We start from the raw sequence: 124383 nt of genomic DNA on the forward strand, positions 1-124383 counted from the left end.
TCTAAGGTTTTAGAAAAGGTTGTCTTTTTACAGTTACAATCATTTTTAGAAGACAATCTCATCCTTGAAAATTCCAGTCTGGGTTTAGATCGCGACACAGCACTGAGTCAGCACTTTTAAAAGTTCATAATGATATTACTCTGTCGGTGGATGCAGGGAATCCTGCTGTGCTGGTTCTGTTGGACCTCACAGCAGCCTTTGATACTGTGGATCGCACAGTACTGTTTCCCGGTTGGAACATTTTATTGGCATTCATGGTACTGCACTGAGTGGTTTAGATCATATTTGGCTGAAAGGAGCTTTTCTGTCATGATTGGGGACCTCTCCTCATCAACTGCTCCTCTGTGCTGTGGAGTGCCGCAGGGATCTGTCCTTGGGCGATTCTATTTCTTTGTACATTCTGCCATTGGGGTCAATTATAACCCAGCACAATTTGTCCTTTCATTGTTATGCAGATGATCTGCAAATCTATCTGCCTGTGAGGACTAATGGGAGTGATGCTTTGTCATCATTATTTAATTGTATTCGTGATGTAAAGCAGTGGCTGTCCCGAAACTTCCTTTACCTGAATGATGGTAAAACTGAGATCATGGTGTTTGAGCGCACTGGCATACCAAATGTGGTAACACCAAATTTTGGTGCTTTGGCTAACTATGTAAACCAGCTGTCAAGAATTTGGGAGTGAATATTTGACAGCTGTTTGAGGTTCGATCAACAGATAAATTCTGTTGTCAAAGCTAGTTTTTTCAACTTCGCCTCTTGGCTAAATAAGCACTTTCTCAGTAGACGTGATCTTGAGACGGCCATTCATGCTTTCATCAGCTCCAGACTTGATATTGTAATGCACTTTATGCGGGCATTAATCAGTCGTCTCTTGTGCTGTCTCCAGTTGGTGCAGAATGCTGCTGCTCGTCTTTTGACAAACACTTCTTATTTTATGTTCTTTTTTTTTTATGTGTTGTTTTAAAATTTTATTTTATATGTGTTTTATTTTGTAAATGTGTTTTTAATGTTAAGCACTTTGGACACCAGTCGGTGCTGTAAAGCGCTTTATAAATAAATGTTGATTGATTGATTGATCGGATTGTAAGTCCCTGCAGCGAGTACTGAGGATGGCTGAGAAGATCATCGGTGTCTCTCTTCCCACCAACACAGACATTTACACCACACGCTGCATCTGCAAAGCAACCAGTATTGTGGATGATCACACACACCCCTCACACTCACTCTTCACCCTCCTACCATCTGGAAAAAGGTACCAAAGCATCCGGGCCCTCAAGTCCAGACTGTGCAACAGTTTCTTCCCCCAAATAATCAGACTCCTCAACAATCAGAGTCTGGTCTGAACAGTCACACATATTTCAGTGACTGGACTGAACACACACACACACACACACACACACAATCTCATCTTTTAAGAGTGCAATGTCTATGGTCAATAACTGCTGCTATGCTTTTCAACTTTATAAAAAATGGTCACAACCGCACTTTACTGCCTACCTGTACTTATTATTGTTTCTCGTGATAAACCATAATAATATTCTTTGTAGCACCTTTGGTCCTGGAGGAACGTTGTTTCGTTTCACTGTGTATATGTGTTGTGAAAGTGACGTGACACGGACCCACAACAGGGGGCGTTAATGAACGGACAATGGATAAGCCAAAAGTTACAATTTAATGTTGTGAATCGCACAACGACGTACAGACAATAACAATATGGTGGACTGTCAATCATACACCAGGTGACGTGTGGGCAGGCTCGAAGATAGAAGACGCCTGGCGAGAGAAGAGCTGGATCCCCACACAGCTTCCACCACCAACGGAGCTGAAGAACACCGGAGCCGCCAAGCCCTGCGCCCCAGGTGGCCGCTGTCTTCAGCAGTCAGACCCGGTACTGCTGGCAGAAAACAGAGACAGTCCTGATGAGTGTGAGTTCGCACACTCAGTAATCCCACAGTCAGTGTTCAGTAAAGGAGGGAAAACCTCCACCTCCAATCACACACTCGTGCAGCTCCTGTTTAACCACTTATCTTGGTTTGGGGTGTGAGGCGAAGCCGTCGCTGATCACACCAAACGCCAATCCTACAGATAAGGCAGAACACCACAGGATAACGGCTGCAAAAGAAGTTCAGGTTATCACTCAATGATTTGAGTCAGCAGAGAAAGTTACCTGATTGGTAGCTGATTTCTCGGCGGGGAGGTGGAGTTGCAGTCCGGCCTTTATGGTGGTGGTGATGAGTAGTGGATGAGTGACAGCTGGTACGGATGATGAGTGACAGCTGTCACTCCTGGTTGCTCCGACGCCCTCTCGTGCTTGAAGCCCGCACTTCAAGCAGGGCGCCATCTTGTGGTGGTGGGCCAGCAGTACCTCCTCTTCAGCGGCTCACACAACAGGACCCCCCCCTCAACGGGCGCCTCCTGGCGCCCTACCAGGCTTGTCCGGGTGCCGCCGGTAGAAGTCGGCCAAGAGGGCCGGATCCAGGATGAAGCTCCTCTTCACCCAGGAGCGTTCTTCGGGTCCATACCCCTCCCAGTCCACCAAATACTGGAACCTTCCGACGGACATCCAGGAGCCGGCGCACGGTCCAAGCCGGCTCCCCGTCGATGATCCGGGCAGGAGGAGGCGCCGGTCCGGGGGTACAGAGGGGCGAAACGTGGTGAGGTTTGATGTGTGACACATGGAAAACCGGGTGGATCCGCAGTGAAGCTGGCAGCTTCAGCTTCACTGCGGCTGGACTGAGGACTTTGAGGATGGGGAAAGGTCCAATGTATCTGTCCTTCAACTTTTGGGATTCCACTTGCAGGGGAATGTCCTTTGTGGAAAGCCAAACCTCCTGCCCAGGCTGATACGCAGGGGCTGGGGCACGCCGGCGGTCTGCATGGTTCTCGGCCCTCGTCCGGGCTTTGAGCAGGGCAGAGCGGGCGGTACGCCACACCCGACGGCACCTTCTCAGATGTGCCTGGACCGAGGGCACCCCGACCTCTCCCTCCACTAGCGGGAACAATGGGGGCTGGTACCCCAAACACACTTCAAATGGGGAGAGGCCGGTGGCAGACGAGACTTGGCTGTTATGAGTGTACTCGATCCAAGCCAGATGGTCACTCCAGGCCGTCGGGTGCGCGGAGGTCACGCAACGGAGGGCCTGCTCCAGTTCCTGGTTAGTCCGCTCTGCCTGCCCGTTCGTCTGGGGGTGGTACCCAGACGAGAGACTGACGGTGGCCCCCAGTTCCCTACAGAAACTCCGCCAGACCTGGGAGGAGAACTGAGGACGACGATCCGAGACAATGTCTGATGGAATCCCATGCAGACGCACGACGTGGTGGACCAGGAGGTCTGCAGTCTCCTGGGCCGTCGGGAGCTTCGGGAGGGCCACGAAGTGGGCCGCCTTGGAGAACCGGTCCACTATCGTCAAGATGGTGGTGTTGCCCTGGGACGGCGGGAGGCCCGTGACAAAGTCCAGGCCGATATGAGACGAGGGGCGACGAGGCACAGGCAGAGGCTGGAGGAGGCTTTGGGCCTTGTGGTGGTCGGCTTTGCCCCTGGCACAGGTGGTGCAGGCCTGGATATACTCCCGGACGTCGGCTTCCATAGACGCCCACCAGAAGCGCTGCCGGACCACTGCCACGGTCCTTCGCACCCCTGGGTGACAGGAGAGCTTGGAACCGTGACAGAAGTCAAGGACCGCAGCCTCTGCCTCTGGTGGGACGTACAGTTTGTTCTTCGGACCGGTCCCCGGGTCCGGGCTCCATGTCAGGGCCTCCCGGACGGTCTTCTCCACGTCCCAGGTAAGGGCGGTCACGACAGTGGACTCGGGGATGATGGTTTCAGGGGGTCTGACAGCTCGGTCTTGACCTCCTCTTCGTGCACCCGGGACAGGGCGTCATGATCGTTGGTTCTTTGTCCCGGGGCGGTAGGTGATCCGGAAGTCAAAACGCCCGAAAGAACAGCGACCAGCGGGCTTGCCTGGGGTTCAGACGCTTCGCGGTCCGGATGTACTCCAGGTTCCAATGGTCCGTGAAAACCGTAAATGGTACCGATGCTCCCTCCAACAGGTGTCTCCACTCCTCCACCGCAAGAAGTTCCTGATTGCCGACGTCATAGTTCCGTTCAGCTGGGGTCAACCTGCGGGAAAAGTAGGCACATGGATGGAGAACCTTGTCGGACTCCCCGCTCTGGGATAGCACGGCTCCTATCCCTGAGTCAGAGGCATCCACTTCAACAACAAACTGGCGCTTGGGATCGGGCTGCACCAGAACCGGTGCAGTCGAGAACCGGCGTTTCAACTCCCTAAACGCGGCTTCGCACCGATCTGACCAGGTGAAGGGGACTTTTGTGGAGGTCAGAGCTGTCAGGGGGCTAACTACCTGACTGTAGCCCTTGATGAACCTCCGGTAGAAATTTGCAAAACCAAGGAACTGTTGTAGCTTCCTACGGTTCGTTGTTGGGGCCAATCTCTCACCGCCGCAACCTTGGCCAGATCAGGGGCGACGGAGTTGGAGGAGATGATGACCCCAAGAAGGACAAGAAGTGCGGTGGAACTCACACTTCTCGCCCTTCACAAACAGCCGGTTCTCCAACAACCGCTGTAGGACCTGACGTACATGCTTGACATGGGTCTCAGGATCCGGAGAAAAGATGAGTATATCGTCTAGATATACGAAGACAAACCGATGCAGGAAGTCCCGCAAGACGTCATTAACCAATGGGCGCATTGGTGAGGCCGAACGGCATGACCAGGTACTCAAAGTGACCTAACGGGGTGTTAAATGCCGTCTTCCACTCGTCTCCCTCCCGGATCCGAACCAGGTGATAAGCATTCCTAAGATCCAATTTCGTGAAAATTTGGGCTCCATGCAGGGGCGTGAACACTGAATCCAACAGAGGTAACGAGTATCGGTTGCGAACCGTGATCTCGTTCAGCCCTCTGTAATCAATGCATGGACGGAGTCCGCCGTCCTTCTTGCCCACAAAAAAGAAACCAGCACCCATCGGGGAGGTGGAGTTCCGGATCAACCCGGCAGCTAACGAGTCCCGGATGTAGGTCTCCACTGATTCGCGTTCCGGACGTGAGAGGTTGTACAGCCTGCTGGACGGGTACTCAGCGCCCGGTATCAAATCAATGGCACAATCGTACGGACGGTGCGGGGGCAGCGTGAGTGCCAGATCCTTGCTGAAGACGTCAGCAAGGTCGTGGTACTCAGCCGGCACCGCCGCCAGATTGGGGGGGACTAAAACCTCCTCCTTAGCTGTCACACCGGGTGGAACCAAGGATCCTAAACACTCCCGGTGGCAGGTTTCGCTCCACTGAACCACAACCCCAGACGGCCAATCAATCCGGGGATTGTGTTTTAACACCCATGGAAAACCCAAAATCACTCGGGAGGTAGAAGGTGTTACATAAAACACAATCTCCTCCCTGTGATTCCCAGACACCACCAATGTCACTGGCTGAGTCTGGTGTGTGATTAGTGGAAGAAGGGTGCCATATAGTGCCCGCACTGACAATGATGACGGTAAGGCCACTAGAGGGAGCCCAACCTCCTTTGCCCATCTGCTATCCAGCAGATTCCCCTCCGACCCCGTGTCCACCAGTGCTGGGGCGTGAAGGGTTAGATTCCCAATCAGGATCGTGACTTGGATTCGTGCAGATCGTCGGGGTTTCCCCACGTGGGTGTTGTGACCCACCCTTAGCCCAGTCTCTAAGGACGAGTGCTGCTGTTTTGACCGTTTGGGGCATTCTCTCTGTGTGTGCTCAGTAGAGCTGCAGAGAAAACACTCTCCACGGATCAGCCTCCTTTGTCTCTGATCTGATCGTTTTTTGGCCCTGCTCATTTCCATAGCAACGTCAGTAGGGGGAGCTGTTGTCACGTGGAGAGCCCTGCAGTGGAGCGTGGGGAAGTCGGCTCCCTTTCAGACCCGGGAGGAAGAGGGGACGGCTTGTTCCTGACCACGCCCCTCGTCTCGCTGCCGTCGGTGTTCCATTATCGGTTGTCTAAACGTATAACCAGGTCGATTAAGCCCATCTAAATCCCGCGGGCTCGTCCTTCGCCACCAGGTGCTCCTTAAGGACCAGAGACAGTCCATTTACAAAGGCGGCGCGGCGCGCAACAGCATTCCAGCCGGCTCGCGCTGCCGCGATGCGGAAGTCGACTGCATACTTCGCTGCGCTCTGACGCCCCTGCCGTATCGACAGCAGCACACTTGAAGCGGTCTCGCCTCTATGAGGGTGGTCGAACACCTGTCGGAACTCCCTCACAAACTCAGTATAAACCGTTAGGAGCCGTGAATTCTGCTCCCAAAGCGCCGTAGCCCAGGCGCGTGCCTCTCCTCGAAGCAAATTTATAACGTAAGCCACCCGGCTGGCGTCTGACGCGTACATGACGGGACGCTGTGAAAAGACGAGCGAGCACTGCATCAAGAAGTCCGCGCACGTCTCCACACAGCGTCCGTACGGCTCCGGAGGGCTTATGTATGCTTCAGGGGACGGTGGGGGGGTTCGTTGAACAACCAGCGGAATGTCTGTTTCTGGCACACGGTCAGCAGGAGGAGGTGCTGCAGCAGCGCCCTGAGCACGCGCTTCCACCTGGGCGGTGAGAGCCTCTATCCTCCGATTGAGAACACTGCTCTGCTCGGTAACTAAGTCCAACCGAGCGGTAAGGCGGTTAAGATGTGCTGCAGCTCACCCAACACGCCTCCTGCTGGCGCCTGTGCACCTCGCTCTTCCATTGGCTGTTCAAGCGATGGTTGACGCCCCTCGGGATCCATGACGCTGGCCGAGAAATCGTGTTGTGAAAGTGACGTGACACAGACCCACAACAGGGGGCATTAATGAACGGACAATGGATAAGCCAAAAGTTACAATTTAATGTTGTGAATCGCACAACGACGTACAGACAATAACAATATGGTGGACTGTCAATCATACACCAGGTGACGTGTGGGCAGGCTCGAAGATAGAAGACGCCTGGCGAGAGAAGAGCTGGATCCCCACACAGCTTCCACCACCAACGGAGCTGAAGAACACCGGAGCCGCCAAGCCCTGCGCCCCAGGTGGCCGCTGTCTTCAGCAGTCAGACCTGGTACTGCTGGCAGAAAACAGAGACAGTCCTGATGAGTGTGAGTTCGCACACTCAGTAATCCCACAGTCAGTGTTCAGTAAAGGTGGGAAAACCTCCACCTCCAATCACACACTCGTGCAGCTCCTGTTTAACCACTTATCTTGGTTTGGGGTGTGAGGCAAAGCCGTCGCTGATCACACCAAACGCCAATCCCACAGATAAGGCAGAACACCACAGGATAACGGCTGCAAAAGAAGTTCAGGTTATCACTCAATGATTTGAGTCAGCAGAAGAAAGTTACCTGATTGGTAGCTGATTTCTCGGCGGGGAGGTGAGTTGCAGTCCGGCCTTTATGGTGGTGGTGATGAGTAGTGGATGAGTGACAGCTGGTACGGATGATGAGTGACAGCTGTCACTCCTGGTTGCTCCGACGCCCTCCTCGTGCTTGAAGCCCGCACTTCAAGCAGGGCGCCATCTTGTGGTGGTGGGCCAGCAGTACCTCCTCTTCAGCGGCCCACACAACAATATGGTTGAAATGACAATAAAACTACTTGAACTTGAACTTTATATAGGCTTTGAAGGAGCATGTCAAAACTACTTCACGGATTCTCACAAATTTGCAACCACAGATAGATATTAGGCCATTGACTCCATTAAATTTTGGAGGTGATCTGGATCCTGGATCAAGTATCACTTTATACGTATAGGCTTTGAAGGATTACTTTTAGCAGGATAACATCAAAAACTACTTCACGGATTCTCACCAAATTTGCACCATAGATAGATATTAGGGCATGGAAAACTCCACTGAATTTTGGAGGTGATCCAGGTCTGGATTGGTGGAGTTCAGACATCTCTGATTGCTCAGTTGTTTATTTATTTGTCTGTCGGTCTGTAAGATAACATCAAAAGTAGGGATGCACCAATACCACTTTTTCCAGACTGAGTACAAGTACATACATTTCGGTACTCGTCAATACCGAGTACCAATATGAATAGTTAATGATACCATTACAGTTTTATGATGACTTTGAAAACTTGTTTTATTCATCAGTTGTTCCTTACTTTTTGACTGTAACTGCTACCAATATCATTGGCTTTGTTATTATTTACAAACTGCACTGCAAACATTTCTGTTAACTCATGTAAATTCACTTTTTGACTACAACAAATTGTCCTCTATTAAATGAAAGGTCACAGTTACTGTGTTTCTTAACAAACATGACACTGCCAGACATCTCACTTAAATGTAACCTGTGGACTTCAGCACTACAAAATATACAACACCACCACTGAACTGAAACTGTCCATCACTAACGTTACTTTTGTCTGTGAGGACTAAACCTTTTTTTGAAAATGTGAGGGCAGATTCTTTTTGATGAAAAGAAGCTTCTCTGCATTATTTCTGTTTTTATCTACAATGTGTGACACTGAGCTAAACAGCCTTTCATTCTCCACATTATTATTTTAACTTTTAATTAAATATGTAGAGGTAACGCACACAAATATATATTGTCAATGTTTTTTCCCCCAAAAGGTGGAACATGTAAATATTGAGGAGCACAGCATCGCACGTGAGTACAGACACACGGTGTTGCATGGCATCTCCGCTCCACATGGAGGAGAAATGGAGTCATTTTAACTTTTTTTTTTCTTCATGGATCATGGAGTAATTTCATTGTGTGCAGACAGAATCGCCTGATGTATGTGGTAACTGAGACGTTAACGAGGTGCAGTGACTCTTTCAACTTGTGCAAAGGTGTGGCCCGTGGGCGGGGGTGCAGTGACTCTTTCAGCTATTGGCGCAAACTGCGGCCCGTGGGGAGGAGAGGAGGCTCTGCTCACAGTACCACAGACATCCAACAAACATCCAACAGCTGTAGCAGGCCGAGTTGGTCTCCCATTGGCCTGGACAGCCAGGGGCTGCAACTCAGCCATCTGATGGACAACCTCTGCCGCTGAAACCGTGATCTGACGGACGAGCTGTGGCACAAAGTGTGGTGTCAGAAGAACTTTATCAGCCAAGAGAGATTAAAGTATTTTCAGATGTTGTTTTCCAAAATCAGGAGGCTTTATGTGAATAATTTTTCTTCAGGATCTGATGATGAATTCCACTGAAACAAACAGGGAAGACTTTATATTTACTCCATGTGTGAATTTACTCTGCACGAGGACTGCAGCTTTCAGCCAATCAATGGACAGCATTGATGGATGTATTTCAACTTATGAGTAAATCACACGAAAGCCTATTAAAATCCACAAATAGCTGCATCATTGTTGAAAAAGTAGCTACTTATAGTCTGGAAATTATGCAGCGCGGTAGTGCGTGAAAATCCCCCATGAGAGGTTGACATCACACTGCTGTAAAGTGGTATCGGGTGTCATAGTATTGGAGACGTTTTATGATTACAGTATCAGGCTGATACCCGATACTTGTATCGGGATCGGTGCATCCCTAATCAAAAGTACTGCACGGATTTTGACAAAATTTTCACAACAGATAAATATTAGGCCATGGAAGACTCCATTACATTTGAAGGTGATCCAGATCTGGATTCTGGATCAAGTTTCACTTCATATAGGCTATGAAGGATTACTGTTAGCAGAATTACTACAAAAATACCACACAAATTTTGATGACTTTTTCACCACAGATACATGTCAAGCCAGGGAAGACTCCATTAATTTTCTGGATCAAGATTTCACTATAGGCTTGAAGGATTACACATCAAAACTACTTCACAGATTCTCACCAAATTTGCACCACAGATGTTAGGGCATGGAAGACTCCACTCAATTTTGGAGGTGATCCAGACCCCGATTGGTGGACATCAGAAATCTCTGATTGTTCTTGTTTGTAGTATTAATTGTTGTAAATCCTGATATGACTCATTTCTGAACTATGGTCTGGAACGTTCTCCTCCACCCCACTCACAGTTCTGTTGTTGCAAGGCCTGTCCACATGGAGAGGAGTTCACGCGCAAAATGTTTTGTATCATATGTTTCATCCACATGGATCTGGGACTTTTGGAGCCCGAAAACACCTCCTGTTTGAAAACAGGTCCCAGAGAGGACAAATCTCAAAATACCGGCTTTATATTTTTGTGTGTACAACCAACGACAATGATGTTGTCTTATTCTTCTTCTGTGTTTGTATACTGTATGCAAGCTTTAATACACATGCGCCTCGCATGTATACTCCAGTGTTGTCACTCATTTTCAGTGGTTTCATGTGGACACAGATATTTCTTGAAATGGCACCGTGTTTATGGAACAACAAAGAAAGTTCTGTTTCCATGTAGACAAGGCTTCAGTAACAGAGTTCCTCACAAAGTGCTCTTTGGTCAGAACTGTGACAATGATCTTTTGTGACCACCGGAGTGACAATCCTGCCAACAACCTCCAAGATTACCAATGAGGATTGTCTTGGTGAGACCACCTACCTCATCAAAAACATGTTGATTTTTGGACATCAAGGGTCCCTGAAACAAATTCTTTATCACACTGAGGTCCAGGATCTGATCTCCAATGGCGACTCCAATGCGATGCTTCATCTGGAAAGATTAAACAGTATGACATGTCGTCAGATGGTCCACAGTCCCACTGGGCTGGAACTTAAACACACTGAATTTTGTCACAGGTTTTAATGTCAACATAAGGACCACTTGTCTCTTGAAGCTAATGTGGTCAAGGGGTCAAAACCCCAGCCAGGTCCCAGCCAGTCAAGGTCTCAGCCTGGTCCCAGCCAGCCAAGGTCCCCAGCCTTTACAATGCTGTCAAGCATGCCAGGGATGATGTTGTCAGAGCACCCTCTGGTGGACAAACAATGTACATTATTTCTAGCAGTCAAAGTGTTTTCTGCAGTGTTTATTCTGTAAATCCAAGTTTTCATGTCAGCGAAAATAACTCCAGTACTGAAAGTTCTGGAAAGGCTGAAGTTCATGAAGTTCTGAAGTTCATGAAAGGCTTGTATCACATAATATCATCGGCCAAACGATATATATCCGCCGGGCTCAAATTTTCACGATTATTCTCATTTTTGGTGCTTGGCTTGAAAACAGTATAATATTTAAAAGTAGAAAACCTTATCAATCTATGCATCTAGACAAACTGATTCTTAAAGCAAAATGCATCAAATGTCAGTGGGAGAAGAAAACTATTTCCATTATCAACGAAACACTGTCAATATTCCAAACTTTTAAAGGTTTTAGAGGATTTGATACTGTCACATATTTACTGTTCACTGAAGTGTCAATTTGGTATTTCCACAATAAAAAAGCAATACTCCCAGTGCAAAAAAAAAAAAAGTTATACTGCTGAGATTCAAAATAAAAACCCAGGAGGATTAATGATCATGAAAAATAATAAAGCATCATCACATATTAAAATAGGAGTTAAATGATTAAAATTAGAATGTGAAGATAAAAGGATTAAAATTAGAATGACAGAATGTGAAACCAAGAACAACACAAACAAAGACATAAAACATGATTTCACTTTACACACAATCTGCAAAAAGATCGAAATAAAAGAATCTGCTTTCAGTCAAGATTCATGGTTTGGAAAAAAAAAAGTTTTCTGGATAATGGACAGTAAATGATTAATAGCAGACTGACTGGTTCCTGCCTGAGCACGTGACCGATCTGAAACCTTTTCAAAGTGACGAGCGGAGGACTTTGACGTCAGGTGACGTCACTGGTCCTTTGAGGAGCTCTTTAGGGGACTCACGGTCTCCGGCGTGGAGAAAACTCCGTAGGGCAGATTGTGGAAAGAGAAGTCAGACTCTGGCTGGGTCTTTATGAAGGACTCCATCCTGACCAGGCAGCAAGTTCCAGGTTCCAGGCCAAGAGGCACAGCAGCGCGAACCTTCAGTCTTCTCATAAGCCCCGCCTCGCACTGCACAGCCAATCACACACGGGCTCCGGGGTACACCTACCCGCCCACCATGACTCAGCAAAACAGCTGCAAAAGCTGAGAAAATGCAATTGAAAAAAAGTTAAAATTGTTTATTAAAAGCTGGAAATTCCACCACAAAGTTTTGTTTAAAATGAAGTTGAATGAAGCAGAAACAAAGCAGCATCTCAGATGTACCTTCTGGCAAATGAGCTGAACTTTCAGCTCTTCTTTTGTGAAAAGCCAGTGTGAATGCTGAAGAGGAAATGGCCTTGAAATGGATGTTTCAACAACACAACGACCCCAAACACACCAGTTTTGTGAAGACTGAAAAGCCATTAACTGCAAGTGATGTGGAAAACCTGTTTGACATTGTTCATGCAGAAATGGGGAGCAATGCATTTGAACAGGAATGCCGCACCCTTGAATTCTGGCAGGACTATCTTCAGGATGCTGAATACCTCTGGCTACCACCTCCATACTGAATTTTAAAATAAAATGGAAATGGGTTACGCAAATCTTCAATATGTTGCTGTTGTTGTCCATTCAGCTGCCCCCGTTTTGTGGTCGGGGTCGCCGCAGCGGATACAGCCAGATCAGCATTTGTAGTTGGCACAGGTTTTACGCTGGATGCCCTTCCTGACGCAACTCCAGTTTCACCAGGAGAAACACACAACGGGATCAGACTGACACAGAGCAGATCGGCTGCTGCACAAATCTTCAATATACTGTGTCTGTCCTTTTTTTTTTTTTTTTTTTTTTGGTGGGACTGTTTCTGTAAAAATAACAACCAATCTGAATCTTGTCATGTATGATCTGTTCATTAAAATAGAGCTGCAAGCAACAATTTAGGGTGCCAAGCAGGAGGACCTCAATGTCAAATGTCACCAAATTTGTTGTGGTCCTCACAATGGGGCCCTGTGATCAGGTACAGTTGTGTTCAAAGTAATAGCACTGTGTTTCTAAAAAAAAAAAAGTAAAGCTCAAAATCCTTATAATTCATTCCTACACACCCAAATGCATTGAGAAAGCTGTACATTTGAATTACTTTTCAGAAAGTGGGGGGAGGATTAGGCTGTTCAAAAAACAGCAGTGTCTGCATTGTACTTGACCGTCTCAAACATCTACTGTATAAACTGAAAAATGATTAATTTTTCCCGTGAATGACTGAACTAATATTGTATAACCACTGTTTCTGAGAACTGTTTCATATCTGTGTTGCATGGAGTCGACCAATGTCTGGCACCTGTGAGCAGGTATTTCAGGACAATTGGGCTACAGTCTACAATTTCTCTGCATTTCTTAGGGCCCCTTCACACACACTGCGAATCTGGTCTATTTGCGCATAAAGTGCGCATGAAGCAGGAATCGTATGCAAAACGTGTAGAATCATACCTGCTTCTAAGGCCTCGTACACCCGTTGCTACAACTATTTGCGCACACCAGCGGCTTTAAGACAGAGTGTGTGCGGTGCAAATCCATCAAACCCTCTCGCAGCAGGTGTCGGCCAAATTTCAGCTGACATACACGAACATCTAACACTGCAGCGAGCAAGCATGCACATGCTGTAGCCCATTGACAGGCTACCCCCCAGGCAAGGGCGTAGGTTTGGTCTCAGCTTTGGTAGGGACAATACCACCCCCACCCCCCTGGCCCCCCTGCCCACCACCACCCCCTAACCCACTCATACCATTAGACACACAAGTACAGCATAATACATAACATATGACGACATAATGCTGAATAATTTAACACTTTATTTACAATATTAAGTGTGTAGGCAAACAAACAAATAGCTTAAATAACAAAATTGCACCCAAAATCACGAATCTATTCTATAGGCCTACACCTGAGAGAACAAGACAACAACAAAAATATACTTGTGGAGCTAAAAAAAAAAAAAAAAAAAAGTTTTTGCAACCAAGATGTATAATCTATTCTCTTCATCAATAATGCAGTTGTAGGTATCTGGCAACCTAATTTGCCAAAAAAAAAAAAAAAAAAAAAAAAGGGATTTCCAATAACATATATGGTGTATTACGGTAAACGTAAGCCTGTGATGTCATAACGCAGAGGAAAAACACGGAAGTTTCACACTAGTGCGCCGCTGATTCTCATTACCGTAAATCCTCATGTAAGCCCTCACTCTGAAAAATTTCAACACTGACAGCAAGCCAAGAACCCGTGCTTTCCAACAGTATGGTAAAGGGCGTTCGGTGACTTTTGAAACGAGGGAAAAGTATGAAAAAGAGCGCAAAACTGACAGAAAAGTACAGAGACAGACAGTAAACATAAATGTAGTAATTTTTGAGGAAAAGGCAGGGTGTTAGTGTCATTTGTGAAGATGTGTTTGTGTGGGTGTGCAGTTTATTTTAAGTGTGGCGCACAGCATTGTTCGCAAGCCCCGCCCTTCTTGTTTTTCTGCACCGGAGCAGTGTTGCCAGATATGAAATATGAAACTATCGTACCAAAACCGCAAAATTATCGTATTTTGGGAGAAATTATCGTACACAAACAAAACGCATACAACGTAGCTATTTTTGCGTTTTTGTTTTTTTTTTTTAATTTACAAAGAATTTTGTCACATTTTTAAACAGTAATTATAGTAATGGGGAAACTATGGCACAGAAAGAACACAAATGCACAAGCAAATGCACTACCAGACTAGAAAGATTTTTTTTTTTCTGTGAAGGGACACAAACGTGTCAATTACCAGACTAGAAAGAGTCGAATTCAACCTCGAGGTCGCTGTCGTCATCCGATGCCATGGACACTTGTGCAGATTTTGTTGAACACAGAAAAAATGTTGACACCTCCATAAGGAACTTGAACCTTTTTTTTTTTCTTGTATATCTCTTTGCTCTTGTGTTTTGTTCGTTTGTTATTGCATTTGTTGAAATAAAGTTTCGAGAAAAAAAAAAAGATGTTGGCTGGGGAATCTTCCTGTCACGGCAGAGATAGGATGGGAACTTGTATAGAGAGGGGGCGGGCTTTCAAATGACTTTGTCCCGGTCGCCCAAAGCCAGCAGCAGCCCTGTGTGTGGTGTGTCTTTGATGCCGCCTGAGTGCAACGCCTGCAAAATGATTCTTGGGTGACAGAGAGAGATGCGTGTTTGGGCAACCAACCGAAATTATCGTACATATTGGATTTTTTCCCATTATTGATCGTACAGAGGGCAAAACAATCGTACAAATACGATAATTATCGTACATCTGGCAACACTGCACCGGAGCCACCCATCCTCTCTGCTCCGGGACCTCCCACTTTACAAATTAAGCACTGCCTGCCACGAGATGCGCTTTGTTTACGTCCATGTGAGAAGAACGTGAGCCAATGAAATTGCAACATGGGTAACCCTGTCACTCTGGCACATCGAAAACACAAAACGTGACGACTAAAATTATAGTATCGAGTTCGCAAAAAAAATAGTGAATGATTTTGATATATAAAAAAAATGCTAAATATTGGTAGGGACTATTTTGCCATCCCAAAATATTGGTTGTGACTTGTCCCTATAGTCCATATGCAAACCTACGCCCCTGCCCCCAGGTTGAAATGGAGCGTCAGATCATAACACGCAGCGTGCAATCTGACTGACTGTCACTTGGCCCACATGAGCTCTGTTTCACATGATGCAGTGTCAGTCCTGCTGTGCACCCTCCACAAGACACGCATGTCAGGCAGGACGCACGCGAGGCCAGCTGGATGATGAGATGAGCGAACTGCTTCTCAGTCATGTGATTTCACGACTGTATGTCAGTGACCATGGGTCATCTACAGAGGAACAGACGGACCATATTTGTATTGCCCACTTGATAAATGCGGTGTTTTATACAGGACAGTGATGGTAGCTCAGTGGTAAAGTTTCTGGCTGGCAATCAGAGCTTTTGTAAATTGCAAGTTTGAATCCTGTGGGTGGCGTGTGTGTGTGTATATATACGAGGTCTATTAGAAAAGTATCCGACCTTATTATTTTTTTCAAAACCCATATGGATTTGAATCACGTGTGATTACATCAGACATGCTTGAACCCTCGTGGGCATGCGAGTGCGTTTTCACACCTGTCGGTTACGTCATTCGCCTGTGGGCAGTCTTTGAGTGAGGAGTGGCCCACCCTCTCGTCGTTTTTTTCATTGTTTAGGAATGGCTCAGACACTGCTGCTTTGTTTGATAAAATTTTTTTCAAAAACTGTAAGGCACAACTGAGTGGACACCATTCGATAAATTCAGCTGGTTTTCGGTAAAAATTTTAACGGCTGATGAGAGATTTTGGTCTGGTAGTGTCGCCGTAAGGACGGCCCACGGTGCCTGATGGCGATCTGCGCTTCGAGGCGGCAGCTTCTCGCCGTTTCAAGTTGAAAACTTCCACATTTCAGGCTCTGTTGACCCAGGAAGTCGTCAGAGAACAGAGAACTTTCAGAAGAAGTCGGCATGAGGAGTTTATTCGGACATTCCATTGTTAACGGACATTTTGTAATGAAAGAACGTGCGGGCAGAGTTGCATGTCGGGCCAGACCCGACCGCGGGGGGTCACGACAGGAAAAACACCTCCGTTGGAAACCTTAACGGGCAAGTTGGAACATGCCCAAGCTGTTAAACAATTTCTCAGTTACTCACTTGTTGAAAGCCATCAAAAGCCGCCTGAATTTTACAAATGGTTTTCAACACAGAGGTGTTTTTCCTGTCACGGCTCACACAGATTTGCCGAGTCGTCACGGAAACGACTCTGCGAATTTGCGTGCACGTCTTTCATTAAAAAATGTCCTTAAACAGTGGAATGTCCACATAAAGTCCTCATGCCGGCCTCTTCTGAATCTTCTCTGTTCTCTCACGATGTCCTGGGTGAATTAAGCCTTAAATTAGGATGTTTTCAGGTCGAAACAGGCCGACGACAGCGCCTGGAAGCTCTGCACGACGTCCCGGTCCGTGGGAAGTCCTTACACTGACAGAAACACCCCCTAATCTCTCATCAGCCGTTAAACTTTTCACCGAAAACCAGCTTAATTTCTCGAATAGTGTCCACTCGGATATTCCTCACAGGTCCAGAAAAAATGTTGATAAAGCAACGCGCACCGTCTCGAGCAGCGTGTGAAACAAAGGAATTCAGCCGAGAGGGCGGGACCACATCTCACTCAAGGCCTGCCCACAGGGAAATGACGTCACCGACACACGTGAAAAAACTCACGCATGCGCACGAGGGTTCAAGCATGATTGGTGTAATTGCATGTCATTCAAATCCATATAGTTAAAAAAAAAAATAAAAGGGTCGGTTTATTGTCTAATAGACCTCGTATTTATATATATATATATATATATATATATATATAGACAAAATCCTTGAAGGCTCAGGCAAAAACTCACATTCAGGACAACACGGTCAAAGACAGGAGAATAATAAACAGGCCAAGATACAAAAACTAAGAAGTCAGATAAGGAACACCTGCGAGAAGGCCACAAATTTTTTATACTTGCTTCAAACTATATTAATTACAAGTTTTTTTAATTTAAGAAACTTGTGTTTAACTTCAAAATATACAGTGATCAGACATTGATCTTGAGGTTAAAAAATTGTAAGGATTTTCACTGCTGTGTATAAATTAGCAGTTGTGATGTTCCTCTGACACATTTCCGCATTCTGTCTTCCATGTTTTGGCCTGGATGCCTCATTTCTATTGGACATGAAGATGCTTCACAGCACACAGTGATGAAAGCTGGATTGAACTGAAATTTGACCGGGGTGAGTTTGACATCAGGAGGCAGTGTGCTCACAGCAGAGCATTGCACAAGCTTGATTTTGCGCGAAGCTTCTCATTGAAAATAATGGGCTTTAGAGTGATGCGCACCGCATTTGCACTCTTGGTGTGAAAGGCCCTTTACAATCTAGTGCTGATTCACAGTGGAGGGTGCATTAAGAAGACTGAAGATGAATCAGAACAGTAGCTGTGTCGAGAAAACAGGTTCACTCAATTAGTGAAACTCTGAGGCAAGGAGACAGATTGCACCATAACATACAGTTATTTTGAACACAACTCGAAAATTTGGCTTTAATACACCAAAGCCTTGCTGAGAATGCTGTAAGGTAGGTTCTTCGTCATCCATGTGAAGATAAGAATCTTCCTGAAGTTTAGACGAGGCAAGTGGACTTCTTGTTTAGCTGGCAAACGTTTCACCACTCATAAATGGACTGCATTTATATAGCGCTTTTCCATCTGCATCAGACGCTCAAAGTGCTTTACAATTATGCCTCACATTCACCCGATGTCAGGGTGCTGCCATACAAGGCGCTCACTACACACCGAGAGCAACTAGGGGATTAAAGACCTCGCCCAAGGGCCCTTAGTGAGTTTCCAGTCAGGCGGGGATTTGAACCCAGGATCTTCTGGTCTCAAGCCCAACACCTTAACCACTAGACCATGTAGCATCATTACTAGACCATCATCATTCTCGGGTATTATAGGTGTTCCCTAACCAGTAATTGTTCTTGCCGTTGGTTTGTAGTAGATGTAATTTCATTGTGTTTATTTCACAGTTGAAAAAGAGGTTCTTCTGGAAGAAATCCTGATTTTCTTCACTGGCTGTGACAACATTCCTGCACTTGGCTTTTCCCCAAAACCAAAACTCAAGTTCATCTCTCATTCTCGATTTCCAGCGACCAACACTTGTGAAAATATTCTGCGTATACCTATCCATGTGGAATACAGGACTTTCCAATCCAATATGGATTTTGCAATCTGCAATTCACCAGGGTTTGGACGAGCTTGAAAGGACAACTTGTGATTGAGTTCAGTGCAGCAGATGCTGTTTTTTCTTGTTTTATTTTTAGTTTTTTAAGTTGGTAGGCCAGTGAAACATTTTAACATTCCTTCTATACATTTTTAACAATGTGGCATTGCTAAATTTTCAAACATTCAGAATTTATCCACTTTATTGTGTACAGTGTTACAGGATGTGGCAACTCGAAGAACCAGTGCATGTGTCCAGACATCTTATGTGGCATTGCTGGACTTGTTTAGTCCAATGTTTACATGAGTATTATAAGTACCATGCCAGATGTGTTTAATGTCAAGGCACAAAGGTTTGCACACAGTGATTTTATTTGTGTGTGTGTACAGTGCCTTGAAAAAGAACTCATGCATTTTAATGTTTACGCAATTTCAAATACAAAAAATTTCATAGCGGAGTAGAGGGGAGAAGAATATTCTTTCACCAAAACGGATCAAATGTAGGCTTTGTAGCTAAAGTTTCAGGTCTTTTTTTACGAAACTCCTCCTCTGTACCACTTCATCATGAAGTTATATAACTGGTGATACAAAATGCAAAGTTTGCACTATGCACAATTTTTTCAGTTTTCATTTTTTTTTTCATTTTTCCACAGAAGCCTGTAACGTCTTCTGGGTTGTCTGGGTGTCTTGGTGGCTTTCCTCACACTTCTCCTATATCAAACTGTAGCAATTTGCTTTGTCTTTAAGAAAGATGATTTTGGATTTTTTAAAAATATATTGATATAGTGTATATATAGTGTGTATATATCGTGTCACTCCGCCTTCCCCTTTTTTTCTCAATGGATATGGCTTGCAAGTAAACCCCCCAAAAAAACTAAATTTTATAAATTCAGATTTGTAGTAGTGATTTACACATCTACCCTGCTGAAGATTTATATTATGTATGAATATTTTTTTATGTGAGCGGTGTCTGAGTACAGACATGTGGCCATTGTTCATGATTTGAGAATTGAGCGTCAACATAGTGTAGGCTGATTGCAGTGTCTTTTTTTATATGCTGAAATGGTTTGTGTTTTTGAAAGTTTCCAAAATAAAAAATATATTGTTCCATAACTGTACATGTTGTTGTGTGGGCCGCCAGAAGAGGAGGTACTGCTGGCCCACCACCAGAGGGCGCCCTGCCTGAAGTGCGGGCTTCAGGCACGAGAGGGCGCTGCCGCCATGGACACAGCCGGGGGTCACCCATCTACTCAACATCATCTCACTCCATAAAGACCAGACGTCATCTCCACCTCGTTGCCGAGATATCATACTTCATAGGAGGTAATACTCTCAGCCTTTTTGTGAGATTTGTAACTCTGTTATTGTGAGAATTTGCAGGAGAACCGGTCGTTTGTGAGGAGGCTGTGCAAGACGGCGCTCCTTTTCAGCTGAGACCGCTGCAACATATTGAATGAGGTGGAGGTGGCATTCCCACCGTTGTTGTTACGGGGTGTACACACACCCACACATGACTGTCTTTGTTCTTCGCCAGCAGTACCAGATCCGACAGTCGGGGACGGTGATCACCTGGGAATTCGGGACTTGGCGGCTCCAGTATTCACCAGGTTCTGTGGCGGCGGAAATCGTGTGGTTCCGGCTCTTCTCAGGACAGACGTCTTCTATCCTCGAGCCTGCCCACACGTCACCTCTGTGTATTGACTGTTATGATATTCTGTGATTGTCTGTATGTTCGTTGTGCACATTCACAACATTAAATTGTTACTTTTTGGCTCATCTATTGACCGTTCATTTGCGCCCCCTGTTGTGGGTCCGTGTCACTACACTTTCCCAACACGTGCTTAGTGAAAATGCAGCAATTGTGATGTAAGATGTTAAATAACATGCATCTCTCTTAAATGTAGTGTATTCTGTGACAGCTGAACATTTGTGCCTTTTATGCCATGAAAAGTATTTATTGGTAGATAAGTGGCTAATTTACCTTGAACCTTTTCAGCTCTGGTAGAAAAGGATACTGCTTCTTTCCCCAATTAGAATGCAGGATGCATATATATATATATATATATATATATATATTATCAATTGGAACCTATTCAGGGGGGGTTAGAGTATGAAATTTCAAAACTTTGCAAAATAAGAATCACCCTAATACTTAGGTCAGTTATCAAGTTACAAAATTACAGTAATTAAGATTGTTAGTGCACTGCCCAGTACAGGGAAAGACACATTTGCATATCATTACACAACTGCAAAACCTGATTAAATATAACTTTAAAAATGTGAGACCACTCATAAGACCTTCACCCAAATGATTGACATCTGGCTGACCTTGCCATGGAATGTTTTTGATGCTTTGGCATTTTGCACTTTGACAACAGCAAAAAGCACATTAAATATGGCTCCTGGTTTTCACTGTGCTGTACATGTTAACATTTCTGTCTGTGAAGTGATTACAACTAAAAATACAGGTGTTGAACACTTTACAAACATTGCTGACTTTAAAAATAACCTTTTAATTGGCTATATCAACAGTTCCTTCAAATACAACACCCACATTTTTTTCTCATTTAATTTGTTGAGGTGTTAAAATATTATACTTCTGTTATATAGTTGGGATCATAGGGTTTTTTCAATAACTGAGAAAAATATGAAGTGAGTGTGTAAGCTGTATCACCAACTCTGAATCTAACATTAAGTCTGCTACAAAATGACTGTGTATATGTTGCAAGGAGATGACAAGCTGTGAGAAAAAGCTCTATGCCATGATTTCCATCATCATCCAAGGAACGTATTGGTAATCATTCAGCATCCAACTGTAGATCCATATGTGGGTGTTGTGTTTGAAAGGACTGTCTTTCACTTTCAGGAAGTTGTAGCATTCCTGCTGTCCAAAGTTACAATGGGGACAGGCTTTCCATTGTCCTCAAACTGTGATTATTCCATTGAACTATGAACTCTTCCACCGATCGGTTGATTCTGAGAAGATAAATATGATGTAGTGCCCTTATGTGAAGTGGGTCGGTGCCATCCAAAACACCAGCATTTTCCATAAACAAAAAAAGATCTTTAAAATATGCTGACAGAACCCTGTTCAGTTCACCCCAGAGTCTTTCTCTGATTGTGAACACGACGCCCAACCATGAAGCTTCCTCTATTTTCCCCACAATTAGTAATCAGAAATCGTGCAGTTTCAATGTTCTCACTACCTGCATCACCTCGGACATGATGGGGCAGTCCAAACTGATTAACAGCATCCTGGAAAAGTTGCAATGCAGTGGAAGCTCGGTTGTCTGAACAACATCTCAGGTATGTGATGCAGCGGCTGAATCCATCCACTCCTCCGTGATAAACAAATCCCCATGGATTTAATTTGTGATTTGTGTCAGTGTGCCTGGAATAGTAAGAGAAGAATTCAAAGACTTGATTACCTTTTGCTTCTCACAATACATGTAAAATTATTTCTTTTATAAATTGCAGTGCAAATTTAAACAATTTACACTAAAAGTGACTATTTAAATATTAAAAATACAAAGGCCTTGTCTTCAGCCCAGTGTAAAGAAGCACAGTGCAAGTGTACAACTAACACTTGTCATTTTGATACACAGTAACCACATCATATAAGGAGCAAGTATAACTGCACTCATTTGTAAGTGCCGAACAGAGTTTTTATGCCATTTACATAGAGCACCATGTAAATGTGTCACACAGCAGGAATTACAATGCACTGTGTGAATTATCAACTGAAACTACAATGGAAATGAATTTTTAAAAGATAACATTAAGTACAAACTAACGGAAAAATACAAAACTAATAATTCTGGTTTGTACCATATTTTTACACAGGTTGCCTGTAACAGCAACAGAGTCCTCTGACTGGTTTATTTCATCTTATGCCCCAAAATGGCCTATGACTAATTGACTTTATATGGCCCCTTTGGAGCCTGCACCGTAAACTGTGCTCAGATAAAATAGTCTAAATAGCAAAAGAAAGCTGGACTTCCCAAATGCACTTGTGCTCTAGATCTTGGACCATGTGCCATAAATTATCAAGATAGAGCACAAATTGTGGAAAACATGACATCAAGTACAAAATTGTAAATGTGTTTAAAAGCAACACACACAGAAAGGGCACAAAAACACTGAACTACATACCACACCTGATTTGGAGCAGACACATGATAAACTCTCCTTAGAATTGCTCTTCATCCCCTTAATGCCCTGCCTACTGGGTCTATTATTCTTAGTTGTTCTCGAACTTGCCATGTTTGAACTTGAATCCCTCTTCCTCTTAAGCTGCTAGCAATGTTGGTCTCTCCTGACCCAGGCGTACGTCGGAAGATCTCAGCAATGAGATTATCAAGATTTTCATTAGAAATGGTATTGAAATTTCCATAGTCCAGTAAACCCAGTCTTATTCTGTGGTTGTACAGTGTTTGAACATTGACATACCCATTAGAGGTGGGCGATACTGGGAATTTTGGTATTGATCCGGTACCAAGTAAATACAGGCCCAGTATCGCCGATACCGATACGACTTTTCATATTTAAGCTTCATAGATCTAAAGGATCCAAAAGATCTAGGATAGTATTTCGCCAAACATTGTACATGACAACAAAATACTTTATTATCACAGTCAACATTTTTGTTTAAAAACACATCACTCAACACAACTCAAAACAAAACCTCCTGAGGTAGAGGCCTGACAAACCAAAATACAACAAAATTAACACACCACAACAAACATTTTAAACAGTTTCAAATGTATTCTGTTTTTTAAGTCGAACAATACAATAAAATAATACAAAAAATAAGGAATTTCTTCCCCTCAGTGCACTTCTCTACGTTGTTTCTTAAATAAAGAGTGTAAAAAAATAGAACTTAAAGCAAATTAAAACAATCTTCTGAGTTTAGAGAGCTGACAAACCACAATAGAGAAAAACTAACACCACAACAAATATTGTAAACAGTTTCAAACTTGTTCTTTTTTCAAGTCGAACAATACAAGAAAATAATACAAAGAATAAGGAATTTCCTCCCTTCAGTGCACTTCTGGCTTTAAATAAAATAAAAACATTAAGTGAAAATTAAATAAAGAAAATATAAATGAAGAAAGAAAGAGCGCTGTTCTTACAGACAGAGTAGACTTTGATGAATCTACGTGCGCAGCAGTCAGTGCATGCGGGAGAGAAAAAAGCTTGCGTATTGATCTTTTTACACGAGAATCGTTCAATATCAATATCAGCGTTGATATCAATATTGTCGATATTAGGATCGATCCGCCCACCTCTAATACCCATCCAAGTCAAACCCAGATCTCGCACGTGAATCAGTTGGGATGCTTGTATTGTGTACCTTTAAAAAAAACAAAATAGTAAAGACAGCTATAAATATTTTGCATTTGCAAAATCTTACAGCCTTTCATTCCTTATATATTTTCAGAAGCTGTTTTATTATACTGCACAAGATTTAGGATATTGTCATATAACGTACCTTGGCCTTCCTTGATGAGTTGTGCTCTGTGTGGCGATGCCACCAGATTGCTTGGATTTTTCTTCTTGTGTTCACTGTAACTGCCTTCCTTGAAGGGACCCATAAATACCTTCAAGAATGCTACATAAAGTTATTTCTGCAATATTTTGTGGTGCTCGATTGCTCATAATAACTAAGAACAGTGAAGTTACTGAAATATAATCTTTAAATTACCTTGATGTACGTTCCAAAGTATTGACATCACCTGGAATCTGATTAGCTCCAGCCAAAAAGCCTTCTAATTCACTAAAGTACTGATATATTTCCTCTGCTGACATTTTTAGGCATGTGTCCTTTGTTGCAATGTCACAGATATGAGAACTGCCAAAAGGCTTATATAGCTTCAGTCAAAATTTCAAGTTTGACTCCATTCCATATTCTCAACATTCATTCAATATATTCAAGGTTCACTTAATATTCTCAAGCTTTCATTCAATATTCTCAAGGTTCATTCAATATATATTCAGTTTCATTCAATATTCTCAAAAGTTATTGTTGAGGTTGAGTCTGACATCTGCAATCAGAAGGCAAGAACAAACTTACAAGCTGTGCCAAGGTACATATTACAGTTTTTTTTTTCAGTTGCTTACACACAAAACCTTTATATATCACACTTTTCCTAAACTCTGTCACTGAAACTTCACAACTCCACCTCAAATCAGCAAAACCATAAACTAATTCTCAGCGTTGACACAGTTTTCAATTTAGCTATTCACTTTTTGCAAATCAATACACACAATTCTCTACAAAAATCTAACAGGAAGAAACTTCATTTCCTATTTCAAACACAACCAATCAAAATGCCACACGTCAAGTTATCAGTCTTGAACAATGGATGACAACAATGCAGAGAGAGCCAGGGGAGTCAGAGGAAGACACAGAGGAGGACGAGGAGTTCGGGTTTGTGAAGGACTCTTTGGAAGGGGAGCAGGAAGAGGATGAGGACAAGTTAAAGGAGGAAGGGATGAAGAACCAAGAAGAATAGTCTCTGATGAGATTAGGGCTACTTTGATTGATCATGTGATCAATCATGGGTTGACCACGACAGAGGTTGGACTCCAGGGCTGGACTGGGGAAATTTTTCAGGCTGGGCATTTTTAACCAAGACCAGGCCACCACCAGGTATCGAAGGGGAAAAAAATTAAGCCTGCTGTGACAGTGTGTGTTTTTTTTTTTTTTTGGGTCCCTTAACCGATCAATGTGCACCAGGAGACACATACATTTTAACACTATATAAGAAGCATTATGAAAAGTTCTCCCGAAATACAGTTATCATAGGCTTATCAAAAGTACGATCTATTGACAGGTCACATTACTTTTTAGACATAATAAGCCGTCATTTCATTCAGCCTTGTTACTTAAATTTAGAAATAGAAATTATATAAAAACATTTTATAGAAATACTGTAGGCTATACTATAAATAATATATCATTACTTGTGTGATAGTTCATCATATAAAGCAAGAAATGACTGGATGACTGAACCGGTCCGTGTACCTTTCGTTCAATTGATTTTCAATTAAATAATGAAAAAACGATTCATTTTTCCATTTTGTTTTGTTTTCAAATTGAAAACGAAAAAAACGAATAATGGTTTGATTTTTCATTTTTTGTTTTTATGTTTAGTTCAAAGAAAATGAAAAACGCATTACAACGTAAGGATTTCATTTTAATATTTTATTTTTGTCGACTTGCTTGACCCGGAAGTAGTATTTCTACACGTGTCTGGATGTTTCATGCACAATGGCATCGCTGGAAGCACACGCCGGCTTAGTTGAAGAGCTTTTTCATCAAGGCAAAACACCGCAACGCTGTAGGACATCCATGATTGGGATCCATAAATGTTTGTTTTTTTATTTTTTCCTCGAAGTCTGTGACCTGGAAGATAAATGTAAAGAAGAAGCCCGCTCAAAAATAAGTGACACGAGAGAAGTCAACGTTGAAATTTATCAAAATGGAGAGCTACAGCTACATTTTATTTAAAGCAAATAAGCGAGTGACGTTTAAAGATGACATGACTACCGAGAAGGTCGGCCGGATCTTCCAGGTAACAATTGTCTTTGAAACAAGACGAGTCACTGGATAAATCCTGGGCTTTGTCCCGCCCATCGGACGCTCAGCGTGTCTGGTGGTCTATGGGTCAGTGGGCGGGCCTCGGCTGGCCCGGACGCTCAGCTTCTGCATGATTGGATGATCTGTCTGAGGCTGAATCTCTTTTTGATTGACAGCGAAATGAGCGAATCAGCGATCTGTTGGTGTAAACATCCGTGGGAGCATTTTCATTGTTCTGAGTTGAACCGGAGACTTTCCTAATCCTCTTAGCGGCATTTTCTTTGTTAAAAACGACTAGCGACAAATCGAGCTTCTATTTCTGGTGTGTTTTTTGTAGCTGCTTGTGTTTGGAGACTGACTTCTATCACTCTTTCTGACTTCTATCGCAGTTTCTGTCCTTACTGAGCAGCGGGTGCTGCTGAGCTCCTCCACCGTCACAAAGCACTCACAGGCGGACACACTTCACTCGAGCCTCGCGCCAGTCCCAGCTAGCGAGCTAGTTAGGTAGCAAGCTGCACATAATGGCAGACAATTTGAATGTTGTGGACCGGATTTTGGCAAAGCCATTTGATAGTCTTCCTTATGAAGAAAAACTTAGAGTTAAACAGCAGGGCAGATCAACTCCTCAGATTAATTTGGTGCAAGGGATAGAATCGTGCACTTTTTTACAAAAGCGCCAAACTTTGTCCAGGGACTCTTTAGGTTATATTAAGTAATGTCAAAGCGGGAGACATTTGATTTTTAGCCCTGTATCCTGCTTTTTTTAAAAGGGTGTTTGCATGGTTATAATACAGTGCCAACCAGGTTTTCAGTTAAAAATATGGTGATAATTGTCTTAATACTAATAATAATATCTATTAAACTGCAACAAAACAACATAATGATGGTGGTGATGTTTATGATTATCAGATTTAAACAGGTTGCTTGCATATCTGCTTCTGCTGTCACTTTCCCTAGATTAACGCTTTTTCTAAGAGTGTAAGCACACTGAAGTACATTCGAAGCATCCCTACTTAACCTTAATACATTTTTCATAACCTTCAAGTTTATATTATGAACTTAGACATTTGGATAAGTTTGTCATGAATTACATGCTGTAGAAGGCTGAAAATGGTTATTCTCTTAAACCCAAGTTTTTAGAGTGTAGACGTTTATGGATTCAGTGTCCCCCGATCTTATATACTTCAGGACACTATAAAGTACCTCTGATAAAGTTTTGGTGCTTCTGTAAAAAAGTGCATGATTCCCCTAAAATTTGTCCTAGCCGCCGGACTAAAAGGTGAGAAAAGTAGCTCAGCTCTCATTGGTTTGCAGGCCAAAGTTAAAGCAATAGTCCCCAGTGCAATGTTTGTGCATTGCTATGCACACAGACTGAATCTGGTTCTGTCTCAGGGGGCTAAATGCTTATCTGAGTGCAGAATATTTTTTGCATCACTCTCTGGGTTTGCCACATTTTCTCAAAATCCACAAAGAGGATGTCTTGAGTCTGCAGGCTGCTCACGGTTGCCCAGAAATGCTCCTACTCAATGGAATTTCACATCACAGATAGTGAGCACTGGGGCAAACAATTATGATGCCCTCCTGCAAACTTTTGAGATCATTGCAGGTAAGTCCATGGATGATAACACATTAGACTGTGCCAAAGGCCTTCTGATGAAACTGGAGGATTTTGAGTCTGATCATGTTGTACACATATGAACAAATCTTCTGAGACTGATGTGGTGTTTGACATTGTCCAGCAGAGAGCTATGGATGTTCTGTACTGCAAGAAAAGAATTGAGTCTCTTCTTGCTTTTGTCAAAGAGAAGAGGTCAGAGGGGACTTTCCAAGCTGTTATGCCAAAGCAGCAGATCTCACATCAGACCCACAAACTGATCCCATGAGAAAACACCGTCTGTCACAACTACAGGATCCCAAAGAACGCTACAGAAATCTGTACATGGCCATCCTAGACAATCTCACAGAGCAGCTACCTCAGCGTTTTGCAAATTTGGAAAGTCTGCACTTCTTGGAATTGGTCAATCCAGGGAAATTGGATGAGATGAGAAGTGTTTCCAGAGGAGGCATTTCAGAGTGTCCTGAAAAGTTTTGGCCAGTTCTTTGATTCAGGGAGACAAGTCCTATATTCAAACCAGGACTTGCAAGGCAACAGGGGTAAGCTATGTGATTTCTTGCTGTTTCTGAAAGACATGGAGTTGGACAGTGCAATGCCTCAGGTGTACAAACTGTCATTAGTGGCAACGATTGGAGCTACATCTGCAGGTGTAGAGAGGAGCTTCTCCTGTTTAAAGCGGCTCAAGTCTTACACCCACAACACCATGGGCCAAGGCCATTTAAGCAGGCTAGTTCTGCTGGCCATTGAGAGGACACTAGTCAAGTCCCTGGAAAAGACGCCTTGTTGGTACGACAGGGTCACAGATCCTTTTCTTGAAAAGGAACGGAGGGTAGAATTTACATATAAATAAACTGGCACATTTTATGATGTAGCCCGAAATTGAGCTTCCCCTCCTTGAAAGACCAGCATCCACCACTGGTGTGGTAAGAAAACAATGTAGTATATTTTGTTGAACAGAGTACCACAAGTACCAATTACCGTCTTAGACCAACCCATCTTAATCAGGTGTAATGTTGGACAAACCAAGTCTAAATAATTTCCAAAGCAGAGCTAAATATAAATGACTAATCCAGGTCTAAATCACAGATATATCTAGGACTGAGCAGGACTAAAACCACCAGTGTTACCAGTACCAGTTTGAGAGCCACAGGTCTAGAACACTAAAAGAGTTCCTCTCCTTTGGAACCAGTCTCCTAGGTCCTATAATTTTGTAACAATGCAACAATGTTCTTGTCTCCTACAGGTAAACAGCACAACAGTCTACTTAACCGATGACACCAATGTGGCCATCTTTCCGAATCAAGATGGTTACTTCAGTTCAAATTGTCTGGTTGAGCGTGGCCACTATGAGGTTCACGGTGAGTGCACAGAGGCACCTGTGGCAGGAACCCCAGACAGCTCACGCCAGCCCCATAGATTTTCTTTTCACCGGCCATCCAGTGTTGCAGCAAGCTCCGTTTCCACCAACAGGGTCAGTGGAAGAGCTCTGCTTGCTAAAGGTTTTCAAAGGTAATATTTTTGTCTTACTCTGGGCTTGAGTAACAAGTAACATATTTCCAAAAGAGTTGTTATGAAGTAAAAACTGTGAATTGTTAACTTAGATATATGCATCTTTAGGAGCATCTACATTGCAGACTTAGCAGATGGGAAGCTTGAAACGAGCCAGACCCTAACTGTACGCTTTTCGGAGTTTGAAGCGACTGTTGATGGCCTCCTGTCCAAAGTGAAGGAGGCTTTTCAAACTGAAGACACCATTGTCTTAACTGATGGCCAAGGAAACAAAATCATGGACTCTGAAGGGACCAGAGGTAAAGTTCAAAGATCTATATATATTTTTTTGTTTTTCAATTTTTTTTATGCGAAAACTTTTCTTTACAGGGTCATCATACTGGAAACGGAGTGCTAGGAAGGTATTTGCCCTGAAAGAGAGCCTTTTTCAACAGCTTCAAGGACGAAAAAGGAGGAGATTAAGGTACTAGATCTGCACTGTTTTCAACACATAATGGATTTAAATAAAAATAACAAATGTTGAGGAAAATTATATCAAGTGCTTCTGTATATTTTTGTTTTTATAAGTCGAGCAGATGAGACTGGCCTCAGTGAAACACTGGACAAAATTGAAGAGGTGGTTCTTGCTGCACAGGGACTTCAGGATGTCATCACCACCATAAAGAGCTTAACAGAACTTGCCCATTCCAACCGTACGTTGACAGTGACTCTGACAGAGGCCCAAGCTGCGGCTGTTAAAGCTGCCTTCACCTGTGTAATCTGTAGAGGTAAGCTTTAAAACAAATGTAATTTATTATGAACATGAATAAAATCATGTCTTTGAGTACCACTTCAAGCTAAGATTTTGACAGAACCTACCTACAAAACACCAACTGATTTGTGGGTCTGTAACAACTATATACAGTGCCTTGAAAAAGTATTCGGCCCCTTGATATTTCACACTTTTTTAAATTTGTTTATGGCATTTCAAATACAAAAAGTAAATCAGGCTTCTCAATATAAAAATTTCTAAAATGATCTTCCTTAAACTCAAACTGAAAGTAAATCTCTACAACTTGATATAAATTAATTAAAAATATAAAAGCCAAGATGATGGGTTGCATAAGTAATCAACCCCTTTGGTATAATACCTGTAAATCAGTTTGCCAGTTTTATTCAGACAAGTCAGGGGATGGATACATGAACATTTCTAAGTCACTGAATATGTCTAGAACATTATTTACATCAATTATGAAGAAATACAAACAGTATGGCACTCTGTGGTAAATCTGTGTGGAGTAGACAGTTCTCAAAAACTGAGTGACTGTGCAAGAAGAAGAGTGAGGAAAGCCACCAAGACAACCCAGAAGAAGTTACAGGCTTCTGTGACTGGAGAAATTGTGCATGGTGCAAGTTTTGCATTTTGTATCACCAGTTATACAGCTTCATAATAAAGTGGTATAGAGGAGGATGTTCTTTCACCAAAACATTAAATCTGGGCTTGCATCTAAGATGTACCTTCTGGCAAATTGTAGGTGAACTTTCAAGTCTTCGATTTAATAAAATCCTCCGCTGTACTACTTCAGCATGAAGCTGTATAACTGGTGATACAAAATGCAAAACATGCACTATGCACAGTTTCTCCAGTCACAGCCACAGAAGCCTGTTACTACTTCTGGGTTGTCTGGGTGTCTTAATGGCTTTCCTCACTCTTCTTCTTGCACAGTCACTCAGTTTTTGAGAACTGTCTACTCCACACAGATTTACCACAGAGTGCCATACTGTTTGTATTTCTTCATAACTGATGTAAATAAAGTTCAAGACATATTCAGTGACTTGCAAATGTTCATGTATCCATTCCCTGACTTGTCTGAATAAAACTGGCAATCAAACTGATTATTTACAGGTATTATACCAAAGGGGCTGATTACGTATGCAACCTATCATCTTGGCTTTTTCTTTTCTTTCTTTTTAATATTTATTTCATTCATTTAAAAGAAAAACAGAAAAGCAAAAAACAAAAGCACCACAATACCAGAATGAAAAGGAGCAGAAAGAAGAACAAGTCTTATGATTTCTGCCCCTTTTAACAATACAATCTTTCAATATACAGCATCATAGTCAACATTATTTAACAGATTGCATTTCTTTAACTTGTCACATACCACTGACCCATTTCATAATTATGACCAGAAATTAATAGATTACATCACTGACAGGTTACATTTAAACTTAAGACACTCCAAACATTATTAACAGTTTACTTTTTTTTTTTTGACTTTCTTGCAGCCCACTGACTTACTTCATAGTTTCATACTTACTTAATACATCTAATTTAATATGTTTTTTAAATAATTTAAGCGACCTTAATTCTTTAATTTCTTAAGATTGTTCCATAATTTGACACCATTTACTGCAATACTCCTTTCCTTTACTTTGGTTCTAAATCTTGGTTTTTTTAAAGACTTCTATTCCTTTCAATTTATAACTACTTACTCTTTTTTCAAACATATTTTGAATGTTTGTTGGTAAAGTATTTTTATTAACTTGGTACATCGTTTGTAATATTTTCAAATAAACTAAATCATGAAATTTAAGTACCCTATACTTAATAAACAATGGATTAGATGAATCTCTAAAACCACTGTTACTAATCACTTTTAAAGCTCTTTTCTGCAAAATAAATAAAGGTTGTATATAGGTTGTATATGTTGATCCCCAGATTTCTACACAGTAAGTTAAATATGGGACAATCAATGAATTGTACAATGCTAATAAACATAACTATTTAATGAATATTTTACTTTATGCAAAACAGCAATGGCTTTTGCTATTTTTCCTTTTATGTAATTTATGTGTGACTTCCATGTAAGATCTTCATCAATCATGACTCCTAAAAATTTCATTTCTTTTACCCTTTGTATATCCATTCCATCTATTTGTAATGACACATTATTTTCTTTCGCTCTATCATTAAACAATATGAAATTTGTCTTATTAATATTTAGTGACAATCTGTTTATATCAAACCAATGTTTAACTTTTTCCAACTCTGTATTTATCACTTGTGCTACTTCCTGTATATCTGATCCAGAGTAAAACAGCGTTGTATCATCAGCAAATAAAATGCTGCCAAGCACATTGGATACATTCACAAAATCATTGATATACAAAATAAACAGTTTGGGTCCAAGTACCGATCCTTGTGGTACTCCATAAATAATGTTACACAATTCTGATTTGGTATTATTTATCTGAACAAACTGTTTTCTATTTTCTAAGTAGCTTTTTACCCACTGATGTGCAACACCTCTTATTCCATATTGTTGTAACTTGTGGAGCAATCTTGAGTGGTCTATAACATCAAAAGCCTTTTTCAGGTCAATAAAAATACTTACAAAATAATCCTTATTATCTATTGTTGTTGATATTTTCTCTATTAGTTCCATAATTGCCATAGCTGTCGAATGTTTTGTTCTGAATCCATACTGAGCATTATTTAAAATATGATGTTTCTCAATAAATTTATCCAATCTTGTTACAAAAACTTTTTCCATAATTTTAGAAAACTGTGGAAGCAATGATACTGGCCTGTAATTAGAAAAATTATGTTTGTCTCCATTTTTATATAATGGGACTACCTTAGCAATTTTCATTTCATCTGGAAAAACCCCAGTTGACAGAGACAGATTACAAATATAAGTAAATGGTTCAATAACAATTTCTATTATACTTTTTACAGTCATCATGTCTAAATCTTCATGGTCAGTTGATCTTTTGCTTACACAGTTTTTTACAATATTTCTTATTTCATCTTTTTCCACATTGTCCAGGAAAATACTATTGACCGTATTTACCAATGTACATAATTTATCTTCTATTATTGGTTTATTTCCCACCAGACTTGACCCTACATTTGAAAAATAATCATTAAACCCATTTGCAACTTCTTTTATATCATATCTCTTTATTTTCCTTAACAAAGTAATTTGGAATAGTTTCTTTCGTTCCATCACTATCAATCACACTTTTTATAATTCCCCATGTTACCCTCATATTATCTTTACTCTTATTTAGTTTTTCACTGTAATCTTTTTTTTGTTTCCTAATTATTGTTAATAGTTTATTTTTATATTTTTTGTATTTATGTTCTGATTCCTTTGTTTGCAATTTTAAAAAGCACCTGTATAAATAGTTTTTCTTTGCACAAGCATTTTTTATTCCCTTTGTCAGCCATGGTTTATTTACTCTTTTCTTACTAATTTCAATTAATTTACAATTTTTATTGTATGATTTCATCAATATTTTCGTAAATGAGTTATATGCTACATTAACATCACTGACATAAACTTCTTCCCAGTTTTGATTTTTAAGGTCATATTTTAATGCCTCTAAGGCTTTTACTGACTTATCTCTTTTAAAGTTTATATCAGTTTTTTTGTTGTACCTATTTTTATATTTAAATATTGAAAAAATTGGTAAATGGTCGCTAATATCTGTCATGAAGATCCCATTCTTAATAATTTCATCTGTTCTGTTTGTAAATATATTATCAATTACCGTTGCACTTTGCGATGTAATTCTGGTTGGTTTTGTTATCAAGGGGAATAACCCCAAACTATACATTGTATTCACAAAATCACTTAATCTTTGGCAGCTGGAGCTTTCTATGTTAATATTAAAGTCCCCACACATAAAAAGCGTTTTGTTTTTAATTTGATGGAATAATTCAATTATTTTATCTGTAAATTTCACAACACAAGAATCTGGTGCTCTGTATACACAACTAATTAAAATATTCTTAAATGTTTCATGTACAAGTTCCACTGTTACAATTTCTATGACATCATTCATAATTGTCATTTCTTCAACAATTGTACACATCAGATCTGTTTTTGTATACAGAGCAACACCACCGCCTTTTTTATATCTTCTGTTTACAAAATACAGCTCATATCCCTCCATTTGAACTTCATCCATGAGATCATCTTTAAGCCAAGATTCAGTGATTGCAACAATACTAAATCTATTTTTAAACTGATTTAAATAATCTTTTATTTGTGACATTTTACAATACAAGCTTTGACTGTTTATATGTATGAGTGACAGGGTATCTTCTGCAATTTTTTCACTATTCAGCTGTTCTACTGTATAATACTCACAACCAATCGTTTTTAAGTCAAATATACTTTCATCAATATTAGTGTCTATGTCATATATTTTATCCTTTTATAATTTTAATGAATTTATATCAAGTTGTAAAGATTTACTTTCAGTTTGAGTTTAAGGAAGATAATTTTAGAAATTTTTATATTGAGAAGCCTGATTTACTTTTTGTATTTGAAATGCCATAAACAAATTTAAGTGTGAAATATCAAGGGGCCAAATACTTTTTCAAGGCACTGTATGCACATCTGGCAGTACAATATTAATTACTTTTCATTCAATTTTCAGGTACTGTTGATGACCCTATGGTTACATCCTGTTGTAACAGCATTATGGCCTGCAGGATCTGCCTTGAACAGTGGAAAAACAACTCTGAATTTTGTCCAAAATGCTGAGCCAGTGGAATTGATGTGAACATGCGAAGACTTCAATCAATCAATCAATTTTTTTATATAGCGCCAAATCACAACAAACAGTTGCCCCAAGGCGCTTTATATTGTAAGGCAAGGCCATACAATAATTATGTAAAACCCCAACGGTCAAAACGACCCCCTGTGAGCAAGCACTTGGCTACAGTGGGAAGGAAAAACTCCCTTTTAACAGGAAGAAACCTCCAGCAGAACCAGGCTCAGGGAGGGGCAGTCTTCTGCTGGGACTGGTTGGGGCTGAGGGAGAGAACCAGGAAAAAGACATGCTGTGGAGGGGAGCAGAGATCGATCACTAATGATTAAATGCAGAGTGGTGCATACAGAGCAAAAAGAGAAAGAAACAGTGCATCATGGGAACCCCCCAGCAGTCTACGTCTATAGCAGCATAACTAAGGGATGGTTCAGGGTCACCTGATCCAGCCCTAACTATAAGCTTTAGCAAAAAGGAAAGTTTTAAGCCTAATCTTAAAAGTAGAGAGGGTGTCTGTCTCCCTGATCTGAATTGGGAGCTGGTTCCACAGGAGAGGAGCCTGAAAGCTGAAGGCTTTGATCTTAGTGAAGTTTTCACAGCACTACAAAAGATACTCGAGTAAAATGTTACCTTTACTGTTGTGGCTTGTTCAGGCACTGTTTTAGAGTTTAAGTGTTTTTATACCAGTTTTATTGACCCAGCCGTTAAAAGTTCATACGGCCCTTAAAACATTTAATGGGTTTTCATTACAAGTCTTGCAAATATTGCTACGTTTGATTTAAAAAAAAACAAAACAAAACAAAAAAAACACTCTTGTTCATGTTAACACATTTGAAGAATACTGTTTAGGCAACAAGTCAAACAATAGTATATGTATTCAAAATAAAACATTCAAATTCAATTGTCATGTTATTTGATTGCCATATAATTACAGTGAGTTTGGAGCCAACTTACAACAGCTTTCAACAACTGATGTCAATGTAACTGTTTTGTTCACATAAACAGAGAAACATTACTTTAGAGAACTACTATTTACATTTTATTGGAAAAGCTACTCGTGTACAGTCAGCTATACATTTCAGCTTATAATATGCTTTTATTTAAAGACACCATTGACGTGATCATCCATACAGGGCTGAAACAATTTGATCAAACCACTAAGAGCAGTAATTAAGCCAAAACTATAGACAAAAAAAGTAATAAAAAAAAACGGTACACTAATGACTAAAGGCCATCGACAGGCTGAAATGACCAGATCATTTCCAAAGTGAAGGCTGTGTTGATCCGGAATGTCGTCTCTCTACCAGAGAAATTGCAGAAGAGGTGGACATCAGCACTTTTGCGGCACATTCCACTGTTACAGGAGATTTTCTAATGAAAGACATGCGGAGGAATTCTCACGTCGGGACGGAGCCGCAATGGCGCGCAACAAAAAGCACGTCCGTGTTGGAAGTCTCACAGGACAAGTTGTGACATGCCCAGCTGTTATACAATTTCTTGGATACTCACTCGACTGAAAAGCCACCGAAAGCCGTCTGAATCTTCTGAATGGTTTCCACCTGGCTGTCTCTCACAGTTTCTGGAAAAATTTGATTCAGCGCTGCTCCAATCGCTCAACCATTTCCCTGACAATAAAAATCCGATGAGTGGGGAGGACCAGTGCTCACTCAAAGCCTGCCCACAGGCGAATGACGCAACCGACAGGCGTGAAAAAACTCACGCATGAGCACAAAGGTTCAAGCTTGGCTGATGCAAGTGCACATGATTCAAATGCATATAGTTTTAAAAAAAATAAAAAGGTCGGATAGTTTTCTAACAGACCTCGTATATAAACTAAAGTAAACTGAACAGACCTGCCTGCAGATCTGTTCTCATAACAGAAAGCGCTACCTGCCCAAATATATATATATATATATATATATATATATATATATATATATATATATATATATATATTAGGGTGACCCTTACTATATAACGAAAAATTAACTTTGAATTGTGTTACTCTGACCCTCTAGAAAGTTTCTATTTACCTAGAAAATAATTCCACAAAAATATTTTTTAATTTGAACAAATTGTACAGGTTGCTCAAAGGCCTGAAACATAATAACAATGAATAACCCAATAGTTCTAGAAAACAAAAATCAATAGACACAAGAATTCTGAATCATATTTTATTTTAATTTACTAAGTAAGAAATCACATTTAGTCTGTGTTAATACGTCATTAAGTAATGGTAAACTTGTCAAATATATGTACTTTGTTCATATATAATGTGCACTTATAGCAAAGTTCAAGTCTTCATTAGTGTAGTCTTCAAAGCATTTGGATATTGCTTCCGATGATCAGCTACCACTTGAAGCAGATACTGCATTGTTTGTTGATTTGTTGAAAAGTCTACTGCTCTTTCTGCATGATCATTCACAACCAAAAGAGCAGAAGCTTTTCTGGCGCCATCCTGGAAGTCGTCTCTTTCTTGCCATGTAGATGGTGGACTACTAAGGAACTCTTTTGAAATCTTCAAGGCTTCTAGAAGTTTGACTGTGCTTTTGGTTGTGAAGTCTTGAAGGCACATGTTAGGAACAGTCTGGAGATCAACAACTGCTTGATGATTATTAGTGTTGTCACTCTGAACTTCATTCATGGCAGCAACCATTAGGGCCTTTGTGTCATTTGGTACCTCCATGTCAAATAGCACTAACCCAACTAGATGCTCTGACAGATACCAGAGATGCTTTGACAGCTTCTTGGATGTGGAGTCAGAAATGGGTTTGTGCACGAACAGCATCAGGGCAAGTGAACCATGTCCTTATATACAGCTTTGAGAAGAAGAGACAGAGGTCACGAAGAGCTTTTTCTTCTTGTTTTGTAAGCTGAAACTGTGCTCGAAACAAACAGATTTTGAAGGTGTACAGGACCTTGGCCATCCACCTTGTATGATGAACTGCACCAGGTGCAAGAAATCTCGGTGACTGTGTGGCAGTTGCTTCGATGTAGACTAACACCAACTCTAACAGCTCCTTGTAGTCATCCCTCGCATGAAACAGTTGCTGTTGTTCTTTAATGAATGTCTCTGTCCTCTTTGAATTCTTTAATACATTCTGCAGTGTAAGGATCAGTGGTTGCATCTTGATAGGAAGTTTTGTCAATGTCATTCCAGTGTGCTTTGAATCGCTTAAATATTGCAACTTCTGGAGCAGAACTTGGCCCAAAGCATGTAGTGAATGCTGCAGCTGCTATCAACTCCATTATATGATGGCGACATGCAAGATGCAGTAGCTCCCTGCCGAGGAGATGCTCCACCAGAACACAGGCCCCATTTTTCCGCCCTGTGTTAGAACTTGTGTCAAAACACATACCACAAACTTGCTGCTCTATGTTCCATGATTTTAGTGTATCGATAACAGCTTCAGCTTGAGCCTTTCCACTACTGTTTTCAAGTTTTGGAACAGCCAGCAACTGAGCGACACCAATTCCTGTCACCAAGACTGGCAATCCATCTACCTTTTCAGCTCCTTTGAGGTCTTCCAGAAGTTTGCCATCCCAGTGAACAACTAGTAGAACATCTGGGTCAAAGTTGTCCTGGATACGGGCTGCTTCATCCTTGCGGATTTGTTTTCTCTGTCTCTGTATTGTGCTACGATTTAAAGCATAGTCTTCAAGGTTGCATCCGAGGCTTTTTGCAGTTTCAGCCACAACCATCATAACTTTCCTGTCCGACAAACCTGCTCGGTCAAGACACACTGCAAGTTCAGAAGAGACGAACTGCTTACGATCCCTTTTAGCTTTTGGTTCATATGAGCTGCACCCAGCCACTGGTTCTGTCTGCTCAGTTTCTGATTCTGTGCCAGACTGAGATGTGGCGCTATCATCCAGGCTCACTGTTTCAGTCATTCTTTTTAAATTTTCAGCTGCTTTAGACTTCCTCTTCTCCTCTCTATCCAGTTTCTCTCTTTGCATATTCTCTTTTTTCTCCAACACCTTGTCCAGTGAAGTCATGCAACCTCTACGTCCCTTTTCTCTTTGGGCAATCAAGAAGTCTTTATCTTCAGGGATGTTCATCATGTTTAATGCATCTTGATGAGCCACATCAAAAAGATCTTCAGTGAATGCTATCTCATTTTCAACTTGTTTTGCAGACCTTCTATATGCATTCTTCTTTAAAGCCTGCCAAGTGTGGTAAAGATTTTCTACTTTTTTAATCATGTCTTGTTTGTGCCGAACAGGAATTCTTGCTTTCTTCCAAAATGTCTCTACTTTCTCAACAGTATTAGTTGCAGCTTCTCTTACTGGACACTTGTTTTCATTATGGCAGTAGAGAAAGTATCATAAAACCTGCTTCTTAGAAGGCAACTTTGCACCCGTAATATCTGTTTCAGGTGATAGCAGGTATGACCTTCGACGTTTAGATTTCTTTGTATTCATTCTCTGTGTTTGAGTCAAGACCCAATATATGTAGTAGATATCATCAAAAAAGTAGGCCTACAATGCCCTACATGAGATATGAACACTGAAGAGACAAATAGCACTTTTCAAATATTGTATGTATAGTATGACTATTGCGTCTATATAGCAGTATTATAGCACTGATTAGCTGGACATTGAGCAACCTGTTAAAATTGTTAAAATGCCCTCATATTTTACCACAATTTTTCTTTTATTATTTGGAAACATTTGAGAGGGTCAGAGCAAGAGTTTTCAATGCTTCAAAAATAAGGGCCACCCTAATATATATATATTATGGAAATTTTGCAGACCCATTTGCTCACTAACTGACCACTTATCCTTTGCATGTCCTGTTCATCAGGGAAACTCATGCTTAGTTATCGTGTCACGGCGTAACATATATGTCACATGTCATAGAAACCAAAGGACATCGACATTGTTTGACCTTTACTTTGGAGACCAAGAATTCAACACAATCAAAACTATTCCATTCATTAATTCTATTAGCTCCACCACTTAATTTCCACCACTTCTTACCAAAATTGGAGCAACTTTAACTTTTGACCCCTGTACAAACTGAAATCGACCTTTGTCACCATTCTTGCTGTTTGTACCCCGGAACTCCACAACATTCAGTCATAGAGACCTTTTTGGAATATTTCTGATCAAATAATGTGATATAGTTTTCAATATGATTGGAGCATATTTTAATTTTGACCCTTGTGTAATTATTCAGTTGACCCCTACCTGGATGCTTATTGAAAACTCAAGTGGGCAATCAGTTTGTTTTTTCAAAGAGTAATGTCTGAGGAGTATTTTTGCAGACAGAAGCCACATCTGTTTGTTGTGGGGTCAGAGCTACATTTACTCAGCTGACCAGCTGCTGTGAATCAGCTCAGAAAACATTTGCTTTGTCACTAAGTGCTGCTTGAGATGAGATTTATGTTGCATGTGAGGCAATAAAGTTCAGACTTATTACTGTGTCCAGCTGCATGGTACAGCTCAGAGAAAAGTCTGCACAGTGCACTGGTGTAAAACAAAGGCTGAACAACGCCCCCTAGTGGTTCTAATTTAGAAGACATGTCCCGAAAAAATTAAAAGAGGCTGTTTGCGCCAGTAAAACATAATAAAGTAGACAGACACTCAGTAGAGTGTATCCCCTCACCAGCCTATGCCCAGACAATACATACCACTCAACTAATCCTACAAATATTTAGATTATTTAGGGCTTATTTCATAATAAAATGACAAAAATGCAGGAAAATGCTGTAATGATGATGAATGTGGAGATTTAAAAGATCTGCACTAAAATTTAAGGGTCCCTCCTTCAATCAATACTTCACCCACATAATTTCTTAAAAAATACACTTAATTATATTTAAAAAAAAATGTATTAGAAACCGATTACTTCAGCTCCATTTGAAAAATATATACACTCCAAGAAATGTGTGCATTCACGTTAAATACATGGCTTAAAAAATGCCAGGTCAGGAATAAATAATAATAATTATTATTATTATTGTTATGCTGTTCATTCGGTTGCTCCCGTTTTTGTTTTTTTTCTTTTTTTCAGGGTCACCACAGCGGATACAGCCAGATCCGCATTGGTAATTGGCACAAGTTTTATGCCGGATGCCCTTCCCGACGCAACTCCAGTATCACCTGGAGAAACACACACAGCTGCTGGTGTTCCAAAGAGGTCTCCCATCCAAGTACTAACCAGATCCTGCTCTGCTTAGCTTCTGAGATATGATGGGATCAGGCTGACACAGAGCAGACCAGCTGCAATAATAATAATAATAATAAACATTCCTGTGTACAGGAGGATTAGCATCCCTATAATTTCATTCAAATTAAAAATACGTTTAGAGATAAATGATTAACAAATAAGTTACAATGTTTGAAAGAAAACACGAAGTGGCTTTGATTAACAATAATAAATAAATACAGGCCCCAAACTAAAAACTCAGTGCAACAAAATTCAGTGTACATTTCAGTAACATATCAATCAATCAATTTTATTTATATAGCGCCAAATCACAACAAAGTTGCCCCAAGGCGCTTTATATTGTAAGGCAAGGCCATACAATAATTACGTAAAAACCCCAACGGTCAAAACGACCCCTGTGAGCAAACACTTGGCAACAGTGGGAAGGACATGTAAATCATCACACAAATGCTACCTATCAACAATAATATTCATAGTTTGTCCAGTTATTTATAGTCTGTGAAAATGTTGCAACTGTGTAAATAAATGGCTGTAATTTTTTTTAAATGGCATAATTTTGTCAAACTCCTTGAATTAAAGCTCAACATCACTCAAATTCAAAATTCAAATTCAAATTTATTAATTTATATAGCGCCAATTCACGATGAAATCATCTCAAGGCGCTTCACACAATATAAAACAACAAAAAAACTGAATTAAAAATTTAAAACACAATAAAAAGACGACCATAAAAGAATACAAGAAAAAAACACATCATAGTCTCAGCATCAGCCATAGACAGGATGGGACGAATTTTCGCTATATTTGGTAAATGGAAGAAAGCAGTCCTCGTAATGTCTCTAATGTGGAGATCAAAGGACAACGTAGGATCAAAAATTACTCCAAGGTTCCTCACTTTATTCGTATGATGTATAACACACGAACCTAAGCTAAGTGCTAGCTGATCAAATTGATGCCGATACCTCGCTGGACCAAGAACCATAACTTCAGTCTTATCAGAATTTAAAAGCAGGAAGTTACTAGACATCCAACTTCTTACTGATGCAAGGCAATCTTCAAAAGATTTTATGTGAATGAGATTACTAGCAGTTATTGGCATGTACAATTGAGTGTCATCAGCATAGCAATGAAAGGGAATCCCAAAGCGCTGCAGTATATTCCCAAGGGGTGCTACATAAAGGGAAAAAAGCAGGGGGCCTAACACGGATCACTCCCAACGGCAGTCTTTCTCTTTGAGGTAGTTTTGTGTCTTCTGAGTCCCTTTGAGTCGTCTGTGTCTCTTCTTCTGCGGCATGACTATGACGGGTGTGGGAGTTGGAGGCCTGATCACTGATGCCTCTTCTGTGTGCTGAGTGGCCGTGGTCAACCTCTGGACCTGTGGATGCACAAAATACCACAATCATCAGACACCAGCCTCCTACGTCTATCCATCCCATCCATACCAATACAAGATGCTCGAATACTGCCGTCTTAACGTCAATAACAAAAAGTTTCTCTTCACTGCTCCTTTCTGTTGTTGGCATGTCTTCCTCTAGCCCCGCCTCCTCCCATATACTTCTTATTAGTATCAGGTTCTGAGATTTACAAATCAGTTCACATACCGCCTGCTGGTGTTGGCGCACTTGAATGATTTGTGCTGCCTTCTCCTCGATCCGTGCATCCACATTTTCCAGCACCCTCTGCAGGTCCAGCCTGTGCTCCGGTTGTTTGGCTGCAGCTAATCGCTGCATCAACTCCATTTGCTCACTGACACACACACACACACAACAAAAGATTAAAGTGATTCTTCAATATTTTTGTTTATGCTTTGCAAAAAGCATGGGGGTGGGGGTTAAATACAGGCATTTGTGTGACTATTTACTCACAAGCTCATGATCCCAAGCTCATCCTCCAGAGCCAGGAGCAGGTCTGAAATCATGCTCAGATACTCGGCTGGTGGCTCAAACCTGCTGTCGGGTGAGAAGCTATTTTTCTGGCTTCTCTTAGCCCCACAGCCGGCCCTTTGCTGCTCACACTCTTGCTTGCACAGCTGGGGGTGATGATGCTTCATCATATGAAGTACAATTTGTAGGTTGGTGTACACTGAATAGCTGGGGCCTGTTGACTGTGACAGAAAGGAGACAATGTCAGCCATGAAGGGAAACCATTCTCTCAGTGATATAAGGCGTTCAAGGTGACGGAGAATTTGAGGGGACTTACTGTTCCTACAACAAAAGGCAGTTTTTTGCACCCAGGCTCCTTCAGTGGTGCCGACTGCTGAGGTTTTACTGTTTCCTGCAGGAAACAAAAGATTATCACCACTATAACCAAAAACACATCTAATTAATTAACTACAGGCAGGAAATAGATTACTGTGCAATATTTAGAAAAGTACCTTGACGGTCATTTTGCTTTCCCTCTTTGGCTTCGTCTTTTCAGGGGGTGAACTGGACACCTGAACCCTGAGGTCAACCCCCCTTTGCAGCTGTGAACATCACAAAAACAGCTTAAAAAAAAGGTTACCACAACAAAGCCACAATTTTTCCTAATTAAATTCAAATATGTTCAATTTATTTACATTTCTTCAACAAAATTTATGTGAATTTTATTATCAAATTAGTGCTAAAAAGGCAGGGGAACTACAGGATATTATTTTAAAAATTCAAGAACATAAATACTTGGATAGATTGTGCTCATGTTGAGGTAGGAAGACTTTAATAAACTGGAAATATTTCCCACTGTGCCTCAACCCATCAACCAATTTGTATTTGTGATTTGTGTGTAATTTGTTTCACATTATTTCCAATATACAAAAATATTTCACCATCATTATATCAAAATATATTGACAGTAATTCAACTGCAGTTCTTTATATTGTTGTTTTATCTGTTCACTGTGTGTGTGTGTGTGTGTGTGTGTGTGTGTGGTGGTATATCCTGTTACTGAAATGTACCAAGAGGTCATTGGCCGCCGTACAGTAATAAAGACGATGAATGCAAAATATGTTTTGCTGTGATAATACAAACACAGCTTCAGTCTGAAAAATCCTGAAGTCTTAATTTTGAATTATTTGACAGAATTTACTGGGAGGGTACCTGTTCTTCAAACACAACGTGTCTCCCCTTCTTTGCACTTTCAATTATCTTGTTCATGCTTTCAAGATGCTTCTTAAGAAGGTGACAGCGAGCTTCTGCCGACTGCAGCTTCACCTCGAGCTCTATCGTTAGAAGCACATACAAACATGCTGAAAACATTTACATACAGCAACTTTGACTTTTTACACTCACAAACAATATTTAAAGAGCAGATTTGTGTTTTAACAGAATGTGGCTATTCCTGCAGCCTTATAAAGTGGAAGTAACAAAAGCTTTGTATGAAACAAGAAACGGGACATCTCTAAACATACCTTGGCTGTCGATATTGGGTTTGTTCTGAAACCCAAGACTGCTGCTTGTGTTTAAGTTCATGTAAGTCCTGGATAGTGCAGGTCCAGGGACCTCCGGCTTCCTTGGCACTGGTGGTTCAGTGTCTGGAGGCTGGTCATAGCTTCCAGTAACACTAAATGTTGAGGATGAGTCTGACATCTGCAGTCAGAAGGCAAGAACAAACTTAATCAACCTGAAAACACTGGTACAGCAATCCACATATTTTATGATATCTACTACAGTCTGGCATTTGTTTTGCACTGAAGCCCCTTTCACATTGGCGTATTCATAGAGCTGCTCATTGCAGCGTATCATCCACGCACAGTTGAGCAACTCTACATCCACTTTTAGCAGCTGTACGTCAAGTTTTTTTCTCCCTGCAGTTTTAAGCAGGTCTGCGCAGCACAGTGTTACTGCATGCAAGTCTGTGCAACACAGCGCTCTTGTACACAACCAAAAACTGAGTGCTGTATCAAGAGGAATCAGCTGAGAACATGATCACACAGCCCACAGCACCTGTGTGTTCAGAACAGGGAATCAAACCTCAACTCAGAAATCCAGAAACAGCAGCTCGCTCTCTCTCTCCCTGTGTGTGTGTCTGATCAAACCTGTGACTTTAAAATAAACGTGCACTCGCTGCATGTCGGTGCGCTCATCAAATGCTCTGATCGATCAGGTCTGATCAAACCTGAAAAGTGCTGTGACTCTGCACCACACAGTGCAGTAGAGAACAGAGCGCACTTCCACAGAGGCAGAAAATAGCAGCTTGGCCTCATGATACAGTCCACTGTTTTCCAAGTGCAGTGATGTGTTCTGCACAGCCGGCAGGAGGGAACTGGTTTTAAGCAGCAAGGTACACACGCCTGTGAGCACACATTAAAAAGTGAACACACGCAGCTGCAATGTGAAACGAACATGGAAAAAGGCTGAGTACGCGCACATTTCGGGCGTATTTAAATGAAACACAATGCCACAATCTGCAGCTCTACGAATACGCCAATGTGAAAGGGGCTTGAGGGAATCATTTATGTGAAATAATCTTGTTTCTTCTTTTAAACATTTTTTGACCCTATATTAATTTAATGTTTTTGTTCTCATAAACAGAACATGCATATGTAGGCACAAGTTTCTGTAATATTTTGGTTTGATTACATATATTGCTGTTGCTAATTGTATTACATTACTTAATCTGTCAGCTATTATATGATTTACAATGTAGCAGGGCAAACATTCACCTCATATTTGTGAAGCTACAACATGTCAAACTTTGTGCTTACCCCAATACATTACTTAAACTATCCACTATTAAAGCAGTTTTATTTTCCTCTTTTGTAGTGAACTGACTGGTGTCTACTTAAATGAATGATTTGCACATCAAAGCACCTACAGTTCTGGCAAGTTGACATGTTTACTGGCAAAAATCTGACCGCATTTTTCACATGGCATCAATCTTTCCGTTGTAAATTTAAATAAATACAATGTAGCTATAATTTCTGGTGGACAAAAAAAAAGCCAAACTAGCTTAACTGATAAACAAGCGAGAGGGAGGGAGCGCTGATCTGTATATACCACTGGATAGCTCATTGGCCCACACACTCTGTACAGACCACTGAAGCAAAATGACGGCCATCTAACCACTCACAAGTTACGTGAACCGCATACAGATGGCTTATTAGAACGTCAACAATTTAGAGTAATAACCAAGCTGATTCTGTCATTTCCTTCTTTTTGTTCTCGAGTAACCTTCAACCCTCCTAATCTATATCTGCCATGATTAGCTATTTGATTTATTTTCTTTCTTTCTTTTAGTATTTTGACACATTCTCCCCTTCTATTCTCAGTTACACATATCTAACTGGGACAAATACACAAATTATGATTATTACATCAAAGTTTATACACGTTTTGTGTAATCATCAGCAAGCTTATCTCTCTCTCTCTCTCTCTCTCGCGCTCTCTCTCTCTCTCTCGCTCTCTCTCTCTCTATAGTATTGGTAACATATCATGAACAGAAGCGAACAAGAACAAAAGTGGATGGATAACAAAAGTCCTGATGGATAATATACCTCTGGCTTCCTTGGCACTGGTGATATCATGTCTGGAGGCTGGAAATAGCTTCCAATAAAACTTCTTGCTGAGGCTGAGTCTGACATCTGCAATCAGAAGAACAAACTTACACACTGTGCAAAGGTACATATTATTACAGTCAAAACTATGTAACTAATTGGCTTACTATTGAAGAACCAATTAATGAATGAATAAATCAACTCCCAAGTGTTAATAGTCAGGCACACCAGGAACACAAATTTTAGAATTTTGCCTCTGTAAAGCACCACCAGTAATTTTAAAATGAATCAATCAACAAATATTTGTATTGAAGCAATTGAATTAATGCTGAAATTTAGCATTTCAACCATTTTGAATGTGTAATTCTGACTGCACTGTGGTGGCATAAGAACCAAAATTATATATATCTATATACAGAATTGGTAACATATCATGAACAGAAGTGAACAAGAACAAAAGTGGATGGATAACAAAAGTCCTGATGGATAATATACCTCTGGCTTCCTTGGCACTGGTGATATCACGTCTGGAGGCTGGAAATAGCTTCCAATAAAACTTCTTGCTGAGGCTGAGTCTGACATCTGCAATCAGAAGAACAAACTTACACACTGTGCAAAGGTACATATTATTACAGTCAAAACTATGTAACTAATTGGCTTACTATTGAAGAACCAATTAATGAATGAATAAATCAACTCCCAAGTGTTAATAGTCAGGCACACCAGGAACACAAATTTTAGAATTTTGCCTCTGTAAAGCACCACCAGTAATTTTAAAATGAATCAATCAACAAATATTTGTATTGAAGCAATTGAATTAATGCTGAAATTTAGCATTTCAACCATTTTGAATTTGTAATTCTGACTGCACTGTTATTATGTGTGTGTGTGTGTGTGTGTGTGTGTGTGTGTGTGTGTGTGTGTGTGTGTGTGTGTGTGTGTGTGTGTGTGTGTGTGTGTCACTGTCCAAATACTTATGTGTTTCTCGCAGTTTGTGAATGTGAAATTTCCAAAATTCGTACCTGGACCACACTACTTTACTTACCACTCTTGTAAAATATTAAAGGATTATTAACTGAGCAAGCGAGGTTAATAATTTGTTTATTATATGGCTGTTATATGCAAACTTACAGTGTTATATATGCTGCTGACGATCACGGCGTTGGCCTTGTTCTCTTTCAACTTGCTAACAAATGATCCTGTTGTTACCTGGTAAGCTTTCAATCTGTGTGTTTTTCCGAAGCCGTCTGAGATGTTTACCGAGTACGTTCAAATTGGTTTTTCTAATGTGCCTTTTAACTACTGTGTGACGACAATGCGCGTTGTCATGGACGGCTGCCATGGTAACCAGTCCCAACATGGGAAAATATCAACCAGCAATCAGCCAATCAGAGCGCGCGTTGCATGCACATCACTTTCTGCGAAAGCTGACCTGAAATAAACCATTGTACATTAAATTGACTTGAAAAGTGATCAAATATATGTATTTGTATTTAAACTCGGCGACGCTTTCATCGGCCAATAATGGCCACCAGAGGGCGATCGGTATAAAGTCCAGCCCCAAACCACATTTGCTGTTTGAATACGTGTGATTTTGCACAGATAATAGGACACAATTAACTTGATAACATTTTAGATTAATTTTTAGATTAATTAATTTAAAAAATATGAATAGATTTAAAATTCAAAAACAAGAGGTGTATCTCATGCAGCCAGTGGAGCACTATGATTCCACACTGATTTTGAGTCAATTGATCACATGACCTGGAAACTATTGAGCTAAAATGCTAATATTTACATATAAAATTAATTAAAAATACGAACAGATTTAAACTGAAAAATCAAGAGGTGTATCTCATGCAGCCAGTGGAGTACGATGGTCCCACACTTACATATAAAAATTAACCAGCAAAGTACCTGCGAAGAGCCCTTACCAAAAAGTAGTATATGCAAGTATGTTTCAAGTATACTTCTAGTTTACTTTTTATATACTTATAAGTACTATTTTTTGGTAAGGGAGGAAAAACAGCAAATGCTATAACCAAAGGTGTCAGCGATTTCCATTACACCATGCTGGTAAATACACCTGTTGATGAAATAACAGCTGGCAACATAACTCACAGCATGACAAAGGATGTTTTAAAGAAAATATCCTCTGAAGTGAAGAAGAGTTCAAGGCTTCACAACGATGTAATGATGGGACCTGCAGACTTTTTATTCACCCTAGGGACACAAAGTCCTGCACCCTGAGAATGCAAAGCCTAGGCCGGTACGTAGGGTTTACTTACATCAGCTAAGTAGGGAGGTGCCAGTCCATGAACAATTTTATAGGCTAGTAGCAGAACCTTAAAATCTGATCTCACAGGGACAGGAAGCCAGTGAAGGATGCCAAAATGAGTCTAACGTGGTCAAACTTTCTGCTTTGTGTCAAAAGTCTGGCTGCAGCATTTTGAACCAACTGGAGAGCCCTAATACTGGACTGCGGTAAAGCAGAAAACAGAACATTACAGTAGTCCAATCTGGAAGAGACAAACACATGAATCAGGGTCTCAGCATCAGCCATAGACAGGATGGAATGAATCTTCACTATATTTTGCAGGTGGAAGGAAGCAGTCCAATAATTTCTAATGTGGAGGTCAAAGGACAACATAGGACCAAAAATTACCCCAAGGTTCCTCACTTTGTCAGTGTGATGTATGACACACGAGCCCAGGCTAAGCAGCTGGTCAAATTGATGCCGATGAGCAACATCTTGCTTCCAGACTAACGAGATTAACATTATGGAGTGATCAGCCCAATAACCAGGACCTTAATCAAATGGAAAACCTGTGGGTGACATCAAAAATACGGTTTCTGAGGCAAAACCAAAAAAATGCAGAGGGATTGTGACATGTAGTCCAAAGGTCCTGGACTGAAATGTCTGATCACAGGTGACAGAAGTTGGTCAACTCAATGAAACAGAGATGTGAAGCAGTTCTCAGAAACAGTGCTTATACAACTAAACATTAGTTCAGTCATTCACAGGAAATCCTCAAGCATTTTTCACTTTACACAGTTTCTAAAGAAAATGCAGACACTGATATTTTTTTGAAGAGCCTTTTTCTTCACTTTCTCTAAAGTAATAAATTTAATAACATTTTCTTCATGTTTTGATTTGTAATAGAGTGTTCACAATGCATTTGTGTGTATGGAAATAAAAGATATTGTAAGAATTTAGAGTTTTACTCATTTTTTTAAACACACTGCTATTATTTTGAACACAACTATATATATATATATATATATATATATATATATATATATATATATATATATATATATATATATATATATTTTTTTTTTTTTTTTTTTCTCTCCACAGGTGAGGTCTGGTTTGGGTCATGAATCATATCTTTGCAGGTTAGGTGGGTGGTGAAAACCCTGACTCACGTATCATAGATGTATCCTTCAGAACAAACCTCAGCCCACAATCAGACTGTGAACAGGGAGCCCATGTCGACAGAACACATGCTGAACCATCGCTTTGATGCTTGTTGGGAAGTTAGATATTAAAATAAATCATACCAGCTGGGGGTGGGGAATCGATCTTCTGGTCAACTTCATTTCATTTGTTGATATTCATCCATTCCTCCATTTCAGGCCTGAAACACATTCAAAACAAGTTTGGGAAATTTAATGAGGTAAAATAAATACAGTGATGTGAAAAAGTTTGTGAAGCCCTTGAGCCCATGTATGAATTTTATAGATAAAAAAATCAGGCTTTTTAAATAAATATTTCCAAAATCATGCCTTTTAAACTCACAGTGCAAAGTAATATCTACATCATGAATTAAAAATAACTAAAAAAAAAAAAAACTAAAAACCAAAATGATGGTGTGAATAAATGTCACACATATAACCCATCACTTTTAAAGACAGTCTTCTTCAGACAAGTCAGGGGATAAACATATGAACGCTCAAAGACACTTTTATGTCCCTGACTTCTTTTACCTCACTTATTAAGAAATACATACAGTATATATGGTACTTTACGGTAAATCTGTCCAGATGCAGGTGTCGAGTGAGGGAAGCCACCAAGACAATGCTGAAGACCTTATCAGCCTCTGTGGCTGTGATTGGAGAAATTCTGGATGGTGGAAGTTTTCATTCTACTTCACCAGTTATCCAGATAAAACGAAAAGATCACATCCAGGCTTTCATCTCCCATGTGCCTTCTGGCAAACTGTAGCTGAACTTTCAAATCTTCTTTTGAAGAAAGCCACATTTCACTGGTTGTGTTTGTTTGTTCCAGAGTCCAGTTCGTTCAGATCAGTTGCTGCGTTCATAGTCTGCTGTAAAGTCAGAAATTACGAGTTCCATTTCAGAAAATACGATCTGACCTGATTTGAAGATGTGGTTGTGTTGATTCAAATGACTGACTGTGGAAACAGCAATGGCACAAATGGGATTTAACGAGTTGCAGTATTTATTTTTGCATTCTTTATATATTAGTGAAGCTTCCAGTGTTATGAGTCCCCACGATTACCCCTGGCAAAAATTATGGAATCACCGGCCTCGGAGGATGTTCATTCAGTTGTTTAATTTTGTAGAAAAAAAGCAGATCACAGACATGACACAAAACTAAAGTCATTTCAAATGGCAACTTTCTGGCTTTAAGAAACACTATAAGAAATCAGGAAAAATAATTGTGGCAGTCAGTAACGGTTACTTTTTTAGACCAAGCAGAGAGAAAAAAATATGGAATCACTCAATTCTGAGGAATAAATTATGGAATCATGAAAAACAAAAGAACGCTCCAACACATCACTAGTATTTTGTTGCATAACCTCTGGCTTTTATAACAGCTTTCAGTCTCTGAGGCATGGACTTAATGAGTGACAAACAGTATTCTTCATCAATCTGGCTCCAACTTTCTCTGATTGCTGTTGCCAGATCAGCTTTGCAGGTTGGAGCCTTGTCATGGACCATTTTCTTCAACTTCCACCAAAGATTTTCAATTGGATTAAGATCCGGACTATTTGCAGGCCATGACATTGACCCTATGTGCCTTTTGGAAGGAATGTTTTCACAGTTTTTGTTATGTGGGCCGCTGAAGAGGAGGTACTGCTGGCCCACCACCACCAGAGGGCGCCCTGCTTGGAGTGCGGGCTCCAAGCACGAGAGGGCGCCGGACCCTGAGGAAGTGACAGCTGTCATTCATCCCCTGCACCAGCTGTCACTCGTTCATCATCATCATCACCATCTTAAAAGCCGGATCGGGACTCCACCTCCTCGCCGAGAAATCGACTACCGTGAGGTACACTTCTCTGCTGATTAACACGTTGTGTAGGATTCTGAATTTCTGTTGCAGCCGGTATCCTGTGGTGTTCACCCTTATCTGGGAAGTGGCGTGGAGCGTGACGACGACAACCGCGCTACAGATAAGTGGACACACTAGGAGCTGCACGAGTGTGTGATTCGGAGGTGGAGGTTCTCCTCCTACTGTGCACAAACTGTAGACCACTGAGTGTAAGGAGTTACACTCATTCATCTTTTTTCTGCTTTCTGCCAGCAGTACCAGGGTCGACAGCCGAAGACAGAGGTCACCTGGGGATTCGGGACTTGGCGGCTCCGGTGTTCTTCAGACCGTTGGTGGTGGAGGCCGTGTGGGACGCGGTCTCTCTCTCGTCGGGGTCTTCTATCTTCGAGCCTGCCCACACGTCACCTGGTGTTCATTGACTTTGCAATTTCTGTACATTTAGTTGTGTTTTGTCACAACAGTAAATTGTTACCTTTTGGCTTACTCATTGTCCGTTCATTTGCGCCCCCTGTTGTGGGTCCGTGCTACGACACCTTCCCAACAGTTTTTGCTCTATGGCAAGATGCATTATCATCTTGAAAAATGATTTCATCATCCCCAAACATCCTTTCAATTGATGGGATAAGAAAAGTGTCCAAAATATCAACGTCAGCTTGTGCATTTATTGATGATGTAATGACAGCCATCTCCCCAGTGCCTTTACCTGACATGCAGCCCCATATCATCAATGACTGTGGAAATTTACATGTTCTCTTCAGGCAGTCATCTTTATAAATCTCACTGGAACGGCACCAAACAAAAGTTCCAGCATCATCACCTTGCCCAATGCAGGTTCGAGATTCATGACTGAATATGACTTTCATCCAGTCATCCACAGTCCATGATTGCTTTTCCTTAGCCCATTGTAACCTTGTTTTTTTCTGTTTAGGTGTTAATGATGGCTTTCGTTTAGCTTTTCTGTATGTAAATCCCATTTCCTTTAGGCGGTTTCTTACAGTTCGGTCACAGACGTTGACTCCAGTTTCCTCCCATTCGTTCCTCATTTGTTTTGTTGTGCATTTTCGATTTTTGAGACATATTGCTTTAAGTTTTCTGTCTTGACCGTTTGATGTCTTCCTTGGTCTACCAGTATGTTTGCCTTTAACAACCTTCCCATGTTGTTTGTATTTGGTCCAGAGTTTAGACACAGCTGACTGTGAACAACCAACATCTTTTGCAACATCGCATGATGATTTACCCTCTTTTAAGAGTTTGATAATCCTCTCCTTTGTTTCAATTGACATCTCTCGTGTTGGAGCCATGATTCATGTTAGTCCACTTGGTGCAACAGCTCTCCAAGGTGTGATCACTCCTTTTTAGATGCAGACTAACGAGCAGATCTGATTTGATGCAGGTGTTAGTTTTGGGGATGAAAATTTACAGGGTGATTCCATAATTTATTCCTCAGAATTGAGTGAGTCCATATTTTTTTCCCCTCTGCTTGGTCTAAAAAAGTAACCATTACTGACTGCCACAATTTTTTTTCTTGATTTCTTATAGTGTTTCTTAAAGCCAGAAAGTTGCCATTTGAAATGACTTTAGTTTTGTGTCATGTCTGTGATCTGCTTTTTTTCTACAAAATTAAACAACTGAATGAACATCCTCCGAGGCCGGTGATTCCATAATTTTTGCCAGGGGTTGTAACAGAAAGCTCGAACGTGGTTGAACACTAAGATTTCCGAGCTTTCAGAGGTCTGGAAGGCAGCACTCGCAGCGTGTCTGTGGACTTTGTTCAGTGCAGGATGTCCGCTGTGCGAGCAGCTAAACGGGCGCTGAGGACGGAGATAAAGCGGCGGGTCGTGGCTCTGAGTGAGGCCGAGAAACAGCGGCAGTCACTGGTAGTCTCACAGAAGGTAAAACTTCACAGACCAAGACGGAAATAAAGAATCTTTGACGGGTCCACGACAGCACCAAACCTCTGAGGCTGAACTCGCGTTTCTGTCACTGCAGAGTCCGAACCAGAAGTCACTCAAACAACACGAACAGCACCTGTATGGCTGGTTTTGTGTGTCCACGCCGCGCCGAACACGATGTATTGTGTCACTGACGCGGGGCCACATTGAAGTAAAGTTCTACCAGCCGTTTATTAAATATAAATGAAGGTGAAACTTAATCGTACTCATTTAAAGTGGAATCAGGTCTGCAGCTGAAAAGGAGGCGGGGACCAGCAACGAGTTCCTCTATTTCATTGGCTGAGAGCTCTTTTCATTGAACGCTTTTGATTGGCTCACACAGGTTCAAGCTCGTTATTGGGCACCGCAGTCTTGCTTGAGGTCGGGCGCTAAAGTGATAAAATATGATGCAATTTTTCTACATCTGGGGACAGACGAGGGCTGTCCCCATCAAAAACGTCACTTTCTCTGAGGTTTTGGCAAATTACACTGCAAACAAAGTGAAAATGCGGTGGAAAACAGACGTGTTGTGGTTTGGTTATGACCCGGAGCTCAAATGTGTCGAGGGACTTGTGCAGGCGAGAGAATGAAGCTCCTCTGGCTAGGTGTGTAGGCTAATGCGGCGTTAAGACTGGATGACACACGAGTGACTGCGGCAACAGGTTGCCATGTAATCCCTATGGAAGGACGTGTTGTGGCGCCACAAAAGTCCAAGCCACGCAATGGACGCGAATGAAGCGATTTTGAGCGATTGGCGCGATATCGCATTGCATCGTGTCGCGTCGCCCTCTTACCCACGTTGAAAAATCTGAACTTTTTCATCTTGTCGTGCCTCGGTGACCAATCAGGGACTGGATATCAATCAATTCAATCAATTTTATTTATATAGCGCCAAATCACAACAAACAGTTGCCCCAAGGCGCTTTATATTGTAAGGCAAGGCCATACAATAATTATGTAAAAACCCCAACGGTCAAAACGACCCCCTGTGAGCAAGCACTTGGCGACAGTGGGAAGGAAAAACTCCCTTTTAACAGGAAGAAACCTCCAGCAGAACCAGGCTCAGGGAGGGGCAGTCTTCTGCTGGGCCTGGTTGGGGCTGAGGGAGAGAACCAGGAAAAAGACATGCTGTGGAGGGGAGCAGAGATCAATCACTAATGATTAAATGCAGAGTGGTACATACAGAGCAAAAAGAGAAAGAAACACTCAGTGCATCATGGGAACCCCCCAGCAGTCTAAGTCTATAGCAGCATAACTAAGGGATGGTTCAGGGTCACCTGATCCAGCCCTAACTATAAGCTTTAGCAGAAAGGAAAGTTTTAAGCCTAATCTTAAAAGTAGAGAGGGTGTCTGTTTCCCTGATCTGAATTGGGAGCTGGTTCCACAGGAGAGGAGCCTGAAAGCTGAAGGCTCTGCCTCCCATTCTACTCTTACAAACCCTAGGAACTACAAGTAAGCCTGCAGTCTGAGAGCGAAGCGCTCTATTGGGGTGATATGGTACTATGAGGTCCCTAAGATAAGATGGGACCTGATTATTCAAAACCTTATAAGTAAGAAGAAGAATTTTAAATTCTATTCTAGAATTAACAGGAAGCCAATGAAGAGAGGCCAATATGGGTGAGATATGCTCTCTCTCTCCTTCTAGTCCCTGTCAGCTGCAGCATTTTGAATTAACTGAAGGCTTTTCAGGGAACTTTTAGGACAACCTGATAATAATGAATTACAATAGTCCAGCCTAGAGGAAATAAATGCATGAATTAGTTTTTCAGCATCACTCTGAGACAAGACCTTTCTAATTTTAGAGATATTGCGTAAATGCAAAAAAGCAGTCCTACATATTTGTTTAATATGCGCATTGAATGACATATCCTGATCAAAAATGACTCCAAGATTTCTCACAGCATTACTAGAGGTCAGGGTAATGCCATCCAGAGTAAGGATCTGGTTAGACACCATGTTTCTAAGATTTGTGGGGCCAAGTACAATAACTTCAGTTTTATCTGAGTTTAAAAGCAGGAAATTAGAGGTCATCCATGTCTTTATGTCTGTAAGACAATCCTGCAGTTTAGCTAATTGGTGTGTGTCCTCTGGCTTCATGGATAGATAAAGCTGGATATCATCTGCGTAACAATGAAAATTTAAGCAATGCCGTCTAATAATACTGCCTAAGGGAAGCATGTATAAAGTGAATAAAATTGGTCCTAGCACAGAACCTTGTGGAACTCCATAATTAACCTTAGTCTGTGAAGAAGATTCCCCATTTACATGAACAAATTGTAATCTATTAGATAAATATGATTCAAACCACCGCAGCGCAGTGCCTTTAATACCTATGGCATGCTCTAATCTCTGTAATAACATTTTATGGTCAACAGTATCAAAAGCAGCACTGAGGTCTAACAGAACAAGCACAGAGATGAGTCCACTGTCTGAGGCCATAAGAAGATCATTTGTAACCTTCACTAATGCTGTTTCTGTACTATGATGAATTCTAAAACCTGACTGAAACTCTTCAAATAGACCATTCCTCTGCAGATGATCAGTTAGCTGTTTTACAACTACCCTTTCAAGAATTTTTGAGAGAAAAGGAAGGTTGGAGATTGGCCTATAATTAGCTAAGATAGCTGGGTCAAGTGATGGCTTTTTAAGTAATGGTTTAATTACTGCCACCTTAAAAGCCTGTGGTACATAGCCAACTAATAAAGATAGATTGATCATATTTAAGATCAAAGCATTAAATAATGGTAGGGCTTCCTTGAGCAGCCTGGTAGGAATGGGGTCTAATAGACATGTTGATGGTTTGGAGGAAGTAACTAATGAAAATAACTCAGACAGAACAATCGGAGAGAAAGAGTCTAACCAAATACTGGCATCACTGAAAGCAGCCAAAGATAACAATACATCTTTGGGATGGTTATGAGTAATTTTTTTCTCTAATAGTTAAAATTTTATTAGCAAAGAAAGTCATGAAGTCATTACTAGTTAAAGTTAAAGGAATACTCGGCTCAATAGAGCTCTGACTCTTTGTCAGCCTGGCTACAGTGCTGAAAAGAAACCTGGGGTTCTTCTTATTTTCTTCAATTAGTGATGAGTAGTAAGATGTCCTAGCTTTACGGAGGGCTTTTTTATAGAGCAACAGACTCTTTTTCCAGGCTAAGTGAAGATCTAAATTAGTGAGACACCATTTCCTCTCCAACGTACGGGTTATCTGCTTTAAGCTGCGAGTTTGTGAGTTATACCACGGAGTCAGGCACTTCTGATTTAAAGCTCTCTTTTTCAGAGGAGCTACAGCATCCAAAGTTGTCTTCAATGAGGATGTAAAACTATTGACGAGATACTCTATCTCACTTACAGAGTTTAGGTAGCTACTCTGCACTGTGTTGGTATATGGCATTGGAGAACATAAAGAAGGAATCATATCCTTAAACCTAGTTACAGCGCTTTCTGAAAGACTTCTAGTGTAATGAAACTTATTCCCCACTGCTGGGTAGTCCATCAGAGTAAATGTAAATGTTATTAAGAAATGATCAGACAGAAGGGAGTTTTCAGGGAATACTGTTAAGTCTTCTATTTCCATACCATAAGTCAGAACAAGATCTAAGATATGATTAAAGTGGTGGGTGGACTCATTTACATTTTGAGCAAAGCCAATTGAGTCTAATAATAGATTAAATGCAGTGTTGAGGCTGTCATTCTCAGCATCTGTGTGGATGTTAAAATCGCCCACTATAATTATCTTATCTGAGCTAAGCACTAAGTCAGACAAAAGGTCTGAAAATTCACAGAGAAACTCACAGTAACGACTAGGTGGACGATAGATAATAACAAATAAAACTGGTTTTTGGGACTTCCAATTTGGATGGACAAGACTAAGAGTCAAGCTTTCAAATGAATTAAAGCTCTGTCTGGGTTTTTGATTAATTAATAAGCTGGAATGGAAGATTGCTGCTAATCCTCCGCCTCGGCCTGTGCTACGAGCATTCTGGCAGTTAGTGTGACTCGGGGGTGTTGACTCATTTAAACTAACATATTCATCCTGCTGTAACCAGGTTTCTGTAAGGCAGAATAAATCAATATGTTGATCAATTATTATATCATTTACTAACAGGGACTTAGAAGAGAGAGACCTAATGTTTAATAGACCACATTTAACTGTTTTAGTCTGTGGTGCAGTTGAAGGTGCTGTATTATTTTTTTCTTTTTGAATTTTTATGCTTAAATAGATTTTTACTGGTTATTGGTGGTCTGGGAGCAGGCACCGTCTCTACGGGGATGGGGTAATGAGGGGATGGCAGGGGGAGAGAAGCTGCAGAGAGGTGTGTAAGACTACAACTGTGCTTCCTGGTCCCAACCCTTGATAGTCACGGTTTGGAGGATTTAAGAAAATTGGCCAGATTTCTAGAAATGAGAGCTGCTCCATCCAAAGTGGGATGGATGCCGTCTCTCCTAACAAGACCAGGTTTTCCCCAGAAGCTTTGCCAATTATCTATGAAGCCCACCTCATTTTTTGGACACCACTCAGACATTCAGGGATATGTAGTGACGTGGAGATGTTTGGAGTTTATACTTGGTATGGACATGTCCTGTCTCTGGCAGCCAGCCTGTGAGCAGGACTTATGTGCCTTTTGTCCTTTATTTCACAATTATGCTAGAGTTTGAGGGGAGAGCGAGCAGCAGCACTGCAGCAGCAGCAGCCAGTTTCTTTTTTTTCACGTGTGCGCGTGAATGAATCGTCCGTGAAGATAATTTTATTAACTACACAGATGTGTAATAAAACAAATGGTGACTGGTTTATAACACAATTATGACAGAGTTGAAGAGGAGAGCGAGGAACTGCAGCTGCAGCCAGGTTTTTTTTTTTTTGCTTTTTTTTTTTTTTTTTTTTAATTGTTCACATGTGCACGTGCGAACGGGACAGGAGGTCCTCAAACTGGGTCCTGGAGAGGTGGAAGTACCACTGAAAGCAGCCGTCATCCAGACGCAGCTCCTGCAGCAAATAATGAAACTCCGCGAATTGGGAACGTCTCTTGAGGATGTTGTGAACCCAGGGATGGCGCTGCTGGCGACGTTTGTCAGCTTTTGACAACAAATAGAGCACAGCAACTCGCTCCGTGTGATCAATGTCGGCCATGTCGACTTGATGACGAGCGGAATGGAAGCTCCTCCTTTTTGATGATGCATTGGCGCGAATTTTCACAACAAAAGAAGAGTGACGCACCGGGCGATGGTGGCGCGTCCATCGCCAGGCGAGAGATGCAAATTTGTGGTGTCGTGTGCCGTGTGGTGTGAACGCGACATAACGCTTACCAACACGACCTCTCCCATTTGCCTCCTCTTCCCTTCTCCACTGTGATCCAAAAAAACTGTACTTTTCACAACTGGTTCAGTGATTGCAGCCGAAAACAAAACAGTACACAAGTTTTTTGTCTGAAGTGATGCTGTTTGTGGGGAGAGACAAATACCCGGGTGGAGTGCGGGAGTGTCAGTACAAACCATTCGGAGGATGGGGGTTTCAGCGGAAACCATTTTAAACTGGGACATCTTCAACTGGCACGTCCACTAGGTGGCAGCGAGCATGCTTTTAAGTTTACCGAGCCGGGCCAAATGGTTTGTGCTGAAACTCCCACACTCCACCCGGGGATTAGTCTCTCCTGTGTTGGTGCAGGTTGTCCCCAGATGTGGTCAGATTCCACAATATTACTCAGGGGTTCAAATGAGACTGCGCTGCTCTATTGCACTGGCTGGTTACTTCCTCCTGTGCATGCTTATTTTTCACAAGATAAAATTCTTTTCAGAAAGTTTCCATCCTCTTTTGGCAGCTGTTTATTTTCTTAAGACACTGTGAATTTTCAGCAGGAAAGAGTTCAGTTTATTTCAGGAGACTGTTCTTGTGACAAAGTCTGTAGATCATTTAATTAAATGATTCTGCGGTTTGTTATGATCCACCATACTGTGTTGGTTTAGCCAATCAGGGTGCTCCGTGGTGGAGTTCAGTTTTCTCAAGCTTCAAAATAAATATGATTTAATAATAAGTGTCGACCATGTGCTGCCCGAATTTGTATTTTGACCCCAACCTGGAAGTGCAGTTCCTTGTCTGTCCACTTGAGGCTGACTCAAAAACAGAGCACTTTCTCACTGAATTCCATGTTAAGAAAGATCAGGAACCCACGTGCAGCTACAGGCCCATATCAGTTTCGCCTATACTATCAGAAGTGATCGAGAATGCGGTAGTTGCACAATTGACTGACCATTTTGAAGTCAATCAGCTCTTCCACCCACAGCAGTTTGGTTTTAGATCTGGTTATTCAACCGAAATAGCAAACTGCTGTTTGGTTGAGAACATGAAAAAGTCCCTGAATAGGGGTCAGGTGGTAGGAGCAGTATTTTTAGATCTCTTTGAAAAGTTCCTTATAGAGAACGCCAGTTTTATGACATTTGAGAGAGTCTATAAGGTTAATACTGCTTATATATTGTTCAAATTCAGCCAGACGTCTGTGTAAATTGGGGTCCTTTTCAGTACTTTGCATTTATGAATATGGATGATCAAACAGTTGTGATCAGATCTGTGAGCAATAAGACAGCTGAGCTGCATGTTAAAACAGCACGTACACACACACACACACACACACACACACACACACACACACACACACACACACACACACACACACACACACACACACACACACACACACACACACACACACACATCCAGCCTCTCAAAGTAAACAATGTTTTACATTGATTGAAAGTAACACAAAGCAAAAGATGAAAAAATTAACATTACACTCACACAGTTGTAAAGATTTCCAAATAAGTCCACAATAAACAGAAGCCCTCATGCACACATTGCTCTGACGCGTGTGCGCAATCGCCAGCCAAGGAAAGGGTCCGCTAGTCCTGACTCGGATTAACAGCCAGAGGTCATTTCAAGTTCCACTAGTCCTCAGGTACGGATAGCTGGTGTTGGGGAAAATAACCTTTTCTCACAACAGGAAATCTCAGGTTCCCCACGTGAATCTGTGGGCAGTGCAAATAGAATTCACAGACAATAATAATTTGAATTTAAGGTAAACCTACCAGGTTTATTAAAACAGTAGAGCAGATCAATCATCAAAAATCACTCATCTTTGCACAAAAATGGGTTCAGAATGCATACACATCTTTAATAACACCACAAAACTGATACCCACAGCATTGTGCAGCAAAATGAACACTCTTTTTTTCAAAAACAAAGTTTTTAAGCTTTCAGTCCAGGAATCTGTCCGGGAGGGGCACCCAAGTCCCACACGTCCTCGGTCTGAGCACAGAAATGTACTCTATGGAACATTGTTATTATTCCTAAAGAGCCGAAATCTGTAACTTTCAAATGGGTGGTGATATGTCATGTTACAGTAGGCCACTGAAGTTTTTTTTAGGGGAAGATGTATTGTCCAAACGGACAGAAATTAAGTGGGTTTTTTTTTATCAAAAAATCCGTTTTTGCCTCATTAACCCTTTACTTGCCTTAGTTTGACATATGAGGTCTGTTAGAAAAGTATCCGACCTTTTTTTTCAAAAACCATATGGATTTGAATCACGTGTGATTGCATCAGACAAGCTTGAACCTTCGTGCGCATGCGTGAGTTTTTTCACGCCTGTCGGTTGCGTCATTCGCCTGTGAGCAGGCTTTGTGTGAGCAGTGGTCCAGCCCTCTCCTCGTTTTTTTTTATTGCAAATAAATGTCTGAACGATTTGGAGCTTTGCTGCATCAATTTTTTTCCAGAAAGTGTGAGAGACCTCCAGGTGGACACCGTTCGGAAAATTAATATGGCTTTCAGGGACGATTTTATGGGGATTATACTAGAGGTGCACCGATCGATCGGCCACCGATCATTATCGGGCGATCACGCCTTGATCGGTTTAATCGGTGATCGGCAAAATGCGCCGATCAAAAGGACCGATCACAACAGTGCACAGTTGTTTTGGGGGGTGTTTGTCAGGAAAATGATAATTTCGCTACATTGATTACAGATCCTGCAGCGGGTCCGTGATCAACTTTTCTGCAGCGCGGCTTTGCTATGAACCTTGAACCAATCGAAGCAGTGGTTCGCAGATTGAAGCAATGCTTCGATCTGTTGCTTCATTTATACTTTCTTTCTTTCGCTTAATTTTCCCCCGCTAAAACCCTAAAGAGCATACGTCTGTGAGTATTATTTACCTTTTCTATGTTAAACCGACCTGTTATGGTCTTCTGAAACAGTTGATAGATGTATTTTATAACTTAAAAACGGGAGTGATGCTAACGCGTTAGCATGTCTATGTCATTTTCAATGTTAAAGGTTAGCATTACGCATTTGCAGCTCTCATCACGTTCGGGTGCATTTGTTTTCAAATTGTAATATTTCTTAAATTTATTTTTGTTTATATATTAATAATCTAATGCTTATTATATACAATTTTAGAGAAAGAGACAAAAAGAACCTGAATAGAAACACAACAGAAAATATATAATAGCAACTAACAATGAACATACATAAATAAATAAATACATACAGAAATAAATAAGTGTTTCCTGTGAACACCGAGTGACTCTTACACCTCCATTTCATCCCTGTCTTATTTAAGTTTAATGACAGTTTGTTTTGGTCAAACCATATTTTCAATATGGTTCAGTGATTTTTTTCTTCAGATTCTTTAGTGATTTTCTCCAGAACTATCTGCCAAACTAGAAAACTGCTGCATCCTAGTAAGAGCAGAATACTACTGGAATTAATTTTAATAAGGAAAGTTGTTTTGTTTTTTTCTCACCTAAATGGATGCTGCACTCACTCCAGTTTATTGTCTGGAATAGTCCCAGATTGCATTTCAGAGCTTCTAGAATTGAAACATTTTCGTGCAGGTGGTGTTGGGGGGTAATTTTGGGTTTCAACTTTTTTTGTTTTTCACCACTTTCATCCCTGAATATGTCAATCGTGAGTCATGTTTGTGCGGATTAAAGTTACTAACTGGGACTCCTGTCTTGTTGCGAGAAAGAAATGAGAATCGTCCTCCGTTCTGTTCACACAGCTCCAAACGCTGCGCGGCTCTCTGATGAGTCAAGTTAGAATGATAGAGTCCAGTCTGAATTAATAACTTCAAAGTGAAACACCGTTTTGTTTTTGCTTTCCTCTGTGACGTAAACTTATTTTGACTTCTGATATGAGCTGGATGGACAAGGAGAGCAGTCGCCATCATCTAATGTAGTCCATGTCCGTCCAGCTCATATCAGAAGTCAAAATGAGTCATATGGCTCTGAGAGATCTAAATAGACTGCTGTGTAATGAATGGAACCACACTGCCATCTAGTGGATATCCAGTGTGCATGAGTGTGTATTTGTGAATCAGTAGGCATTTGTTTGTGGATCTGTGGATTTCGCGAAAAGATTGTCTCGAAATTACGTCACAGAGGAAAGCGATGAATGCATGTAATTGGTGATCCATTCACAAATACAATTTCCAGTTTTACAAATGTAATTTTTTTTTTTTTTTTTTTTACAAATTAAGTTTTATATTTGCAAATACAACATTATTTGCAAAGACCAATTTACAATTTACAAATATGAAGTTTGCATTTGTGGATATCTGAACACATTTGCAAATCAATGATTATTTGTAGATCACCCTGTGTGCATTTACAAATATTAATGAGACAATTTTAACCCCATAGAATGAGGGCTGTATTTTACATTTTCAACGTTCTGTAGGCTGTAACCTGAGCAACATGAAACATGGAAAAGAAAAGCTTGCTGGTAGAACAAAGTCAGTGTAATAAAACAAAAGTTGGCAGCTTATTCTAGTGTCTTTATTTGAATGCATGTTTTTTTGTTTTCATCATTAAGTTTTAATGCAAAAATAGTCCTATACATTAGACCTATATTCATATTTTGGGCATGATCCAAATATGTACTTGATCGGTATCGGCCGATCAAAATTTCAGTGATCGGTGATCGGCCTAAAAAATCCTGATCGGGGCACCTCTAGATTATACAGATTAAGGAGTGTTACTGCCGCTTTAAGGACGGCCCACAACTGCTGAGAGCGCGGCGCGCTCCGAGGGCCGATCGACATGCTCAGACCCCGCTGAAACAACCAGATCATTTCCAACGTGAAGGCTTTGTTGATCCGGGACCTCGTCTGACTTTCACAAAAAGGCAGAAGTCATGGACATCAGCACTTTTTCGGCACATTCCACTGTTACAGGAGTTTTTGTCATGGAAAGAAAACCAGAGGGATGCGCCACGGAGCCGTTCATTACGCGGCACAAAACCACCTCCGTGTTGGTCTCACAGGATGGCTTTCAGGTGGATTTCAGATGGATTCTGGTTGCTTTTCAGTCGTGTGATTATCCAATTGTGATTGTGCATGAGCTGGACATGCCAGAACATGTCCCGTGAGGCTTCATCACGGCGTTGCTTTGCGCCATGCGGCACCGCTGCGACGCGCGGAATTCCTCCGCACATCTGTCTCAATGTGCCGAAAAAGTACTGATGTCCACGTCTTTTCACAATTCCTGTGCTAGTCAGACAACATACCGGATCAAGACAGCATCCAGTTTACAAATGAACGGCACATTCCACTGTTACAGGAGTTTTTGTCATGGAAAGAGGAGTGGAATTCCACGCGTCGCGGTGGAGCCGCATGGCGCAAAGCAACGCTGTGATGAAGCCTTCCGGGACATGTTGGGGCATGTCCAGCTCATGCACAATCACAATCGGATAATCACATGACTGAAAAGCAACCGGAATCCATCTGAAATCCACCTGAAAGCTGTCCTGTGAGACCAACACGGAGGTGGTTTTGTGCCGCGTAATGAACGGCTCCGTGGCGCGTCCCTCCGCTTTTCTTTCCATGAAAAAAACTCCTGTAACAGTGGAATGTGCCGAAAAAGTGCTGATGTCCACGACTTCTGCCTTTTTGTGAAAGTCAGACGAGGTCCCGGATCAACAAAGCCTTCATGTTGGAAATGATCTGGTTGTTTCAGCGGGGTCTGAGCATGTCGATCGGCGCTGGGAGCGCGCCGCGCTCTCAGCAGTTGTGGGCCATCCTTAAAGCGGCAGTAACACTCCTTAATCTGTATGATCCCCATGAAATCATCCCTGAAAGCCATATTAATTTTCCGAACGGTGTCCACCTGGAGGTCTCTCACAGTTTCTGGAAAAAAATTGATGCAGCAAAGCTCCAAATCGTTCAGACATTTATTCGCAATAAAAAAAATGACGAGAGGGTGGACCAAGCTTGTCTGATGCAATCACACGTGATTCAAATCCATATGGTTTTTGAAAAAAATAAAAAGGTCGGATACTTTTCTAACAGACCTCGTATATCACAATCAAGCTCCACAAATGAAAGATGCCTATTTTCTTATAGTCGCCGCCACCGACCATTAGGGAGAATTACTTTTGTGATTCCAGAGCATTGAGCAAAGACAACTTATTCAAAATAAGAAATAATTTAAAAATAATAAACCTTGCCCTCTTTGCTGAAGTGCAGCCACCTGCCAGCTGAGCCGCCTATTGAAGTGTCGGAGAACTAACATTTTGTCTTTCTTGATGAGTGTGATCTGGTGTGAACATTTTAGCACAAGAAGGGTTAATGAGGCAAAACGCCTTCTTGATATCTTTATCATGAATAGCAGAGATACAGAGGAACATAATAAAACAAGTTTCACTGAAATCCATAGGGGGTGCACCGAGATATGGCCAAAGGAAAAGCAAAGGAAAAAAGAGCACCACCTATGCAAAAGCGCACTAACTAAGCCACCGCCATTTATGCAAACTTGTCCCAGTGTATTCAAATATGCAAAAATGAGCAAGGCTTATTTATGGCGCAGGCCCTGGGAGGGTCCCAAATGTAGCCCAAAATGCCAAAAGTTGTGACTTGAAGCTCCATCTATAGGCGGCGCCCTCAGTTAGCCTTGAAAAATATAACGCTAAATGGGAGAACTCCAGTCATACATTCATATACCATAAGATAAGATCAGTGGGGCTTACTAAGGGCGCACAAAGATATTCAAAGGTCAAAATCCACATTTTGACTATGTCACTGTTTTGGCCCCTTTAACCCCTACCCTATAAAGGAAAGTAATTTTCCGCCCGAAGGGATCTTTGGATAAAAAACGTAATTTTTGTCCATGTGGACAATACATCTTCCCCTAAAAAAAACTTCAGTGGCCTACTGAAACATGCTACGAGGTCTGTCAATAAAGTATAGGTTCTTTTTATTTTTTTCAAAAACTATATGGATTTCATTCATATGTTTTTACGTCAGACATGCTTGAACCCTCGTGCGCATGCGTGAGATTTTCCACGCCTGTCGGTGACGTCATTCGCCTGTGAGCACTCCTTGTGGGAGGAGTCATCCAGCCCCTCGTCGGAATTCCTTTGTCTGAGAAGTTGCTGAGAGAGTGGCGCTTTGTTTGATCAAAATTTTTTCTAAACCTGTGAGACACATCGAAGTGGACACGGTTCGAAAAATTAAGCTGGTTTTCGGTGAAAATTTTAACGGCTGATGAGAGATTTTGAGGTGATACTGTCGCTTTAAGGACTTCCCACGGAGCGAGACGTCGCGCAGCACTCCCAGGCGCCGTCGTCAGCCTGTTTCAAGCTGAAAACCTCCACATTTCAGGCTCTATTGATCCAGGACGTCGTGAGAGAACAGAGAAGTTTCAGAAGAAGTCGGTTTCAGCATTTTATCCGGATATTCCACTGTTAAAGGAGATTTTTTAATGAAAGACGTGCGGGCAGATTGCAGCGTCAGCTCGCAGCCGCCGCGACGCTCCGCCACAGGAAAAAACACCTCTGTTGGAAGCCTTAAGGACAAGTCCAGCTGTTAAACAATTTCTCATATACTCACTCCACTGAAAGCCATCAAAAGCCGCCTGGATTTTACAAATGGTTATCAACACAGAGGTGTTTTTCCTGTGCCGCCGCACCGCGCCGGCTGCGTCCCGACGCGCGGACCCGTCCGCACGTGTTTCATTAAAAAAATCTCCTTTAACAGTGGAATATCCGGATAAAATGCTGAAACTGACTTCTTCTGAAACTTCTCTGTTCTCTCACGACATCCTGGATCAATAGAGCCTGAAATGTGGAGGTTTTCAGCTTGAAACAGGCTGACGACGGCGCCTCGGAGCGCTGCGCGACGTCTCGCTCCGTGGGAAGTCCTTAAAGCGACAGTATCACCTCAAAATCTCTCATCAGCCATTAAAATTTTCACCGAAAACCAGCTTAATTTTTCGAACCGTGTCCACTTCGATGTGTCTCACAGGTTTAGAAAAACTTTTGATCAAACAAAGTGCCAGTCTCTCAGCAACTTCTCAGACAAAGGAATTCCGACGAGGGGCTGGACGACTCCTCCCACAAGGAGTGCTCACAGGCGAATGACATCACAGACAGGCGTGGAAAAACTCATGCGCACGAGGGTTCAAGCATGTCTGACGTAAAAACATATGAATGAAATCCATATAGTTTTTGAAAAAAATAAAAAGGACCTATACTTTATTGACAGACCTCGTATATCAACCCCTTCTATAAACCATTCCACAGTTACAGACTATGGCTCGTAATCGTCCAACGTTGTGATGGAAATTGATCTGATAATCACCCTGAGCACAGAGGTCACCAGTACTTAAGCTCTCACGTTGTCTTTGCGACAATGTGTAACTCATTAATTAATGTAGATCAGTGTTAAGGAGGCACTCTCTTCAGTTTGTTGTTTCAGCTCCTGTATGAGATGAAAGGTCCACGAGTTCAGTTCACAGTGACATTATTGTATTCCTCCAGACACTCTCAAGATTGGCTCAGATAAGAAGTAACTCAGTCATTGTTTTCACTCTGGAAGCAAAATTCTTTCACACCATCTACGTATGAGATCACTCACATTTTACACAGTACAGCAAACAGCAATTAATTTTGAAAGGTACAATCATTCATCTGCACAATATTGATTAGCATCGATCAAACATGAATGTACAAACCATATAAACCATTTGATTATAAACAGAGGCAACATTATTATTTGCAGTACACATCATGACCTCATGACCTTTGAACATATGGAACATCATGTCAGGCATTAGTCATGACTTTATTTCAAATGGTCAATGCGTGACATGTTTAAACCAACATGTTACACCCTACTTCTAAGCATATACTATTTTATGAAAACCTTAAACCAAAACACTTTTACTGATTTGAGAGTCAACAAACCTGTCAGCAGTTCCACATGTTCAATACAATTCATCATAAGCACATATTTCAATCATTAATCAAACCATGTAATATCGTATCATTTCAAAACCATCATAAATCAATTGAACACCCATCAAAGCACAGGCATACACATTTTCATTCATTTGACATCATCACCCTTAAACACATTATGGCACAAGTATACATTCTATTCAACTTCATTCATTCCATACAGTACCTAGTTCATTTAAACCTGCATGGTGTACATACTTCTAAACATTTGTTACTTTTTGAAAATTATGAACACAAATCCTTTTATTCAGTTTGGTAACTTTTAGCATTGTTAGCATGCAAAACTAATTATGGGTGAAATAGCATATATTTTCATTTATTCTTTACACTGGCCAGAGAACAATGTCCAGGTCCACTTGCCCTCAGGTTCTGATTGCACGTGTGTGCATAATGTCCGATTGCAGCTCTGCTCAACTTCTGTCACGATTGTGGCACGTTAGACAAAGAATCATTATCTCCTGAAAACAGCGTCTTCTGAGTTTTCCAATATGAGACATACATCTGGAGACAGTCCACCTGCATGTACGTGGCAGCAGTAAACCAGCATCCTACCACACAAACAGCAGCGTCATGACACTTTACGAGGTTTATTAGAAAAGTATCCGACCTTATTATTTTTTTCAAAAACCATATGGATTTGGATCACGTGTGATTGCGTCAGACAAGCTTGAACCCTCGTGCGCATGCGTGAGTTTTTCCACGCCTGTCGGTTGCGTCATTCGCCTGTGAGCAGGCTTTGAGTGAGGAGTGGTCCAGCCCCCTCGTCGTTGTTTCATTGCCAGGAAATGGCGGAATGATTTGGGCTTTTTTTCCATCAGAATTTTTTCAGAAACTGTTAGAGACTGGCAGCTGGAAACCATTAGAAAAATTTATCTGGCTTTCGGTGAAAATGTTACGGGCTTGGTAGAGAATAAGGAGTGTTACTGTCGCTTTAAGGACGGCCCCCAGCAGCTGTGGGGCGCGCTGCGCTCCGAAGCCGCCATTGACAGGCTGAATCAATCAATCAATCAATTTTTTTTTTATATAGCGCCAAATCACAACAAACAGTTGCCCCAAGGCGCTTTATATTGTAAGGCAAGGCCATACAATAATGATGTAAAACCCCAACGGTCAAGACGACCCCCTGTGAGCAAGCACTTGGCTACAGTGGGAAGGAAAAACTCCCTTTTAACAGGAAGAAACCTCCAGCAGAACCAGGCTCAGGGAGGGGCAGTTGTCTGCTGGGACTGGTTGGGGCTGAGGGAGAGAACCAGGAAAAAGACATGCTGTGGAGGGGAGCAGAGATCGATCACTAATGATTAAATGCAGAGTGGTGCATACAGAGCAAAAAGAGAAAGAAACAGTGCATCATGGGAACCCCCCAGCAGTCTACGTCTATAGCAGCATAACTAAGGGATGGTTCAGGGTCACCTGATCCAGCCCTAACTATAAGCTTTAGCAAAAAGGAAAGTTTTAAGCCTAATCTTAAAAGTAGAGAGGGTGTCTGTCTCCCTGATCTGAATTGGGAGCTGGTTCCACAGGAGAGGAGCCTGAAAGCTGAAGGCTCTGCCTCCCATTCTACTCTTACAAACCCTAGGAACTACAAGTAAGCCTGCAGTCTGAGAGCGAAGCGCTCTATTGGGGTGATATGGTACTACGAGGTCCCTAAGATAAGATGGGACCTGATTATTCAAAACCTTATAAGTAAGAAGAAGAATTTTAAATTCTATTCTAGAATTAACAGGAAGCCAATGAAGAGAGGCCAATATGGGTGAGATATGCTCTCTCCTTCCAGTCCCCGTCAGCACTCTAGCTGCAGCATTTTGAATTAACTGAAGGCTTTTTAGGGAACTTTTAGGACAACCTGATAATAATGAACTACAATAGTCCAGCCTAGAGGAAATAAATGCATGAATTAGTTTTTCAGCATCACTCTGAGACAAGACCTTTCTGATTTTAGAGATATTGCGTAAATGCAAAAAAGCAGTCCTACATATTTGTTTAATATGCGCTTTGAATGACATATCCTGATCAAAAATGACTCCAAGATTTCTCACAGTATTACTAGAGGTCAGGGTAATGCCATCCACAGTAAGGATCTGGTTAGACACCATGTTTCTAAGATTTGTGGGGCCAAGTACAATAACTTCAGTTTTATCTGAGTTTAAAAGCAGGAAATTAGAGGTCATCCATGTCTTTATGTCTGTAAGACAATCCTGCAGTTTAGCTAATTGGTGTGTGTCGTCTGGCTTCATGGATAGATAAAGCTGGGTATCATCTGCGTAACAATGAAAATTTAAGCAATACCGTCTAATAATACTGCCTAAGGGAAGCATATATAAAGTGAATAAAATTGGTCCTAGCACAGAACCTTGTGGAACTCCATAATTAACTTTAGTCTGTGAAGAAGATTCCCCATTTACATGAACAAATTGTAATCTATTAGACAAATATGATTCAAACCACCGCAGCGCAGTGCCTTTAATACCTATGGTATGCTCTAATCTCTGTAATAAAATTTTATGGTCAACAGTATCAAAAGCAGCACTGAGGTCTAACTAACTGAATGACCATTTCATTTCTAAACGGATGGCTGTCTGGATCCGTGACCATCGTGTGCCATTTCTCTGGTTATCACAAGAGCTGGACATCAACCATTTTCCGTCAGATTTCACTTTTAACAAGAGATTTTGTCATGGAAAGCCGAGTGGAGGCTTCGCGTGTCACGATGGATTCGCTACTGGAGTGAGACAAAACCACCTCCGTGTTGGTCTCACAGGATGGCTTTGAGATGGCGTTCAGACAGCTGTCGGTGGTTTTTCCATCGAGTGATTATCCAAGAAATTGTGGCTGTGCCTGGACATGCCAGAACATGTCCCGTGAGGCTTCATCACGGCGTTGCTGTGCGCCATGCGGCACCGCCGCGATGCGCGAAGCCTCTGCTCCTCTTTCCATGACAAAAACTCCTGTAACAGTGGAATGTGCCGTTCATTTCCAAACTGGACGCTGTGTTTTATCCGGGACGTCGTCTGACTAGCACAGGAATTGTGAAAAGACGTGGACATCAGCACTTTTTTGGCACATTGAGACAGATGTGCAGAGGAATTCCGCACGTCGCGGTGGTGCCGCATGGATCACAGTAACGCCGTGATGAAGCCTCACGGGACATGTTCTGGTATGTCCAGGCACATCCACAATTTCTCGGATAATCATTCGTTGGAAAAACCACCGACACCTGTCTGAACGCCATCTCAAAGCCGTCCTGTGAGACCAAAACGGAGGTATTCCTTTGTCTCGTTCCAGTAGCGAATCCATCGTGACGCGCGAAGCCTCCACTCGGCTTTCCATGACAAAATCTCTTGTTAAAAGTGAAATCTGCCGGAAAATGGTTGAAGTCCAGCTCTTGTGATAACAAGAGAAATGGCACACGATGGTCACGGATCCAGACAGCCATCCGTTTAGAAATAAAATGGTCGTTCAGCCTGTCGATGGCGGCTTCGGAGCGCAGCGCGCCCCACAGCCGCTGGGGGCCGTCCTTAAAGCGACAGTAACACTCCTTATTCTCTACCAAGCCCGTAACATTTTCACCGAAAGCCAGATAAATTTTTCTAATGGTTTCCAGCTGCCAGTCTCTAACAGTTTCTGAAAAATTCTGATGGAAAAAAAAAAGCCCAAATCATTCCGCCATTTCCTGACAATGAAAATCCAACGAGGGGGCTGGACCACTCCTCACTCAAAGCCTGCTCACAGGCGAATGACGCAACCGACAGGCATGGAAAAACTCACGCATGCGCACGAGGGTTCAAGCTTGTCTGACGCAATCACACGTGATTCAAATCCATATGGTTTTTGAAAAAAATAATAAGGTCGGATACTTTTCTAATAGACCTTGTAAGTTCCAAAATCTGACAGACTCTGAAAAAGTTAAGAGCTTCAGGGTGAAGTGTGTCGTCTCCTCTGTAAATCCAGGAAAAAATAGTCAAAAGGATCTATTTTAGCCGTTATATAAAACAAATAATGAATGTTTTTACATGCATTCAATGGAAGGAATATTTAATTTGGTGTTGTTCCAGCTTTCACCTCATGAAATATTCATACCATTGAACTCATAAACATTCATTATTTGTATACTATTGCACAGTAAATGAATCCACAATGGCAAATGGTACAAATAATCCATGTCACGTGACATACAAGCCACCAATCAAAAGACAAGGATTCACTCAGCCGTTATATAAAAACTATTGATCTGCTGTGGCGCCCCCTAACTGAAGCAGCTGAAAGAAGAAGAGCCCTTTAAAAAAAAAGAAGACATGAAACAGATCTGAACTGTGTGACCATAAATCTATTCTCTTTGTATAGGTATTGCATATTTAAGCGTGTGTTTAATTGTCGTGTCTCATATTGGGGGGCAGTATTCAGATTATTTATTTTGGAGGAAAAATGAGTCACAGTGACACTCTAACATTTGGAAAAATGATCAGTTTCAGTCAAAAGCAATCATTCCAATTTAAAAGGCGGCTGTAAGTGATGAAGTGTTTTAATGATTTCTCAGTTGGAGTGAGGATGGCACGAGGATAAAATGTTTCAGTGAGTTTCAGAAAGAAAAACTTTGATGCAGCACCTTATGTGTCCTCAGCTCTTTGGACAGCCGCAGTATGTGGCCAGTCAGCACATCGCAGTGTTTCTCAGCATGCACGATGAAGTCTGCACAGAGGACATCATTAAGGACGCCTTCCACAGGGGCAAAACCTGCTTCATACCTAGATACCACCGCAACAGCAACCATATGGACATGTTGAAGTTGGAGAGTCTGCAGGACATCGAGACCCTGCCTGTTACAACCTGGAACATCCGGCAGCCTGCGGACAGTGATGACAGCAGGGATGAAGCACTGGATGTGGGTAAGCATCTCCTTTTATTGTGGCCAGCCTAAGGCACACCTGTGTAATAATAATGCTGTCTAGTCAGCATTTTGATATGCTACACCTGTGAAGTGGGCTGGATTATCTCGGCAAAGGAAATTGATGGTTCTGGATCAAGATTTCACTTTATATAGGCTTTGAAGGATTACATCAAAACTGCTTCATGGATTCTCACCAAGCTTGCACCACAGATAGATATTAGAGCATGGAAGACTCCACTGAATTTTGGAAGTGATCAGGATCTGGATTTTAGCTCAGGATTTCACTTTATAGGCTTTTAAAGATTACATCAAAACTACTACATGCATATGGACTAAATTTCACCACAGATAGATATTAGGCCATGGAAGACTCCATTCAATTTTGCAGTGGATCGGGATCAAGGTCCCGATTCTGGATCATTTCTTATATTTTCATAATTTCGAAGATCATTTCAAATCTGTTTGATGGATCTTGACAAAATGTAATTCACATGTAGCTTTGGTACAAAGGAAGACCCTGTTAGTGTTGGATGTTGGCAGTGATCCAGATCAATATGCAGGTTCTGCAGTAGAAACATACAACATCACCAAGATCAGGAAGAGACACTATTTGTGAATTAAATATCAGATTACAACACCTTGATCAGTCAGACCATTCTGGATCATTATGCAGTTATTGCATTGTGTTGTGGAATCTGGATCCAGGTAAAGTCCAGGTGTGAATTGCTTATCATTTATTTTGAGTCCTCGTCAAACCTTGGCAGAAGTCAAAAACGATTGCTCTTGTTTGGCTAAATAGGTTTATTTGCCATGCAGCAAGTAGACCTGACCCCCCCAACTTGCCCGGCATAGCAAGTGACCCCGGGGGTAAGTGTAGAGCCCTGCTGAATATGAGACATATATTCGGCTACAACTCTGTGTAAGAGAATCTTAAAAAATAAAATCTTTAGTGAGTATTGTTGGCACTATGTCTCATGGCCATGTCCTTGGTCTGTTTGATAACTTCATATCTCCTCTGGGACACCATGATGCATACTGTTCTTTGCTTACGACACTACACAGACAAAACACAGTTTTGATTTGACACATGCCATTTCGGATATGCAACACAAGCAGTCACCGCATATAAATGTCAAATGCAACATTTTTCAACCAATCACATGGCTCTACTGATCCAAGCGCAGGGCAACAGTCCGCTTACCTGGGTGCGGACTCCAGGGCAGGCGGAAGACGTAAGGAGAGCGTTGTATGGGTGAGGGAAGCTTGCAAGGTATTGCAGCAACTCTGTTCAGTAAAGGCATATTTTAATGACATCTAAAATTGAAATCCGTTTCCTGTCAGTCTTTGAGTCTTCTGAGTTCGCTCCCCACGTTAAACTACTGGGAGGCGGAAAAACCTCCAACAGTATACATTTTTATTCATGTGGATGAACTGTTTTTGTGTTACAAATCGTTTACGAAGGTCTTAGGTCACACGAGTAGTGTAATATATGGCAAACAATGTATAATACATTTAAAAAAAATACATTAGCAGCTGTGCAGTGCAGCAGCGCTACCTGCAGGGAAGTACACAGCAGAGAGCTACAACATTCCAAAGCAGTATATTTGTAAAATATTTTACTCATCAGCAGTTCTTGTCATATAATTCTTTTTTGGATGAATCAAATTCTTTTGTAATTTAAAAACTGTTGTTGTTGAAGGGAGACTTAGACCATACCACTCAAGGGTATTAGAAGGGCCTTGGGAGTATGATCATACAATCTTCATGTGTTTTGTGGAGTTGGAAAAGGCATGTGGCTGGGTCCCTCAAGGTATCCTGTGGGGGATGCTGCAGGAGTATAAGGTACCGGAGTTGTTGCAATGTGCGATCCAGTCTCTATATAGGGTGTCTCAAAAATGTACCTAAAAGTACTCTGAAATATGAATACCAGGAAATGGTTTTACTGGGAAATAATGGTGTTTTCTCATTTCAGGAACCCTAAAGTTTGTTCTGCAAGACATTAAGTCCAGGAAAAATGCCACCGTTGACCCTAATTCAGAGAACAAAAATCATCGAGTTCTGTGCAACGCATGCTAAGGGCTGACTTGCATCTCTTTCCATACAAAATTCAGTCTTAGAGCAAACTAACTCACCAGCAAATGGCAAGGAGACTTGAATTTGCTCAGTGGTTTTCCGGAAAACTGGAGACGGATGATTTGTTTCTTAGGAAACTTCAGATGAGGAGGTTATATTGATCATGATCATATATTGATCACCATCCCTGGTTCTCAAGACCAGGCACCTAAGTGGCTCTACTCTACTCTTTTCTACTCTTCTATTTTACTCTTCCTTTTTAGATATTTAGATATACCATAGTATACTAGCATAGTTTCACCTTAGAACTGGAATATAATATATAAGATATACCTACTGAATGTTCATGTAGTTTAAAAGATAAAGGGTTAAAACATCAAAAAGGTACTAAAAACTGCATTGGGGAGAAAAATTACATGCTTCAGCCACATGGTCATGCAGAAAATGTCTGATAATATTGATTGGTTTTTCTGTGCTGTCAAAATACTTTTGGGTACATTTTTTGAGACACCCTATATAACCACTGCAGGCAGTACATCAGACCTGTTCCCAGTGGGTGTTGGACAGCACCAGGGCTGCCCCTTGTCACCAGTCCTCTTCATGATGTTCATGGACAGGATTTCAAGGTACACTCGTGGACTAGAAGGTGTCCAGTTTGGTGACCTCAGAGTTGCATCTCTGCTTTTTGCTGGTGATGTGGTTCTGTTGGCTTCATCAGGCAGTGATCGCTGATGTGCACTTGGGGTAGAGTGTGAAGTGCCTGGGCTGAAAATCAGCACCTCCAATTCTGAGAAAATGGTTCTCTGTCAGCAAACTTTGGATTGTCCCATTTGGGTCAGGGGAGAGTTATTGTCATGGGTAGTGTAGCTTTAAGTGTCTCTGGGTCTTGTTCGCAAGTGGAGGTAAGCTGGAGCATGAGACTGATAGAGAGATTAAGGCAGCGTCTGATGATTTAGGGATGCTGTAGCGGACAATCGTGGTAAAGAATGAACTGAGCCAGAAGATGAGACTCCCCATTCATCAGTCGATTTACACTCCTATCCTCACCTATGGTCATGAACTTTGGGTAATGACTGAAAGAATAAGATTGCTTTCACATTTAGTCATGTCCCTCGCAATACAAAGCATGGTGGTGTTGCTTTAATTCATAATTCTGGGTTTAGCTTACTGGCTCTTGGGGGTCCAAAATATAACTCATTTGAACATTTGACTCTCTGCTCTGCTCAGGGTGCCACATATAGTCAAGGTCAGAAGAATAAAATTCAAACATGTTACTTTGTCACAATCTTTAGGCCCCTGGGCCCATATTCTGAATTCTTAGATGAATTTGGCAAGTTCATCTCTCATTTGGCAGCCTGTGCAGTTAGCATTTTGATTGTTGGTGACTTCAGCATTCATGTAAATAAGCCTTCTGACCCCCTCTGCAAAGCATTCATAGATATTATAGATGCATTAGGATTCCAGCAGTGCAGTCAGGGTTCAACTCACATTTGTGGAAACACCCTGGATTTGATTGTTACTCGTGGTATTATCGTCTAAAATACAAAATAGTGGTTTCAAATCATTCACTTTTTACCCGAGGCCATCAAATATGGTCACTGCGTATTGCGAAGGCTTTTTGTCCATCCGTGTGTCTGTGATAAGCACAACTCCAGTCCGATTACTGCCAGACATTTGAAATTCACAGGGAACATTCTTGGAACACAGGCCTTGGACAGGTTCAAAGATGGCTAAAATGTCACATTCTCTTTCAGTCTGATCTGTTTTGTTTTTGAGAGAATGCGAGTGACAATCAGTCAGAGTAGAGCTGTACTGTGACATCAGTCGCTGGTCTCTTCATAACTGCTTTGTTTTGTGTGTTTATATACACGTTTCTCTCATATTATGTAAAAGCTACTGAGAAATAAACACTTCTAAAACTGAAAATGCTCTTTTTGGAACCTAATAACACCTCTGAACTTATTTACAAGACATTTCACAGAGGTTAGCATGGTGATGTCACTTCCTGGTGTAGCTACTTGCTAACAGCTTCATTTCTGTATATTATGTAAAAGCTAGTGAGAAATAAACACTTCAAAAACTAAAAACACTGTTTTTGTAACCTGACAACACACACCTGGAGTCATTTACCAGACATTTTGCGAACGTTAGCTTGCATGCTAATTTTTGTGAACTCAAAGCTAACTTCCTGTGGAGTTAAATTTGTTTAATTAATTAATTAATTATTAATTTATTTATTATTAATGAATGAATGAATGAATTAATTAATAACTGCAAATGCATAGGTGTGATCTACAAATATTCCTTGATTTGCACAACATGAACAAATGATGATTTGAATTAAACGTACAAATTGTATGTAAGACAATAGGATTTTAATAATTTGAATTGATTTCGAACTGTATTCAAATTTTGCTCCCAAAATGCGCCAGAATACATCTCAGAGCAAGTATATTTTCAAAAATTGCACGGCCAAGGTTCACTGCCCGTTTTCATCACTGCACATTGTGTTTGGTCAAAATGTGACATTAATCAACTGCATTTTAAAGCCTTGATTGGGGATCTCTGAACTGAAGTTGTCCTCATGACTGTTGAACTGGTAGCCCAGGTGTTTTTTTTTTTTAACTTTACATAAGTGAAAGAATTTATGCAGGAAAGTTAAAGTATCTTGGGGGTGGGATGATCAAGTCTGGGAGCATGTGATGGTGCTGCACTTTGCCACATCCACGACACCACAGGACCATCTTGGGTCCTGGATGGCAAACACCCAGCCAGACACCTGGTCCATTGCCACCTCTTGCTATGGTTGCCATTACAAGAAGAACCCAGAAATGCAGGCAGATACAAAATAAAACAGGAGATAAAGGTGTGTCGCAATGCATTATGGGAGGTCTGGGTTTTGGGGTTTTAAATGTTGTTATTGTGGTTCATGTTAGTGTTTTTGATTTATTGTGTTTTTGTAGTTCAGTTGGTTTAGTGAATTAAGTGTCACCATAAGAGAAAAGTGTATCGTGTTTGATGCCGTCCCTTTGTTGTTTTATCTGAAAAATAAGAGCGCCTCCTAGCGGCAGAGTGCCAAAAACACTAAAGCTGTTGCTTGTTTTTCATTATTCCACGCAGTTCACCACAAAATGAATTGTTAAACAGCTTTACATATTAAAAGAAGTGTGCATGGGTGCATTAATAAGTTCAGTGTAAGTACATAATATAATTGTAAATACATTAAAATTACATGTATGACACAAAAAAGTGAAAACACTTATTTCCATTGTGGTCCATTTAAAAATCAAATGGCAAAATAAAAGTAATGATAAAATAAAATAATATCAATAATACTGATATTAATAAAAATAATGATAATATTAATGTGTGAATATGATAAAAACCTAAACAATTTTATAAATACATTAAGGCAGTAAATTAACATAAAATAATTACATAGATCAAGCTGGTAGCGTGTTACTGACTCACTGTCAGAATCAGAATCGCCTTTATTGTCATTGTATCATCATGCGAGTAATTGTTAGTCAAATAGAAGATAATAAAATTTAACAATAAATTATTCAAAGTATATGTACAACTAAATAAAATAAAATGTGGACCAAGTAAAATGAGAATTATATACAACTGTGGGATAATATTGCACGGGAAATCAGCATGTCTTTTTCCTGGTTCTCTCCCTCAGCCCCAACCAGTCCCAGCAGAAGACTGCCCCTCCCTGAGCCTGGTTCTGCTGGAGGTTTCTTCCTGTTAAAAGGGAGTTTTTCCTTCCCACTGTAGCCAAGTGCTTGCTCACAGGGGGTCGTTTTGACCGTTGGGGTTTTACATAATTATTGTATGACCTTGCCTTACAATATAAAGCACCTTGGGGCAACTGTTTGTTGTGATTTGGCGCTATATAAAAAAATTGATTGATTGATTGATTGAAATATTGCACATGGTTTACAGATATTGTACAAGAAACTTGAAAAGTGCAGATTAAAGTGGTTTGTTATTGTTCAGAGCAGTGATCGCTCTGGGGAGAAAGCTGTCCTAGAGTCTGTTTGTCCCAGTTTTGATTGACCTATTCCGTCGGCCGGAGGGTAGGTCAAACAGGTGGTTGCTGGGGTGGGATGTGTCTTTGCTGATGCTGGCAGCTTTGCTGAGGTAGCGAGAGCTGGCAATGTCTTCCACGCTAGGCAGAGAGCAACCAGTGATCCCCTGGGCCGTTTTGATCACCCTCTGCAGCCACCCTCTCACCTCCTGTCTGCTGCTGAGCACCCCCCGTACCACACTGTGATGCAGTACGTCAGGATGCTCTCGATGGTGGCTCTGTAGAACAACACCAGCAACTTCTCCTCCAGATTGTTTCTCCTGAAAACACCCTCAGGAAGTAGAGTCGCTGCTGGGCTTTCTTCACCACCACTGTGGCTTTGGCAGTCCAGGAGAGGCTGTTATAGAGCTACACTCCCAGGAACCTGGTGGAGCTGACCCTTTCCACACAGTCCCCTTGGATGTAGAGTGGGGCTGGGTCAGCCCTGTCCTTCCTGAAGTCCAGGATTATTTCTTTTGTTTTTGTGGTGTTCAGTGGCAGGTTGTTAGCTGAACACCACGCTTGTCAGTCGATTGACCTCATCTCTGTAATCAGATTCATCTCCCCCTGAGATAAGCCCAACCACGGTGGTATCATCCGCAAACTTTATGATTGTGTTTGAGAGATGGGTCGGAGAGCAGTCGTGCATGTAAAGGGTGAACAGGAGGGGGCTCAATACACAGCCTTGAGGGGAGCCGGTGCTGAGTGTGATGGTGGAGGAAAGGTGGGGGCCAAGTTTCACGGACTGTGGGCGGTTTGTGAGGAAGTCCTTGATCCACTGGCAGATGGGGGTGCAGATGCTTAGATGTGTCAGTTTCTGGACCAGGATCTCCGGGATGATGCGGTTGAAGGCTGGGCTGAAGTCCAGGAAGAGCATCCTCATATAGCTCCCCTGGTGCTCCAGGTGGCTCAGCGCTGTGGTGATAGTGTCCTCTGTGGAGTGGTTTGCCCTGTAGGCAAACTGGTGGGGGTCCAGAGTGGGAGGCAGACAGGCTCTGATGTGCTGAGAGACCAGTCTTTCAAAGCACTTCATGACCACAGGCGTAAGTGCCACAGGCCTGTAGTCATTTATGCTCTCCACTGCTGACTTCTTTGGGACTGGGATGATGGTGGAAGATTTGAGGCAGAGTGGGATGATGGCCTGCCTGTCGCAGGCCATCATCCCACTCTGGTGTGGGTTAAAGATGCGGGTGAAAACTCCAGTCAGTTGGTCAGCGCCAAGGGCGCAGTTTACAACTAGAAATTGGGAGGGACAAAGTGCGAGGCCCGCAGGGCCGAAGCCCATAGGCAGGGGGTCCGGGGGCCACTTTAGGCCCCCAGAAGCCAACGGTTTCTAGATAAGCTCAGATGCATTCTGAGCATCCAGAACAGTAATTTTAATGTTTTGAGAAGACCATAAAGTGGACACCATTTGACTTATGCAATTTGAAACTGTGGATATAAGTACTTATTCTGAGAATAGCCAGCATTGATTTTATTAACATCCTGGTGTAAATAAGGTATCACCACATGTGTAGAACTCAAAAAGAATGATAGGTTGAGTTTTCATTAAAAAAACAACTGCAATGTGGTAAAATGTATTCATAAATATGAAAGAACAGGCTCTTAATAATTATTAACTATTGCATACTGTATTTTTTTCTCAGGATTTTGCATAAGCTTGAAAAAAAACAACAGATCATAAGTTTAGGATAAATTACTTATTAATTTAATTTTCGAAGTGGCACTAATGGCAACACTCATACTGAACATAATTTCACTTACATAGACTGATTTTGGAGATCAAGCAATAATTGCAGATGGGCTTTCTGAGGTCCCAGATAGCTTTTCTGATTTCCTTTTCTAACTTTCAGAATTTAGTAAATTAGCCATGGCCATTAGCCATTAGTCCATTGATACTTGTGTGTAGACACTAGTCCCCAGAGGCAACTATTTTTGGTTTCACATCTGGGCAAATGCAGTCCCAGAAAATTCTGAATGTGACAAACAAGAAACAGGTGTTGTAAACAAGTCAATGCTGCTAAAAATACAAACTTGCAGAAACAAAGATACTATTCTGACATGGTTTTGCACATAAGACTGACATGGTTTGCACATAAGACTGGCATAGCATGTTTCAAGTACACACATATATGTCAGAAGGTGGGGGGGCATACCATATTCTGTCCCCCCTGGTTGAAAAGGTGGGGGGGGGACATGCCCCCCCTATCCCCCACCAAATTGCGCCCATGGTCAGCGCATGCTTTGAGTACCTTGCTAGGTACACCATCGGCGCCGGCCGCCTTCCTGGGGTTCACTGCCTTCAGCACACGTCTCACTTCGTGTTCCTGAAGTGTTAGCGTGCGAGTGCTGGAGGGTGGTGGGTGTGGAGTTGCTGCTGGTCTGTCTGCTTCGAAGCGGGCAAAGAAGCGGTTCAGCTCCTCTGCCAGTGAGGCGTCAGACCTGGCATTTCCTGGGTTGCTGCTTCTGTAGTTGGTAAAATGATTTATTCCCTGCCACATCCTTCTGGGGTCATTCACAGCGAAGTGGTCCTCTATCTTTTTCTTGTAGGCAGCCTTGGCCTCCCTGATGCCTCTTTTCAGGTCAGACCTGGCCGCGCTGTACAGGGCCCTGTCCCCTGATTTAAAGGCGGTGTTACAGCTTTTTAATAGGGACTAGACTACGCTGTTCATCCAGGGCTTCTGGTTCGGAAAAACCCTGACCCTTTTGTTGACGGTGACAGTGTCAACACAGTTCTTAATGTAAGAGAGTATGGTGTCAGTGTACTCCTGCAGCTTGTGGCTGGAAAATAAATCCCATACAGCCCATGAGAGGCAGTCCTGTAACAGAGAGCGCTCCCTCAGGCCAGGTTTGGATTGTCTTTCGTTGAGGCTTTGTTAGCCTCAGCAGGGGGCTGTAGGTGGGGGTGAGGTACATGCAGGGATGGTCTGATCCAGCGAGATGGGGGAGGGGAGTGACTTTTACGCATGTTAAATGTTTGAGTAGACATGGTCCAAAGTATTTTCCCCTCTGGTGACACACTTCACGTACTGGACGAACTTAGGGAGCACAGTCTTTAAACACACTTGGTTGAAGTCACCAGCAACAATACAAATGCCATCCGGGTGGGCCAGCTGCTGTTTATTTACACAGGCAAGCAAGAGGCTAAGAGCCGTGCTAACGTTAGCATCGGGTGGGATGTAAACAGTAAACACAATGACTACCGTGAACTCCCTTGGGAGATAAAAGGGTCTGCATGAGACTGCCAGCACCTCTAAATCAGGAGAACAGTGAGAGTCAATGACCCTGCTGCTGCAGCACCACTCGCGGTTCATATAAACACAGAGCCCTCCACCTCTGCACTTACCCGAATCACTGGTTCTGTCCTGCCAGTGTAGCATGCGGCCTGCTAGCTCGACTGCAGCGTCCGGGATCAGCGGGTGAAGCCACATCTCCGTGATGAAAATAACGCTGCAGTTCCGCACAAAGCTGTTTGTAGCCATCTGTAGCTCCAATTCGTCCATTTTGTGGGTGATGGATCTGGCGTTTGACAGGAAGAGACTCGGTAATGCTGGCCTGTGAGGTTGTTTACGTAGCCTAGCAGCGGAGCCGGACCGACATCCTCGCTTCTGCTTCCTGTCTCTACCCCGCCTTTTTCGCCTGCTGGGCAGGCTGGTAATCCACAGAGAGCCCGGTGTTCTTGCTATGTCCTCTGGGATATTGTGGTACTGGTGGAATTCGCTCTTAACCGACAATTTGTACCTCAGACTGAGGTCAATAAGGTTCTGTCGGCTAAAGCTGTGGGTCGCTTTACAAAATTCGAAGAATATACGCAAAAAAAGTAACAAAAACAAGCACCAAATTGGAGAGTTAAAAGCCGCTGCACCCGTGTGTGCCTACATATGGAGAATAAGATAAGATAAGCTTTATTGATCTCACAGAGGAGAAATTCATGTTACTTCAGTTCTTAAAAAACACACAAGGGTGCAAGTAGAGGAAAATGTTCATCAAACAGCGTGTGCAAGGATAAGCAATAATAATAATACTTGTAACAGTACAAGACATAAGAAAATGAGGTAGAAATAGGATATGTATGTGTGTATATATATATATATATATATATATATATATATATACACACACACACACACACACACACACACACACACAGTGAGGAAAATAAGTATTTGAACACCCTGCAATTTTGCAAGTTCTCCCACTTAGAAAACATGGAGGAGTCTGAAATTTTCATTTTAGGTGCATGTCCACTGTGAGAGACATAATCTAAAAACAAAAAAAAACACAAAAAAAAATGGAAATCACAATGTATGATTTTTTAATAATTTATTTGTATGTTACGGCTGCAAATAAGTATTTGAACACCTACCAACCAGCAAGAATTCTGTCTCTCACAGACCTGTTAATTTTTCTTTAAGAAGCCCTCTTATTCTGCACTCATTACCTTCATTAATTGCACCTGTTTGAACTTGTTACCTGTATAAAAGACACCTGTTCACACACTCAATCAATCACACTCCAACCTGTCCACCATAGCCAAGACCAAAGAGCAGTCTAAGGACACCAGGGACAAAACTGTAGACCTGCACAAGGCTGGGATGGACTACAGGACAACAGGCAAGCAGCTTGGTAGAAGACAACAACTGTTATGATTATTTATTAGAAAGTGGAAGAAACACAAGATGAAGATGGGTCATGGCTGGGTCTTCCAGCATGACAGTGACCCTAAACACACATCCAGGGCAACTAAGGAGGGGCTCCGTAAGAAGCATTTCAAGGTCTTGGAGTGGCCTGGCCAGTCTCCAGACCTGAACTCAATAGAAAATGTTTGGAGGGAGCTGAAACTCCAAACCTGAAAGATCTAGAGAAGATCTGTATGGAGGAGTGGACCAAAATCCCTGCTGCAGTGTGCAAACCTGGTGAAAAACTACAGGAAACGTTTGACCTCTGTAATTGCAAACAAAGGGTACTGTACCAAATATTAACTTTGATTTTCACAGGTGTTCAAATACTTATTTGCAGCAGTAACATACAAATAAATTATTAAAAAAAATCATACATTGTGATTTCCAGATTTTTTTTACATTATATCTCTCACAGTAGACATGCATCTAAGATGAAAATTTCAGACCCCTCCATGATTTATAAGTGGGAGAACTTGCAAAATCACAGGGTGTTCAAATACTTATTTTCCTCACTGTATATATACACACCCACATACATACTTATACTTGTATATATATATATATATATATATATATATATATATATATATATATATATATGAGGTCTATTAGAAAAGTATCCAACCTTATTATTTTTTTCAAAAACCATATGGATTTGATTCATATGTTTTTACGTCAGCCAAGCTTGAACCTTTGTGCGCATGCATGAGTTTTTTCACGCCTGTCGGTTGCGTCATTCGCCTGTTAGCAGGCTTTGGGTGAGGAGTGGTCCACCCCTCTCATCATTTTTTTCATTGTTTAGGAATGGCTCAGAGACTGACGCTTTGCTTGATCAAAATTTTTTCAGAAACTGTGAGGGACATCAAAGTGGACACCATTCGAGAAATTCAGATGGTTTTTGGTGAAACTTTTATGGGCTTCAAAGAGATTACGGAGTGTTACTGTCGCTTTAAGGACGGCCCAGAGCGACTGGTGGTGCGCCGCGCTCCAAAGCCGCCATTGACAGGCTGAGCGACCATTTAATTTCTAAATGGATGGCTGTATGGATCCGTGACCATCGTGTGCAATTTCTCTGGTTATCACAAGAGCTGGACATCAATCATTTTCCGGCAGATTTCACTTTTAACAAGAGATTTTGTCATGGAAAGCCGAGCGGAGGCTTCGCGCATCACGATGGATTTGCTACTGGAGCGAGACAAAACCACCTCCGTTTTGGTCTCACAGGACGGCTTTGAGATGGTGTTCATGTCCTGTGAGGCTTCATCACGGCGTTGCTTTGCGCCATGCGGCACCGCCGCAACGCGCGAAGCCTCCGCTCCTCTTTCCATGACAAAAACTCCTGTAACAGTGGAATGTGCCGTTCATTTCCAAACTGGATGCTGTGTTTTATCCGGGATGTCATCTGGCTAGCACAGGAATTGTGAAAAGACGTGGACATCAGCACTTTTTCGGCACATTGAGACAGATGTGCGGAGGAATTCCGCGTGTTGCGGCGGTGCTGCATGGCGCAAAGCAACACCATGATGAAGCCTCACAGGACATGTTCTGGCATGTCCAGGCACATCCACAATTTCTCGGATAATCACTCGATGGAAAAACCACCGACAGCTGTCTGAACGCCATCTCAAAGCCGTCCTGTGAGACCAAAACGGAGGTGGTTTTGTCTCGCTCCAGTAGCGAATCCACCGTGACGCGCGAAGCCTCCGCTCGGCTTTCCATGACAAAATCTCTTGTTAAAAGTGAAATCTGCTGGAAAATGGTTGATGTCCAGCTTTTGTGATAACCAGAGAAATTGCACACGATGGTCACGGATCCATACAGCCATCCGTTAGAAATGAAATGGTCGCTCAGCCTGTCGATGGCGGCTTCGGAGCACGGCGCACCACCAGTCGCTCTGGACCGTCCTTAAAGCGACAGTAACACTCCGTAATCTCTTTGAAGCCCATAAAATTTTCACCAAAAACCATCTGAATTTCTCGAATGGTGTCCACTTTGATGTCCCTCACTGTTTCTGAAAAAATTTTGATCAAGCAAGGCGGCAGTCTCTGAGCCATTACTAAACAATGAAAAAAAACGATGAGAGGGGTGGACCACTCCTCACTCAAAGCCTGCTCACAGGCGAATGACGCAACTGACAGGCGTGAAAAAACTCACGCATGCGCACGAAGGTTCAAGTTTGGCTGACGCAATCACACGTGATTCAAATCCATATGGTTTTTGAAAAAAATAATAAGGTTGGATACTTTTCTAATAGACCTCATATATATATATATGCGCATGCATGATTTTTTTCACGCCTGTCGGTTGCGTCATTCGCCTGTGAGTAGGCTTTGAGTGAGCACTGGTCCTCCCCCCTCGTTGGATTTTCATTGCAAGGAAAATGTCTGAACGATTGGAGCAGCGCTGAGTCAAATTTTTCCAGAAACTGTGAGAGACAGCCAGGTGGAAACCATTCGGAAGATTCAGTCCGGTGCAGAGGGTGAGAGGAGTTGTCCATGATGGATTTGAACCTGGCTAACACCCTCCTCTCAGCCACCTCCTCCAGAGAGTCCAGAGGACAGCCCAGGACAGAGCTGGACTTCCTGACCAGCTTATTCAATCTCTTTCTTTCCCACTCTGTGCTGCCCGGGGCCCAACAGACGACAGCATAGAGGAGAGCTGAGGCTACAACAGAGTCATAGAACATGTTAAGCAGAGGCCTGCTCACTCTAAAGGATCTTAGTCTCCTCAGGAGGTGGAGGCGACTCTAGCCGTTTTTGTACAGGGCGTCGGTGTTGTGAGTCCAGACCAGTTTGCTGTTGAGGTGAACACTCAGGTATTTGAAACTGTCAATAGTCTTTATGTCCTCCCCCTGGATGTTCACCAGTGGGTGAGGTGGTGGTTTCCTCCTGAAGTCGATCACCATCTCCTTCATCTTACTGGTGTTGAGACACAAGTGGTTGCGCTCACACCAGTCCACGAAGTCTGTGATGACCGACCGGTACTCCAGCTCGTTCCCCTCAGACACGCGACCCTCAATGGCAGAGTCATCAGAGAACGTCTGGAGGTGGCAGCTGTCCGTGTTGTAGGTGAAGTCCGAGGTGTAGAGGGTGAAGAGGAAAGGCGAGAGGATGGTGCCCTGGGGGGCCCCGGTGCTGCACCTTACCACCTCAGACTGACAGCCGCGCAGCCACACGTACTGCGGGCGGTCAGTGAGGTAGTCGATGGTTCAGGCGGCGAGATGTCCATCCACACCTGCGTCTTCCAGCTTCCCCCGCAGCAGCGCCGGTCTGATGGTGTTGAAAGCGCTGGAGAAATCAAAGAACATGACTCTCACAGCGCTCCTACCGGTCTCCAGGTGGGTGAGCACTCACTGCAGTAGGTAGATGACGCTGTCATCTACCCCGATGTTGGGCCTGTAGGCGAACTGCAGTGGGTCCAGGATGTCGCCCACCATGGTGCGGAGGTGAGACAGGATGAGTTGTTCCATGGTCTTCATGAGGTGGGAGGTCAGTGCAACTGGTCTGTAGTGGGCTGGTTCCTTGACGTGTGGTGTTTTGGGAACCAGGACCACACAGGAGGTCTTCCACAGGGTGGGGACCATCCCCAGGCTGAGGATCATGTTGAAGATGTGGTTGAGGACCTCACAGAGCTCATCTGCACGGGTCCTCAGCAGCCTCTGGGAGATCCCATCAGGTCCTGCTGCTTTCCTCTGCTTCAGCCACAGGCGCTGGCCTCTCACCTCGGTTGGAGTTACAGTGAGGGGGGGAGGGGGAGCTGGGGTGTGAGCTGAGGTGGGCTGGTGCTGAATACAGTCGTGGGGGAGGAGGGACAAGGTCCAGGGTGCAGTGGAGGTTACAGGGGTTGGAAGGTGGGGGTCAGAGGGACTGGAGGGCTGGATGCTGGAGACATGTGGAGGGCCAGGAACAGGCAGGGGGGCAGGCGAGGAGGAGCCAAAATGGTTAAAGTAGCCGTTTCGCTCCTCTGCGAACCGAGAATCTCCATCTGCAGTTCTGCTGCGTCCAGAGTTTCACTGATCTTTTATGTATTGGTTCTCTTCTCACCCTGGGTGTGTATTGGGGAAGCAGACAGACGAGATTTTGATCCGAGCATCCCAGCGGGGGGAGGGGGGTGGAGGTGTAAGCGTCCTCCACATTAGCGTAAAAAAGGTCCAGTGTTCTATTGTCCCTGGTTTTACATGTGACATACTGGGTGAACGTGGGAAGGGTGGCAGAGAGGGAGGCGTGGTTAAAGTCCCCGGTGATGAGGAGGAGGGCGCGGGGGTGTTGCGTCTGCAGCCGTGTGACCGTACTGTTGATCCGCTCACAGGCAGCGGCGGCGTCTGCAGAGGGAGGAATATACACACAGAGCGTAATCACACTTCCAAATTCCCATGGGAGATAGTACGGCGTCATGCTCACCGCGAGTAGCTCCACATCCGAGGAGCAGATCTGATCTTTCATGTGAACATGAGCTCTGCTTCCTGTCTGTCTTTTCTGCCATCTTGTCTGCTTAAGATACTCGTAGGCTTCTAAATAGTCCTCCTTAGGAACCCTCTTATGGCCTAAGGTGATTTGTGGACAACTTTCATCTTACCAAGAGAAAATTCTAAGAAATGTCTAAGAATTGGAGGAATTCTAAGATTTTTCATAGAAAAATGTCACTAGGAGCTATTTTTAACCTTAGGCTGCTTCGTGGATATGGGCCCTGAACCTTATTTCTCCTGTAATATCAGCATCACCAAACACCTCTGTCTAGCAACCTCATCATTCCATAAACTCTTCCCAGGCATAAGATTGAGGATCCAAAGACATGTATGTCACTGCCATGATCAGTGGATGTCTCTACAAGTTCAATGTTTTCACCACATACAGCTACACGTCTGATGTTTGAGTCCACAAAGTCATTAAGAGGCTGAATATTAGTCTTAACCCACGATCATCTAAAACCCAGACACTCTACAGCACTTGAGAAGTTGAGTGAGGAATTAATCAGCGTCTACATTTTTTTTCATTTTCATTTTTCATTTATTTATATAGCGCCAAATCACAACAAAGTTTTGATAGCATATGTGGGCAAAGGGGCTTCACACAAATAAAAAAAACAAGCATCAGAAAAAAGAATCAGGCATCAGAAAGACAACAAACAGCACAGTTTGTCCAGCATTAAGCAACAAGACAAACAAAAGAAAACCAAGGTGATCGCCGGCCACCAGCCCCAATCCTCACCAAATGACCCAGAATCTAGATAAAGTGAAGGCCACGGCACATTCTGTTTCCTAATAAAATGAATTAAAAGATTAAAAAGCATAGTAACAGACAATGTCAGTGTGCTAGCCATACGAAAAGGAAAATAAGTGCAATCTTAAATCTGGACATTGACTCCACAAAGATGACAAAGTCAGGGCCAGTAAACCTTTCCTCACCAACAAAGGCACCCACAACCTGACCAACACCCAGTCCCTGCAAGCACTGAAAAGTGTAAAACTTAGAACATGCCTGAAGAACACCAGTTTTCACTGGCAAAACTCTGTCTTTGGGAGAGCTGTGTGGCATGGAGGCAGTGTCTGTCCAGACTGGCTATGATGTCCTGCAGCTTCTTGGGGATCCCACAAATTCTCAGGATGTTCCAGAGAGCAGTCCGATCAACTGAATCAAATGCTTCATGAAAATCGAAATAGGCTGTGAAGAAGCACTGCCGATATTCATGCTTGCATTTTATGAGTCCTTACAGGGCTAGAATGTGGTTGAGGGTTGACTTGGTAGGTGTGAATCTGGTTGCTGAACAGCATGTAGCTGGAAGTGCATCCTATTAAGAATGATCCTTGCAAGCACTTTCCCAGGCACAGAGAACAGTGTGAGACCCTTATAGTTGTTACAGTTTATACCATCACTCTTTCCTTTTCCAGATTGGGACTGAAAACCTTTCTTCAAATCTGTAGGGATGATACCTGTCTCCCAGATTGAAACAAAAAATTGTTTGCAATACCAGGATAACAGCATCTCCACCTGCCTGGAGGAGCTCGGCTCTAATGCCACAAATCCCTGGAGTTTTACTGCCCTCAGCTGTTTCACGACCTTTATGATCTCACCAACAATTGGTGGTTCATACTTGAATGGGGAAGTAGCATCAAGAACCCTGGTACCAGGAATGTCTAACATCCCAGCAGGAGCTTCAGTGCCTTTGTAGTTCTTGGTGTTACTCTTGACTTTAGTGCACAAAACATAGTACTTAAATGCATCTCTTAAGTGTTTTCCAGGTTGTCTGCATGTCAACACCATTGTTCACATGTAGTTTGGTTTGAGATGTCAAACAAATGAATGTTACTGAAGAGGTTTCTGTTTTTTCCACTGGCGGTAGAAGGAAAGTGTGCCAGCTGTGCACAGTATTGAAAGGTCTTGGCAATTTTTGGTTAATAATCAGTCTGTGTTACCAACAAACAATAGATATTTTTGCAGACCTTTATCATTATTGTCTTTTTTTTATGCAGGAGGCCTGGACCTCATCTTGATGCCCGGCCTGGGATTTGACAAAAGTGGGAGACGTTTGGGACGAGGAAAGGGCTTCTATGACACCTACCTCAATCGCTGCATCCAACACCCCAGAGGAAAGCCCTACACCATTGGCCTGGCCTTCAAGGAACAGTTATGTGAAGAAATCCCTGTGGACAGCAACGATGTACTCATAGACAAAGTCCTGTATGAAGACAATGAGTAGTATTTGCTCACTGCTGACTGAATGATGGCTCAAATTCAACTCTTAACTTGACCAATAACAATATAATGCAGCTATGTATACTGGAATTCAGTGTTCAAATACTTTTGTGTTGAAAGTCCTGCTGTCAAGGTCTTTAGACTTGGACTTTAATTAGAGTCAGAGTAAATTCACTGAAGTCAGGACAAAATCGTGCACGGCTGGGAGACTTGAGGTTTCTGATCCAGTACAATTCTGGAAGTATTCAAATAAACATTAAAAGCATGTCTTTCAAGGCCACAGAGTTGGAATATTTCAAGTTCTTAATATTTCAATGAGTTTTGTGTGAATGAGTCAAAGGTTTTAGTAAGGTGTTTGGCCACAGGAGCTTCTGTAAGTCTATGGAACTCTGCTGGAAGGATGAAGTAAGTCCTGCAAAGGCCCTGGGGTCTACCGTGCCAGTGGTCATCCCCGGAATCCATAGCATGATGCAAATGAGAGTCTATGATTCCCCCTAAATAGAACGCCAGCCAAATCTGGTAACCATTTATAGCCATTGTGGTGGGCTGAGAATGTGCAAAATAAGGTTTCTTTGTTTTTTCCAAGGATATATACAACATGAGCAGAATTCAAAACCAGGTCTACATATTGACAGGCCAGCTCCTCGTTTACTCTGCTCCCTGCTCTACAGAAGGATGGAAAGGGCTGAACACCGTTTTCCAAAAAGATATTCTCTCATTTCACATTTTGATGGTGGTTCTGCAGAGCACTGAGTTAACATGAGGGTCCAAAGTCTCCCACAGGGGTTCACCAGGGTTAAGATCTGATGACTAGGAACATAGCCTGCAGTAGTAGTAGTAGTTGCTGCATCCACCAGACTATGGAACTGTCCTAGGTGCTGGATAGCAGCCATTCAGATTGATAATCAGTCCATCCCTACCTCTTGAAAGCAGTCATCTATCTGCCGTTGCCAGGTGAAATGTGTGTGTGTCCTTGACCTTCTCCAGCTGCTGGGGTCTTCAGCACTCAGGCACCTGTGTGCTATCTTTGACCACACAGTGTTCAGAATAATAGTAGTGCTATATGACTAAAAAGATTAATCCAGGTTTTGAGTATATTTCTTATTGTTACATGGGAAACAAGGTACCAGTAGATTCAGTAGACTCTCACAAATCCAACAAGACCAAGCATTCATGATATGCACACTCTTAATGCTATGAAATTGGGCTATTAGTAAAAAAAAAAAAAAAAGTAGAAAAGGAGGTGTTCACAATAATAGTAGCATCTGCTGTTGACGCTACAAACTCAAAACTATTATGTTCAAACTGCTTTTTAGCTTCTAACTGTCACAGCACTTACAGGTAACTCCAGACTGTCTTTGATCATCCTGGAGCTGATCAATGGGTGAGCCTTTGCCATTCTGGTTATTCTTCTATCCATTTTGATGGTTGTTTTCTGTTTTGTTCCATGCGTCTGTTTTTTTGTCCATTTTAAAGCATTGGAGATCATTGTAGATGAACAGCCTGTAATTTTTTGCACCTACGTATAAGTTTTCCCCTCTCCAATCAACTTTTTAATCAAACTACGCTGTTCTTCTGAACAATGTCTTGAACGTCCCATTTTCCTCAGGCTTTCAAAGAGAAAAGCATGTTCAACAGGTGCTGGCTTCATCCTTAAATAGGGGACACCTGATTCACACCTGTTTGTTCTACAAAATTGACGAACTCACTGACTGAATGCCACACTACTGTTATTGTGAACACCCCCTTTTCTACTTTTTTTTTTTTTTTACTAATAGCCCAATTTCATAGCCTTAAGAGTGTGCATATCATGAATGCTTGGTCTTGTTGGATTTGTGAGAATCTACTGAATCTACTGGTACCTTGTTTCCCATGTAACAATAAGAAATATACGCAAAACCTGGATTAATCTTTTTAGTCACATAGCACTACTATTATACTGAACACTACTGTACAGATACACACAGGGGCGTAGCACCAAATTCTGGGCCCTAGGTACTAGCCATATTGAAGACCCCCCCCCCCCCCCCCCCACTGTTATGTTCTTTTTTATTAACGCAAACACCAAATATCTAATACGTAGTCAAACCAGGTCTAAATCATGTATACCTTAAATCACACTTGGGAGTCAGAACCCTTTTTAAAGTTGGGGGAGCAATATTGAGTTGGGGGGTCTGGGGGACCAAATTGCACCATTTTTCTAGAAGGGAATGCACCAAATCCACCATTTTTCTAGAAAATGGTGCAATTTGGCCCCCCAGACCCCCCCAACTCAATATAGCTAGCTTTCAAGCTCACCTCTTTTTTCAAAGAATTTGGTTAGCAGCTGCTTTCCCTCATTTAGTTTTCCTTCCCTGTCCTTTTTTCTGTTCTTTTTTGAAATCTGGACTTTGATTTTTTTTTTTAGGAAAGACATTTTATTTCAGCCTAAACACTAGGGCTGCAAAGTAGAGAAGATTGAATCTTCGACTGGACAGGGTTGCTTGACGTGAGGACGTTTCGCTTCAAATCACAGAAGCTTCCTCAGCTAAAATTCTTGCTCTGGTAGTCTGACTTAGGTGAGACTAAGCAACCTTTAAACAAGAGGCTATACCAGCACCGCAGAGAGGTCGCCAGTGGACCTCAGTCTGCAGTTCATCTCCACCTGAAAGACACTAACTACACGTTTGAGGACAAGGAAGTTAAAATCTTAGCCAGAGAGAAGAAATGGTTTGAGAGAGGTGTCAAGGAAGCCATCAGGGGAGGCTTCCATCCCATCATTAGGAGAGTGCTAACTAGAGCACAATAGGTGCTAATTAGAGCTACTGTTTAGTCACTAGCCTATAGCAGTCGGCCTCTCGGTAGGAGGGGTCTGGTTAGGTTAAAAACTCCAGCTTTTGTTGGCTTCTGGTTTATTCTTCTCTACAAGAGTCAAGACAGAAGTCAGACTACCAGAGCAAGAATTTTAGCTGAGGAAGCTTCTGTGATTTTAAGCGAAACGTCCTCACGTCAAGCAACCCTGTCCAGTCGAAGATTCATGCTTGTCTACTATGGAAACCACCTGGACAACTGAGAGCCTACACAGAAACTAGGGCTGCAACTAACGATTATTTTACGAATCAGTTCATCGGTCAATTATTTTTTTGATTAATCGTTTTGGGTTTTTTCTTTACTTAGATGTGAGTTTTGCCATTATTTCTTTAAGTGAGTTATTATTAAAAGGCCCTCGTCACACAACATCAATGTTTGACCTTGTAACAAAGTTATGTTATATTCTCGTCAAAAACATACCTGGAGTAGTGTTTTGTTTTATTTTGCACATACATACATCAACGACACACCACAAAGAGCTTTCCATCAGGTTTAAATGCCTACAGCAACTATCTCAACCACTGACAACATATTACAGCAAGAGTCCACAAAAGCATTTTAAAGACCTGACGAAAATGTAATATGTTATATTTAATAAGATATTTTCATGAAAAAAGACACAAATGTGCAGTTTACTGCATTTTATTTTTTTCTTGTGTAAAAACACAGCTTAGACGTGGTTTGACCGAAACAAATTGTCATTAAACTTAATAAAACAGGGATGAAGTGGATGTTTAAGAGTCACTAGGTGTTCACAGGAAACAGTTATTTCTATATTTATTTATGTTCATTGTTAGTTGGTTTAATCTTTTCTGTTTTATCAGATTCTTTTTCTCCGTTTCTCTAGAACTGTATTGTGGCATTATTAGTTATTATTACTATTATTGTTGTTTCTATTATTATTATTATTGATATAGATAAAAATAAATGAATAAAATATTACAATTTGTAATACATTTGACTCTTTTACGACAACAAACGCTGAGCCATGAATTATTATACAGAAAACAAATGTGCTGACAGCTGCAACAGCTTAATGCTAACTTCAACATTGAAAACGCCATAGACATGCTAACGCGTTTGCATCGGTCCCGTTTTTAAGTTATAAAATACATCTATCAACTGTTTCAGAAGACCATAACAGGTCAGATTAACATAAGGCAAATGTTACTCACAGACATATGCTCTTTGGGGTTTTAGTGATGAAAAATTAAGATTATGCTAAATAAAACACTGAATCAACAAAGCACCAGATCGAGGCACTTTCGATCTGCGAATCACTGCTTCGATTGGTTCAAGGTTCAAAGCAAAGCCACGCTGCAGAAATGGTTGATTTATATGGAAGAAACAAAACATTTGCGGTAAAACAAAGTTATTTAACAACTAATTGATGACTAAATTAGTTGACAACTATTTTACTGTAATAATCGATTAAATTGATTAGTTGTTTCAGCACTACTAAACACCTCTTTCTGTCAGATCCCGTTTGGGATGTGTGTATCCCTGCTGCAAAAAGATTTATGTCCAGTGCTGGTTGGTGGTACAGATTTTTAAGAGGATGTACCTTCACTTCTTCATAAAGGGGTATTGTTGAAGGGCTGCATTTCACTTTGTGTAGCTAATAAACTGGTAAGTTAGTGTATATTTATAGTAAATACAGCAAATACCTTACTTTACGCACACGCGCAGTCTTCTCGTCCTGTCCATCTCTTGTGACAAAGAAGACACAGTACATTACATGAAATCCAATTAAAAATCTTATGTAGTAATAATAACAACAATAAAGCTAAAAAGGAAAGCTCTTGGGGCAGTGAGCACTTTATGAGGACAGTGTGGATACAGTGTGATTTGTGGTGTTTCTGTAGCTGAGAGAACAGTCAAGGTTACCTGAAGAACGAGAGTGCTGACAGTGATTTGTGTCGTGCACAGAAACCGGACTGAGCCTGGCAGTGAAGGAGCTGTCAGGAGTGCAAACGCACAGAGATTAATGAAGATTGGGTTTGTTTTTCTGCATGCATGAAGCTGCTGCACGGCCTCTGAGAGAGCTGCTTCAGCACGGACAGAAACGCAGCTCTGCACCCAAGTGGTGCAGGACCGAATCACAGGCTGAGCTCACTGCACACATACAGCATCACTGAACGTGTGCATCAACTTTCTGCCTGCACACACATCTGATGGAACATCACTGAATGTGTGCATCAACTTTCTGCCTGCACACACATCTGATGGAGCATCACTGAACGTGTGCATCAACTTTCTGCCTGCACACACATCTGATGGAGCATCACTGAACGTGTGCATCAACTTTCTGCCTGCACACACATCTGGTGGAGCATCACTGAACGTGTGCATCAACTTTCTGCCTGCACACACATCTGATGGAGAGTCACTGAACGTGTGCATCAACTTTCTGCCTGCACACACATCTGATGGAGCATCACTGTTGTGCTTAGGGTCAGCAGATCCCAACTTACCAGATGTGGGACAAAGACTAGGTTTGTGTGGGACAATGTGGGAGACCAGTGCATCAAGATAATCTATAATAAAAGACACACATTTCTATTCTGCCTCTCAGCTTATAACATAACTGTTTTGCTGTCTGGTTGAGTCAGTAGCATATAAGACTATGAAAATGAAAACTTATTTTTGTTTTTTATTTAAATGCATCTTCAGTTATTATTCATATCCATCATTTGGGTTAATGATGGGTCCTGTAATTAGCCAATGGAATTTTCATATCTGTAGGTAGTTTCAAAGATGAACATTTGCCGTTTGTTAGAACTCTATTTTGTGACAAAGCACAGTTAAACTATAACTAAAAGTGTGCCACGCATTGAATTTGATAGCTTGCACCCACAGACTGAGCTCGCCGGACTACTTTCGCAACACCCTGCTCAGTGTGTCGCTCTCGTTGCAGCAACAACACACCGAATGTGTCTCTGCCCAGATAGATCTCTTTCAGTGCAGCTTCTTTTTCTGACTTTAACACAAAGTTAACAGCTGAGTCTTTCATCGCCAACTGTAAATGGTAATCAAACCATTCCAACTGTATCTTTCTGAACCCTTCCACATCAAACTCCACCATGTCAATGTTTACAATGTGCTGGAGCGATAACAAATTTCTGCTCATAAACTTTAAGTTTCTTAAATATTTATTACAGCTACTCTTCAGTTATCTTTGTAATTTATTACTCATAACGTTTAGAATTAATTTAGATGAGATATAGTCATTATCTCACAGGAATTATCACAATTATCTGGGAACTACTCTGGGAACTACGTCCACTTTTAGCTTGCCGTAAGCTAAGCTAGTGGCGCTCGTGAGAGTGTGCTTTCATCACAGCGCACTGTGACGTAGCTTCGCACTGTCCAATAGAAACCAGCCATCAGGCCAAAACAAAGAAGACTACAGTGCAGAAACGTGTCACAGAATTGTTAATTTATACACAGTAGTTTTCTGAAGAAAATCCTTCAAATTTTTTTTTACCTCAAAATTAATTTCTGATTATTGTAAAAAAAGTTTCTTACATTAGAACACTTGTAATTAAAATAGTAAAAAAATAGAAGTCTTTAGAAACCTTTCTTCATCTGTAAATTAAAACCATAACTTGCCTGTTGTTTCAGATGAGCTGATTTCTTGATTAACATTATAAGGAACTGTGGACATTTATTTTTAGACATATAAAATAGCAGGGAAATTAATCTGTACATTTTAAAATCTTGTAGATTACTCATATCTGCATTTCACCAGGAGAAGAGACACCATAAATAAATACAAATGTTTATTATAAATGCAACAGGAGATGATATAACAATGACTGCAGTGTGTTTGTTAATTTGGATTTCTTAATGTGACATAAACCTCATGATGAAATCATTTTTTTTAACTGAGTCATTTCAACTTTTAATTATGTCCTCAGAGTATGTGATCGCCTTTAATGTTGGAATCAGGACAGAATTTGACCAGTGATTGTGAATGTCTTAAAATTGTGCACAATAGGGGCAGGGCTTCATCTACCTGTGCAAATGTCTTTTGACTGAACTTTGACTTCATGGACATGTTTAATGATCCAATCATTTAATGTTAAAACATAAAATGAAACAGCTTTTTAAATAATAAAATAGCTGCTATTTAAAGAGCCTTTGTTTTATTTAGAAGCGTAGCAGCAGGTGTTTGTTTGCTGGACTCTCTGGACATTTAACCAGATGAAAGTCTCCTCTGCAGCTTCAACCTCTGGTGGAGTTTTTGAAGACACTTTTCTCACATTTTGAAGAGCAGAGATGTTTTCTTCTGACTGGACTTCAGGTTTTGGTGTTCAGTTCCAACACTGGAAGTTTTTGAAGTGTGCCAGTATTTAGATTGTCTGCACAGCAAATGTTCCTGATTGTGGGGAAAAAAAAGGAAAAAAAAAATCTTAAAATATAAAGAAACACAAAACAATTTAAAAAAAAAACTGAAACAAAAAAAAAAAACTGAAACAAATCTGTTATTTAACGTTGAGTTTTGTGGTCTCTGAAGTAACAAAAAAAGCTGTAGCTTTATTTGGTAAAAATAAAAATAGACTGAACCATTTACAAATTAAAATGTTCACTCAGCTCGATTGTGATTCTGCAGCTAAAAGGCTAAGCTAACGTTAGCCAAGCATTAAACCTTCAGCAGTGCAGTAACATCACATTTTATTTTTAAATTATTCTCACCTCAGACAAATTTGCAGAACTAAGCTCCGTTGCTCAAACTGGGTGTTTGTATATATCCAAAAGTGATGAATTTCGGACTGAGTGGGTCTGCTCCATCACCTCGGTTGTTTTGTCTCACTCGGCCTAAAACCCTGTCTGCTCCGTGTGGCTCTGACCGCTGTCGCTGCCCAGTTGATCACACCGCCTGTTCAGTCTTCCCTCGGCTCAGCGTCACTCCCAAAAGATGCTGAAAAAGCTTCTCCCAGCCTGGTGATGGGAGATTCGTTCTGCTGTTTTTTCAGCTTTTTTGTGTTTCTGGCAGACACAAATCCAAGTTGGTGACTGCTCTGCTTTTTCTTCATTTGGAAAAGCAAGATAGTGATAGCTGCATTCAACGCGTCCAACACGTTGAATGCCCCCAATTAGCCTGACACAACCAATGCATCTGACGCAAAAGGAAGTGATATTTAAAGTCGATAAAGTGTGCAATCTGAAAGGCCCTTAAGTCTTTCAGTTTTCTCTATGGAGTTAAATTTGTGTCATTAATACCTGCAAATGAGACAATAATATTTCTTGATTTGCACACATTTTGTGATCCACAAACACAAATTTCTGATATGTAACTTGTGTGTTGATTTGTACAAATAAATGTGTATTTGTTAATATATGATTTTTTTTTCCATTTGTAAAAAAAGGCATTTACGAACCTTAAAATTGTGTTTGTGAAGTGTGATTCAGTATTTGTTGATCATCGATCACATGCATTCATCGCTTTGCTAAGTTACGTAATTTTGAGACATTCTGGGCACAAAACACACTGAGGGCACACAATAGAGGGCAGTGCTGTTCTATGCATTTTGACACCTTTGCTTGCACTGAATGCAGCAACAGAGGGGGTGAAGATTTCTCTGTCACTGTCTGGTTTCTTGGCTTTGCGTCATGAAAGTTATAATGACAGGATTAAAAGGAAAAAAGCAGAAGAACGAGTGACAGATATCACCCTATTGGGAGAAGGTTTTTTCAGCGACTGTTCGGAGTGACCCCTGGTTGAGGGGGAAATGATCAGACAGAGACTCAGAAACAAAGAGCACTATCATTTCCTGCACCACAGACTAAAACAGTTAAATGTGGTCTATTAAACATTAGGTCTCTCTCTTCTAAGTCCCTGTTGGTAAATGATATAATAATTGATCAACATATTGATTTATTCTGCCTTACAGAAACCTGGTTACAGCAGGATGAATATGTTAGTTTAAATGAGTCAACACCCCCGAGTCACACTAACTGTCAGAATGCTCGTAGCACGGGCCGAGGCGGAGGATTAGCAGCAATCTTCCATTCCAGCTTATTAATTAATCAAAAACCCAGACAGAGCTTTAATTCATTTGAAAGCTTGACTCTTAGTCTTGTCCATCCAAATTGGAAGTCCCAAAAACCAGTTTTATTTGTTATTATCTATCGTCCACCTGGTCGTTACTGTGAGTTTCTCTGTGAATTTTCAGACCTTTTGTCTGACTTAGTGCTTAGCTCAGAAAAGATAATTATAGTGGGCGATTTTAACATCCACACAGATGCTGAGAATGACAGCCTCAACACTGCATTTAATCTATTATTAGACTCTATTGGCTTTGCTCAAAAAGTAAATGAGTCCACCCACCACTTTAATCATATCTTAGATCTTGTTCTGACTTATGGTATGGAAATAGAAGACTTAACAGTATTCCCTGAAAACTCCCTTCTGTCTGATCATTTCTTAATAACATTTACATTTACTCTGATGGACTACCCAGCAGTGGGGAATAAGTTTCATTACACTAGAAGTCTTTCAGAAAGCGCTGTAACTAGGTTTAAGGATATGATTCCTTCTTTATGTTCTCTAATGCCATATAACAACACAGTGCAGAGTAGCTACCTAAACTCTGTAAGTGAGATAGAGTATCTCGTCAATAGTTTTACATCCTCATTGAAGACAACTTTGGATGCTGTAGCTCCTCTGAAAAAGAGAGCTTTAAATCAGAAGTGCCTGACTCCGTGGTATAACTCACAAACTCGTAGCTTAAAGCAGATAACCCGTAAGTTGGAGAGGAAATGGCGTCTCACTAATTTAGAAGATCTTCACTTAGCCTGGAAAAAGAGTCTGTTGCTCTATAAAAAAGCCCTCCGTAAAGCTAGGACATCTTTCTACTCATCACTAATTGAAGAAAATAAGAACAACCCCAGGTTTCTTTTCAGCACTGTAGCCAGGCTGACAAAGAGTCAGAGCTCTATTGAGCTGAGTATTCCATTAACTTTAACTAGTAATGACTTCATGACTTTCTTTGCTCACAAAATTTTAACTATTAGAGAAAAAATTACTCATAACCATCCCAAAGACGTATCATTATCTTTGGCTGCTTTCAGTGATGCCGGTATTTGGTTAGACTCTTTCTCTCTGATTGTTCTGAGTTATTTTCATTAGTTACTTCATCCAAACCATCAACATGTTTATTAGACCCCATTCCTACCAGGCTGCTCAAGGAAGCCCTACCATTATTTAATGCTTCGATCTTAAATATGATCAATCTATCTTTGTTAGTTGGCTATGTACCACAGGCTTTTAAGGTGGCAGTAATTAAACCATTACTTAAAAAGCCATCACTTGACCCAGCTATCTTAGCTAATTATAGGCCAATCCCCAACCTTCCTTTTCTCTCAAAAATTCTTGAAAGGGTAGTTGTAAAACAGCTAACTGATCATCTGCAGAGGAATGGTCTATTTGAAGAGTTTCAGTCAGGTTTTAGAATTCATCATAGTACAGAAACAGCATTAGTGAAGGTTACAAATGATCTTCTTATGGCCTCGGACAGTGGACTCATCTCTGTGCTTGTTCTGTTAGACCTCAGTGCTGCTTTTGATACTGTTGACCATAAAATTTTATTACAGAGATTAGAGCATGCCATAGGTATTAAAGGCACTGCGCTGCGGTGGTTTGAATCATATTTGTCTAATACATTACAATTTGTTCATGTAAATAGGGAATCTTCTTCACAGACTAAAGTTAATTATGGAGTTCCACAAGGTTCTGTGCTAGGACCAATTTTATTCACTTTATACATGCTTCCCTTAGGTAGTATTATTAGACAGTATTGCTTAAATTTTCATTGTTACGCAGATGATACCCAGCTTTATCTATCCATGAAGCCAGAGGACACACACCAATTAGCTAAACTGCAGGATTGTCTTACAGACATAAAGACATGGATGACCTCTAATTTCCTGCTTTTAAACTCAAATAAAACTGAAGTTATTGTACTTGGCCCCACAAATCTTAGAAACATGGTGTCTCTGTATGCACCACTCTGCATTTAATCATTAGTGATCGATCTCTGCTCCCCTCCACAGCATGTCTTTTTCCTGGTTCTCTTCCTCAGCCCCAACCAGTCCCAGCAGAAGACTGCCCCTCCCTGAGCCTGGTTCTGCTGGAGGTTTCTTCCTGTTAAAAGGGAGTTTTTCCTTCCCACTGTAGCCAAGTGCTTGCTCACAGGGGGTCGTTTTGACCGTTGGGGTTTTACATAATTATTGTATGGCCTTGCCTTACAATATAAAGCGCCTTGGGGCAACTGTTTGTTGTGATTTGGCGCTATATAAAAAATTGATTGATTGATTGATTGATTGTGATTTGGCGCTATATAAAAAAATTGATTGATTGATTGATTGTTTTCCCATAATGCCTTTTGCCGCATGTGTTGGTTAACGTGCAAACCTTGACAAAATAGCACGTTACTTAAAAAGATAAGTGTGATATTTTCACTTTGTAAAAATGACAGAGTTGCAGTTAATGTCGATGAACTGTGTGAATTTGTTTTATGTTAATAAATAAAACCATGAGTGAAACTGGTTGGATGGTGCTCTCAAGACTGTATGGCTGCAACCTGCAGACTCTCGTGTCATAGCACTCATCTCATGGTGCTCATCTGGATAAGGCATGCATTTTTTCAATGAAAATGTACCTGCTGTGTGTGGCATGTCAGAGCATTGCAGTGATATGACACACTATCACCTTTTTATAATCATTTACTTGAGTCTCATGAATGTCACAAATTGCTCTATGAAAATTAATGACAACATACACACAATGCACTGCAACATACTACACCTTAACTAAAGTGACATGAAATATACAATGACATGGCTAAAATTCTTCTCTATTGCCCTTGCGTAGAACGGGTAACTCAGCTAGTATATACGAGGGCTGTCAATAAAGTATAGGTCCTTTTTATTTTTTCAAAAACTATATGGATTTCATTCATATGTTTTTACGTCAGACATGCTTGAACCCTCGTGCGCACGCGTGACTTTTTCCACGCCTGTCGGTGACGTCATCCGTCTGTGAGCACTCCTTGTGGGAGGAGTCGTCCAGCCCCTCGTCGGAATTCCTTTGTCTGAGAAGTTGCTGAGAGACTGGCGCTTTGTTTGATCAAATTTTTTTCTAAACCTGTGAGGCACATCGAAGTGGACACGGTTCGAAAAATTAAGCTGGTTTTCGGTGAAAATTTTAATGGCTGATGAGAGATTTTGAGGTGATTCTGTCGCTTTAAGGACTTTTCACGGTGCGAGACGTCGCTCAGCGCTCTCAGGCGGCGTCATCAGCCTGTTTCAAGCTTAAAACCTCCACATTTCAGGCTCTATTAATCCAGGACGTCGTGAGAGAACAGAGACGTTTCAGAAGAATTCGGTTTCAGCATTTTATCCGGATATTCCACTGTTAAAGGAGATTTTTTTAATGAAAGACGTGCGGACGGGTCCGCGCATCGGGACGCAGCCGACGCGGCGCGGCGGCACAGGAAAAACACCTCTGTGTTGATAACCATTTGTTAAAATCCAGTTGGCTTTTGATGGCTTTCAGTGGAGTGAGTATATGAGAAATTGTTTATCAGCTGGAGATGTTCCAACTTGTCCTCAAGGCTTCCAACAGAGGTGTTTTTCCTGTGGCGGAGCGTTGCGGCGGCTGCGAGCCGACGCTGCAATCCGCCCGCACGTCTTTCATTAAAAAAATCTCCTTTAACAGTGGAATATCCGGATAAAATGCTGAAACCGACTTCTTCTGAAACTTCTCTGTTCTCTCACGACGTCCTGGATCAACAGAGCCTGAAATGTGGAGGTTTTAAGCTTGAAACAGGCTGATGACGCCGCCTGAGAGCGCTGCGCGACGTCTCGCACCGTGAAAAGTCCTTAAAGCGACAGAATCACCTCAAAATCTCTCATCAGCTGTTAAAATTTTCACTGAAGACCAGCTTAATTTTTCGAACCATGTCCACTTCGATGTGTCTCACAGGTTTAGAAAAAATTTTGATCAAACAAAGCGCCAGTCTCTCAGCAACTTCTCAGACAAAGGAATTCCGACGAGGGGCTGGACGACTCCTCCCACAAGGAGTGCTCACAGGCGAATGACGTCACCGACAGGCGTGGAAAAACTCACGCATGCGCACGAGGGTTCAAGCATGTCTGACGTAAAAACATATGAATGAAATCCATATAGTTTTTGAAAAAAATAAAAAGGACCTATACTTTACGGACAGACCTCGTATTTACAATATTTAAAATGGGATTTCTTGTTGAAAAACATCTTCAGAAATTGTTTATGAAGGGACGATTTTTGTATAGTTTCTACCCACATGGGAGAAACATTTTATTTAAATTTAAACTTCAAGTACCACTGAACTTTAATTATCTCGAGGCCCTCTTGTTTGGAAATCAGAGTATGGTCACCCTATTTTTCTTTCTTTTTTATCTCTCTCACTGTTAAGCCACTGAAACTTGTGCTCTCTTCCTGAAAGGCAGATCTGTGACAATGTCTCTGAAAGAGGAGCACGCTAGGGTCATAAGATCAGCAGTGCTGGAGGACCACCTCAGGAAGTCTGTTCTCCAGACAAATTATTGGCATCTGGAAAGGATATGAATGTCAAAATGACTTACTGTACTTTTTGATTAAAGAGATTTTAGAATAATTTATTTTATATATCATACTCAGTTCCTTACTGAGCGACACGATCCCCCGCTGATGTACAGTTTCCTGAATGAATGCATCATTTATTCTTTCGATAGCTCATTGGGTAGACTAGTAGTATTTTGACGACAAACATTCAGTCTGTGTTGTGAAAGTGTAGTGACACGGACCCACAACAGGGGGCGCAAATGAACGGCCAATAGATGAACCAAAAAGTAACAATTTAATGTTGTGAAATGTGCACAACGAACATACAGACAATCTCAGAATATAATTACAGTCAATCCACAAAAGGTGACGTGTGGGCAGGCTCGAGGATAGAAGACGTCCGTCCTGAGAAGAGCCGGAACCACACCATTTCCGCTGCCACAGAACCTGGTGAATACTGGAGCCGCCAAGTCCCGAATTCCCAGGTGATCACCGTCCCCGACTGTCGGATCTGGTACTGCTGGCGAGAACAAAGACAGTCAAGTGTGGGTGTGTGTACACCCAGTAACAACAATGGTGGGAATGCCACCTCCACCTCTCACTCAACAAGTTGCAGTGATCCCTCAGAGCCGACTTGCACAGCCTCCACAAAAAGGACCGGTACTCCTGCAAACACTCACAATAAACTGTTTACAAAATACCACAAAAAGGCTGAGGATATTACCTCTAATGAAGTACGATATCTCGGCGATGAGGTGGAGATGACGTCTGGGTTTTATGGAGTGCGATGATGTAGAATGCGTGACAGGTGTCAGGAATTAATGAGTGACAGCTGTCACTTCCGGCTGTGTCCGTGGCGGCAGCGCCCTCTCGTGCCTGAAGCCCGCACTTCAGGCAGGGCGCCCTTTGGTGGTGGGCCAGCAGTACCTCCTCTTCTGGCGGCCCACACAACAGTCTGGTTAATCTCAACCACACTCTCTGACTCTTCCAGAGGGATTGTCCTGGGCTTCTTCATCCGCTTCATATCCGCTGTTATCTATACGTCAAGAACAGAGCATATTTGAACCACAAAGCCATAAAACCCAAATTACCCACATCTTTGATTTGTCAACAACCAAACTATCAAAGATGTGAGTCTCACACTGGGATCTGCAGCTTTTCTTTTCTGTGCTAAACTTTAGAAGAGAAAGATTATTTTAAATCATATGCTACAGATTAGAAATACAATACTTTTATTTGCATGCCTTTTACAAATATGTTACGCATTTTTATGTTACTTTTGCAAATGTGATCATGAAGTCATAGCCGACAACTGAACAACTGGAGAGGAGCAACAGGAACCACCGCGCACTGACTGTAGCCACGTCATCCTGCAAATACAATAATACAAACACTGAAGTCAAGTTGTGTAACACAATGCACAACAATGTATTTAGGCATTTTATGGACACTTACATTTGTGAAATCAAAATCTGCACCCAGCACATCACTTCCTCTGTCTCTTGAATAATTCTGGGCACCAAAACCACCACCCATAAAATACAGGTGGATATTTAAAGTTATTATATGGTATGGGATTTTGCCAACTTCTGAATGGCCCCTTCGGCACTTTCTGAGCTGTACCACATGCCGAGTTGACCACTGTTGGAACCGAGTAGACCACGCGTGCGAAACGAGTACACCTCGCGTGCAGCGTAGCACTAGCTAATCGAGCGACGCCTTCTATCAATAACAACCTGTTGTGAATGTGCACAACGAGTATACAGACAATCTCAGAATCTGATTATAGTCAATCCACAAAGGTGACGTGTGGGCAGGCTCGAGGATAGAAGACGTCTGTCCTGAGAAGAGCCGGAACCACACGATTTCCACCGCCACAGAACCCGGTGAATACTGGAGCCGCCAAGTCCCGAATTCCCAGGTGATCACCATCCCCGACTGTCGGATCTGGTACTGCTGGCGAGGAGCACAAACAGTGAGATGTGGGTGTGTGCACACCCAGTAACAAAAACAGTCAGACGGTGGAAAGTCACCTCCACCTCTGATCACACACTCATGCAGCTCCTGTTAAAGCACTTATCTGGAAGGAGTGAGAGGCGAAGACGTCGGCACTCTCACAAACCGCCAATCCAGCTGACAAGGCACCACAGGACAACGGCTGCTAACAGAGCACACGTAAGTTATAATTACTTAGTAAGGCAGAGAATAGTACCTTCACAGGTAGGTGATATCTCGGCAATGAGGTGGAGATGACGTCCGGTCTTTATGGAGTGAGATGATGTAGAGTAGATGGGTGACAGCTGTCAAGAGATAATGAGTGACAGCTGTCACCCCCGGTTGTGTCCGTGGCGGCAGCACCCTCTCATGCCTGAAGCCCGCACTTCAGGCAGGGCGCCCTCTGGTGGTGGGCCAGCAGTACCTCCTCTTCAGGCGGCCCACACAACAGGACCCCCCCCCTCAACGGGCGCCTCCTGGCGCCCGACCAGGCTTGTCCGGGTGACGGCGGTAGAAATCGGCCAGGAGGGCCGGATCCAGGATGAAGCTCCTCCAGACGTGTGAGGAGAACTGGGGACCACGATCAGAGACGATGTCGGTAGGTATCCCATGCAGACGGACGACATGGTGGACCAGGAGGTCTGCTGTCTCCTGGGCTGTTGGGAGCTTCGGGAGGGCCACGAAGTGGGCCGCCTTGGAGAATCGGTCCACTATCGTGAAGATGGTGGTGTTGCCCTGGGACGGCGGGAGGCCCGTGACGAAATCCAGGCCGATATGGGACCAGGGGCAATGAGGCACAGGAAGCGGCTGGAGAAGTCCTTGGGACCTTTTGTGGTCTGCCTTGCCCCTGGCACAGGTGGTGCAGGCCTGGATATACTCCCGGACGTCGGCTTCCATAGACGCCCACCAGAAGCGCTGCCGGACAACTGCCATGGTCCTTCGCACCCCTGGATGACAGGAGAGCTTGGAACCGTGACAGAAGTCCAAGACTGCAGCTCTGGCCTCTGGTGGGACGTACAGACGATTCTTCGGACCGGTTCCGGGGTCCGTGCCAGGGCCTCCCGGATGGTCTTCTCCACGTCCCAGGTGAGGGTGGCCACGATAGTGGACTCCGGAATGATGGGCTCCGGTGGATCCGACAGCACAGTTTTGACTTCGTCTTTGTGTACCCGGGACAAGCCATCCGATCTCTGGTTCTTGGTCCCGGGGCGTAGGGTGATCCGGAAGTCAAAACGTCCAAAGAACAGTGACCAGCGGGCTTGCCTGGGGTTCAGCCGCTTGGCGGTCCTGATATACTCCAGGTTCCAATGGTCAGTGAAAACCGTGAACGGCACCCTCCAACAGGTGTCTCCACTCCTCAAGAGCCTCTTTCACCGCAAGGAGTTCTCGATTGCCGACGTCATAGTTCCGTTCAGCGGGGGTCAACCTGCGAGAAAAGTAGGCACACGGGTGAAGAACCTTATCGGTCTCCCCGCTCTGGGATAGCACGGCTCCTATCCCTGAGTCAGAGGCGTCCACTTCAACCACAAACTGGCGGCTAGGGTCGGGCTGCACCAGAACTGGTGCAGACGAGAACCGGCGCTTCAACTCCTTGAACGCGGCTTTGCACCGATCCGACCAGGTGAAGGGGACTTTTGGAGAGGTCAGGGCTGTCAGGGGGCTAACTACCTGACTGTAGCCCTTAATGAACCTCCTGTAGAAATTTGCAAAGCCGAGGAACTGTTGCAGCTTCCTACGGCTTGTTGGTTGGGGCCAGTCTCTCACCGCCGCAACCTTAGCCGGATCAGGGGTGACGGAGTTGGAGGAGATGATGAACCCCAGGAAGGACAAAGAGGTGCGGTGAAACTCACACTTCTCGCCCTTCACAAACAGCCGGTTCTCCAATAAACGCTGCAGGACCTGACGTACATGCTGGACATGAGTCTCAGGGTCCGGGGAAAAGATGAGTATGTCATCCAGATATACGAAGACGAATCGGTGCAGGAAGTCCCGCATGACGTCATTTACCAAAGCTTGGAACATCACGGGGGCGTTGGTGAGGCCGAACGGCATGACTAGGTACTCAAAATGACCTAATGGGGTGTTAAATGCCGTCTTCCATTCGTCTCCCTTCCGGATCCGAACCAGGTGATACGCATTCCTAAGATCCAGTTTGGTGAAAAGTTGGGCTCCATGGAGGGGCGTGAACACTGAATCCAACAGGGGTAAAGGGTATCGATTGCGAACCGTTATGTCATTCAGCCCCCTGTAATCAATGCATGGACGGAGTCCGCCGTCTTTCTTGCCCACAAAAAAGAAACCTGCACCCATCGGGGAGGTGGAATTCCGGATCAGCCCGGCAGCTAATGAGTCCCGGATGTAGGTCTCCATTGATTCGCGCTCAGGACGTGAGAGGTTGTACAGCCTGCTGGACGGGTACTCAGCGCCCGGGACCAAATCAATGGCACAATCGTACGGACGGTGCGGGGGAAGGGTGAGCGCCAGATCCTTGCTGAAGACATCAGCAAGGTTGTGGTACTCAACCGGCACCGCCGTCAGATTGGGAGGGACTTTAACCTCCTCATTAGCATTTACACTGGGAGGAACCGAGGATCCTAAACAATTTCGGTGGCAGGTTTCGCTCCACTGAGTCACAACCCCAGACGGCCAATCAATCCGGGGATTGTGTTTGATCATCCATGGGAAGCCCAAAATCACGCGGGAGGTAGAAGGAGTTACAAAAAACTCAATCTCCTCCCGGTGATTCCCAGACACTACCAGGGTTACAGGTTGTGTCTTGTGTGTGATTAAAGGGAGAAGGGTGCCATCTAGTGCCCGCACCTTCACTGGCGAAGAAAGCGCCACTAGAGGGAGTCCTACCTCCCTTGCCCATCTGCTATCCAGCAGATTCCCTTCTGACCCCATGTCCACCAGTGCTGAGGCTTGAAGGGTTAAATCCCCACTCAGGATTGTAACTGGGAGTCGTGTTGAAAGATGAGTATGACCCACGTGAAGGTTTTGACCCCCCCTCAGCCCAGTTTCTAAGGGTGGGCGTTTGTGTTTTGGCCGTTTGGGGCAGTCTCTCTGCTGATGCTCACTCGAGCCGCAGAGAAAGCACTCCCCGCAGACCAGCCTCCTCAATCTGTCATCTGATCTACTTTTGGCCCTGCTCGTTTCCCTAACAACGTCAGCAGGGGGAGCTGTAGCCACACGGAGTGCTGTGGCTGTAGAGCGTGGGGAAGACGGCTCCCTTTCGGACCCGGGAGGAAGAGGGACGGCTTGTGCCTGACCGCGTCCTTCGCCTCACTCCTGTCGGCGTTCTTCTAACCGATTGTCCAAACGTATAACCAGATCCATAAGCTCAGCCAAATCCCGCGGTTCCTCCTTAGCCACCAGGTACTCCTTCAGGACCGACGACAGTCCGTTTATGAAGGCGGCGTGGAGCGCAGTCATATTCCAGCCAGATCTCGCAGCCGTGATGCGGAAGTCGACTGCATATTCGGCTGCTCTTCGGCGCCCCTGTCTCATTGACAGCAGCACGGTAGACGTGGTTTCGCCTCTGTTAGGGTGATCAAAAACAGTTCTGAGCTCCCTCACAAACCCAGTATAAGAGGCAAGGAGCCGTGAACTTTGTTCCCAAAGCGCTGTAGCCCAAGCGCGTGCCTCACCTCGAAGCAAATTAATCACGTAAGCCACCTTGCTGGCATCAGACGCGTACATCACAGGACGCTGTGCAAAGACGAGCGAACACTGCATAAGAAAGTCCGCGCACGTCTCCACACAACCTCCGTACGGCTCTGGGGGGCTTATGTATGCTTCAGGGGATGGTGGGGGGGGGGGTCGTTGAATGACCAGTGGAACGTCTGTATTCGGCACCGGGTCGGCAGGAGGAGGAGCTGCAGCAGCGCCCTGAGCGCGCGCTTCCACCTGGGCGGTGAGAGCCTCCATCCTGCGATTGAGGATGATGTGCTGCTCGGTCATCAGGTCCATCCGAGCGGTAAAGGCGGTGAGGATGTGCTGCAACCCACCAATCACGCCTCCAGCCGACGCCGGTGCACCCTGCTCTTCCATTGGCTGTCCAACAGATGATTGACGCCCCTCGGGATCCATGACATTGGCCGAGATATCCTGTTGGGGAAAGTGTAGTGACATGGACCCACAACAGGGGGCGCAAATGAACGGTCAATAGATGAGCCAAAAGGTAACAATTTAATGTTGTGAATGTGCACAACGAGTATACAGACAATCTCAGAATCTGATTATAGTCAATCCACAAAGGTGACGTGTGGGCAGGCTCGAGGATAGAAGACGTCTGTCCTGAGAAGAGCCGGAACCACACGATTTCCACCGCCACAGAACCCGGTGAATACTGGAGCCGCCAAGTCCCGAATTCCCAGGTGATCACCATCCCCGACTGTCGGATCTGGTACTGCTGGCGAGGAGCACAAACAGTGAGATGTGGGTGTGTGCACACCCAGTAACAAAAACAGTCAGACGGTGGAAAGTCACCTCCACCTCTGATCACACACTCATGCAGCTCCTGTTAAAGCACTTATCTGGAAGGAGTGAGAGGCGAAGACGTCGGCACTCTCACAAACCGCCAATCCAGCTGACAAGGCACCACAGGACAACGGCTGCTAACAGAGCACACGTAAGTTATAATTACTTAGTAAGGCAGAGAATAGTACCTTCACAGGTAGATGATATCTCGGCAATGAGGTGGAGATGATGTCCGGTCTTTATGGAGTGAGATGATGTAGAGTAGATGGGTGACAGCTGTCAAGAGATAATGAGTGACAGCTGTCACCCCCGGTTGTGTCCGTGGCGGCAGCGCCCTCTCGTGCCTGAAGCCCGCACTTCAGGCAGGGCGCCCTCTGGTGGTGGGCCAGCAGTACCTCCTCTTCTGGCGGCCCACACAACACAACCAATCAGATAACATGATACAACGCCTACTTTGGCTGTCAGTTTGTTGACAAGATGGCAGAAGACAGGATTGCGTCTGTTAGCGACGCTGACTTAAAATGAATTTTCCACGACAAAGAAGACAAAAGACATGCAAAGAACACTCGCAGAAATACACAGTCAGCAGCCAACCTGTTTCGCAAGTACGTCACTGAAAAGGGACATACGCCCAAATTTGAAACTTATGACAGACGGATGCTTGACGGAGTATTTGGTCGATTTTACGCGGAAGCTAGACAGGCGAATGGCGAACTTTATAAGAAAACAAGCCTGATGACTCTTCATCACGGACTTAACAGGCATCTCCAGTTGATCAATGGGATGTTAGTTGGTGCAGTATGACAGTAATAATAAAGAGTTGAAACTTGAGATTGATTTTTCAGTTTTAGTATGTCTGACAAACTCCCAATTTTCTTGTTTACCATATAATAAAGCAGTTATAGACTTTTGATTTTGGTGGTGAACCCCATCCTGACCAGGTCCGCATAATCATGGGTACACCTCATCAAAAGTCTATAATTGTATAGTATCCCTTATTGTATATGAGAATGCCAGTGGGGCAAAGGGGACAGTGAGAGTGCCCACAGCACTCTTTGTTTGTTTGTGGGCTTTTTTTCTTTTTTAAACACTGAAATGGTCCTGAATAACCAATATAGGAAAATCAGTCTGCAATCAAAAATTGATCTAGCTTTTTTTTACTGTTAATTCCTCCTTTTTCTCAAATGGGGGTACAATAAAAAAAATTCCTGTTATATTAGTTTTCATTTATTCAGTCATTTACTTATTTATTCATGTATCATCCACATGGAAACACACACTCTAGACTGAAATCACAAATCATGTTTCATTGCATTATAAAGGAACTTGGGGGGGAGGGATTTTTACCAGCGCATTTATCAAAAAATTAACTAAAAATAAACCTGCATGGTTGTGTTTTCCAACACACTCATATTGACAAGAAAAAGAGAGAAAAAAATGAAAAGCTATAAAGATAAACACATAACACTGGTCAACATTTTTTTTTTCTTGCATAGACTTTGAGAACTAATTTAGGGTCATTTGGGGGTGCTGAATCCAAATCTGAGCTCATATTTTCCCTATCACATCATATTTTGTTTGCAATCTGCATGTTCTGTATTGATGGATTATGCAAAAGTTGCTCATTCTCTCAGGAGTTTGATGCCACTAATCATGCACAAAAGTAGCTTCAAAAGCATAGTTTTTAAACCAGGTTTGCGAAGTGTGAACATGAGCCGTAGTATCATTTATGGCGCTGAAGAGGTGTACGAGACTGCAGTGGTGCTTGCTTCAATGTTAAGAAATATGTTTTCATATCTTCAAATGTACAAATGATAATCATATCATATCATAAAATGTACAAAATTTGTCATTTGCTCACTAAAACCTTAAAAATTAGCACATTACTTTAAAACTAAAACATATATCTGATATTTTCATTTTATAAAACTTCAGACATGACAGTAATTTTAAATAACTTGTCCAAAATTAGTTTGGTTAAAATCTGAACCATAAGTTAAAAATGTATGCCTCTGGATGACTTGGGTGATATTGCCAGCGTATCAGTATGGTGTTAAAGGAAATTATTATTATTATTTTTTTTTTTTGTGACCAGTTCTTTGCCTGCAGAGGATAGAGCAGTTTCTCCTGAAAGCAGCTCTCTTCTGTTGGTAGAGGGTGGAACTATATCTGTTAGGAAACTTTTAACAGGTAGGTGCTCAACTGATTTTAAATTTTAAAAATGTTTGTTGCTGTTCAGCTTTGTTTACTACATTATCGGTCTAAAAGTTATCGGACAAAAAATTATCGGAAGATAATTAGTCCGATAATGGTTTTTAAAGTTATCTAAAAAGATAATCCAATAATGAAAACATTATCTTCGATAATTATCTGTTATCGGATTATTGGAACTGTGCCCACCACTGTGTATAGGGAGTGTCTTTTGAAGACTGGTCACTTTTGTGAGAAGGTTTGGGCTTTCTGTGTAGTGATAACATCGGGTCAGAGCAGTGTCACATTCCAACCTTAGGATTGGCTGGAGAGAGTTTGTTCTTTTGTTAAAAGTAGAACATCAATGTACTTTTGCTTCTGCAATGATATGTATGTAACCATATTTGCTACACTACAAACCTGCTTAAAAACAACAACACAAAAGTGGATGCGCCTACGTCATCTCAACACACTGTTCCAGACCAAACCAGACACCCAGAACCAATTGTTTCACCTGCACTCATTGTGGGAATCTCACCTGGGACATTGAAAATAAGGTCCTGGAGGCCCGCTGTCATGGCCCCCTAAAAATCGGTCCGCACTGCCTTCACTGAGCATGCATCATTTCGGAGCTCAGCAGCGTGATTTCTGAGCATCACCAACAATTCATAGATTATCACCTTGTTTCTGCTTAAAACTGCACTCCAGTCATCATCTATCTCAGTGACAGATATCTGAAGCTTTTGTACAATAATCATTTCCACATAAATTCAGCATTATTTCATAAGAAAAGACAGAGGACCAATCAGAGCACGCAGCACCTGCTGCGGCGCCTACGTCATTTCAGAGCGTCAGTAACAACTTGCCAATTATCGCCTTGTTTTCTGCTTAAAACTGACTTTAGCATGATTTACGAGGTTTTACCTTGTCATTTGATGGTTGATAATCACATTAATCCATTTGATCACTTTGGGTGTAGAGAGTCAGTCTCAGACGTGCTGCTGTTGTCACAAAATGAAGGCAGGGCAGACCATTTTTTGGGGGGGAGTGTTTGGTCTGCAACACCGGCACCCATTTCCAGGTCCAGTTGAATGTACCCTTAAACTCTTCCTCCAAACGTCCGTTCATCTGTACTACAGTTCTGCCACTCCTCTAAATTGGTATGTCATCCCCACATCAATCGGATCTGGGACTTCATCAGAAGATACTTCTGGTGGCCCACTCTAGATACTGACAATGAGGACGGTCTCTTCTTGCACCATCTGTGCCAGGCATCTCATCACCCTCCTGCAGGCTTCATTTAATTTCTGCCAACACCTGGCCAACCCTGGTCGGATAGCTGCGTAGACTTCATTACCTTACTTTGCCCTTCAAAAGGGAACACCACCTTCCTCACCATCAATGACTGCTTCTCAAAGGCCACCCTCCCAAAACTCCCTTCAGCCCAAGGGATTGCTGACGTACTGGTCCCCCATGTGTTCTGGCTGTATGGCACCCCTTTGGACATTATCTTGGACCGTGGCCCCCACATGTGTAAGTCTTTTTGCGCTGCCTTGGGGGCCACAGTCAGCCTGTCTTCTTGTTTCCATCCTCAAACCAACAGTCAAGCTGACTGGGTCAAAAAAGAACTATAGCTCATCCAGTGATGGGTCACAGCCAACCATCCAGCCTCCTGGAGTACCCACCTATCCTGGACTGACTACGCTCAGACCTCTCAGGTCAGCACTGCTACCAGACTCTCAACTTTTTGAAGTCCTCTCTGAGGTATCCACTGCTGCTGTTTTCTGCCCAGAATGTGACTCTTACTGTCCTATCTTCATCATTGCCATGTGGTGTAGAAGACAGCTCATTTAACTCTATGCCAGGAGTCAGGCCTTTTGCCATGCAGACTGGCATCATCCTCTGGCCCCTCAGTACTGGCCTGGGCAACAAGTGTGATTTTCCGCTAAAGACATCTCTTTGAAAGCAGTCACAAATGCTAGCTCCTGTTTTGGGGGCCTTATCTCATTGATCAGGTGTTGGGGCCCTCTGTTGTCAACCTGTGGTTTCCTGCCTCAAGCTTTACTGCTTGACCCCCTTGTGTTCTCCACCAAATTCCTCTCTGGCCACCTGACCGTCACTGTGCTGAGGCTCCTAGATGTGCAGCGTTGGGACTGGGATCTGCAATATTTTGTGGACTGGGAGGGTTATGGGCATGAGAACCAGTCCTGGATTTTTAAGTCCCACTTTTGGATCCCTCCCTTCTGTGATATTTTCTTCCCCCCATCCTGACAAACCTGGTGGGTCACCATCTTTTGGAGGGTGGTGTTGGGAAAGTGTAGTGACACGGACCCACAACAGGGGGCGTAAATGAACGGACAATAGAAGGAGTTAAATTTGAACACTTTACTGTTGTGAATGCCACAACCAAACACAGCAGATTACAGAATGAATACAAGTCAATCAATAAAGGTGTCGTGTGGGCAGGCTCGACGATAGGAGACGCCCGTCTAGAGACGAACCGGAATCACACGATTTCCACCGCCACCGAACCCGAAGGATACTGGAGCCGCCAAGTCCCGATGTCCCCAGGTGGCCACCGTCTCAGCGTGTCGGATCTGGTACTGCTGGCGGAGAACAAAGACAGTCAAGTGTGGGTGTGTGTACACCCCGTAACAATAATGGTGGGAATTCCACCTCCACCTCTGAAAATATGAACACAGTCTTTTACAGAACCTGAACAGTCACTTGTCTCACTGATCGTGAAGGGTGCGATCCGTCACCCTGTCGTTACCGACCAGCTCAGCTTCCCGCTGACACAAACGACTGAAACCTCCTGTACAAAGATCAGAAACACACAGTACAGTACGGCACAGATTAAGGCTGAGAATATTACCTCTCGCAGAAGTCGATATCTCGGCGATGTGGTGGAGGTGTCATCCTGCTTTTATCCCAGGTGAGATGCAGATGGTCACCTCGGCTGTTCCTGTAGGCGGCAGCGCCCTCTCGTGCCTGAAGCCCGCACTTCAGGCAGGGCGCCCTCTGGTGGTGGGCCAGCAGTACCTCCTCTTCTGGCGGCCCACACAACAGGTGGGGTACTATTGTGATACACTCTATTATAGAGTGAAATCAGCTCTACCTTCTTGTCAAATTACATTTTTCAACTCCAATAAGAGTCATTCACAGCATGATAGAGGTGATTTTACACTGCGACAGAACTGATTTAGCACTGTGATAGAGTATAGTTAACTCTATTTGGACTGGGACCAAATATTATCCTGGCAGAGTATATTTCACTCTGCAAAATTTACTGTGCACTTCTAACAGGACTTTGACCTAGAAAATTTTTTCTAAGGTAAAAATTTGTGGAATTGGAAACTGGGTTTGGCGGAGGTTTGCGCTTTGTGAGCACAGTGAGAGCACCGTGCTGGTAGAGCACAGAGCACCTCCACGAGAAGCTCCATACCACATTCAAATACATACGGGATACAAAGTACACAGCAGAATGTAGTATTACTGTGGATTTTGAAGGTCAGACTGCACCTTCAGCCCCTGTACTCATTCGGTATGGTAAAGATCTATTCTTTGCTTCCTGAGGCTAGTGCGTTTGTGTTTCCTCATCATAATTACGCCTGAAGGAACAGCGTCCCCCCATTCCCCAACACATCAGCAGTTTACTGTGAAGACTGTCAGAAACCTTCTGTTACTGCAACGTAAGCAACGCTGCCCTGCTCCCACTTCTGACCTTCAAACATCCAGAAGCACACTGTGCACCTTTACTAAGATGTCAGAACTTTAAAAGAGCCACCAGCTTCAGTTTAATTTGTCCAGGTACGTATGGTGCCAACACTTCTTCTGGAGGCTGCCAGCCAGGAGGGACCTCTTTCCTTCTACTGAGCCTTAATTGAGAGCATCCTGCAATATGGCATCTCCAAATGGTTTTGCAACTTAAATGTACACCTGAAGGTGTTAATCACCAACTGAAAATCATGGACCACAAGGACTGAACAACGGTCAGTGCAGGTAACATATGTTTTAAAGCAGATGTTGTAGGTGTCCATGGCAACTTTCCTTTGGGACAAAAAAGTTTATCTTACCCTCATCTCTTATCTTGACCTCACTGTAGGACCACACAACAAAATGCTCAAATTCCTGTATTGTTCAGCTTATTTGGGCAGAACTATAGCCACATTAAAGTGACCTCATTTCATGTTTTTAACAGGAAATGAGCTGATTGTAACAGCTTCAGAATCACTGTGACAGTCACCAACATGTGCACCACTCTAACACCTCTGTGGCACCCCGTTGCACCTCTGTGGTACCACTGTGACACCATTGTGACACTTCTGTGGCAACACTGTGGTTCCTCTGTTGCCCTACCATGGCACCACTGTGACACCACTATGACACCTTTATGGCATCACTGTGATGCCTTTTTGACACCACTGTGATACTTCTATGGCACCTCTGTGACACCTTTGAGACACCACTGTGACACTTCTGTTGCACCTTTGTGGCAATACTGTGGCACCTTTGTCATACCACTGTGACAGATGTGACACCCCATGGTGCCTCTGTTGCACCACCATAGCACCACTGTGACACTACTGTGGCACCTCTGTGGCACCATTGTAACAGTTTGGAGACTTCACAGTGACACTGCTGTTATACCACTGTGTCACTTTGGCACCACTGTGATGCCTTTTTGACACCACTGTGACACTTCTATGGCACCTCTGTGACACCTTAGAGACACCATTGAGACACTTCTGTTCTACCTTTGTTTCACCACTGTGGCACCTTTGTCACACCACTGTGACACTGATGTGGCACCCCATGGTGCCTCTCTTGCACCACCATAGCTTCACTGTGACACTAATGTGGCACCCCATTGCACCCCTGTGGCACATTTGTGGCACCTTTGTGGCATCACTGTGACACTTCTGTGGTACCACTGTGGCACCACTGTGAAACCTCCATGCACCACTGCAACAGTTTTCTGACTTCACAGTGTGACACCACTGTGACACTAATGTGGCACCCCATTGCACCTCTGTGACACATTTGTGGCACCACTGTGACACTTCTGTGGCACCAATGTAATAACATTGTGACACCACTATGACACTTCTGTGGTACCCGTTGCACCTCTGTGGCACCTTTGTGACAAAACAGTGACACTTCACACCAATGTTGCATTACCGTGGCACTACTTTGACACTTTTGTGACTTCACAGTGACACTTCTGTTGTACCTCTGTGCCACCCCTGTGGAATGCTTCTGTAAAGCAAGTCGCTGCATTTTACAGTTGTGGAGAGTATTATGAACATATTCATGATGTGCTTTTCAACTGATTTTCGACTTGCGACACATTGCCAACCCCCATTTTTTCTGTGACAGTATGAATGTGGTGTGCACACCTGTCACATTTTGTCTTGGACCTGCGGCAGGGTGGTCGTAACCCCTCCTGTGACTGCCTGAAGATTCTGCATACAACAACTAGCTGTTAATGAGCTGCAAAGAGTCCATTAAAAGTTCAGTGTTTCTGATTTTAACTGGTTAAAAACAAACTATGATCACTGGAGCAAATTGAAGTCAGATTTAGGCTTCCTTCTTCCCTAAACCAGTGTCTGTCTGTGTGGCTGTGCCGGGGCCTGGAGCAGACTTAATGATGCGTGGTTGTCAGCACTCTGCAGGAGAGACATGTGCACTGACTCACTGCAAGTGACAGCTGTGGCCTTTGTTAATGACTCCAGCCTCCACGTGAGCGCAGGCTTCGCTATCAACATGCAAACATTTACCCAGAAGATTCAGTCAGACAGGCACTCATGTTAAGAAATAACTCCACTGTGTCGTATTAACTGGGCATAAAAATTAGCATAAAAAAGCAGCATATATATACATATACGAGTATATATATAAAAATCAGCATCACCTTTATTAAAAGAAAAATATGTAGCTGTCAGGACTCGTGGTGGGCTGAAACCGGAAGCAGTAGGAGACACATGCAGACTCACAGACATGGTTGGTTTAAATGAATAAAAGGCTTTATCTAGAAACCAGGTATTGGGTTCGGTACACAGGTAGTCAGACATGGGGGCAGAGGTATCAAATATGGTATAGGCTGGGACGTGGTCCATAAACCAGGCAGGATTCGTTCACACGGCGTTGAGGTATACGAGGTCTGTCAATAAAGTATAGGTCCTTTTTATTTTTTTCAAAAACTATATGGATTTCATTCATAGCGCCTTGGGGCAACTGTTTGTTGTGATTTGGCGCTATATAAAAAAAGAGTTGATTGATTGATTGATTGATCATATGTTTTTACGTCAGACATGCTTGAACCCTCGTGCGCATGCGTGAGTTTTTCCACGCCTGTCGGTGACGTCATCCGCCTGTGAGCACTCCTTGTGGGAGGAGTCGTCCAGCCCCTCATCGGAATTCCTTTGTCTGAGAAGTTGCTGAGAGACTGGCACTTTGTTTGATCAAAATTTTTTCTAAACCTGTGAGGCACATCGAAGTGGACACGGTTCGAAAAATTAAGCTGGTTTTCGGTGAAAATTTTAACGGCTGATGAGAGATTTTGAGGTGATACTGTCGCTTTAAGGTCTTCCCACGGTGCGAGACGTCGCGCAGCACTCTCAGGCGCCGTCATCAGCCTGTTTCAAGCTGAAAACCTCCACATTTCAGGCTCTATTGATCCAGGACGTCGTGAGAGAACAGAGAAGTTTCAGAAGAAGTCGGTTTCCGCATTTTATCTGGATATTCACTGTTAAAGGAGATTTTTTTAATGAAAGACGTGCGGACGGGTCCGCGCGTCGGGACGCAGCCACCGCGATGCTCCGCCACAGGAAAAACACCTCTGCAATCCGTCCGAAAAAAATAAAAAGGACCTATACTTTGTTGACAGCCCTCGTAAAGCAGGCAAAACAAAGGCAGAGTCAAAATACAGCCGGAGTTCAGGATATGGCAAGGCGGAGGTCGGAGCACAAAAGCAAGGTCAAAACACACAAGAGCAAACTGGACAAGAATGAGAGGCGAGAAAGTGAACGATGTGAGGGTTTAAATGAGGAGCAAACTAATCAGGGTGATGTAAAGCAGGTGTGTGGAAGGTTCTGGAAAGGGGTGTGGTTTTGTGAATCAAAGATGAGGGAAGAAAGGTAAGAGAGTGCGGGAGGGCAAAACAAAGCAGTGCAAAGCAAGATAAGTAAGTGACAGAAAAACTAACTGAATAATGTGACTTGTTCTAGACAAACAAAAATGCGTGAGCAAAACAAAAAGGGGCAGAACTAAGAAATACTGTGACTAGTCTAAAGAGGGAAAAAAACAAGGAACCTAAAATTAAACCACACTAGGATGAAACAGATACTGACTGAGACAAATTAGAATACAATAACTGATGAAGTCAAAACAAACTATTGGTTAAACCAGAAATAAACAAAACCTGGTGAATACAGAATAATGCAATAAATAAAACAAGATAACTGATAAACAGAAAATGCAATGAATAACAAATGGAACAATAATCAGATAAGCAACACTGAAGATAAATAATCACAAAATCCTGTGACTAAAGCATAATACAATAAATGTGATTAACAGACTAAACTAAGACTAAAGTAACTTAAAGCACCATGGGTGAAAGAAAGCAATAACCACCAACAGAATAAATGATAACCAAAGAATGAACAGTGATGAAAGTGCAAAACAAAGAAAAACGATAAACAGAACCAAACTGAGATATACATGCCAAAGTTAAAAACTCAAGAAAAGCGGGAGGCGCCACTGAGCAGTGCATGGAGTAGACCAGTTTTTTGGAGGCTCCTCCGCCGTGCTCTTGGAAATTATTAATTTGGCAGTCTAAAGCAATTTTTTATGCTCCCTTGACCTCCCGAATTCTCTGGAGCCTCATCCAAACTTTTTCTAAGAGACGACATGCCTAAGAAACTTGATAATGCCGAGTCACATCGAACTGTTTCTGCTAATGCTAGCACTAGCAGCTTACCGGCTTCACTACCGGCAAAGACACAAGCGACGACATGAATGACCTGCCTCCTATCTGGGAGAAGGTATCTGAGAATCTTCTAAAACACATTAATGAGAGATTCGACAAGCTGGAGCAGACACTTGAGGCTGTGAAATGCTCTCAAGCTGAGGTGCTCGAGAAGGTGGAAACTATGGAAGAACACATGACGGAGCTGGACAGCCACGTTAGCAACCTGGAAGAAGCTTTAACGACCCTCAAAGATGGAAATTACACACTCAGGCTCAAAATAGACGACCTGGAGGGTCCCGCATGTTGCAACAACATAATCGGCATTCCTGAACAAGAAGAAGGGGGAAACCTGATGGAATTTGTCAAAGTTCTGATTCCTAAACTTCTCAGTGAGGATCACTTTCCAGCGTTGGCGATAGATCGGGCGCATCGGACCTCCCGACCGAGACCACCAGACGGAACCAAGCCCCGCGCAATCATCACCCGAGTCCACTTCTTTCGAGTTCGAGAACAAATTCTATGCCTTTGGAGGGTGAGGGAGCTGGAATACAAAGGCAAAAAGGTACTGATCTTTCCCGATTACACTTGTGAGGTCCTGCAGCAGCAGCGCAAGTTTAATGAGGTCCTAACCAGGCTCCGGGAGCTGAAGCTAGAACACAGCCTCCTTTTCCTGGCCAAGCTGTGGCTAAAGCGTGACGGGCACTTCAAAGTTTTCTCCTTGCCAGGGGAAGCTATGACTTTCCTGAACACTGTGCCCAAAGCAGCATCGTAAAGGTTAAAAGCCGCATGTGCGTGTGTTTCTCCTTTTTTAAGAAATTTTTTTATTTTTTCCTCTTTCTGGGCAGTGAAACCATGCATTCTGACATCTTTTTGCCATTCAGGCGACTTACTTTCCTAATTTTGGATGACTGTCACTTATACTGTATTCATTTATAATGCAAAATTTGCATCGCGGACAGGTGCTTCCTTTTTTCTTTTTCTTTCCTTTTTTTCTGTTTAAATAAGCTAAGCAGTGTGTCGCTAGACATGCGTGTAGTGCCCTCAGTCATAGAGGGATGTCATTTTGACGAGCACAATGGGGGGGGAATTTGTTCGATGGGGTGTTCACAGGTGCCGTTTTGCATCTGACTGTTTGTGTTGTGTGGGCCGCCCGAAGAGGAGGTACTGCTGGCCTACGCCAGAGGGCACCCTGCCTGTAGTCGGGTTTCAGGCACCAGAGGGCACAGTTACTACCCAGGAGCCAGGACTGACAGCTCTCAGCAATCACCATCATCATCACTATAAAAGTCTGGAGGAGACACCACATCTCTGCCGAGATATCAGTTTACCACACAGGTAATACTCTCAGCCGTTTTTCTGTGCCGAACGCACGTAGCTTGTCTGTTCTGAACCTTTTGCAGGAGTACCTGGAACTCTACTCGCAGCTGGAGCTGGGTTTGTGGACGGTGGAGGAGTGACGACTTTCACTCTTCGCTCCACTTACGATAAGTAGTAGTTCAGGCTCTGCCGTTGAATTGTTCCTGAGTTGGAGGTGGAGGTGTTCCCCTCCAAGTGGATAAGAACTGTGAGTTTGCTGACTGCTTACTGGGTGTCCACACACCCACCATTAAGCTGTTTTTGTTCCTGCCAGCAGTACCGGATCTGACAGCTGAAGCAGAGGCCACCTGGGGACTCGGGACTTGGCGGCTTCAGTATACTGCAGGTCTTCGTTGGCGGCGGAACCTTGTGGGCCCCGGCTCTTCTCTGGATAGGCGTCTCCTACCCTCGGGCCTGCCCACACGTCACCAATTGTATTTTGTGATTGACTGTCTAAAAGCAGTATTCGACCCTGTTGTGCACATTTGCCACAATAAATTGTATTTATTGGATTATCTATTGACCGTTCATTTGCGCCCCCTGTTGTGGGTCCGTGCATTACACTTTCCCCAACAGTTTGTTTATTTTTGTATCGTTTTTTGTGTTGTTTTGGGTGGCTTCTTAATTTTCGCTATATTAAGAGTTATCCTAGTCCCTGGTGAGGCAACACATAGCAACGCTAATAACAGCTTAACATTTGTGTCATGGAAAGTAAAAGGTCTGGGTCATGTGATCAAAAGGGGTTGAGTTTTCTCCCACTTAAGGTCACTGAAAGCAGATGTGATTTTCCTGCAGGAAACCCATGTTAGTGTAAAGGAACAGCACAGACTTAAAGCCAACCGGAACTCTCAGGCCTATCAAGCCCCCTTTACTCGTAAGGCCAGAGGGGTGGCGATCCTTATTTGCAAAAATGTTCCTTTTCGTCTTGAATCTATGACAGCAGACCCTTATGGTAGATACCTATTGATTTCTGGTCATATAAATTCCTTACCAATTTGTCTACATAACATCTACACTCCAAACTTTAACACGTCTTTAACATGTTATCAGCCTCCTGTACAAATATTATAATTGGTGGTGATTTTAACTGTTATTTGGACTTGTTATTAGACAGAGCGTCTACCAAACCTGCACCTCAGATTGCTTCAGTACAAACCCTGAACAACATAATTAAGGCTAGAAACTTAATAGACATTTGGCGACTCCAACTGACAAGGATTTTTCCTTTTACTCCCATGTCCATAAGTCTTACTCAAGGATAGATTATTTTTTAATATCTTCTGAATTATTACATTGTGTGATCAACTCTTTTTATCACAACATTCTGATTTCAGATCATGCTCCTGCCTCGCTTGAATTAATGGGTGTCCTACCCAAGCCTAAATATGGCTGGTGTTTCAATCCTCTCCTCATACAAGATCCTTCATTTGTCAAGCACATCACCAAATGTATTGATGAGTTCCTGTCCTTTAATGATAACGGAGAGGTTTCTGACTCCACGCTGTGGGAGACGTTTAAAGTTGTGGTCAGGGGTCATATCATTTCTTTTGAATCTACCAAGAAGCGTGAACTCAATCTATGACTTGTTGAAACTGAAAAACAGTTACCAATATTGGAAGAGGCTTATAGGACTTCCTTATCACAGTCCGATTACAACAAGATGCTAAAGTTGAAATCAATCAATCAATCAATCAATTTTTTTTTATATAGCGCCAAATCACAACAAACAGTTGCCCCAAGGCGCTTTATACTGTAAGGCAAGGCCATACAATAATTATGTAAAACCCCAACGGTCAAAACGACCCCCTGTGAGCAAGCACTTGGCTACAGTGGGAAGGAAAAACTCCCTTTTAACAGGAAGAAACCTCCAGCAGAACCAGGCTCAGGGAGGGGCAGTCTTCTGCTGGGACTGGTTGGGGCTGAGGGAGAGAACCAGGAAAAAGATATGCTGTGGAGGGGAGCAGAGATCGATCACTAGTGATTAAATGCAGAGTGGTGCATACAGAGCAAAAAGAGAAAGAAACAGTGCATCATGGGAACCCCCCAGCAGTCTACGTCTATAGCAGCATAACTAAGGGATGGTTCAGGGTCACCTGATCCAGCCCTAACTATAAGCTTTAGCAAAAAGGAAAATTTTAAGCCTAATCTTAAAAGTAGAGAGGGTGTCTGTCTCCCTGATCTGAATTGGGAGCTGGTTCCACAGGAGAGGAGCCTGAAAGCTGAAGGCTCTGCCTCCCATTCTACTCTTACAAACCCTAGGAACTACAAGTAAGCCTGCAGTCTGAGAGCGAAGCGCTCTATTGGGGTGATATGGTACTACGAGGTCCCTAAGATAAGATGGGACCTGATTATTCAAAACCTTATAAGTAAGAAGAAGAATTTTAAATTCTATTCTAGAATTAACAGGAAGCCAATGAAGAGAGGCCAATATGGGTGAGATATGCTCTCTCCTTCTAGTCCC

At 42.5% G+C, this 124383-nt stretch overlaps 2 protein-coding genes and 3 long non-coding RNA genes across 5 annotated transcripts in view; 1 reads left to right on the top strand and 4 right to left on the bottom strand.

Moving 5' to 3' along the window:
• fah (fumarylacetoacetate hydrolase (fumarylacetoacetase)) overlaps window positions 1–11955 on the bottom strand; it is a 93196-nt gene extending 81241 nt beyond the window's left edge. The window contains exons 1-2 of the mRNA XM_034184161.1: window positions 11788–11955; window positions 10503–10613 (exon numbers count right to left, since the gene is read on the bottom strand). Of these exons, the coding sequence (XP_034040052.1) occupies window positions 10503–10613; window positions 11788–11940 (264 nt within the window). The 5' untranslated portion in view covers window positions 11941–11955. The remainder of the gene's footprint in view (window positions 1–10502; window positions 10614–11787) is intronic.
• Window positions 11956–44575: 32620 nt separating this feature from the next.
• On the bottom strand, window positions 44576–47823 carry LOC117522795. The gene is made up of 4 exons (XR_004564334.1): window positions 47702–47823; window positions 47066–47152; window positions 46571–46657; window positions 44576–44663 (listed from the first exon to the last, which is right to left on the bottom strand). It is a non-coding gene; the product is annotated as an uncharacterized LOC117522795 (long non-coding RNA).
• A 5766-nt stretch (window positions 47824–53589) lies between these two features.
• Window positions 53590–90698, top strand: mthfs (5,10-methenyltetrahydrofolate synthetase (5-formyltetrahydrofolate cyclo-ligase)). The gene is made up of 3 exons (XM_034184208.1): window positions 53590–53761; window positions 72701–72965; window positions 90264–90698. Exons 1-3 carry the CDS (start codon window positions 53651–53653, stop codon window positions 90488–90490), a joined length of 603 nt encoding a protein of 200 aa, XP_034040099.1. The 5' UTR covers window positions 53590–53650; the 3' UTR covers window positions 90491–90698.
• Window positions 90627–115446, bottom strand: LOC117522817. Its single transcript, XR_004564342.1, has 4 exons — window positions 115435–115446; window positions 111161–111166; window positions 91120–91126; window positions 90627–90705 (listed from the first exon to the last, which is right to left on the bottom strand). It is a non-coding gene; the product is annotated as an uncharacterized LOC117522817 (long non-coding RNA).
• On the bottom strand, window positions 95515–97581 carry LOC117522810. Its single transcript, XR_004564340.1, has 3 exons — window positions 97569–97581; window positions 97440–97441; window positions 95515–95873 (listed from the first exon to the last, which is right to left on the bottom strand). It is a non-coding gene; the product is annotated as an uncharacterized LOC117522810 (long non-coding RNA).
• Window positions 115447–124383: the final 8937 nt, after the last annotated feature.

This window comes from Thalassophryne amazonica, chromosome 2 (assembly GCF_902500255.1).
Source record: "Thalassophryne amazonica chromosome 2, fThaAma1.1, whole genome shotgun sequence".
In the NCBI taxonomy this organism is placed as follows: Eukaryota; Metazoa; Chordata; class Actinopteri; order Batrachoidiformes; family Batrachoididae; genus Thalassophryne; species Thalassophryne amazonica.

What these genes read in the sequence shown, in the direction of transcription:
- mthfs (XM_034184208.1), top strand. Translation starts at nt 53,651, where the DNA reads ATGTCCGCTGTGCGAGCAGCTAAACGGGCGCTGAGGACGGAGATAAAG. An exon ending in CACTGGTAGTCTCACAGAAG is followed by an intron (nt 53,762 to 72,700) that starts GTAAAACTTCAC and finishes ATGTGTCCTCAG; the next exon opens with CTCTTTGGACAGCCGCAGTA. An exon ending in GGATGAAGCACTGGATGTGG is followed by an intron (nt 72,966 to 90,263) that starts GTAAGCATCTCC and finishes TTTTTTATGCAG; the next exon opens with GAGGCCTGGACCTCATCTTG.